General features: G+C 37.4%; 9 protein-coding genes across 12 annotated transcripts in view; 3 read left to right on the top strand and 6 right to left on the bottom strand.

Moving 5' to 3' along the window:
• LOC122148769 (syntaxin-1B) overlaps nt 1-27,589 on the bottom strand; it is a 46,467-nt gene extending 18,878 nt beyond the window's left edge. Inside the window, exons 1-3 of the mRNA XM_042776237.1 lie at nt 27,277-27,589; nt 1,877-1,951; nt 742-841 (exon numbers count right to left, since the gene is read on the bottom strand). Of these exons, the coding sequence (XP_042632171.1) occupies nt 742-841; nt 1,877-1,951; nt 27,277-27,306 (205 nt within the window). The 5' untranslated portion in view covers nt 27,307-27,589. The remainder of the gene's footprint in view (nt 1-741; nt 842-1,876; nt 1,952-27,276) is intronic.
• A 2,047-nt stretch (nt 27,590-29,636) lies between these two features.
• Nucleotides 29,637-35,413, bottom strand: LOC109111977 (perforin-1-like). Its single transcript, XM_042776234.1, has 4 exons — nt 35,277-35,413; nt 33,633-34,148; nt 30,287-31,156; nt 29,637-30,189 (listed from the first exon to the last, which is right to left on the bottom strand). Exons 2-4 carry the CDS (start codon nt 34,133-34,135, stop codon nt 29,886-29,888), a joined length of 1,677 nt encoding a protein of 558 aa, XP_042632168.1. The 5' UTR covers nt 34,136-34,148; nt 35,277-35,413; the 3' UTR covers nt 29,637-29,885.
• A 10,572-nt stretch (nt 35,414-45,985) lies between these two features.
• Nucleotides 45,986-57,686, top strand: LOC109111985 (zinc finger protein 24-like). Of its 2 annotated transcripts, XM_042776236.1 has the most exons (5): nt 45,987-46,333; nt 46,481-46,768; nt 50,484-50,795; nt 52,655-52,960; nt 53,649-57,686. In XM_042776236.1, the coding sequence occupies exons 2-5, from the start codon at nt 46,564-46,566 to the stop codon at nt 54,077-54,079; spliced, it is 1,254 nt and encodes a 417-aa protein (XP_042632170.1). In that variant the 5' UTR covers nt 45,987-46,333; nt 46,481-46,563; the 3' UTR covers nt 54,080-57,686. The 2 variants fall into 2 exon arrangements, with proteins under 2 accessions (XP_042632169.1, XP_042632170.1); XM_042776235.1 differs by having other exon boundaries at nt 45,986-46,768.
• A 1,861-nt stretch (nt 57,687-59,547) lies between these two features.
• Nucleotides 59,548-64,381, top strand: LOC109111979 (zinc finger protein 583-like). The gene is made up of 2 exons (XM_019124996.2): nt 59,548-60,219; nt 62,332-64,381. Exon 2 carries the CDS (start codon nt 62,490-62,492, stop codon nt 63,984-63,986), a length of 1,497 nt encoding a protein of 498 aa, XP_018980541.1. The 5' UTR covers nt 59,548-60,219; nt 62,332-62,489; the 3' UTR covers nt 63,987-64,381.
• A 4,133-nt stretch (nt 64,382-68,514) lies between these two features.
• Nucleotides 68,515-73,053, bottom strand: LOC109112081 (keratin, type I cytoskeletal 13-like). Its single transcript, XM_042776230.1, has 8 exons — nt 72,595-73,053; nt 72,426-72,508; nt 71,533-71,689; nt 70,446-70,607; nt 70,202-70,327; nt 70,038-70,112; nt 68,851-68,993; nt 68,515-68,711 (listed from the first exon to the last, which is right to left on the bottom strand). Exons 1-8 carry the CDS (start codon nt 72,991-72,993, stop codon nt 68,588-68,590), a joined length of 1,269 nt encoding a protein of 422 aa, XP_042632164.1. The 5' UTR covers nt 72,994-73,053; the 3' UTR covers nt 68,515-68,587.
• A 3,425-nt stretch (nt 73,054-76,478) lies between these two features.
• LOC109112080 (keratin, type I cytoskeletal 13-like) lies at nt 76,479-80,146 on the bottom strand. The gene is made up of 8 exons (XM_042776229.1): nt 79,576-80,146; nt 79,368-79,450; nt 78,659-78,815; nt 78,257-78,418; nt 77,823-77,948; nt 77,452-77,526; nt 77,185-77,333; nt 76,479-76,714 (listed from the first exon to the last, which is right to left on the bottom strand). The coding sequence occupies exons 1-8, from the start codon at nt 80,077-80,079 to the stop codon at nt 76,591-76,593; spliced, it is 1,380 nt and encodes a 459-aa protein (XP_042632163.1). The 5' UTR covers nt 80,080-80,146; the 3' UTR covers nt 76,479-76,590.
• A 6,442-nt stretch (nt 80,147-86,588) lies between these two features.
• Nucleotides 86,589-88,831, bottom strand: LOC109111339 (keratin, type I cytoskeletal 13-like). Its single transcript, XM_042776227.1, has 7 exons — nt 88,344-88,831; nt 87,949-88,031; nt 87,711-87,867; nt 87,463-87,624; nt 87,244-87,369; nt 86,938-87,158; nt 86,589-86,789 (listed from the first exon to the last, which is right to left on the bottom strand). Exons 1-7 carry the CDS (start codon nt 88,758-88,760, stop codon nt 86,654-86,656), a joined length of 1,302 nt encoding a protein of 433 aa, XP_042632161.1. The 5' UTR covers nt 88,761-88,831; the 3' UTR covers nt 86,589-86,653.
• A 3,056-nt stretch (nt 88,832-91,887) lies between these two features.
• Nucleotides 91,888-110,123, bottom strand: LOC109112079 (keratin, type I cytoskeletal 50 kDa-like). Of its 3 annotated transcripts, XM_042776224.1 has the most exons (8): nt 109,560-110,123; nt 109,357-109,439; nt 109,109-109,265; nt 108,858-109,019; nt 108,641-108,766; nt 108,345-108,557; nt 92,174-92,181; nt 91,888-92,062 (listed from the first exon to the last, which is right to left on the bottom strand). In XM_042776224.1, exons 1-8 carry the CDS (start codon nt 110,061-110,063, stop codon nt 91,942-91,944), a joined length of 1,374 nt encoding a protein of 457 aa, XP_042632158.1. In that variant the 5' UTR covers nt 110,064-110,123; the 3' UTR covers nt 91,888-91,941. The 3 variants fall into 3 exon arrangements, with proteins under 3 accessions (XP_042632158.1, XP_042632160.1, XP_042632159.1); XM_042776226.1 differs by lacking the exons at nt 108,345-108,557; nt 108,641-108,766; nt 108,858-109,019; ... (1 more) ...; nt 109,357-109,439; nt 109,560-110,123 and adding exons at nt 92,480-92,605; nt 92,699-92,860; nt 92,947-93,103; nt 93,185-93,267; nt 93,457-93,933 and having other exon boundaries at nt 92,174-92,394; XM_042776225.1 differs by lacking the exons at nt 91,888-92,062; nt 92,174-92,181 and adding an exon at nt 108,038-108,243 and having other exon boundaries at nt 108,337-108,557; nt 109,560-110,122.
• Nucleotides 110,124-129,808: 19,685 nt separating this feature from the next.
• LOC109111344 (eukaryotic translation initiation factor 1b-like) lies at nt 129,809-132,029 on the top strand. Its single transcript, XM_042776223.1, has 4 exons — nt 129,809-130,004; nt 130,887-131,050; nt 131,136-131,237; nt 131,328-132,029. The coding sequence occupies exons 1-4, from the start codon at nt 129,974-129,976 to the stop codon at nt 131,370-131,372; spliced, it is 342 nt and encodes a 113-aa protein (XP_042632157.1). The 5' UTR covers nt 129,809-129,973; the 3' UTR covers nt 131,373-132,029.
• The last annotated feature ends 12,150 nt before the right edge of the window (nt 132,030-144,179 follow it).

Here is a 144,179-nt window from a genome sequence, read left to right as displayed (position 1 = left end):
TGACGGCACCCATTCACTGCAGAGGATCCATTGGTGAGAAAGTGAAGTAATGCTAAGTTTCTCCACATCTGTTTTAATGAAGAAACAAACTCATCTACATCTTAGATGGCCTAAGGGTGAGTTCATCTTAAGCAAATGTAAATTTTTGGGTCAACTATTCTTTTAAAATCATAATTCACTAAAAAATGAAAATTCTGTCATCATTTACTCACATTCTGCACATAAAATAGTCTATGTGACTTTGAATTTATCCATAACTTAGGTTTTCATCGGTTTCTCATGCAAAGATTTTAAATATAGCACACAAGTCATTTTTATGTTACTTTTATGTAAAGAAGGTGAGTAAATTATTCATCTTTGAGTGAACTATTCCTTTAAGGGCGAGCAGTATAGTAGACATGGAAAATATATCCAATGCATTACTGTTAATGTTGAAGACGTGGGTGGAGGTGATTGCTAATGTAAAAATTTGTCATCTTGCCCTGAGATATAGATATGCATTCACAAACGTGTGTCCATGTGGTGTATTTGTGTGCCCAAATGGATGGATATGGGGGAGGTAAAACGTCAAATTTGCTTATTTTTTTTATTCCATGACTGACCGTCTCACTTATGAAGAGTCACATACAGTACTTTAGTGTCCTTAAAAGGAACTACCTTCTAGGCAGAATGTTCATTTTCAAACCACACTAAATGCTTTTTCATAGATGCAGTGTATACGCTGTGATGGGTGGAACTCACTTTCATCAGGGTTGGGTGCTGCTAGGATGGCACTGTGCTGCTTCTTGACCTGTTCTACATCTTCTGACAGCTTTTCAATACAGCCACGGATCTCCTCCACCTGTCAGCAGAACATGCGTTAAATTCTGCGTCAATACATTGACATTTGCAAATGATACAAAATAGGACCAACTCTAAATGAATATCTACTTGCACATTGTCATGCTCTGTGATAAGAAAATAATTGACTAATCAGCTTAAATAATGTGGATCAATTTAACAATTGAATTTTTTATTTTATTTTATAATCATATTTTTTTAAATCAACTATAAAACATTTTGACATTTTAATAATAGTTCTATATCCTATATTACAGATAACATTAAATCTTGTCACATGAAATGTTAGCTGAAGAAACCTATTTGAAATAAATGTTAATTTTAGTAAGTAAACATGCAGAAACTAAACTGCATTACAGTATGAACTGCATAAAAATGAATAAATATCATGCTGGTATGGAAACCATACCTTCATCATTTTTAACAAGAGCTTTCTTTTGTTTTATTTCTTAGCTTTAAATATTTTGAATCTACTTGGATTTACTTCAACTGTTTGCATTACAAAGTTTGCGTATGTAAAGGCTGAAATTTTTGCCATAATTTGCAGTATAGACGAGCCAACGCTGCTTTCAGAGTTGACTTATTTCATAGAATATCGTACACAGTGTTTGATGGGCGCAGACTTTGATTTTTAGTTTCAGACTATGAGTCCATCCAGTCAGAAAATATCAAACATTTAATATTTTGAACACATTTTTTCAAAGCTTATGTTTCTGCGTGATTTTGTTGTGTTCGGAACATCTTGAAAGTCTAATAGTGTTGATCCTCAGTCGTTTAGTGTACAATGCCCAGTTTTGACAAGTGCATGATGGCTAGTGTTTTAAAATCTGTTCAAAATTCAAAAGTCACTTAGTGTGTTCCATTTTTAAGTTGAATTGGAAAAGTTATAATATTTTATTAATTGGTTTGTCTCTCCCTTGCTTTAATGACAGCAGCACTCAAGTTGACATGAAGAAATTGTTGAACAAATCAAATAATCTACATCGGCATAAATATTAACTGGATATGATGATATTTGCCTTGAGATGAAGTTTACCTGTTCAAAAAATTCATCCATAAAGTGGTCTCGGTCGACATGAACGACTTCCTCATCATCGTCACTGTCCTTAGCCTGTGAGAAAAACAAATACACCACTTAAATGTCTTGATAATCTCAATGCAAGAAAATAAATTCCTTCAAGTAGATGGAAAATGTGTTTTTAGAATGTTGGGTGAGTGCAGAGAGAACTGATAAAATCACAAATGTTGCACAACATACCTATACAGTAAATGGTATGTAAATAGGAAAACATTATGCATATGAATATATTATCATTAAATAATTTACATTTACATGGATTCGTTTAGCTGATGCTTTTTCCCAGAGCAACTTACAAATGAGAAATACAACAACATAAGGGATTCATCTTAAAGAGACATTAATTTGCAACAGACAAAACTGCTCAAAAAAGAGCAAACATCATTAATAAGTTTTTCTTAAACGTTGCCGAATTATTGTCATTCTTTCCTGCTGTTTTTGGTGGCGTCACTCAATATCTCACCCAAGAACACTGTGATAATGGCCCAAAAACACTTGATATCAATACGACATCATGCTGTTCCTCAGCAATTGGGTTTTAAAAGAGCAACTGTATTCAACACATCCAGACTGCTTCTCCCTTACTCATATAGGATAAAGTAGGGCAGCCTAATAAACTAATGCAAATCACATGTTTTCAGATGAGCACACGGTGTCACATTTAAAAGATGGTTTGATTGTGTTCACATATTGGTATGAGAATTGGGGATAGCTGGAGGGACATCTCAGATTAGCTGTACGGCCAATCCACGCTGAGCAGAATAGGACGAGCTCCTGTGTGTTTAGTCATAAAGACCTTCCCGCCTCCCAACCTCTGCACCCTTTCTGGGAACTAATAGCTCTTCATTTCAAGCAAACTGCTTCCCATCCAATGAAAAGGCTATTTCCAGAAAGAAAACATAAATTATAGTGACAGTTAGGAGACTGAGCTGGAATCTTGTTTACTGGAACACACTGATTAATATTCAGCAGTAATGTTGTAGTACTCAAGGCTGGACTTGAGATCATTTTTTGAAGGTCTTGTCTCGGTCTCCACTGCATTTATACTCGGTCTTGTCTCTAAGGACTCAGGATTTTATTGATCAAAACCACAACTGCAAGTCCTAAATTGGCGGTGCACTGTCTGATTTATTTGTTCATTTTTCAATTTGAATGAATGTAAAACGTCCTGCTTCAAATGCAATCAATAATTTATTTCTTATTTGATTTCTTTTGATTTTGTTGTGCAGGGTTAGAAATTAATGGGGAATTGTCAAAAATGTAAAAATGTATAAGATATCACAAGAGCAAGAGAGCTGTTTGCATGATTTGCACAATTGCAAATGTGATGTTTATTTTACTAACGTTCAACAAACAAGAAGTAAATATTAAGGAAAGTACGTTTTAGACACTAAATTACACATTGCTGGGTGTTAGATTTTTTAGAGTCACTTATTTGCTTTAAAAAGTCTTTTAAAATGTCAATGACGTCATACGTTATACGTTCATTAGCAGAATGCTAGCGTGTTATGGGCAACAACAACTCAACCTGTAAGAAATCGAAAGGACATAAGTACTCGTTCATTCAACTTTCGACCTATAACCCATGTTGAACTTGCAAAACCTACAATCAGATCTGAGATTTCTCAACGGCAATCGGGTGAAAGGGACAAATTTAGCCGTCTAGCCCCATAGACTCCCATTCATTTTGCACTCATGGCGATCGCCCCCAGTGGAACTCTGGTGGAACTGCAACCAAAATTCGGTACAATAGGACTTAATAGGGAGTGGGAAGGCTCTCCGTAGACGGGCTCTGGCTCAACCGTCATAGAATGGAATGCACAGGATTGTGGGATATCAAAGGCAGCAAAGGATACATCTATGCTGCCTTCAAAATTCGATCAGAAGAAGGTACCTCCAGAGACAGGAAGTAAACACCTTTGAGTTTCTATTGGTCCATGGCGGTTACGCAATCGGTGGGTGTGTTCTGAAACTCCATCTTCTTTGACGTGCGATTTTTTTTTTTTTCCCAGGTCGTTTCTCATTCAATAGAGGTCAGACAAGAGAGAACAATATCTCCGGCCTAGTCTCTAGCAACATGAATACACTGGAGTGTCGAATAGCTGAGCTAGCACAAATATATCTGCACCTGTACGATCACTCATCTAGAGACTTTAAAGATTTAGAGAAAGCATTAATTCCTAGAAAGAAATTGCAGCGAAGCTTGGTGTCGACGACCCGGAGTTATGCAAAAAGCGACACAGAGAAACATCCGAGACAAGTTTTCCAAAGCCATGAAAAGAATGAAAGGAAAGAGTAAAGATATAAGGTAGCAAGTACCAAATACATGTTTCAAATAAATGTTACACCATACTGCTGTTGCTGCTGTTCTTTCAGTAAGCGAATTTAAAGGCTATACAATAAATGAAATAACAAACGAACATGCAATAATCCTTTGTTTTTATCAAAAGTAAATCATGGCACCACATAAAATATAAAAAGGTGTAACAATTTATCCAGTTTAATATAATAAATGAACACTAATAAAATAAAGTAACAAACTGACTCCAATATTTTTTTCACATCATGCTAAAGTTTTACAGACTATGAGACATTCACACTTCCCATAAAGGACCGATTATGGCTCTTTTGTATTGTAAACATGATACTTGACTCTGAACTGCTGCTAATCATTATTCTTTTGTCTATAATATTCTGACCATTGGTGCCCATCTCACACCTAGATTGCCTACACTTTATCATTTCATCGTTGTTGTGTTTAGGGGATACGTGTGAGCGTCGCGACGCAACACATGTTTACATTAATCAACGCCCCGCCTCCAGCAGCGCGGGGGTGTCGGAATGTTCGAAAACAGTATACTGTCATTCAGCCTTTTCGAACTTCTTTTTGCCCCCAAACGAAGAACGAAAACGAACTTCGATTGAAGTATACGGGGGCCTTTAAAGGTGGCTTAAATTTAGTTGGCTTTAAATATGTAGTGTGGTTCAAATGCCTAGCTCTTCAGGGTTACTTTATTTTTACTAATATTTTTTATTAACTCTAGGGCAGGGTTATTATCATTAACTAAAACTAAAACCAAAACAAAATTTCATTGTTTGAAATAAACATTAAGTGAAATATAATATTAAAAAATAACCTTTTTTTGATAAGGTAACATTTTTCATTTTCATTTAGTTTAAGTTGAAGTACTAAAAATAGCAAACTAAATAAACAAAAACTAAAACCTAAAATAATAATAATATTAAAAACTCTAAAGATATTTTAAAAAAATATTAAAAATGACAAAAACACAACCAAGTGACTTAAAATATAACTACAATTTTAAACATAAACATTATTATATAAAATTATATAAAAATAAAAAGTATTAAAATATTAAATATTAATATAAAAATTCTTAATATAAACAAAAGTCTAATAATAGCCTATATCAGTAATACTAAAATATTACTGATATAGGACCAACATAAAAAAACAAAAAACTATAATATATTTAAATATTTTATTTTACATGTAAAATGGGGTGGGTGGGCAAAATGATTTATTTCATACTCTGCTGTTGATTTGGTTGACAAAAATTCACAAGAATATATGTACGTGATTGATTACTGGTTATTTCTTGAGCTGAATGTTTTTAATCTTAAATATTTCTACAGCAGTGCTATGCTAGACATAAGTGTCTGCCAGTCGAGTGATGGATGCTTCAGCCTGCCTATCTGCAACTAACGTCATTTAATTCATGCAGAGGCTATTTTCACTCTCCCTTCATCAGATAATGGCAATAAAGTCCCTTCCCCCCACAAGGGAAGATGAAATGTCCGATGCTTTTAGCTTACTGACAATTGCTTATTGATTCAACGTTTTAGCTACCCGTTTCTGTTTTAGACCCCTGATTCTATGCCTTATTCATGATTCTAGTTCCCCATGACAAGAGGATTGCATGTCATAGCACAATGAAATAGTAGCAGAAAGTGGCCGCTGTGTTGTCTCATCAGCCGTGCTAATGTTTACTCTTCTTCTTCTCTCCTTATCTGGCCGCTCCCTTCCTGAGCCCTGCCCTCCCTGCCCCCTCAGCATCTGGTTTCACGGGGAGTGGCTTTGCTGCTGGTCCCCTGCACTCTATATATATGGTACCGCAGTATTAGTCACTAATGACCTTCGCAAAAAAATTAAAAATTCTATAGCAACAGATTTCAGGAAGGAGCAGAGGCCTGGTGGATTTCTGATTTTGAGTGCTGAATTGTAGCACTGAAGCCTCCTACCAGTGTGGTTAGTGTGTGGGTGATGATGGAGGATTCTGCAAATGTTGGTGCATTTTTTTTGGAAGACACATTCTGTGTCTACAAAGCTGGAGAGCACAGATAAGGTCTGGGGGAAGAGTTTGGAGACAATAAATCTCCTACGATGTTAGACAAGGGTCACAGTGGGACAGCAATAAACAATTCATATCTGCTTTCATCTCTTTTGCTGTTGAGTGACAAGAAGGGATCCTCTGCTCGAACAAGGGGAGACATTTTAGAGCAGGGGTGTCAAACTCAGGCCCCGTCCACACGGAGACGGAGTTTACCCCAATCCGATCTTTTTTTTCCTCGTCTCAAGAAATATCCACGTCCACACGAAACCGCTAAATGATGTAGTATACATGCCAGACCAGTATGTGGCGCTGTAATTCTGTCACAGAGATACACTAAAAACGGAGAAGAAGACTTTTGTACTATGCTCATAAACCTTGCGCGTGGTACACAAACGAACATGGAACAATATATTTATTAATCTGTGTTAATGTTAGTTAATAAAAAGACAATCGTTCAGTGTTTGTTCATGTTTTTGTTGCTGTTTGTACGTGATGTAGAGGTGTCTGACTGGGGGGAGACGTGGGCTGATGACGCCATCGTTTCAGAAAATATACGGATTAGCCGTCCAGACGAAAACGCAAAGGCGGCGTTTTCAGATTTATCCACTTTGGGACCCGGTTTCAAAAAATAGCGGTTTCACCTTACGAAAACGCCGGATCCGTGTGGACGAAACGCCTATCCGATAAAAAATTTGTGTGTATTCACAGAAACGCGTCTCCGTGTGGACGGGGCCTCAGTTCCTGGAGGGCCCCAGCGCTACTCCAACACACATTCCATGTAGTTTTCAAATAAGCTGAATCAGGTGCATTTATTGAGTGAGTGAGTGAGTGAGTGACGTGTGGCCAAGTATGGTGTCCCATACTCTCTACATTTAGTCCATCCAAGTGCACACACACAGTGAACAAACACACACACTGTGAACTCACACCCAGAGCAGTGGGCAGCCGTTTTTGCTGCAGTGCCCGGGAAGCTGTTGGGTGTTCGGATCCTTGCTCAAGGGTCTCACCTCAGTTGTGGTATTGAGGGTGGAAGAGAGCGCTGTACATTCACTCCCCCCACCGACAATCCCTGCCTGTGAACCCGTGACCTTTGTTACAAGTCTGACTCTCTGACCATTAGGCCACAATTCAGTAAGGCTTAAATCTAAACTCTGCAGGGCTCTGGCCCTCCGGGAACTGAGTTTGACACACCTGTTTTAGAGAATTGTTTTAGAGATATATTTGGTGATACCTTAAAATATATTAGCCTGGAAATGGCATAATGGAGATTTTAACTGCCTTTTAATTACGTAGCTTAGGATTCATTCGCTATGAAGATTATGGATTCCATTATTGGTCATCAAACAACTGACTAAAGTTTTTTTTTTTGAGGTTTATCCAGATTTTATATATAACAATGTCATGGCTCCTGGGTTATTGATCGCTTTGGTCGATCTGGGTTCCTCTCTCTGTGGAGCTCCATTGAGCAGTAACCTCAGGTTGTTAGACCTCTCTGTGCTTCTCCGTTAGGTTGCTCTCCTTGTTGGTTGGGCTTAGCAGTGCTCCCCTCACCTTACAGGGTTACCTATGAGCACGCTTCTCCCTTCGGGGCATCTGAGTTTCCTCTCTGAAAAACTTAAATTCGAGTCCTCCGCCCCAGAGCTCTGTGAGTACGCAACACCAGTTTATTGGGTCTTTCTGCCTCCCTGATATGTTGCTCTTGTGTTTGAGCTTGTAGTGCTCCCCTCTCTCTAGAGGGTTATCTATCAGCACACTGTGACTGCTAGAGGACGGAGTTCGATGTTCTCTCAAAAGGGAACATCTTAGGTTACGTATGTAACCATGGTTCCCTGAGAAGGGAACGAGACACTGCATCTTTTAGATGTCTTGCCATGCTTCAGACTCAAGCTTCAGACGAAGAAGCGAATGACGTGTTTTCCCGGCGCCCTTTTATACTGTGGTCTCACCGGTAATGACGTCATAGGCGGTCGCTGGCCAATGTTATTGTAGTGTTTAGATGTATGCTTCAGACACCGGTCACACTGAAGGTCACACTAGAGGACACAATGTCTCATTCCTTTCTCAGGGAACCATGGTTACATACGTAACCCGAGACGTTATATCTACATTTCTCCATTTTATCCATGGCAACTTGCAATGCATTCAAAGTATTCACTTTATCAGTTCTTGCATTCTTGCTCTGCATGAATGCTAGATGGTAACCGTGAGAATAAAGGGCAGATCAAGCCAATACATGCAGGGAGACACTTTCCTCAATTTTCACAAAACAAATGTCGATTATGGTTCAAGTCAAGATAGGTGTAGGACGTATTTCCTTCTCTGCATTTCAAATATATAATATTATATACAGATATATAAAGAACCTCGATAGTGTTCTTTTTCACATTACATTGGCTTCTTGTCTTTTTAAAAAAGAGCACCACTGTATGCTTGGGGATATGTCACATCTACTCACTGCCAACCTTATGACAGATTCTCTGCAAAACTACAGCATAAGCAACCCAAGGTCATTATAGTCTATTTGGGTGCACGGCAAACTCCTGAGATTGGATTTAAGCAAGGAATATTATACAGTCAGAGGGCCATTATCACAAAACAAACCCCGGGTGATCAGGATCTGGTCTTGTAACACCCTGAGATGGTTTGTTTTGCGATAATGACTGTCTGAATTTACATTACCCTGCTTGTTACACGGCTACTTAACAAATAAATAAATACATGGACATGAAATGTTTTTTTGAGGTTAAATTATTTTAATTACTCTTATACTTGTGCAGGCCACAGAGAGAGAGGGAAAACACAAGCACAGCTGTGAAGGAAACTACACACTTGCAAAACTACATGACAGTTTTATTTGGATTATGTTGGTATTTCAAAGAAAGACTGTAACAAACAATGAATCAGGACTGTGAGTGACTTGAAACTCGGTTCATTATTAATAGATTCTAATACTATTAGTATGTAGATTACCATGAACTCAGTAGGCTCAATAGTATGCTAAATTATTAAGACTGAATAAGAAAAGTTTCAAGTCTGTAAATCCATAAACTACAGCAAAGCATATTAAATGTATTTTGGATCATGTTTTATTTGATTTTTGAGGATGAAGCCATGTCACACAACCTGTCCAAGTTGGTAACTGTCTACATTGACTATAGCTTCTACCAAATAAAAGAGGAATTTGTGCTCTAAATCCCATAGTTTTTGCTTTTTTCCATAGCATTTAACATCAACAAGAAACGATACTGGAAGCATCTCTTTTTAAAGTTGATAAGCCTATTTTTATCTTAAAAGGTTAGTTCACCCAAATATGAAAATGCTGTCATTAATTACTCACCCTCGTGTCATTACGAGAATACTTTTTGAGGAAAAAAAATAATGACTTTATTCAACAATCTGTCTCCTCCGCATCACCCTGGTGGCATTTTGGAGAATATCTCAGCTGCGTCACGCAGATACGCTGTTTCAGTTCAAATCAAATCTCAACAACGTAGGAAACAGTTCTGACGTGAAGCAGCTGAGATATTCTCCAAAATGGCCCCAGGGTGATGCGGAGGAGACAAATTGTTGAATTAAGTCATTATTTTTTTTTCTTTTTCACACAAAAAGTATTCTCATAGCTTCGTATAATTGTGGATGAACCACTGATGTCACATAGATTAATTCACAGATGTCCTTGCTACGTTTTTTGGACTTGGGAACATTTCAGTTGTGTTGCTGTCAATGCCGTGTCAGACAGTTCCAGATTCCATCTAAAATAATCTTAATTTGTGTTCCGAAGATGAACGAAGGTCTTACGGGAACGAAGGTTCGAAACGACACAAGGGTGAGTAATTAATGACAGAATTTTCATATTTTGGTGAACTAACCCTTTAACTATGCATAATTATATAGTTTAACATGTTTTTGTCCTTCGGTGTCGTCAAACCAGTCAGAAAGGATCTGCGGCCTGCCGGTTAAGAACCTTTTCAATGCGGTATACAAGGGCAAAAGATACACCTCAACCATCAGCATACACTTTAATATTCATATGTCGAAGACAGGAACCTGCTGTGGTTTGGGAAGAATAAAAGCTAAGAAGGAACGCATTGTATGATGTTCAGCATGTACACTGGCCAACATATAAAAACGTAATCCAATATCATCTATCATTGTAGAGAAGTGGCTGATAACATGCAGATGTTCAGCACATGGAGACAAAGTATGGAGACCATGAGTCATTTTGAATAATATAGGCATTTTTAAAGACATTTGTTGAGTCAGAGATAAGCCCAAATTGCTAACCAGTTTTCCATTTGCCAAGGCTAGATATGAACCCATTGGGCTAATGTTTGAACCACGTTCTCGACCCAGGCTTTAACATTTACATTTATGCATTTGCAGATGCTTTTATCTAAAGCAATTCACACTACAGTCAAGGTGCTTTTTCATCATTTTATCACTTCATGTATTCATTCGTAATTGAATCCTTGACCTCAGGCCTGCTAGTCCCATGAGCTACTGTTTGAGCTACAGGATACAAGAACTTGTTAAATGCATAGATCTCCTAAAAGCAAAGTTTGAACTACACCTTAAAGCTAATAGACATTGAACTAAAGGGATAGATAGCCAAAAATAAAATTTCTGTCATCAGTTACTCACCCTCATGTTGTTCCAAACTGGTATGAATTTCTTTCTTCTACTGAACATAAAAGACGATATTTTGAAGAATACTGGTAACCAAACAGTTTGTGGTAACCACTGACTTCCATAGCACAGAAAGTAAAAGTCAATGACTACCAGCAACTGTTGGTTACCAACATTATTCAAATTATCTTTTTTTTATCTTCAACAGAAGAAAGAAATTCATACAGGTACGGAACAACTTGAGGGTGAGTAAATGATGACAAAATTGTAATTTTTGGCTGACCTATCTATCCCTTTAGTTTAATGTCTATTAGCTTTAAGGTATAGTTCAAACTTTTGCATTTTTGGGTGAACTATCCTTTTAAAGCAGCTTGCATTTTGATTTCATGGGGCCTTTTAGGTGGAAAAGTGTGCAAATGTACATGGAGCAACATGGAAGTTGATTATGAATGAACACAAACTGATAGGTTCTGCTTCCGGCTTCGCTACTGTTCGGACACTCTTGCTTACTGCTCCGCACTTCAATCCCTGATTATGTATGTTTCACTGATTTTTCTAAGATTTTAATTTCAGCAGATCAGCACAGTGCTCAAACAACACATTTTTGGTGCAAACACTAAAATAATAACTTTTTGGGACTGGAATAATACTACAAAAAAGAAGACTCTTTGCATCCCACTTCCAGCAGCTTACATTTTGGACACAGGAAAACACAGATGCCAACATTCAAACAGACAAGAAAGAAAATGCCTCTTGTGGAATCTACTTGCTGCCTGAACTGCCACAGACTTCTACAAAGGATTGTGGTTCTTGAAACAAAGTTACATGCTGGACTTCCAAACCAGGGGTAACACACAGCAGATCATCATCACGGACCTCCTCAGCATACAGCCAGTGATTCCTGTGAATCTAGTAAATCTCAACAGTTAATACCAAGTGTAGAGGAACAAGCCAAAACTGATCAACACACTAATCTATGGCACAAACAGGGAGCGAGACCCAAAGGCACTCGAGACATCAAATTGTCACGAGTATCTCGTATTGCTGCAGTAGCATCCTCTACCCCAGATATGGCTATGACAAGGCTTGCAAACACTGGTACTTTACCACCACCTGTACACCTTGAGAACAGATTTGAAGCATTAAAGAATGTGGTTGAGGAATCCCCAAATGTGATTGAACATGGATTGTATCAGCCAGCAGCTAACATTGCTAATAACAGGCGCTCAAGGTCGAGCAGAAAGCGGCATTCAGCTCAAACCGCAGCCGAGCCCAGGACTCTGATAGTAGGTGACTCTATTATCAGAAACATCAATAGCAGGACTACAACTACATGCTGCTTTCCTCAAGCAACCATCTCTGATATGAAAAAGGAACTTCGGAACATTCTAATGAAGCACAAGACTGCAAATTGGATCATCATCCATGTTGGGAAGAATGATATTCCGAAAGAGCAGTCTGAACTCCTTAAGAAGGATTTCAGTGAACTCTTTGAAACATTTCGAAGACTTGAAGTTCAGTCGTTCAACAGTGGACCACTCCCAGCAAGGGGAACTAACATGTTTTCACGGTTGCTTGGGCTGAATACATGGCTACAAAGAACCTGCAGTATAAAAGGAATCAACTTCATCAACAACTTCTTGGAGCCATAGACAACTATTTAAACTGGATGTCCTCCACCCAAACAAACTTGGTGCAAGAGTGCTAAAGGACAATATCTATCCCCCTCCATCATCCTTCAGTAGTGTTTGCCAATCCACTCAACCTGAATGGCACACACACCTGGACAAAGTATGAGTGACGACAGGACTTCATAACAGCTTTTGAGTCATCATGTGGTTGACACATCCCACAAGGACACTGATAACACCACGCAGCCACAACAAGCACTGCTCATGGACAACATCCCGGCTGAGCCCTCCCCACAGAGCTCATCACAGACAAACTGTGACGTATCAGAACAGCTCCAAGACTCAGCTCCTAAGGATGACTTTCTGGAAAACAGCCAGGGAAGCCAGGACAACATATCGCAGCCACTGGAAACACCAGAGCCAGTGCCCATCTCACCAGACACATTATTCCTCTCTCCAGCATCTGCACTTTTAAGCTTCTCACAGAAATTGAGGAACTGGTGTATGCTGGGACCAAACTCTCCCACTCTTTCGCTGTAAGCCCACAGATATTATCTAAAAAATGGCGGGCCCCCCAACCACCTAAGCCTGTGGGCCCAGCTTGTCCCCCTCTTCCTGTTAGAGCTCTCCAGCCGCTGCCACAACGGCAGGGCCCAAACCCTCCTCCATCTGCTCTAGGTGAACCAAAAACAACTGATAACACCTCGCAGTGATATGTGTCGGGTCCCCGCTATGATAGCAGCAACATTAACTAATGTTTACAGAACAAGCAGGACCCAGTGTGCCTGTAGCTTTCTCTATTTCTGTTTTATCACGTGATAGAAAATCTAAGACCTTCTCAAGCCGTACAGCTGACCCAACTAATCTGCGGCCTATTATGCATCAAACTAAGATTACTGTAAAGACACAAAGTAGTGCCATCAAGTTAGCATTTTTAAACATTCGCTCACTAAAAAATAAGTAATTTCTGATTAATGACTTAACCAGAAACAACCTGGATTTTATGTTTATGATTAAATGAAACATGGCTAGAAGACCGATGCAGTGCAACAGTCCTCAATGAAACAGCCCCTCCTAACTTTACTTTTATAAGTGTCTGCAGAGCCGTAAGGAGAGGTGGAGGTATAGCTGCTCTATTTAAAGATGTCTATCAATGCAAGCAAGTGTCATTTGGTCAGTACTTGTCTTTTGAATGTCTAGGGATTGTGCTGAAAGGTGCTCGACGCATTCTGTTTATCATTATTTACAAAATACTCCAAAATACTCTCCAGCCTTTGTTGAAGAGTTTAGAGAAGTGTTATCTATTATTTCCTCAGAGTTTGACTGTTTTGCTATTGCAGGGGATTTTTTATAATATTTACATAGATAATGCAGAAATCAAAACTACAAAAGAAATTATAACTGTTTTAAACACTCTTGACCTGGTCAGCACGTGCATGGACCCGCACACAATCATGGACACACTATAGATTTACTCATCAGTAGAGGTCTAAACATTTCATCCATTGTTATTAAGCATGTAGCACTATCTGATCACTTCTGTATTTTCTTTGATATATTGATCTCTGCTACCACTGAATCTAGATCTGTATCTGTCAGAAAGAGATGCAGTAACAAAAACACTAGTGTGCTGTTTATGGAGGCTGTATCTTTAACACCAAGCATTTCTGCAGACTCTGTTGATCTCCTTGATTCCTTTAACTCAAAAGTTAAGAATGTTATTGATGATATTGCTCCTGTGAAAGTCAGCAAGAAGATGGGCATACAAAAATCACCTTGGAGAAAATCAACAGCAGTTCAGAGTAAGAAAAGACAATGCAGAAAAGCTGAGAGGATGTGGTGGAAGACGAAACTTGAAATTCACTATAGCATCTATAAAGACAGCCTTCATGCTTTCAATGTAGAACTAGGCACAGCTATAGAGACCTTCTTCTCAAACCTTATAAACAGTAACTTAAACAACACTTGCCCTCTTTTTGCTACTGTTGAGAGACTGACAACCCCACCCCAAGTCAGATTCCCATTGAAATGCTCTCTGACAGCAAATGCAATGAGTTTGCTTCCTTCTTTTCTGAGAAGATCAATAATATCAGAAAATATCCTCAAGTTATGCAGAGGTCAGAGAGATTCGACCGCAATTTAAAAAAGAAGATACTTTGTCTGGTTTTGAAGCAAATGACAGCAAAATTTTGGAACAAATAGTACAGCACCTTAAATTATCAACCTGCCATCTTGACACACTTCCCACATCTTTTTTCAAAAGTGTGCTTAACTGTTAAGAAGTAGATCTCTTAGAAGTGGTGAATGCCTCACTTCTTTCTGGGACCTTTCCAAAAATCTCTGAAAACTGCAATTGTTAAGCCCCTTCTGAAAATGAGAAATCTTGATAACCCCATAATGAGCAACTATAGACCAATACCAAGTCTTCCTTTTATAGGCAAGATTATTGAAAGGTAGTTTTTAACCAGCTGACCAACTACTTAAACTCAAATGGATACCTGGACAATTTTCAAACTGGTTTCCGACTGCATCACAGCACAGAGACAGCGATCATTAAGATAACAAATGATATCTGCTTTAATTCTGATTCTGGCAAAATATCAGTGCTGGTACTACTAGATCTTAGTGCTGCGTTTGACACTGTCGATCATAACATACTTCTAGAGAGACTGGAAAACTAGGTCGGGCTTTCTGGGATGATACTCAAACGGTTCAGGTCATACTTAGAAGAGAGAGGTTATTATGTGAGTATAGGAGAGCATAAGTCTAAGTGGACGTCCATGATATGCGGAGTCCCACAAGGCTCAATTCTTGCACCACTCTTCCTTAGCCTGTATATACTCCAACTAAGTCAAATAATGAGAAAGAACCAAATTGCCTATCACAGCTATGCTGATGATACTCAGATTTACCTAGCCTTATCGCCAAATGACTACAGCCCCATTGACTCCCTCTGCCAATGCATTGATGAAATTAACAGTTGGATGTGCCAAAACTTTCTTCAGTTAAACAAGGAGAAAGCTGAAGTCGTTGCATTTGGAAACAAAGATGAAGTTCTCAAGGTGAATGCATACCTTGACTCTAGGGGTCAAACAACTAAAAATCAAGTCAATAATCTTGGTGTGATTCTGGAGACAGACCTTAGTTTCAGCAGTCATGTCAAAGCAGTAACTAAATCAGCATACTGTCATCTCAAAAACATTGCAAGAATTAGATGTTTCCAATCAAGACTTGGAGAAACTTGTTCATGCCTTTATCACCAGCAGGGTGGACTACTATAATGGTCTCCTCACTGGCCTTCCCTAGAAGACCATTAGACAGCTGCAGCTCATCCAGAACGCTGCTGCCAGGATTCTGACTAGAACCAGAAAATCTGAGCATATCACACCAGTCCTTAAGTCCTTACACTGGCTTCCAGTTATATTTAGGATTAAAGTAAAGTACTTTTACTTGTTTATAAATCACTCAATGGCCTAGGACCTAAATACATTGCAGATATGCTCACTGAATATAAACCTAACAGGCCACTCAGATCATTAGGCTCGAGTCAGCGCATTTATTGAATGAGCACTGTGCTACATCTGAACTGATTGCACTGTATTTTACATATAATCATTTCCAATTTTTAACTGGTTTAAATTCATTTTAAATCAAATTTTAAATAATTTTAAGTTTTTAAATTCCTCGTTTTATTTTTATGATTATTTTACTTCCTTTTATGTAAAGCACTTTGAATTACCATTATGTATGAAATGTGCTATATAAATAAACTTGCCTTGCCTAAATGTAGAAAGTGTCATGAAGTTTGGAGCTGGTCTAACTGGTTAACCAGCATAGCTGTGTCTTTTTTTTTTTTTTTAATATTACATAAAAAATTATCATTTGATTTTAATTATACTAGTCTTCCCACCAAACATCTTAACTATTACCATCAAGAGTCCCATTGTCAACCAGTTACAAACAATACAAGCGTGGAATGGGAAAAACGAGTAAACGAGCATCCAAAATGCAACATATGCCGGTGACTAGCAAGGCTGTGGAAATCTGTTTTCACTAACTGTGTCTGTGTATTTTGTAGGACTTTTAGTACTATGATTTCTGAATGGGTTTGTGAGAAATCCCAGTGGCACCGTTGCCCTATTTCACCAGAAACCTCAGGAGGTAGTTAGATCAGGTAATTGACTCACCTACAGAGAAAGTCTGAGATGAACAACTTACATTTCTGCTTTTGGCAGATGCCTTTATTCAAAGTGACTTACATTACATTCAGGGTTCATTCCTTCCTCGGGAAACAAAGCCATGATCTTGACTGTTTGAGCTACAGTAGCATAGAGTATATGAATCCAGATCCTACCCTGATATTTACCTTTAAATTATTCAGGGCCCCCCTTTTATCCTGTCAAGATAAAATGAAATTTGTTGACTTTGTTGTCACTTCTGGTTACCACTTCTGCAAGTGTATTACGTGAGATTTAGCGACCCTGAATTTATATCCCACCTGCAGTAGAATTACCAAAAAATGAAATACATATAGTAAAATATTCTTGTTTTCTGACTTGCTGGTGTTAACGGTATATGTTGCAAACCAGCGGTACCATAACACGTACCGTAGTCAGGAAGCCATTTTGATTTAGCCATTTTATTGGCGGTGTTAAGGACTGGTGGGTGGTGTGTAGCAGAGAGGACATGACATTGTCCCTACAATAAAACTGTCCTCACAATACACTGCAGGCATAGTCGTACCCATGCAGTGGTTGGAATACAAACACACATACAAACACGATTTTGGCATTTATGCATTTAGCTGTACATGCATGCATTGCTTTAATATGTCAAGTGCTTAATCTTACTCTAATGCTGATACTGCTGCCTAATAAATCATATAAAAGCTTCAGCAATGATATAAAAGTTTCACAATCCTACAGAATGCTGTGAGGTTCTTCTTAAATGTGTTGTATCAAATACTGCTATAGGTAATTGAATATATGTATGTAAAAAAAAAATATAAAAAAAAAAAAAATATATATATATATATATATATATATATATATATATATCTATATATATATATATATATATATATATATATATATATATATATTAACTTGTTAAATATGCATTTAATATGCCTCGTGATTTTTTTTATTTTATTTTTTATTTCATTTTACAAATTCTGACAGATATATTTCCCCATATTCATAGGTTTCAAGAACACACTGAATTGCTCAAGTTGACAGATATTATAAAGAGATGTCAAGATTTAATTAGCATGATTGTTGCTGTTGAATCATGTGCCATACCACCAATACTATTCCTTTCAAAGTGATAGTTCTTACAAAACATGGTTTGCTTTTTTGTTTTATTAAATTCTATCTTAAATATGGCTAAAAAATAATCACTGGATTAAATTTTGCATCATGTTCTTTAATATGTGGTATCAAGAAAAAAAACTTTTTTAAAATGTGCATGATAGATGCCTCTTGTGATTTTTTTTATTTTATTTAATTTCAAAAAATCCTGACAGATAAATTGCCCACATTCATAAGTTTCAAGAACGCACCGAATTGCTCAAGTGGTGCTTTCCACGGAATGAATGTGTGTCAGTTTCAGTTTTTTCATACTTTGATTTATTTACCCACACTGCGACTGGAAAAAAGCCCTTGGCAGGGATGGAGCAATAGTGAGTATGCTTAGGATGCAAAAGCGAGTGTGTACAAGTGTGCGGCAGGGAGAATCAAGAGGAAGAAGTGTGCAGCTGTAGGGGGAGGGTCAGGAAAGTGCAATCAGAGGGGGATGGGGAGAGAGACAGACCTCCACAGGGAAAGAGGGAGCGCTGGGGGAGGGGAAGCGGGAATGATTTGGAAGAAGTTGTCACCGGAAAAGGACGTTTAAAAAAAGTATCCCGATCCAAGCAGGTGACGAGAATCTTTGCCAGTGTATATGGCAGGCTCTGGGAAACGTACACCCAAATCTGTGCTGGGTTTTCTCCGGATAATGCGGTGTAAAATCAGGTGCGGGGGTAATGCAGAAATGTTATAATCTTGCCTCCCTGCCGTTGGCCCATCTGCGCAGAGGATGGCCATTGGCCACAGGCATCAGAAGTCCTTACAGCATTAGACAGTAACCTCCTTTTAGCCTCATAATACTGCATTAGTTTCTGTTGACAAACATGAGGAGAAGTGGTGAAGAATGTGATTATGTTTCCAAAGTGGAAGTAAATTGCATTCCTCCTTTAACCCTTGGATTCTTTCAGTATATAAAGGTGCATTCTGGGATAGAAAACATCTGAGGGACTGCATTAAATTTTGCATCATGTCTAGCAACACAAAATGATGTGCAATCTATCATGAAACTGAGAGAGAACTGTAGAAAATCCAAAAAAAGGAAAGATATTATAAAGAGATAAGTTTAAGATTTTTGTTCTTCTACATTAAATTAATTAATTCTACTTAATTCTACCTTAATTATGGCTAAAAATAAGCACTGCATTAAACTTTGCATTTCCTCAAAGGCCATTTAAGGAAAAAATTGAGGCTGGAAAAAATAATAAATAAATAAAATTGGCAATAACGGTGTATAAATGTGAGGAAGATGCAGTATAGTGTGTGTTTTGTGTTGTCTCTTAGTGGTGCATGACGTTTTCTCCTTTCCACCCAAGGGACGGGTTATCCCCATTTCAATTGTGCTATAAACCGATGCTAATAACAAGAAACTAAATAGACAGATGATGAGTCCTTTGTCAAAGAACTGAAAGCATATATATGTTCATTCAAAGATCTGTATGACCTTAGAAATCAACTGAGGCAGAAGCCTAGATAAAAGGCTATAAATCACTATCTAAAAATTGATCAAGGACTATTTAACCAGGATCACACACATCTTCATTCAAAAAAGATATAAAAAAAAAAAAAAGCAAAAATATTTCAACAGTTTTAAATTACACTTTACCCAAGCAGAATGCAATTTTAACAATTTTAATGCAAAAATGATGTATGATGTTAGAATTAGGGCCAATCAGAAGAAATTTGAATCAAAAGATATTTGATGTTAGTCGTTGTGTTTTAAACAATACAGCTTCTAAAAATTGCTCTAAAATCTTCAGGAAAGCAAAATCATCTGGAGCAAAATCTTGACACTAAGATAGAACCATAGAAAATACAATATATATATATATATATTATTAAGCATGCATGCATTGCAAAAGCTGTGTCTAATGGCAAGAAAGTCTTTCAAACGTCAACTCAGGTAAATTATTAGGTTATTAATAACGTTCTTACAAATTTAGTGTTTTAATAAGTAAACATTTCATGAAAAAAATGCTGATATTGACATTGATGTCAATAAACTCAGTAATGTTAATAGGGTCATGAATTATGCCAGCAGCTCCAAAGAAAGTAGCTCAAGGCACTTCTTAGAAACCTACAAAAACACGTCATGCTTGCGGGGCGACTGGGACTGACCCTTCGACCCCTTACTAGTACTGATAAAACCACTTTCTGTATCCCATTGGAATAGCTGCTGTCTTTTCACATTAGTCAATAATGACTCAGGTATGAAAAAAAAAACTATGTGGTTCAAATGACAGCAAGCCACTGGAGAATGAACAACAAACTTGCTGACTCATTCACAGCCCGCAGTCAATTTAAAGCATAAATCCAACCTGTAACTTTTAAATCATGGCAAATCTTGCCGATCTATTGAAATTACCCACCAGGGCGGTATTTTGTGGGCATGACTAAAAGGTATTAAATCAACGCTGGTCAGAAAGGGAAAAGTGTGATTCAGTCTTAATGAAATCTAAAGCCCATGTTTTTTAAAACCTGACCTCAGTCTAACTTGCTTGATGTTGATGCATGCCAAAGATTATCCTCTTATATTATGAAATTTCCATTATGTAGTGTGAAAAATGTACCACAGATGGTACATACATTATCATGTATGATGCTTAGCAGATGTTCACGCACATGTACCATGGGGCAGTCGGTACTTTAACAATGACTAAGCAAAAAGTGAATTCAAATATAGTTCAGTAGAAGGTCATATGAACACTGTAGTGAATTTCTAGTGAAGGTCTTTGTGTATGCTAATGATGTTGGAGTAAACTGCCTTACATTTGTGTGTAATTCTTTAAAGCCAAAAAATGAAGGGAAATGGATAAATAAAAGAATGGATCAATAGTAATGATGTTATTGACAGGACCTCCCCCGTCAAATTCTTCAGTAATTACCAAGACTGTTAATGATGGAGCAACCATGCGCAACGACAACTACAACAACAAAAATCCAATTAGTCCAGTGGTCGCCCACCCATATGTTAAGACTGATTAAAGGAACAGTCCATCCAGAAATTAAACTTCCAAATCATTTACTCACCCTTATTTTATTTCAAACCTTTATGACTTTCTTTCTTCCACAGAACACAAAATAAAGTTTGAGTAATGACTTTTATTTTACATTTATGATGCTTTTACATCATTTTTAAATTTGAAAGCATTAGTCATACTGTTTGAAATGATTAAGGGTAATTTGTCACTTTTGGATTAATTATTTCTAGGATGCAAGGATGCATCCAACACTTATTTTGAGAAACTAACTCCTATACATATCAAATTTAAATACTGAAGTACACTGACTGTGTTTGCTGCACTGCATGACAAAAAGTATTGTTTTAGCTGTATTGTACTTTTCCTGTCTGAATTTAATGTGATAAGAGAAAGAAAGAAATATACAACCAGCTTTCTATTGCGTTGTCCTCACTAACATGGTACAGTGCAGTGTTGCATTATTTGCAAACAATAACCTAATTGGCAGAACTAGTTGTAGTTAAAAATACACAACTGTAAATGATTAAATGTAAAAAACTGTAAATGATTAAATGTAAAAATATCAGTAGTCCATGACAAATATAAATCTGCTAAAATTTAAATGTTACAATTGTGACATACCCATCCTTATCTACATTATTATCTAGGTATTTTCTGTATGGGTCAAAATTATTGATTTTTTTTATGCCACAAATCATTAGGATATTAAGTAAAGATCATTTTCCATGAAGATATTTTGTAAATTTCCTACTGTAAATATATCAAAACTTAATTTTTGATTAGTAATATGCATTGCAAAGAATTCATTTGAACAACTTCAAAGGTGATTTTCTCAGTATTTTGATTTTTTTGCACCTTCAGATTCCAGATTTTCTAATAGTTGTGTCTCAACCAAATATTGTCCGATCCTAATAAACCACAAATCAATGGAAAGCTTATTTATTCAGCTTTCAGATGATGTATAAATCTCAATTTAGAAAAATTGACACTTAAGACTAGTTTTGTGTTCCAGGGTCACATATATATATATATATATATATATATATATATATATATATATATATATATATATATATAAACCACATATTTTTATTTAAATACAATTTTACAGTTACTGTGATGTATCAGATTAGCCAGACGCAGCTTATACAGTAGTACCACAAGCAAACATTCTGGCTGATATCTTCATATCTTGTAGAAGACTGACTTGTTCAAGAACTTTCAGGAATAAAGTGTGACTTAAAAACTGAAGAAACTGCTGCTTTATACATGTACGCTAAAAGAAGTATTAACAGCAGATTAGAAACTCAGATTCACTTCTTTATGAAAAGCTCAACCTTCCAGTCCTGAACTACAGTTAGCACATACAGTCCGCACCCCTGCCCACATTTCTGCTAAATCTGGATTATTTTGTGAAGAATCCTCTGACACAAGTCCTTGAACTAAACCTTTTAACCATTAAAACTGTCATCAGTCACTACTTGCCAGGATCATTTAGCCTCAGTTTACACACGGTTACAAATAACTAACAAATTCGTAAAATCTGTGCATCATAAGTAGAAACATTTTGCCTTCAGTTTAACCTCTGAAAAACCTTACTACACTACCTACTGTCGAGCTTTGTAAATGCAAAAAGAGCCAAGCTAATCAGTTTAGGCTCCTGGCCCAAGTGTGAGTGCTCAAAATTCATTTTATACAATTGTGGAAATGTTTTACCCAGTTCCTGTGCATACGCAAATCTACCCAGCATTCTTTTAGTGCAATAACCCCACAACTGAATCATTAAATCTTCATTTATCTCCTAACAAAATGTCTTTATGATGCATCTCATTTATCCTCCATCTGCAACAGTATGTGTGGCCACTACTGCTTTATGTATTTTCTTCACTTCCAATCCCCCCCATCAGAGATTTGGGAAAATTCCACTTCCCTCTCTAATCCTACTGTGGTTTCATTGGCCATCACTGTCCCTGCAGCGCTTCATTCTTGCAGTTTGGACAAAGCCACCGCATCCCTTCCATCCGTGACCTATCGTGACCTATCTGTTGCATCTGTTGTTGGGCAACGGCCAACTTCACATATGTAGCCGTATATTCCCCTCTCGCTCTCTCTGCCAATTATTATCTACCTGTTCCGGCCCCGTCGGCTGACAAGACACCTACTGATTCACTTTCCCCATGAGCTCAGCTCTTGCTGCAGTCAGCTGTAGCGTTGCTCGCTGCTTATCATTCTGATACTTTCTCTGTGTGTCGCGTCGGCTGCCGGGGTTCCCTGCTTCTATCCCATCTGTCCAGAGAATTAATCCCCCACACGCTCAAAAAAAAAAAACAATTTTTGAGTATCTAACAGGTTTGCAACCGATAACATCATATTAGGCTGAAGTGATCTAGAACTTTTGTTTTTTGTCATTTCTGAAAAGGAACGAATTATTGGCAATCAAATCTGTTTCTTGCAGTCTATTACAGTGCTCACTCTCTGTCTCCGTTTAGCAAGTGAACTCACTCAAAAAAAAACAGGGGTTTTCATGGTTGGAGCTAAACTCTGCAGGACAGCGGCACTCCAGGACCGAAGTTGCCTATCCCTGCTCTAGTCTGTGGCAAACCCTGGTTCTTCTAATATGCATTAGCAATTTTTGCTTGGTCATATAAACAAATGCTAACATCAAAAGCAAGTGATATTTGTCTAGTTATCCGAGTGTGTATTCTTTTTTGGAGCAACTAAATCAGATCTTCACTAAGAACTGTGAATAAAGTTACAGATCAAAATGCACCATTGAGTTTAAAGTTCACAAACTGTCTATGGTCATACTTACAGCTGTGGGTTCTGTTAGCATAAAGCACTCGTTTACGATCAATTAGCACAGTGTGTCTGGCCTCCCCTTTTCTGGAGAGATATAGATGTGATTAGGTTGCCAGCTTTCCACTCAGACCACACCTGTGGATTATCACTATTACAAATTATTATCTGGATATCATGCTAGATGCGAAACATATTAAAATAAAGAAATTCCTTCTTTAAGCCATCTTCTCTAGAAATACTATGAAATTCAACAGTCAGTGGATCCAATCCATATTAACTTGGGTCTTAATTTATTGGTACTTACTTGCATACATTTTTCATGTTGTTTAGCGTGCTTGTTTATTTATTTTGATGCACTCAACATCAAACAAACGTGTGCTATTTTTTCTTCACATTTCGCTGTTTATTCTCACTCATTCATTAGCCAGCTAACTGAAATATACATATCATGTGGAAAACCATACATTCAACTGGTTCGAGAAAAGTTCACCAGTGCAGTCATATTAAGTATAAATGTTAATATTTAATATTCCCAAACATTGCAATACTTTAACTAACAAGCTGCAACATCAAGGCGTATCTTGTAACTCTGGTGAAAAGGTCTACATGACATGTCTATCTGACTTATTCTTAAAGGGATAGTTCACTCAAAAATGAAAATTCTGTCAACATTTACTCATGAAAGAAAGTCATTTAGATTTGGAATGAGTTGGTTTACATTTTTGGTTGAACTATCCCTACATATACCTTATTCTGAAGGCACAACACAACTTGTTTCACACTCAATAACTGGCATTTAATTCACTGCCTATATAATTTACATTAGGAGTCTTAAATATGACTTTACCGCTGAAGCCTGTTAGCTGAGATGCAGAGAAAAAGAGAGAGAGAGGCAGAGAGACACAGACATACAACCTCGCCTCTCTCAAGGACATCACAGGACACAGTGAAGCACAGCAATACATTGTGCATGTTTAGTATCAGGATTTAGAATAATATTGTTCAAGCGATACACTATAATAATATATACTGTCTGCATTGTTACTCTGTCACAATGTGATGTCAAAAGACAGTCATCACATCAATCATAAAAAGACTTCTTGTTGTAGGCCGTATAGAAAGCTTAGGATATAGATTTAGTCACACATATTATTACGACGTTTCAAACATATATTAGGTGAGACCGAGGCTAGTTGTCACATGTATTTTTTTTTTTTTTTCAGGTGAATATTAAGGTAGATTTATTTTCTCAAGTCAGTTTATTAAAAGGCAAGTCTTGGCTCCGAAAAAAAGCTATCGAACATTTCCTCTGCCAAGAAAAAGGTTCAATGAAGCCACATTGACCACACTGACCTTTTGCGATAGAGCAGGCATGTTGTCGCACTATATGGGGTAAGTTGTCACAATAGAACCTGCCATTAAACAGGCTTTCATAGGGTTTTTTGGGGCGATATTTTAAAGAGTATTAGAATTACGAAATGCAAAACAATGAATGAAGCATGAAAAAAGTAAAAGGTATGAAATATCAAACCATTATTTTGACCAGCAAATAACCTATTGTGAAAAAAAACCTAATTCTATATATTATATATATGTGTGTTTGAAACCAGTGAACACATTTTTTTAACTGAACATTGGATTTAAAACCTTATAGCTACTTAGATGAAGCTCTTCTCCTGTGTGACAACTAGCCCCGGTCTCCACAGGCCTACTGTCTGAATCAAATTATCTGTCATTGATTTTCTGGTCAATTTTGTGTAGGTTGCTTCAGACCTTTGTCAGTGCAGCCATGAGACATTAAGCATGTTAATTATCAGAACCTGGGTGCCATGTTGACTTCTTTAATGGAGTCATAAATCTACAATCTTTATGATATGAAATATTGGAAATGTTGCCACTGGAACATAATGCATCCCCACCCGGCTTTCATGAGCAATAGCCTACTTCAGGCTGCAATTATCCCATTCAATCACACTCATTCATTCAATGTCAGATCTCTCCCCTATACAAATGAAACCTAATACTGAAAGGGGCAAGGTCAATGAATTCCGTCTGATTTATCCTTGCTCGTCTCTGCTATGTACACGCTCGCCCTGCGCACGCCCACAGTCCAAGTAACCCGTACACTTCCCTCACCGCGCGACCAATACGTCACAGTGATGTTGAAGATTACATAAAATGTGATTATTGCCCAATCATGTCGCATCGGATTCGCGTTGAGCCATTAACACCTTTAGAAGCAAGACTAATGATGTCCATGTTTAAAAGCTCTGTGGCAGTGTACAGCGAGTGCGCGCGGCTTTGGGGAGTCTGCACGCGCATCACGTATAATTGCGAATTCTGTAAAATCCAATTATCTGTAGATTACATTTCTACATTGCGTCTGATAAGCAAAAGCTGATATCAGATGCTCTGGGTCTCCAAGGGGAATAAGGGAAGTGTTGGACTGATTCCGGTCGGAATGAATTTTAGGATGAAGCAATAAAAAAAAACACACATATTCTATATATATAAAAAAATATATGATATATAGGCTATATATATATATATATATATATATATATATATATATATATATATATATATATATATATATATATATATATATATTTTTATAAACATGTTAATGTACATTTCTCTCTTACACCCCCCCCCCCCCCCCCCGCTAGCGCACCACTCGCGCATACACTGATGAGTGCAGTGCACTGGGTTCAGGCGTTCCCTTTACGATATTTCAGTGATCTCCGGAGACAGAAAATTCATGGAGGTTGGGCGACGCATTAAAGCCTCAAGGCCCACTTTCCATATTATTGAAAATTAAAAAATAAGCGACTAAGTCGCTATATAGAAATACTTTGGCGGCCATGTTATATTCGTTTAGCTCAATTGGGCGATACATGTAATAATATTACTACACCCTTTCATATTTAATATAGTGGCTAAGAACGGAACAAAGCGTGCTGCAATAATCGCACATCCCATCCAACGATCCAAATGCGTCCGATGAAGATGTGCATGTATCCAGAATGGAGCTTCAGTGGAGATGCTCAAAATTCACAGGTAGGCTACAGACTGCAACATCTAATAGAGTTAATAGGGTACGGAGCAAGGCGAAGTATGGGTGAATGTTGTTATTTATTTATTTTTTTAAATCGGTGTTAATAATTAATGATGCGGTGATCATAGAATTAGATACTGGGATGGTGCGTATCAGTTTAAGGATACTGGCTAACTCTCCGCAGCAGTCTGTACCCCTAGATCACACTCCCGGGCAACATGTATCTAAGGTAGTCTGTTTGCATGCACGCTAATGCAGGGGGGCTCATTTCGCCATAAAACCCGATTTGATCGATAAATCGATCCATCGCACATGGAACGGCGCTCGCGTGAGAGCCGCTATTCAAAACGTTATATATGCGTGATATGCTAGACGGTCACATTTGTAAGAGCGTAAAGAAAGAGGAGGAAAAAATATCGGATATTTTATGGAAAGCGTATTATGGCCATAAATGCTCAACCGTGAGCGAGCAGCAGGGAGATGTCAGCTGCTGACGCCCGGTTGCGGTGAGGAGACGGAGAATATGGGAGGAGATGAAGGATAAAGCATCAGAAATCCAGACTTACACTTCGTAGTTCCTGCGTGCGATCCTTCATTTTCCCCCGCCGTGCTGGCCAAAAATATCGCTTGAGGTGTCCGCTGCGTTCGTGGATTTATTATTAGCGAACGTCTGGCTCCTGTTTAATTTCCCACAGATTTAGGTGGTTTCTGGGAAAAGGGCGACCTGTTCTTCCCCCTCTGCACTATTTCACGCCTTTTCCCTGTTCCTGCTTCTGTGATGGTGTGTCCTCCGTGGCGGTGCAGTGATGCCCCGCAGCGCGCTCTGACTCCAGCACACGAATGCGATTCCGAACGCGGTACTGATGCTGCAAAAAAAAAAAAAAAAAAAAAAAAAAAAAAAAAGTGAGGTGGGGGGAGGGGAGCGTTGCAGAGGGCTGGAGCGCTCCTGCGCATGCGCCACCATCTCACTTTACCTGCCACCCCTCCCCCATTCCGCTCGCTTGCTGTACTGCGCGTAACCGCCTCACGTTCCCCATGATAACTAGGGAACTGTAGTTTGTTTTAGGCGAAATAAAAGAGCAGGAGCCTCTTTTAGACCCGAAGAAAAAATATAATAGACGGAAATAATGGATAGGTCTCAAGACATATCAACCTTTTAATTTTTTTTTTTAATTTTTATTTATTTATTCATCATTAGATGTAGGCCTACCCGAATTTACCTCAAATCCCAAAGGTCACAGTTACGATGAGTACAAAGAGACATGTACACTAATAGCCTACACATACATCGATCAACACATTAATCTATACAGTATAAAGAATATAACATAAACTGAGTATTCAGATTTTACTGTGGTGATGTAGGCCTACTTCTAAATGAAACTTAATGTTCAATGACAAAAATGAAAATTGGGACTTAAATTTAGCTATTAGGGATGAGCAATACCATATAATTCTTTTTTGATCAAGTAGCCTACCAAGGCAAATAATACCAATGCATTTATTAAGTGATTTTTTTTTTTTTTTTTTTTTTTTTTGTGATTTCTGAAGTAAAAAACGGTTAATTATAGCCATTTAATATTATATTTGAACAACATTATCTTTAACATTTAATATGGCCTGAGCTGTAACAATTACATAGCCTAACATTATCAAAGTTTTATCAACTTTTATCTGGGACTTGTGCCTTTCATCATTTTTACACTTTAAACATTTACACTTCTATATTTATATTTTTTTAACTTGATTTCTTATGTGAATATTGGTTCGGTTTATGCAGCATCAGTATCAAAATAAATATTTATTAAAAAAATGTTTAATTTAAAAAAAAAAATGTTCAAGACAGATTTTCCAGTGGAAAAGGAAAATAGTTTTACAGGAAAAACAATGTATTACATTTTGATGAAAGATTATAAAGACCACAAGATCAGGACAAGGAACATGCATTATAAAAGTAAATAAACTTTAAAGGATGAAAATATATGTGTATAAATGTTCAAAGCTTACAGATACACTAGTTTAACTGTTGAGGGCCCGGTTGAGCAGGAATATAGCACTGGCAGTGCGCTTGTCTGTTGGTCTTGGTTTGAACTGCTTAAAACATGTACTAGAGGGAAGCTTCTGGAGCAAATAATCTGAGTGGGAGGGATCTTCAATGCATCTTTGTGCCCCAGTTCACTGTCCTGACCCCGCAGAGCTCAGAAATGTAAACAATGGGAACTAGTTTTTAAAAAAGATATAGTCAAGAACATAACACTTTTTTGCTAATCCCAGTTTCTAATGGCTCCAAATCAGACAAAGACATCCCAAACTAAAGGGCAGTGTTAAATTTTAAGGTTTTTTTTTTTTTTTTGTACATTTTCAAATGTTTCTGTAAAAAGAGATTCATGCAGTGTACACTAAATATTTGTTAAATGCCAGTGTACAGTGACTGTTTTAATGGGATTAAATATATTTAGCAGTTATCTGTGCTCATTCAGTTAGTGGTTCAACAATAGCATTAATGACCACAAAGCTTTTAAATTCCACTGAACACCAGTATGCATGTGCACTGTAGTTATCATTTTTATAAGATCTTTAGCGATAGTAATTCACAAACCAGCTTTTGGGAGGTTTGGGCCTAAATTATTGAACTGAACACAGCGGAAGGCCTTTAGTTATTGCTAGTTATATAGGCAGTTATTGCTTGTGTAAAGCATGTGCTTTTCTACAGGGGGCGCTGTTTGGCTCAGAAAAGCTAGAATCGCAGGATATTTTGGCTTGCCAAAAATGTTTGTTTATTTAATCTATACAAAATTTATATCAAAGTTATATCATGACAGCTAAATTTTTATTATTGCCCAAACATCTAATAATAATAATGAGTGAAATAAGCAGCCGCCAACCTAAAGTTTGACTGAAATGAGCATTCGAGACAAAATATGAATAATTTTTTTCAAGAAAGTTTTTATTGCATCTGAAAGCATTCATTTTTTTTTTAAATCTCAATATGGTGGTTATAGTATACATATGGAATTATGAAACAAATTAAGAATATTTTTTTTTTTAAATCAGAGGAAATTATTTAAAAAATGTTAAAAAAAAACAGATAAAGTTTTATGTGTCTATTGAAATAAGACTTGTAAATTTGTCAAGAAATAAGTCAATTATCTTCACATTCAGTGCAGTTGTTGTATTATTTCAGCAAAGACACATTTCTTCTAAAACCCTCAGATTTTTTAAACAAAATGGGCTGTTCTTCGCCATAGGGCTGGTAATAGTTTAGAGTACCGTCACCACCCGGCGTAGGAGCATATTTCTCACAGAAAGACCCGGTAAGACTTGGGCCACACTGTGCAGAGTAGGAAATCATAAAAGAGCCATGCTTTAACTTAAATGACCGCCTCTGATTGGTTCCTTTTTTTGGAACAAGAGATCCCTTTCCCAAGAGATCATCATCAAACCGGTTGTCACGGTCCCACACCTCAAATACCAACGTCCTGTAAAATGAGCATAGACAAGATATGAAGTACAACAGGTATCACCCAATGACCGAAACTGAAACTAAGATTAAGTCTTGTGAATGTAACCACTTACGTTTTTTTATACAGATCTACAGTTGCCAAATTTATGTTGTAGTTCCACTGAGGAAAATTGTTGTTCCAAATCACAGGGGTCTCATATGCACGGCTTCCGTAAAACACTTTAACATAACCATCCGTTTTAGAGAAATAGTCTCCCCATAATCCTGCACCTCTCAACACAGTCACGGTCAATGTGGCCACTCCTGGATTACTTGGGCAGCAGTTTCTATCAATACTTTTGTGACCGATGCATTTGCATGTGCAGCTATTGCTACGATGGCCCACTTTGCATTTGGAGGGGCAAGCAGTAGATATGGCGCTTTTTGTGATGTACTTGCTGATGGCCGCTTGTAGACTGGCTCGTCTAGCTGGGTCGTGATTTAACAGCATGTGCAATGAGCTCAAGGTGTAGGAAACCACTCCAGGGATTTTATTCAGTGACTTGAGCCACGTGTCATAACCACTAACGTTGTTTGGATTGAAGAGGATGTCTTGCTGCTGACCGTTGCCCCCTAGTATTTCAGTGACTCGGTCTGAGAAGGAGGCGCTGAAGCTGATGCCTTTCTCCAGTTTCTGTTGTTTGCCTTTGCAGAAGCCTGCTTGCCCACTCACCTTCACGCCCTTGATGACGGCGGACGCCTCCGCCGATAAGCAGTTGCTCACGTCATGTACTGACAGACCCTTCATGGAAACCTGGCAGGTCTTCACAGCAGTGGTTGAATGCACGCGGCCGCCCAGGTCAACTCTCCGCAAGAAGTGTGTCCCGTAGATTGAGATGAAATGATTGTACGCACCTTCTGACTTGCTGTCGTATTTAGCAGGAAGTGAACTGATGGACCCCAAAAATTCTTTGGTCAGTGGAGGGCGAGCATGAAGACGAAATCTGATGAAAGAAGAGAAGAAAGACTTTATAGGGTTTTCATGCTTCATTGTCAGTCCAAACCCCAGACTAATGTAATCCTGGGTGATCTTGTAACACATTTCACTTTGTTCAATATGGAAGCCTGATTCTGCCGTAGAGTAAAACAATAAAAAATAAAAACATAAAAAATTGGGTAATTGTGACTTTATAGACATTTATAGTCAGATTAGATGACATACTGTTTTTTTTGGCAAATTAAAACAAGGCTGTGAGGGATAGACTTATAGTATTTACAATTGGACGCACTGTATAAAGCTCTACACAAAGGTACAAAAGCTGTTACTGGGACGATAGCTTTTCAAAAGATTCATCTTTGTATCTAAATGGTCCATATAAGTACATATTAGCACCTAAAGGGCACAAAAGTGTACATTTTGAAAAGGTACCACACCAGTGTGCTTTTGTACCTTTTTTCTGAGTGTAGATCACATAATTTTTACAAGTCACAACTTTCAAAACTGTTTCATGGAGTTTTTGTCTATACTGAAAGACAACATTAAACAACAGTACAATCCATTATGCACACTGTTCCTCATATTACAGCCTCGTTTCCACTCCTGACAAAAATGGAATATGGTGCTACCCTGACTAAGGTCTAGGGGTCTCATTTATAAAACTCTCTGTAGATTTCATCCTAAAAGTGTACGTATGCACAAAAGCTAGATTTTGCGTACGCACAAAAGTTTTCAGATATATAAAACCATGTGTACGCCAGAACCTGCTCAAAAATCCCTTTATAAATCCCAGTCAGGGGAAGATTGGGCATACGTGCATCTCCACACCTACTCCTCCCCGAAATCACTATATATGGAGCTTACAACACCTAGTTTTACTATGCATAACCTCATCTGCATATTATTTCCATGCATATTCCCATGCACGTGACACCATGTTTAACACAGACAAAGGTACAAGACATTATAGGAAATATAAGATATGGACTATAAATGCCATTTGTGCCATACACAATTTTTATAGCTAAAAATCATCCAGTATCCTTGTTATGTTTTAGCATAAATATATAAAAATAAAAATCCATAAAAACAAAACTGTTTAAAATAGTTCTCAGATGATTATTTTAGAATAGAGTTGGTCTCATTCTTTTCCACTGGCCAAATAGTATTTCAGTTGTTTCAAACAATTAAAATCAAATTTAATTTATGCAGTTTTGCTGATAAGGTGAACATCTTTTAGCTATGTTTAGCCTATATTTATTGCAGTGTAAATAGAATTGTCTGACTCGGCACGTCACTGATAAAGTAGCCTATTTTAAAAAGAAAACATGCAAATTACCATTTTCTTCAAGTTTTATCCTTCAAATACAGTGGTATTTTTCATAATGTTGTGGAGATGCCTTCACATGGCATCAACACCTCCGTGCAGCTGTGGTTGTACAGTAAGATATTATCATTGGACCTATTCAAACAACAGACCGTTCGATCACTGAATCCAGCAGTGTGTGCAATAATATCGAAGTAAGTGCGCCTCATTGATCATTGTTCTCCTTAAAATATTTATGCATAGCATTAGATCTGCAGTTAAGTTTAAAGATTAATTAGTGTGCACCTATAGCACTCATCGCTGTCATTAAAACAGCATTCCATAAATATGTCTAAATACATATCATTTTTGTTTAAATTCTGCGTAATGACTTTGTTTTTTCAGTGCTTATCTCCATTAATGAGAGTGGAATATTTAATGTAAATGTGTATATAGAAAAGAAAACAGATTTTAAAATCATTGCTTACTTCATTACTTTTCTCGCCAGGAAGAAGAGTGTGTACGCATGGTCTAGAATGTCCGTAAGGTGCATACATATTTAAGCCAAGTTTATTTTTTATAAATCCTGATATGTGCGTGGAAAATTGCGTACGCAACTTCTATGACTGTACCGAGCTCATGAATATTTAATGAGCTGAGCGCTGTTTAGCATGCGATTCTAGAATTTTACTTTGTTTAGCAACAAATAACCAATGATAGAGTAGCCAGTTACATTTTTAAACCAATTACTATTTAACCTTTTTCCACTTCTCACACTTAAAAATAAAGGTTCTTTATTGGCATTGATGGGCCCATGAAGAATCTTTAACATCTATGCAACCTGTCCATTGCACAAAAGGTCCATTGCAGTGGATAAAGCTTCTTTAGAATATTGAAATGTTCTTCACATTAAGAAAAAACTCTCTTATAAGAACTATTAACTAAAAGGTCCTTTTGGGAACCCAAAATGGTTCTATGGAATTGAAAAACCCTTTTGGATGCTTTATTTTTAAGAGTGTAAAGAACCTTTTTTTGGAATGAAAAGCTTCTATTGATGTTAAAGGTTCTTCATGGAACCATAAATAACCTTTATATTTAAGAATGTAGTTACAAATAAACAATAGCAAGTGGAAAAAAAAAAAAAATCACACATACACACATATATACCAGAACTTACGAGTAGTAGCGACAGGAGAAGGTGTGGCTTGTGAAGGAGAACTTGTCTTGAGCTGCGTGGCTTTTGGCAAACCTGGCTGAACGTGAATGAGTGCCACCAACAGCCACACCTCCCACCATCGGCACACTCAGTCCGATCTTCCAGCTGGCACTGGCTGAATTGGTGGTGTCCTTAAGAACCGAGCTGGCCGATTCATAAATCTTGGCGCCAACACTGCGGCGACACTGCACCTTGACCCGCCAGTCCACCACAGAAGCTGGCAACTTCTGCTTCTCGTTGAGCAGTTTGTTCTCACATTGAGTGCAGTTACCATGCTCTCCTCCGGTCATGTAGGTCCGCACATCCACAACAAAAGCTCCGGTGGTCTTCATTTGCACAATGTCAAAGCCTTCTCCCACCAAATTATGTCCGGGTACGAAGGGAAGCTTTTCGCACTCTGTGCTGGGGGCCATTTCACAACAGAAGGCAATGGGAAGATAGAGGAACAACAGCAGGGGAGCCATTTGCAAATGCAAGCTGAAAGAGAGAGAAAAAGGAATTTTAATTATAAAGCTGAATTAATAAACAATCTTAGATTTGGACAAAACGACAGCCCCAAGAACTATATAGACACTTTGCATGTAAAAAGTCTGAATATCTTCGCATTATATAACAAAATCTCCAAATTTCCAAATGTAGAAAAAAAAAGAAAAAAAGCTGAGAACATCTTCTATTTCTCTCTAAAATGACTTAATCAGAAATTCAACCCTCCTTTATGAATGCTGATATATCAAATAGATCAAATGAAGTTATTTGAATTTTCTATATAATTTTAGCTGACTTAAGTGTTTTACAGTATCTACACATACATTTGAGTATGAAGCATACTAATATTTTGCCAGTTGATGGATAACTGTGACTTTTTCAGCTAAAAAATGATGCCGCATTAAAGCCACTAGATATTTTGAGTGCAACACACATTACTTCTACATTATTGCAGTTTCCATCACTGTCCTATACACCGAAAAACAGTCAGCTCTTCACGGGCTTCACAGATAATTAAACAATAAATATGTCAAATACCAACTCTGGTGCTCTGCTTGCATAGACAGTTATTAAATGTAAAATTTTCTCTGTTTTTACATGCCATCCAAAAGAATATAATCATGAAATCAACTTCAGAAGGATGCAGGTTGCAAATATTATCTTTATATTTAGCAGTTTACAAGATGAATTTCAAACATATAAGTGGGAGGCTGTGGATTAAAAGGTTTAAAAAAATTAAGAGAAACATATATTCAGTTAAAGTGTGTCCAAACCATGATGCAAAATACCTGCTAAATAAATAGACATCCACTCCCAAAAAACACATTCACATGTTTTCAATTCAATTAAATTACTTTCAATTTAAGATTAAAATCTAAGTTAAAATTAAAGTGCTCAACGTTAAGTCAAATAACACAGAGTAGTGACACTGTCACATCGAATACATGAATAAGGTGCAGCTACTCAAAGCATCATAAAATCTGCCAACTAAAACATAGTTTTTAAAAAGATGAGGATCAATATTCATGCATTCTATTTACAGTCAGTTAATCGTGAACCGTTCACAAAATGACTACTGAATAATGAACCAAATAATAAACCATGCATGCTGATATTTACCTAGTTGAGACGTTTCTTAACAGCCTTGACGGGGAAGGACGGATGACTCAGTTAAATAACACCAATGTTAAAAAAAAGAAAAGAAAAGGGAACAGAAAGAGCAGATTCAGAAACACCAGTTATGTTACATTCACACTCTCCTCACACACATCCTTGAATTTTTTTTTATCGTTTTTTATCGTTTTTTTTTTTTACTTTATTAGTATCAATAAACATTTTACTTTCTTATAACTGATAATAACTGATTCTGAACTCATTCTTTTAGGCAGCCAGCATGACCTGTGGGGAATAGACTTCTTTATACTCTTCAGTAAATAAAATCAATACTTTTGTAGTTTCACTTCACTAATGGATGTTAAAAAGGTGCTGCAACATTGAGATAACAGAAACTGTTTCAGTATGAGATGCAATAAAAAAAACATTCTAGTTGCATTCTAGTTGTAACGGTAAGCAGCAGAACACTTTTTCGTATCATATCGTATCGTTTGTATCGTAGCTTGTATTTCTCAATAGCAATGAGGTGCACTTACTGCAAATGAATCATGACATACAGTCTTCCACTAGTGAAGCTCACACTGCAGGGTCATACTTATCAAGATTTGATATCAGTCTTGATTCAGTCTTCTGTCTGCTGTGTTTAATGCATTAAATTGCAGATGTTGACCTCCGCACTGTCATTTTTGGCATCTCTGGATCTGTGCTCGATTGGTTCTTATCTTACTTGGATGAAAATTCCAACAGAGTCAATTGGACAGGGTCAGTCTCTGTACTCTGTGCTCTCAGGGATTTTAGAGGAATGAACCGACTGCTTATACTACATTTCTGTACCTCATAATAAGTGTGGAAATTTACTAGTATACATATCAAATCTTTGTGAATGGGATCAATAAGATTCTTTTTGTGGACCCTTGGGCTTTGTTCTGCAATTGTCTCATATTTAAAGAAACAGTTCACTCAAAAAAGAAAATTTGCTGAAAATGTACTCACCCTCAGTCCATTTAAGGTGTAGATGAGTTTTTCATCATCAGAACGGATTTGGAGAAATTTAGCATTACATCATTTGTTCATCAATGGATCCTCTGCAGTGAATGGGTGCCGTCAGAATAAGAGTCCAAACAGGTGATAAAAACATCACAATAATCCATACGTAATCCACACCAATCCAATCCATCAACTGATGTCATGTGAAGTGAAAAGCTGGATATTTGTAAGAATTTGTCCATCATTAAGGCATTTTACGTGTATATAATCCATAATAATGCTTCCTCCAGTGAAAAAAAGTCCATCCTCTGTTGTACTCTCACATCAAAATCCACAAACAAATTTGTTTAGAACTGTTTTGGACTGTTTTCACTTGTAAACGGTGCTGTGTATATTTATCTCCTGATTCAGATGAGATGACTTTTTCACTGGAGAAAAAACATTATTATAGATAGAGGACTAATGTTATAGCCAGAAGTAACAGTTTAAAGTTAAAACATGCAGATTTCACTTTACAAGATGTTAATTGATAGACTGGAGTCATGTGGATTACTTGATGATTATTGTGATGTTTTTATCAGCTGTTGGGACTCTCATTCTGACGGCACCCATTCGCTGCAGAGGATCCATTGGTGAGCAAATGAAGTAATACAAAATTTCTCCAAATCTGTTCTGATGAAGAAACAAACTCAGTCTCATCTTGGATGGCATTAAGGGTGAATAAATGATCCTTTTTGGGTGAACTATTCATTAAAGAACTTTTATAATACCATTTTCTTTGTGTATTCTTTACCAACTTCATTTGGTGAAAGTATTTGACATATCAGCATTCATAAAGAAGGATAACTGACTAAACAATTCTAGAGTGAAACAGAAGTTCTTCACACCTCTCGTCTGCAGTGTCTGCAGAAATGGTGTGTAAACCGCTGGTTCGCTAATGATAACATCAATGCATTCAAGAACCATTAGGCTTTGACTCCTCAGTTTCAACCGTTTCACATTCACATTTATTCGATTACAGTGTTCATGTATCTTATTTTGTACCAGTAATTATAGCACAAGATCTACAGCTCAAAATTATTTGAAAAGGTGCACTCAAAACTTGGTCCAATAATTTTTAAGCTAAGACACAAGAAGTCACACAATAGCTTTTGAGTTAGAGTTTTTCTAACTCTAATGAAATTGAGGATTAAATAAGATTAAGATTGCAAAAAATTTATGCAAATTAATTTGCATTTAATAGTAAGAAACAAAGCACTGACAAACCTTCAACAAAATTGTGTTTCAGACAGGCATTTTGTTCATCGTATCCTCAAAAATGATGAGGTTTGGCTACTGGTTTCATACAGCCATTCATTCAAGCAACTATCAAAAAGCCACAGTACCCCTGGCACACCAGAAATCCACTTTAAATTAAGTACTCAGTCGTATTTGAACAATTTATAATAAACTTTCTTAAAGACACGAATGGCAAATTGCTTTTGTAATATATATGACTTCAGCATCAGATCTTGGTTTAGTGACGATTGTGATCTAGGCCACGAACACTTGCTGTGGAATGTGGGTTAACCCATTTACACCAACAGCATAGCTCAGTCCGTCCCAGATGTTACATCAGTAAAGACCTTCAGGCTGACAGGCCTGTAGTCTGAAAGCAAACTTTACTATGAGCAATGCAAGATTTGGGAACAGTTCACACAAAAATGTGTGTTCACACAAAAAACTTTAAATTACATTTTACATTTTATAAGTTCAAACCTGTATCATCTGCTCGTCACACAGAGAAAATGAATAAGAAAATGAAAGGAAATGAAAATGAAAAACTCATATGGACTACTTTATGATACTTTTATGCTGCGTCTTTGTCAAGTCAGTATGTTGGTTTGTGTTCCACATAAAGGAATAAAATCATATGGGATGACATGAGGGGGAGCAAATGATGACAGATGTTTTATTTTTGGCTGAACTATTTCTTTAACACGCCACTGAATTGATTGCTAGGCTGTGTTGAGTGCACTGCTGCAGGAGGGCTTGTTGTTTTGCATTCTATGCTGCAATTTATGACCCCCGTACAGGTCACTGAGTGCAGCGGCAGCGAAGGGAGAAACTTGCAGTCTGCCAAGCTGCATCTCAATGCGACACAGGACCCCAGGGCTATACAAGTGAAATGCACACACGAGATTGTGTTTTTCTCCTATTAAAAATGCTATAAATGCATATGTGTATTGGTTTTACATTATTTGATTTAATATGTTTTCATTTCAAATAAATGAATAACTCACCCAAAATCAGAATTGTCATCATTTACATCATTTTCACATATCACACCTAACTCACGATTTACATTCTTCTGTGGAACAGGAAAATAATGATTTCGATGAATTACTGTATACTCATCACACTTAATTCTGAAGGGGAAAAAAAGAATTCTGACTCTTTTCTTGCAATTCTGAGTTTATATCTCACTATTTTCACAAGTCTTTTCCTTAGAATTGTGAGTTTAAATATTATAATTCTGACATTTCCCTCTTAATTCTGAGGTTACATCTCACATTTTTTTAACCACCATGGAATAAAAATAATAATAATTGCAACTTTTTATCTCACACTTTTTTTCTTGAAATTGTAAGTTTATATCTCACAATTCTGACAGTTCTTTTTAGAATTCCAATTTTATATCTTGCAATTTTGAGTTTATATCTCACACTTCGGACTTTTACCTCAGAATTCTTAGTTTATATCTTGCAATTTTCTGTATTTTTATCATGCAATTCTAAATTTAAATCATGCATTCTGAATTTTTTCTTAGACTTGCAAGTTATTATTTCACAATTCTGAGTTTATATCTCGCGATTCTGACTTTTTCCACAGAACTGCAAGAAACAAAGTCCAAATTGTGAAATGTATGCTCAGAATTGCGATATAAAAAGACACAATTACCTTTTTTATTTTTATTTTTTTAATTCTGTGGCAAAAACTGGCTTCCATAACTGCCTACTGACAATAGTGTAGCTATGAATAGAGCACAGCTCACACACAAGTCACTTTCAATTTTGTGTTTTATGATTATTATTATTATTATCTTAGAAATTAAAATACATAGAACAATGAAAACGGGCTTATAATATTAATCCCTACCATATGGCATAAACTTTATGATGTTAATGGTAGCAACAAATCACAATCCAGGATTGTAAATGCATTTAACACAACACACAGTTATTTGCATGGTGCATATTACAGCATATGAGTTAGGCTGGTCAGTATATCACGATAATATGATGTGACATGGTCCCTCAGCCTCACGTAGTGGAATACCACTGGTGTCCTGAGGCTCATGAATATTAAAAACGTGATGAGACGTTCGAACAGTAGCACTAAACTATTGGCTGAGAAGGCGCTATACTGCTGGTGGTGAATTTATGAATTTAGCATTCTACTACAGGAAAGGATCGGGCTTGTTTTTTTAAATAGGTGGCGTGAATACCTGCGTAATTTTATGTAGCAACATGGCCGTATTAATATTCATGTGCTGCGTTTTCGTCATAGTACGTCTGTTAATATTGCGCGCGGATGAAAGGCAGGTGTTTTTTTTTTCGTCTCGTCACCTGTCATCACTGGGACCCCCAAGCGCATGAACGAGGAGCGCTCGACGTCTTGTCCCCTTTCAGACGACAGCCACTCAAAAGCCTATGCTATTATTAATTATTGTGAGATATTCTGAGGAGTCTAGCTGTCTTGTTTGTAATTATGGCAGCCACAAATATATGTGTACATGTTTAGATGGTTTCATTTTAAGGAACTGGCTGAAAATTTTAAACTTGAAAAGCAAGGCATCAGCAATTCTGAAAAAGTTTGTGACATAATCAGCATGTTTTTAATTCATGATGAGTGGTCTGAATTTGTTTTTCTGGGATGTTCTGGTCTTTTTAGTGTGTGGCTGTAAAAGCTGAATAATACTGTCCTGTTTGGAGCATCAAGATATAATAGATACATCAACTTGATTTATCTTCAAACTGGTCTCTGCTGGTGTTAGATTAACAGGCCAAGCCAACCAACTGGCTTAAAAACTGCACTGCATTGCAATGAAATAATGAAAAGAGTGATGATTCAGAGATCCAGACTGAACTTGCGATTTTTACCTTGGGCTTCCTCATTGGAGATCTTGACCTAAAACCCTATAACAGATGTTTTTGCACATTTTATTTAGGTTAATCTAAATATAATTGTTCTAATCTATTGTTCTCTGCTAAAAAGCTGAATGCAATAAGTTTAGCCATCATGCCAGAAGAGATGGCAATAATAAACACATTATGTTTTATTTGATATAGTAATCATACTGCACCCCCTGGTGTTTGAAAACTGCATTTTAATTAGTTGAATACTTTACAAAAAGCATAAAGGCATAATTTGAAACAGAATGAGCTGTTTAAATAGACTCTATATATATCATGGTGAAATGAAGTAACCCGATAAAGTGCTGATTAAACATGCTGTGCTTACATGTCTGCTTATCTCTCTGCTTAATTTGTCAATTTTAAATGATTTCTTAAAAATATTCTCTTGAATATTCTGATTTAATAATTTAATTTAATTGAAATCCTTAAATATATTAATAAATAAATATTTAAAATAGCAATATGTTTGGTTGGCATAAAGTTGTTAACTGCTGCAACTGTTAGGCATTGCAGAAGCTTTAATAGAAAATGACAAAACCAAACTATTGTTTAAAATGTATTTTCAAACATAGTCTTGATATTCAAATGCCATTTTTTCAAATTTAATACCACTGGCAATTCCTATTCAAATTTGAATATGTTCATATATCTATAGATAACTGTACTGATATTGATTTGTGCTGTCATTTGCACTACTGAACACTCACTTCTCAAGAACACAAGTTGCAATGAACTTTAATCCTTGAATAAAGAGGACATTAATAGTTGAATATAGACTGAATGGGACATACCAACAAAGGCAAGTGAAAAGTGAACTCCTCCAACAGTAGAAGGCAAGCTGCAACACAATAAAGAAACAATTCAGAGGATTAGATTAGAAAACTGTGTCCTTGATGAAGGAGCAGTTTTCTCAGAAGCTCACTATAGATAAAATAATCTGTTCAAATTGAATGGATAATTGAATAATGAATAAGTAATAATGATCTTAAACCTTCTAACAATCAACTATGGTCTTGTGTAAAAGGGGGTGCCCTTTTTATCTACAGAAAGTACCTAAAATGACGTGTGTGTCTCTCTTTGCCCCAATACACTACCAGTTTAATGACACTGTGTTGTTGTGAGTCCCACATTCTTCTTCCTCTGCTGCTCAGAACAGGAACCGGGGCTGTGGTATATTTGTGGCCACAGATCGCACGCACGATGGAGGAGTTCTTTTCCTGCTGTTTTACAACTTCAAAAACCCAATAGATGTAATTTTTTTAAAAAGTTTTGCACATAACAAAATAGTAGCTAATAAGTTTGTGTTTTGTTTTATTTTGTTTTGTTTAAAGGAAAAATTCAACCAAAAATGAAAATTCTGTCATCATCATTGTTCCAATCCATCTGTTGTTTCTTTTTTTTCCCCTGTTGAACACTAGAGAAGATATTTCAAAGAATGTTGGCAACCAAACAGCTGGCGGTAGCCACTGACTTTTTTTTCATACTATGGAAGTCAATGGCTACCGTCAACTGTTTGGTTACCAACATTTTTCAAAATATGTTCTTTTGTGTTCAACAGAAGAAAGAAGCTCATATAGGTTTGAAACAACTTGGGAGTTAATTAAAGTAAATGACAGAATTTTCATCAGAAAAAAAAGTTGATGCAATATTTATGGACACACATTTTTCTACTTCCTGGAACGGAGGAGGACAGAATGCCTGAATTACTATGGGCCCTGGTGAAGAAGTGGGCACCTTAGGGACATACCTGACCATAGAGTAAAGGAATACCCTAACCATGCCTGGAGCAAATTCCAGGCACAAAATAGAAAGTGCCTCGAGATCCCCGATCCTTTTAAGTGAGGAAATAGCGAGGAGAAAAACAGTCTTGAGCGTGAGAAACTTGACTGGAACTTCTTCTATGGGTTCAAAGGAGGCAATGCACAAGCCCTCCAGGACCACTGCCAGGTCCCATGAGGGCACCTTAGTGATTAGATGGAGCTCTGGATTGGAGAATGGTCTCGACAACCTCAGTTGAAAGACCAGATGCCAAGAGCTGTGCCCCCTCAGGGACCATGCTCACAGCTTCCACAACTCCGGGCGGAGGTAAAGAATGGGGCCCCCCGCCTGAGTGAGGAGGTCCCCCCTGATCGGAATCTCTAGCGGAGAGCCGTCGAGGAAGGACACCAGGTCCGAGAACCATACTCGGGCCGGTCAGAACGGGGCTACTAGCAGCAGACGGACCCCGTCCCGGCGTACTCTCTACAGAACTCCTGGGAGCAGAACGATCTGGGGAAAAGCATACAGATGAAGCCTCGGCCACGTCTGCACCTTGGCATCCAGCCCAAATGGAACTGGATGCGTGAGGGAGAACCAGAGCGGACAGTGTGTCTTTTCCTGCAATGCAAATAGATCCACTTCCGCCTGGCCAAACTCCTTCCAAAGGAGCTCCACCACCTTTGGGTGGAGTCTCCATCCCCCGGCCCTCAGTCCCTGCCTCGACAGGATGTCTGATCCCTGATTGAGATACCCAGGAATATACACTGCTCTTAGTGAGAGGAGCTTCCCCTGAGCCCACAGAAGGATCTGGCGTGCCAGCTTGTACAAGGGGCATGAACGCAGACCACCTTGCCGATTGATGTAGGACACCACCGTTGTGTTGTCTGTGCGGACAAGCACATGATGTCCCCTTAGGTCTGGAAGGAAGTGTGTCAGAGCTTGAAACACGGCCAGCATCTCCAGGCAGTTTATGTGCCACGTGAGATGATGGCCTTCCCACAGACCCTGGGCAGAGCGGCCACTCATGACCGGCCCCCAACCCGTGAGAGAGGCATCTGTCGTTAGAGTTACATGACAACAAGGAGCCCCTAACATTGGGCCTTGAGCTAGGAACCAACATTTCTTCCACATGTCCAAGGCACGTAAGCATTGCCACATGACCTTGATCATGCAAAGCGGATTCCCCCTCAGGGGAAAATCCCTTGGTTCTGAACCACCACTGCAAAGGTCTCATGTACAGCAGGCCAAAAGGTATCACGTTGGATGCCACTGCCATCAGACCCATCAGCCTTTGAAATTGTTTGACAGTGAATATCTGGCCTTCTCTTACTCTCTTGACTGTCATGAGGATTGACTCGATACGAGCAGGAGACAAACGTGCCTGCATCGTGGTTGAATCCCACACCACGCCTAAATAAGTGGTTCTCTGTAGTAGAGAAAGCACACTTTTCTTGATGTTTAGTCTTAACCCCAGCTCTCTCATATGGGCGAGGACGACATCTCGATACTGAGCTGCCATCTGCCCTGATTGAGCTAGTATTAACCAATCGTCGATGTAGTTGAGTATGCGGATGCCCTGGAGTCGCAGAGGAGCCAGAGCAGCATCCACACACTGGAGTGAGAGTTATAGGCCAAAGGGAAGAACTCGATATTGGTATGCTTCGCCCCCCAAAAGTAAACCTCAGGAACTTCCAGTGTTGAGGAAGGATGGAAACATGGAAATAAGAGTCTTTGAGAGCTATCATACCAAACCAGTCCTCGGACTGGATTTGAGATACTATCTGCTTGATAGTGAGCATCTTGAACCAAAGCCGTTTGATAGCGCGTTTAAGAAGACGGAGATCTAAGATCAGACGCAACCCTCCATCCTTCTTCGGAACGATGAAGTAACGGCTGTAAAACCCGGACGCTCTCTCAAGAGGCGGAACACGTTCTATGGCCCCCTTCCTCAAGAGAGTATCTACTTCTTGTTCCATTACCAGAGCCTGTTGACTGCATCGCCGAAAAGGCCAGAGGGCAAGAGCAGGCCATCTAGGAGGAAGAATCTGTCCTTATCTGGCATATCGGACAGATTCAACCACAGATGCCACTCCGTGGCCACCATTGCTGCTACTGAACAGCCGATGGCTCTGGCCGTTTCTTTGGTGATCCGGAGGGACAAATCTGTGGCCCGATGCAGTTCGGCTACCACGACGGATTCCTTGTCCTCTCTGTCATCCAGGTCCTTGATCAGGTCAGCCTGATATGCTTGTAACACCGCCATGGTGTGCAAACATGCGCCAGCCTGACCTGCAGCCATATAAGCTTTCCCAACCAGACTCAATGTCAGTCTAACGGGCCTGGTGGGAAGCTTCGGGGCCTTCAGGGACGATGCTGAGGATGGGGAGAGATAGCTCGCAAGCGTCTGCTCCACCACTGGCATCGCCCCATATGCCTTATCATTCAGCACCACGATGTTGGAATAATTTGAGACTGTGGGGCTGTAAATACAGGATGAGTACGGTTTTTCCCACAATCTTGACACCTCAGCATGGAGATCGGGGAAAAATGGAAGGCCCCGTCGTGAAGGCTGTGGTCAGGATCTCAAACACTCATCTAATTTACTTTAAGGACGAGCGTCCTGTTTCTCGGCTGGCCAACTGATATTTAATTTGCCTACAGCACGAGTCACAACCTCCACAAGGTCCTCATACGCGAGAGACTGTGGTGGCGAGTCCACAGACTCCCCTGTCTCAACACTCATAATATCCACCTCCTCGGAGGCGGATAAACGAAGTGCTTGGCTCTCTCTCAGGGGGGAAGAAACCGCAGCGCGGGCTTCCGATCCCTGAGAGGGAGCCGTGGATCTAGTGGGTGAGGACCTAGAAAAGGACGAGCCCATCTCGGATCTCTCCGTTAAATCCACCTGTGATCCCCACGACAACAGTCTACGCTGTGCCTCAGCAACAGCGGGACCCCTGCCAGCGGTATCGTGAACCTGGCCGTCCTCATCAAACACGGCCAGGCAAGAGCGGAGCACATGCAGCGAAAGCAGCTTGCAGTCATTACAATCAGCCCCCACTCTGATGCATGCACCACTCCCAAACAACACAGAGATCGTGTGTATCCCCAGCTGCCAGATTTTGTGGGCAGGGATGAACACAACTTTTGTAATGTCGTTCGCTCGCCAATGATTTACACTTTGCTTTAGACATATTGATAAATGCTTGAGACTGACAGACAACAGTAAATAGGACTGACACATACACAGAGCCCTACTGAAGAGCAGAAACTAACTTGTGCTTCTGCCGAATGTGCTTTTATACTTCCTGGTTGCTCACTTCACCCCGCTCCTGACGTCTTGCTGCTCCATTGGGCTGTTTTACACCTATTTCAGAACGCGGTCACGCAGGGGCACTCCCAAAGCGTTTCTCGACGCAGCTCGAGTTCCTGAAGGGGAATCATGATTTTCAGCTATATCAGACACTTTTTTACAGAAATGATTATATTGCTATGGCCGGTAACATCTTAAGTGAGTAACAAATTATTAAAATGATTAAAAATATAACCAGTTGAAAAAAGCAGAAAAAATGGCTTTGGACACCAAATGCACCTGCAATTACAGAATCTCATCTTTACATCTGTAATCTATGAATCTCGCCCCGCCTTCCTCTTAGATAATGCAGCGGCCGCTTTACCGTAACTCTAATAGAGGAGCGCATGATAAACGTTTTGTTTTAAGTGGGAGTTAATGTGCAATAAAATCTAAATAATACGCTCGACAAAAGTAGTGCGTAACTGGATATAACAGGCAATAACTGAGTGGCTATAATCTGCTAAATACTTTCAATGAATCGGGTCATTTATGCGCGCAACTTGCCTACAAAACGTCGGATAACAAAAACCGCAAACGGATCGGTTAAATTACTTATACTGAACGTTAAAGCGGCGTTTTAATCAGAATTGTTTCCTACTGCTTGTTTCTGGGTTATGTGCGCAAGACGTTTTCATAATTGGGGCAAAATGGCGTAGTGGTCGTTTGGGGAAGATACTTCAATGTGCTTGGGGGCTACTTGGACTCCTAATGCGCCTTCACGAAGTGGAGTACGGTACAGCATACCGAGGGGTGTAAACATCCACGACGTGTTTCGCGAGAAAGGGGTAACTGTTCATTTCGAGGCAGTTGTTCTGGAGGACTAATGTATATTTAACACTATTTTGGGAGGTGGGAAGAGGAAGAATGAAAGAGGTCTTCCAACAGAGCGGTCGCAAATATGAACGGTGCCCTGTACATTTCGTTTTTCCAAGGTCAGCTGGAGTCCGCGCTGGAGCAGGTAGTGCAGCTCGCCGTTCAGGAAATCACCAAGACTGTTGGGACGACTTTGAATTCAATGCTATTGGAAACGGCCACCAAAGAGCAGGAAAATCAGCGTTTGAGGGCTACCCTCCAGTCTCGGGGAGGGAACGGGAAAAGCATTGCGTCTAAAGGAAAAACAGACACGAACGATGAAACAAAGCAGCACACCCCCGGTCAGAGCCCTGGATGTGGCGTTCAGTGCGAGACGCTCAGGCGTGAACAGAAAGCGCGAGCAGTTGGTAAGGCTATTTGTGTGCAAACGGTGTTTTTATTGAATGGAAATGAACAAAACGTGTTGGGGATCATGTTCAGTGATCTGTATTATTAAAACGCTCGTGTTTACACTGCAAATCTGACTCGATGGCTTGGTGCGCAGTGGCGAGGTTTATAAAAACAAGGGTAAACCAATTTGAACGGAAGGAAGTCATAATAAACGTAGACTGCTTTTGCACCCACTTATTTCAATTCCCCAATTGTGGGTAAAAACGTTTGTATTTCAGAAACGTGGCATGAGTGACCCTATAGTTAAACCCAAACCATGCCCTGATAGAAAATCCGGCTTTAGATTTAACTGTGTTTTGAAACATGCTATGTGGTTTCTATGTGGTCTAAGTTGACCATTAGCTGGTTGACTAGTTCCTAAAACCAGCTAGCACCAAGAAATGACCTTCTTAGACTAATTAGAGACCATCTGCCATGCAAAACACAACTACTAGAATATGCTGAATTTTAGTCTTGTTTGATTTCTAAGTCTGGCATATTTTCTTCAGTTCATGTAATAATTAAGATTAACTGGTCCACAGAACACTGTTTTTTTTATCCAATCATTTACTCTTGGAGGAAGTGTGCAAGTCTGCATAATTTGTCGTGGGAGACTGTAGAGAAACAACTCATTGTTTTAGACTGAGTGTTTTGTCTTTGTTGACTGGAACTGTATGATTGGAGGACGTTTTTGATGTCTGGTCTTTGAAATAAATCTTAGCAAGTCTTCAGGCCTGTGTGGGCATGTATTCATAGACCTTTTAATGTTTGGACTAGAGTTTGGCTGACTTGTTATGACTGCTGCCAATGGCTGGTTTGGGTGATGAGATGACGCTTCTGTCGTTGAGCTGCTCCTTAGCGCTGCTTTTCGTACTGCGGTGACGGTAGCCATGGGGAGGGTGCCTTAGCATTACATTTTGACCAATGGAGATGCTTAGAGGAAGCCACACCCACCAGACCCTGCAGAGGGTATCCATGGTTGGGGCTTGATGGGGGAGTATCATGAGAGTCTTCATCCTACATAAGCAGAAACTGCAGCCAAATCACAAAGGAGCCCAGTGATCTGCTTTAATGCCATAACTTGGCAGGTCAACATGCATACAGGTTTTTTTTTTTTTTATGCACCATTTAATTAGATATAGATGTGACAGTTGAATTAAATGAATCAAGATCAGATATTCCCATTCAACACATCCTCACAGTTACACATGCCTCAAAATTGCATTGAAATATTCTTATTCTTAAAGTCAGCATCAGGGCTCAACAGTAAAGATGACCAATTTGGGCCATTGGGAAAGAGTTTCAGCAGGCAATGCAGATTTTTGATAGTTTTACAAACCATAGATACAAGCTATCACTTTCCCTCAAAAAATAATTTATGGAGTTGGAGTTACATTATAGTTTTCAGTCTATTGCAAATTATTTTGTAAAGCAACAAAAATATATTTGTGGGTAAAAAATGTAAAGAAAGCTCACATTTAATCAAAATCTGGCAAATATGAAAATACATTGCAAAAAAAGAAAATTGATGGTTTTATTTTCAGAAATGTATTTTTATATTTCCTATAAATAGTTCTTGAGTTGAACGTGAATTTTAAATAACTTTTTGTTGTCATATTTTTATGGTTAGTGCAGTGAAAATGTTGGGCCACCATGAAAAAAAAAACTCCTCCTTGTTGAGCCCTGAGAATGATATCAAAATTGATTTTTTTAAATGCATTTTTAATGCTTGCAAAGGATTCATTAGTGCACATTATTCCAAAGAAATAAAAGCCTTTGAAATGACTTTCCTTTGTGATCAGTGTCACAGAGTCCTCTTGCTTTCCAGCCTCTCCCATCATTTAGAGACCACTTTACACGATCCATTATATTGTGAAAGGAGGATAAAGTCAAGTCATGTCCTATATTTCTTTTTCTTGACTATTCTGTTTCACTATGCAGTGTATCACATTACAGAAGTAAAATGGGTTGTGAATAGCATTTCATGTTGTTTAAAAAGTGTTGCACGTTTTCATCATGCATTTAATAGTTTAATGACCAAGGATCAATATGCTATATTGACTTCAACCTAATATGTTTGATGTGGCTGAATTTGTGAAATTCTTAACGTTATTTCTTAATGAGAATTTACAATATCCTTTTCCAGCATCATGTATGCATATTTGCTAGATATTTATAGTAATATAACTTTAGTAGGAAAACTTGACCACTTTGACTTCTGTTAGTATAACATCTTTTGAAATAAGATGTTAATAGTGTTTATATTTTAAGTATGCTGCTTAGACAGTAAGGCATTTAGGGACTTTTAGATGTGGTCTTTCAGTTGTCTGATCAAAATGGGCTCCTTACAGTCAGGGAGGAATGGAGAGGACTGCATGCTGTGCATTTTAAAGGCTGTATTTCTGCAGGGAAGTGCATTTCGTATGAGTTAAAAGCAAAGCGTTCAAATCAAAATTCAGACCTGCAGCACTTCCTTCTGATTTGAATACAAGCCACTGACACCCCGTCACTATGAGAAGTGCTGAGGTAATTACCAACCGTTCCTCTGCTTTCCTAAAATACAGATTTTTGGAGATGCCTAAACCTTTTAAAACCTCAAAATGAAAGGCTTAGAATCACTTTAAAAGTCATACTTTGACAGTTTTGTCACATCGGGTTTAAATTTCAACTCAATCCGAGCAGCTGAGTCCTTAGCCATATTTAAGAATCATCTTAAAACACATCTGTTCCATCTTTATTTGACCCTCTAACTTTAGCACTCACTATTCTAATTATATTCTAAAAAAAAAAAAAAAAATCTAACTACCTTTCTAATCTTTTTGTATTCTGTTTTCTTTTCATTTATCATACAATTAACAAAAGCAAAAAAAAAAGAGCCCTAACACTAACTTGCTCTATTCTTTTTCTATTCTATCTGTTTTCTTTTTATTTATTATATTATTTTAAAAGCCCTTGCTATGTGTACTGCTTTAAGCTAACTGAGACTTGTTATAGCACTTCTATATCATTGATCTTTTGTTGATTTTGATTGCTTCCATTGTCCTCATTTGTAAGTCGCTTTGGATAAAAGCGTCTGCTAAATGACTAAATGTAAATGTCAATTTAAATAATAATAATAAAAAAAGATAAATTTGTTCATTGGTATGTCTCAGTTTGTCAACATGGTGTAAAACTTTATTATATCTGTTCTTAAGATTTCATTCAGGATGTTAATTCATCATTTTCAATAAATGCATTGTATTTATTATTTTATTAGTTTTGCAGGATTTTTATAAAAAAAATGATTTAATTGTTTAAGCTTCATAATGTGACCATCATAAGTATGTAAATAAAATATGGTAGCATGCAAATGTTATTATAGGTCAGGCCTAAAATACACCACTCGATTTTATACAGTCCTTCAGTTCCATTTCTGCATCAACAGGAACGCGGTCATAGTGGCATTTTTCAAATCTTGATCTAGCGTGATTGAGGCTTTAAATCTGAACTTTTGCTTGCTGAAAGTAGGGAGCGAAGCAAATTGGTGTGATTCTCATAAATGTCAGCCAGCAGCCTTATTTTGTGCTGTTCTCTGCAGTGGATGGCGCAGAGAGCTATTAGACAACCTACAGGCAATAACTACCTGTTTGTGTCACAAGACCTTTACAGATGGATTTTTCTCTGAGTAAATATATTATTTGTCTTCATTTTCAGGTCAGTTAAAATCTGTTATGGAACACGTGCTAAAATTCGCCGTTTGTGAGCTGACTAAAATCGTGGAAGACAGCTTTGACGACCTGCTCTCGGAGTTCACCAAGAAGGAGCGGGAAAACCAGATATTGAAACGGCAGTTACTGGACAAGAACATAGGGGAGGACAGTGATGCGGTTGCTGTGGAAACGGAGGACCACAAAAATGACTCTCCCTCTCCGAGCAGTTCCAGAGTAGAAAAGCAAGAGCCGAAAGGCCTGCAGGACCAGTCACTCAAAAAAGAGCGCGAAAAGGAAAAAACTGAAACCACAAATGGTACAAACTGTTTTGTTGTCTGTTAGTTGATAATTAAAATGTATGTACATTACCGTTAAAACGTCTCCGGTCTGTAAGAAGCTTTTGCAGAATCCCTTATGTTCACAAAGGCTACATTTATTTGATCAAAAACCATAATATTGTGAAATATTATTAAAAGTAAATAATTAAAAAAATGTTTTTTTAAATATTTTAAAATGTAATTTATTCCTGTGATGCAAAGCTGATTTTCCAGCATCATCGCTCCAGTATTTAGTGTTTATTATTTATTTGATATCTAAATATTATTATCAATGCTGAAAACACTTGTACTGCTCAATTTTTTTTTTTTTTTTTGAAAACCTATCCACCTTGTTTTTCCAATGCGGAAGTAAGCTGTTTTCTTTGAATGTGTGAGACTTCCGGTTCATTAGCTGCTGTAGGGAAATAACAAGAAGAATAACAAAGTACAGGAAATGGTAAAACTGTTTGCACTACAAACCAGTGTGTTCTGAATTAAGATAAAACATTAAAATAATATTTGTAAAACACACCACTTTGTAATTTTGTTTTTACAGGTGAAAATAGCTGGAAGTAAATTAGACAGGAAACCAGACACATTAAATTTACAAATGTCCGCACCTGCTATCATGGGATGGATTTTTGTAACATGAAAAAAAATCTTTAGTGTCACCTTTAATCAAGTGAATGCATCTCTGCTGAATAAAAGCATTAATTTCCTAAATAAAAAAATAAAAAAGGTGAAACTTAAAGACGTCGGTACTGTAAAGTTGGAAAGAATCACTTCTTTTTGTTGAAAGAATTTACTCCAAATGAATTGTGCTGCTGATAGCATTGTTTATTTGCATGCACTGTCTGTGTTGTTTTAGCAATCATTTGACTAAAGTATTATGGAAACCAGGTAACTGTACAAATCTAATTTGTTTGGTGCAGTTTCCCAACTTTCAGGCTGGTTCTGAGTTCCCAGTTTCGGAGGATTCACCAGACTATTGTGATTTGGCTTATTTTACTGTAACTGTCCATCATCGCTCTACCTGGCACCTGAAACGTCTCTGAACGAAGTTTCCAATGCTCCTTTATTTTTTTTTATTGGGTGTCAGGCTGGATATGCAGCTGTTCTTGTGATTTGGCTCCTATGATCAATAGAAAAATGTAGACAGACATTTCTTTTAAATAAAATTCTGTTTAAAGCCCACTTCCCATGGGCAGAAATCAATTGCAGCAGGCTTTTGAGAAGACATTTTTAGAATTTTTTTTTATAGAAAGCATGTTTGTGCTTAAAAATATGGCTGGTGTGGCGCTAATGTTAAAAAGCTTATGTAAAATGTTGAGTGTTCAGTATAATATGCCCAATGTTCAAAGATAGTATTACACCAAAATTAAATTTCTCCTTTTATTAACACATCATGTTGGCGCGCCTCATTTTATTGTTCAACGGCGGACAGACCAGTACTTTGTTTTACATCTGTTCTTTGGGTTTCATTCAGAATCCTATTTTTAAGCTGTTATGTAAAAAAAAAAAAAACCCAGACCGTGCCAATGATTCGGCTCACAATAAACGTATTGTTTTCAGAGAGATATTACCTGCATTGCAGGTAATTATTGAACAAGACCCAGGTTCTTGTGCTGAAGTATGGTCTTGTTTTTCAGTTATTATAACAATTTAATTTAATTCTAACAAGTTATTGCTTTCAAAAGTGAATTCTACATTATTTACAAGTGAATTGCAATCAGCAAACAAAGGTCATTTGGGTTTCCAATTTAATTTAGTGTATAGCCCTATAAATGGAGTTAATTAAACCTGAAAAATAAGCCACTGTTTTTAATTTCCATCTCTACAATGTTTTTTTCCCCAACAGAACCAGACAAGCAGACTGTCATTGCAGTGGCTCAGGACTGGGTGCCCATCCTGGACAAAGTCTTCGGGCAGAAGTGGTGCAGTGACCTCTGGCAGATCAAAGAGGTCACCACCAGTAAAGAGGAGCGCACCGGGCTGGTGACCAACATGGACAGCTTAATTCGAGAGACGCTCATGCCGTCTTGCCTGGCTACTCAGAGGAGGCTGGAGCTTGAGGTGGGGCAGCCACCATGGTTGCCACTAGAGGATATGGAGGTTGTTTCTCTAACCTCGCAGACTGAAGGCGTTCCTGTCATTAGCTCCACAGGTGGGCTGAGCTGTGCCGATGATCTTGTGCAATCAGTGCTGGGTTGCACCTGATTATATGTAATCTAGTTTACGTAATCAAATTACAAAAATCAAGTATTTGTACTTAGAATATATTACATTTTAAAAATGTGAATAGTCAGAATACAGTTATCTTTTATTGATCACATGATAACATATTAACACAATGGCAGTAAATTATGCTCCCTAATTCTTCTTTTTTCTCTTTTAAGAAAACTCTACTGTGTCATATCATTTAGATTTGACTATATTCAGAAATGTCATGCAAATAAATTTGCAAACCATGTTTCTGAATAATTTAGCAACACATGATTTGCATGTTTACAGAGTTTTCTGATATCAGTTCTCAAGCCCGGTTTGGGAAACCCTGGTGTAATGTAATATTTAATGCATTTTATGTTGTTAATGTAAAAAAATCGAATATATTTGCCTTCTCTTAGCTTTTTTAATATCAATATGATATGTTTAATGGTAAGTTTAAACAAAAAGTAATCTAAAAAGTAGTCAGAATACATCACCCAAAATGAGTAACCTAGATTATTTTACTAACAACAGTTTTTATCATGCAGTCTGTTATTAGTAACATACTACAATTCGTAAGTAATCTAACCAGCACTGAGTACGGTCATAATTTGAAGCAATTCAAGTCACTGTCTTTGTGTATACAGGTAACGACTCTCAAATCAGATCCCCGTCAATGTTGCAAAGACTCCTGACGCTCCCTTCCCAGCTGCTCGAGGATGACGATGAGTCCATGGATGCCGTTCCCAGTCTGGAAGTGTCCAAAGACCCAGCTGATCCACAAGACGGTAAGGGCTCAAAGAGTGACCAGATAATTAAGAAAGAGGATGTAGACGAGGAAGACGAAGAAGATGATGATGAGATGACGGACTGGACTGAGTCCTTGAAACACAAAGGTAGGAGAAAATCCCATGCTTGCAAAGAGTGCGGCAGGAAGTTCAGCCGAGTGCATCTTCTCAGAGCCCACCGACAAACGCACGAGGAGACGCCCAGCCGATGCCCACAATGTGGAAAGAGTTTCTCCCAGTCTTCAAGGCTCCAGGCTCACTTACGGACGCACACGGACAAAACAATATAAGAGCGCGAAGATGGGGAAAAAATTCAGGAGAATAGGAGGGGAGGTTTTCCAGTGATTATTGCTTCCTGAAGTGAGTGAAACTTTTTCATTACAAGTTGTGAAGGAAATACAAGAAACGTGTCGCCTTTTTTGCTAGTTTGAAGGTACACTGAAGTAAACGGATTAGTTATCTGTCACAATTTAAGATGTTTTTACCTCCATTTAATTTCCCTAATTTTAAGGATTATTGGAAGAAACAAATACCAGTAACAACAAGCTGTGTACACAGTGTAAATATCAATGTAGGGCTGTATAGACCATCATAATAAGGATCAAATAATTTCCTTTTCCATTGGGTGTTCTTTCATAATACAGGTTTTAATAGATCCTAATACTCCGTAAATATTTTCAATATTGTGGAAAAGGAGGTCCCTTGCAGCATGCTGGTCTTGTTTCTTTTTGCAAACCTTTTGAATGTGATCAGACGAACCAGAGATAGTGTAAAGCATCTCCTGCGATCAAATCAACCAGTTTTTAATATGTCCTTACTCAACATTAAATACCTCTTATGTTCAGATGTCATACTGGGTTTTTATATAATTAAAGTCTGGACGTACATGTCAGATTTGAGATGTTTTCTTTAACGTTTCGCCATGGATGGAGGATGGCTTCCAGAACTTGCACAACTGTCATCAATTGCATGACGTGCACAACAAAGGAGATCTTCAAGAGGAATCTGAAGAGGAGAAGATGCCATGACAAGAAACTTGAAGCTCCCAACTCTTCATATTCTCGTTTCAGTGACTTGAAAAGAGGATCTGACTTCCTTAGTATGCTCAACTAGACTAGCGTCTTCCTCTACTGTTTGCGTGAAGTTTTTGCATATATCTTGAACTTGGAGATACGGTGGCATGAATTTGAATATGGATCGTTATCTACCATTTTCAGAGAGGCAGAACGATTCTGCGCTTACAATTTACTCCCTGTATCGAAAGGATATAGGTCCCACCTGTTCGCACATTCCCACTCTCGACCCTGAAGTTTTACAATATCTCTGTCAGTAATAAGCATTATGGGGGAAAAAAGTATAAGGTGTTACTGTTACTTATTGGATCAATACCTCATCAATGGGACCATATCTTTCGGGACTTCTGCAATATAAGGAGTTAAGGTCCTGCACAAAAAAAAAAAAAAAAAAAAAAAGTTTACAAATGGAACGAGACCGGCCAGTTGGCCTGCTTATTATTTGATTGTGCATTTAAAAATGTGGCTTATTTTGTTTTACGCTACCTAATATGTCCCTGTAGGGAGGTACCAAGAACTTGCGACACAAAGATTACAATGAAGGGAAATCTTTTTTATGACCGTACATTCTCTTATTGGATTGTATTGCTTTTTTTAAACAATATGGGCCATTACATTTTACATTATGAACCCTAAGCTTCTTTTCAGATGTATTGAGGATCTTAACTTCATTAGTAGACTATAATGAAGTACTTCATCTGTTTAGTGCTTAGATTTAACCGCTCAATATGCTGATTTTATAGGTGGCGGTGAGGATTGAGAGGTTAATTTGTTGTTTAGTGCCCTGCCTGTAAAAACTTGGCAGAACTCTTTCTTGTGCTTAGTGCGTTCACCAGAACATTCAACTCTAGATATTGTACTAGTTCTCTTTAATTATGTTAAGGCTGGTCAGATCTGACTTCTGTGTAATTACAAATGTTAAAATAACTCTGTATGTTTCATCGATTCAGACTGCTGGGAGGAATACAGGAAAAGGATAGTTCCCCCCAAAATGAAAAATCTCTCATCATTTGCTCACCCCCAAGTCGTTCCAAACCTGTTGAACTGAAAAGATATTTTGATCTGTAGGTTTCCAGACAGTTGCTCGTGTCACTTACCAGCGAATGTTTTGCTACCAACATTCTTCCAAATATCTAATTTTGTCTTCAACTGAAGAAAGAAATTTGTACAGGTTTGGATCAACAAGATGGTGAGTAAATGATGACACAGTTTTCATTTTTGGGTGAACGGTCTCTTCAAGCTAATTACAGCTCATAGATCCAAAAGTTTTTCCGTGGCTCAGTGGTAGAGCATTGTGTTAGCAGCACAAAAGGTCATGGGTTCAATTCCGACGGAACACACATACTGATAAAAAAATAATAATAATGTATAGCCTGGATGCACTGTAAGTCGTTCTGGATAAAAGGATCTGCTAAATGCGTACTCTCTGACAGACTGTATTGCTTACGAATCTCTGACAAAAGACTGAACAGGAACTGGTGATATTAGAAAGAGTGACAACATCATGGTATTTTTCCATTTGTTCTGGGTTACAGTAAGCATTTTGAATGAATATTGAAGGACTTGAATTTTGCATTTGACTAAATGCAATGAAACGGCCCCATGTACGCCCATCTATTTATGACTATGAATAAAAGAATCTTAGCATGTAAAATCGCTTTGGGCTGCAGATATTTATTCAGTTAGTACTGGCGAATGTGTGATGCAGTCTCTTGTAAAAACGACATTGCAACTTTGTGCGGTATGTTTGTTTGCGTGTGCGCGTCTGCAGTCACTGACTTTCCTTGAAGTGTGTCATAACAATAACTCAATTGGCCGACGTTAATACCCTGCACCTGTTATTTTATTGTTTTATTGTAACTTTATTTTTTATGAAGCAAAAAAGCAACTTTCTGCCAAACAGTCTTGACACATGAGCTTTGTGATGCAGTCCAACATTCGCCTGGGGAACTGCACTATTCTAATGAACTACTTGAGAATTTTGCCGTTTTGTTTTATGTTATGCATGATGACTCCTTTTAGCGGTTTTATTACTTTTTTAAGTATCTGCATTGTCATGTATTGAAAAGAACACTTGTTGTGACAGACCAATTGGATCAACTCTTTTCCATGGATTATGGTTAGTTTTCTGTTTTGTTATGGCATAGTTGCTCTGAATGGATTATAGACTTCAGAATTTGACCAATATATGCAAAGTATTACTTTTGTACCATTTTCCTTTACTTTTTAATTTTTTTACTCCAGTATATATTTTGCACTGTTTTCCTGCTACTCCACACATCCATACCTCAGTTTTTTTGGTATTCTGAAAGCATTGCTTAGTTCATTACCTCAGGACTCATTCGCATAGTTTTATCGTATTTATGGCGAAAGTAGACAAATACAAGAGCTCTGTTTAAATTTGGGTTTACATTCAGTAATATTTTTTGTTGAAATAATCATCTATAAATTGGGGGAAAAAGTGATGGGGGATTAATGAAAACTTTCTATTTAATTAATATTGTTAATTTACAGAAAATGCACATTGTGATCCCGGTAATTATGAACCACGTAGAAAATAAATTCTAAATCTTTATCTTTAAATGTTGCATAAAATTTGGTCAACTTTTGAAAGTTGTTGTTAAAGTGAAGTTGTGTAAGTTTTTTTTTTTTTTTTTCTTTTCTTCATCTTTTAGGAGTGCCTGTTGTTGTAACCAGCATTAATTTCTACTTCTTTTACAAAAATAATATTTAAACTATCACTGAAATGTCTTTTAATGTGACTGGAAGATGTTGTACATTTGAATTATAGCAATACATTAAAAAGGTGGAATATTGCATCGATTACATTGCTTGTAATTTTTGGTCTTAAATTGTATTATCCATAAAATCTGCTTCCTTCATTTCTACCAGTGCAACAGTAGAGTTAGGTGATTAACTCTCAGATGAGTTTCTGAACTCTGGGATCACTAGAAATTAATATTTTTCTTAAACCTGGATACACAGGTGTGCAAAAGGCAAACAATTAAATGGCCCTAAGGTTTTTTGGGCTTTCTAATAAATTGTACAGTAAAGTCCTCCAGCTAGATTCCTGTTTGATGCTATTGTTGATGTTCTAAGCAGTAACAGCTGTGTGACGCTTGCAGTTTGATTCGTATCAGTTGTGGAAATGTCTGCACACTGCAGTGTGTGAGGCGCACTTTCACAGCAAATGAAATAACATACAAGATGAATGTACAGCTGTATGTGCTCCTGTTTTGTTTTTAAATTAATTGTTTACTCAAAAATTAATATTTTCTCATCCTCCTGCCATCCAAGATGTAGACGAGTTTGTTTCTTCATGGTAACAGATGTGGAGAAATTTAGCGTTGCATCACTTGCTCACCAATGGATCTTCTGCAGTGAATGGGTGCCGTCAGAATGAGAGTCCAAACAGCTGATAGAAACATCACAATAATCCACAAGTAATCCACACCACTCCAGTACATCAGTTAACATCTTATGTAACAAAAAGCTCCTTTTCTGTAAGTAACAAATCCATCATTTAGTTGTTTTAACTTTAAACTGTTGCTTTTGGCCAGAATACAAGTCCATAATCCATAATAATGCTTTGTCCGGTAAGAATGTCCATCACCTGTTGTCCTCTCACATCAAAAGCCATTGAGAGAACTGTTTTGAATTGTTTTTGTTTGTAAATTGTGCTTGATCTGCATATTTCTCTCCTGATTCAGACGAGACTACTTTTATTCATTTATTTTTACTGGAGAAAGCAATATTATGGATAGAGGACTTGTATTTTAGTGGGAAGCAGCTGTTGGAAATTAAAAATGTCTCGATGGAACAGTTTCTTACGAACATGAAGCTTCTCTCTTCACAAGACACTGGAGTGGCGTGGATTATGATGTTTTTATCAGCTGTTTGGAGTCTCATTCTGACGGCACCCATTCACTGCAGAGGATCCATTGGTGAGCAAGTGATGTAATACATTTCTCCGAATCTGTTCTGAAGAAACAAACTCATCTACATCTTGGGTGACCTGAGATTGAGTACATTTTCAATTCTTTTTTTTTTTTTTTTTGATTAGTTATTCCTTTAATAATTTTAACAATTACATAAGAATATTTTCCTTTGTCAAAAGCCAATTTTAGTCCTCTGTGTTTCACACATGCCTCTTATGTGCTTACTTGATTCAGTTTAACCACTTGCTCTTAGTAATGGTAATATTTTGTACAGCAAATTCTTTTTCATTATTTATATTTTCTGCATATAAGTATTCATATTATAGGAATTTTATGCATAAAGAAATGTACATTTACGTTCACAGAATTAAATAATTTTCCATTTATTATTAACATTTATCATTATCTTTAAACTCCTTTCTAGAACTCCGCTTTTATAAACAATCACATCTGGTTCAATTAAGCTAAATAATATTAATAATAATATATATATATATATATATATATATATATATATATATATATATATATATAATATATATATATATATATATTATATATATACACATACACACACACACACACACAATAAAGTTCATTTAAATAATTAATAATAATAATTCAGTTTATTTTATTGTCATAACACTCGGTTCATCATAAAACACAATAGCCATCATTATGCATCTTATTTACATATGTCAATAGTACTTAAGCATTTTTATTTGATTCCGTTTCACATTTGTCTTTTATCAATGGTTATATTTCACACTTGTACTAATGCATAAAAAGAACTGACACCCATTTTATTTTTTACAACCCCTTTGTCCTGTGCAATGGAATGCAGGTCTCATAATTTACATAATCATCGATTAATGACATTCATGCACTGTCTAGCCAGTCCATAACAACCGTGCAGTGTCCAAGCATGTCTTCTCTAGTCCTGAGCTTCTGTTAGGAGTAACTGATGTTCGCTCCTTCAGATGATGCATTATGATAGCATAAAATTAGCCAAAGAAGCAAAGACACATCTGGTTGCACAAAACACATTTTCTTAGTCCGTGCAGATGTTTATTTAATTTCTCTCAGCCGCGCGTCCTCGAATAATACGCACGAAAACGCGCATTTGTAGGAAGTAAACAAAGTAATGTTAGCTGCTCAGTAAACGGTACCGCTGCGCGCGCATTTACACTTTTACGACGGAAGTGCAACGGCTGAAACCCGGAGGAAAGCGACAACGGGAGTGAAAACTAAGCGGAATTAGTCAATGAGAGGGAGGAGAGAGCGAGAGAGAAGGAGTGTGTGCGACAGGGAGGCTGATGGACGCTGAGGCCGAGGTGGACGTGGCGGGTCCGGCAGGGGTTTGATGTGGGTTCCGCTTACGGCGCGTTGACGGCCGAACAAAAAAAAAGCAATGAACAGGTAAAAAAAAAAAAAAAAAAAAATCGCCGAGGCATCCTCCCGAGCGGATTTATTCACGTTCTCATATTTTCATCTTTTTTTCCTCCTCCTGTCTCTCCTGAGAGCTGGTGATGAGAGCGTGCATGAACCGCGCAAGTCATGCAACTCATCACGTTACGCTTCTATCGCAGCGAGCGGTTTCCATTGTTATGCAAAGGTGAAGGGGTAGATGTTTGCTTTCAAAAGTTGCAGCTGGCTCAACTTTCCTTCAGCGGATCGTTCAGTTGGCTGATGCAGCGACGTTCAGCTACAAACAAGATGGCCACTGGCTCTCACACGCTGAAGCTGTGGCATTTTCACCCTCCTGCCTTTGTATGTTCTTCATCACCACCGCTGGAAACACCGAAACGCGCCCTGCATGCCGATATAGCCGCTATTCACAACCCGTTCCGTATCTGTATCGCACGTTCTCCGTTGCCGGGCGTCGTGGATTAAAAGGTTCTCTCATAAGAAAAAAAATGCAAAGGATTTATTGTGTGCAAAAACGCCGCCAGATTCAAGAAAGGCAGCAGAAAAGTGCATGATGCGTGGCGAACTAGCGAAGCTACACTGACTAGTTGCTTTAGTCATTTTCAGTAAAATCGACTAGCTTTTGTGCGTTTTTACACCGCACGTTTACGTCAAGTTTCTTTATCATTTTATTTTTGTTGACTTTCTGTTTTTCGCCGGCCTAAAATGTGCACTTTCAGGCAGTCGACACGCAATTACACAAATGCTACGACGTTGTAATTACGCACATATAAGCTTGAATCCCTCTCTTTTGTATAATTCCCTCTCAGATTTGCTTGGTAACGTAGTTTTATTTTGTTTGACTCTTTAATAATAAATTATGATGTGAACATCTGGTTGTAAAGCTGCTCCAGTGTGTCAGATTGACTTTGACATCTTGATGTGTAAGGTTAGATGCTCGTGTCAGGTTATTGTTCTCATTCACATGTATATATGCTGTAAGCATTTATTAGTGTTCTGCAGAGCAGAATTATACCAAGTGTTAGTGTAATTTCATTTTTTGCATGAACAGGATTGTCACATGCATTCAAGCAACAGCCATTTTGAAATGACTTTTGAAGTACATTCAGAAAAACAAGTAATTTTAATCTGTGTTTAATTGAGCATTACTTGATACGCTTGACTTTTTCCTGTAAAGTAGATTCAGGTTTGACGCTTTAGTCCTGCACAAGGTGCATTCAAGTCATATCGGAATAATTGCATTTGTGAGATCAGTGCACGTCCACCATAAAGTCATAATTTCCAATGGAAAACTCTGAAGATATTCAGTTACGATGTTGAATTTTGATGGTACAATATAGTTTGCATGCATTTGTTTATTGTTCATGAATAATAGCAATAAAGCTATCCACAAAAAAAAAAAAATATTTAGCTGGATTGTGATACAACAGACATGTGTGACCAAACAGTATTTCCCATCATATGATAGAATCAACAGATAAAATCATCAACTGCACACCTAGTGTTTATCCTTTGTCTTTCATTATGTTGCAATAGAGCTAAAAAAAGCATCATGTGTTTGTCTGGAAATGAAAAAGAGAGAGAAATATAAATGGTCTAATTCAACCCAATCTTTCTTTATAAAGCACTGCAACAACTACCAGACATACAAAGTGCTGTACAGAGCAAAAAACAAATAAATAAATAAAATATATAAACAAAACTTTACATAGAAAGACAACTCTGCTTTTAAAACATCAATAGAGTCTTCAGTAGTGAGCTTGGGCTCAGTAAATGTAAAAAAAAAAAAAAATTAAAAAGTACCTTAGGAATACTTATATGCACCTCATATAGGGGGAAAAAAACTTGACATACCCATTACAAATAATTGAAATGAAACCGCAACCATAACAGCCAAATAAACGATAACACAACAATTTTAGCACCAAAAAGTTGATGTTGACATCGGCTTAATTGCACTCCAGCAACAGGATATCAAACTATGGTTCCATTGCTCAAAATCTTTTGCAAAGTTTTTATGATTTTGTATGTAAAGGAACATTCATTTGGTGTTTAAATGCTGTGTACTGAATTGCTTTTGTTTTTTATGCCCCCCCCATCCAGGAGCCAGGGGAATCACCATTGTTCCTAACCCAAGCCAGAGGTTTTTCTCGGCAGCAGTGACAATCCCCTCTCAGGAACCCCGCTTTTATCTCTGTGAACATAAGATATATTACTCATAACAGACGTTTCGTTTAAGTGGTGGAGTCGTTTCCACCACGATGGCAGAGTTGGAGACAGAATGCATCACTTTAGGACTAAATAATTTGGTGTCGGAGTGTGGCACGCCACCACTTGACCCTCTACAAGCAGAGTGCACCACGCCAACCCTGACCATGCTGTCGTCAGAATGTAGCACGCCAACGCTCAGCTCGCTGGCCTCCGAGATCGTGGAGCCCATGGCTATGCTGCCGTGCATCAAAAGCGAGCCTGACCTCGACCCCATCTGCACGGTGGACCTGTCCGTGATCCAGCCCCTGAGCACGGCCGAGCTGGCCTCCGAACAGATCAAGATGGAAATCAGCGGCCTCGACTACATCAAATCAGAGCACCACAGCGACCTCCATTCCTTCCACAGCACGGAGCTGGACTCCTACAAGTCACACTACGAACCCAGTCTGGTGTTCGACTACATCACTCACGTCTCAGACAGCTTAGAGTACATCAAGTCGGAGCAACATTCGGACCTCCACAGCTACTACGCCAGCGAGCTCGGCGCCATCAAGACCGAGTACGAACCCATCCTCATGTCCAGCCACATCAAGACCGAGATGAACGGCTTGGAGTCCATTCACATGGCGGAGCTGCGCAGCGAACTCAACAAGCTCCGGCCCGAAACCGTAATCGACAGTATGGGGAAAATGGACTCGGATTTCCAATCTGGAAACCTTTACGAACTGACGTCTGTCCAGGCGAACAAAGCGACTGCCGCACACAACCAAACCAGCACAAAAGGCCACGGACTGACTCAACGCAAACCGCGCAACCTCACAGGTGAGAAGCCGTTCTCTTGCACCCAGTGCGGGAAGAACTTCAGCACCCTGGGTAACCTGAAGACTCACCAACGCATCCATACCGGCGAGAGGCCTTACACCTGCTCCCAGTGCGGGAAGAGCTTCGGGCAGGCTGGGAACTTGAAAAGGCACCAGCTTATCCACACGGGGCAAAAACCTTACACTTGTGCGCACTGCCCGAAGGGTTTCACCAAAGCGGACGATCTCCGCTCGCACCAGCGGCTGCACACGGGCGAGAAACCATTCAGTTGCGCCGAGTGCGGTAAGAGCTTCGGTCAAACGAAGGAACTGAAAGCCCACCAGTTGAGCCACACGGGAGAGCGGCCCTTCTGCTGTTCGCTGTGCGGCAAGAGCTTCACTAAAGAGACGAGTTACCGCAATCACCAGCAAATCCACACAGGCGAGAAGCCCTACAGCTGCTCCCAGTGTGGCAAAACTTTCAGCAATTCAGGGGTCCTCAGAACACACGAGAAGATTCACTCCGGGGAAAAACCGTTCGGCTGCACCCAGTGCGGCAAAAGTTTCGGTCGCTTGGGACATCTTAAAGCACACCAGCAAACTCACACGGGCGAACGGCCGTACACTTGCCAGCAGTGCGGGAAGAATTTCAGCCAATCAGGTCATCTCAAAGCACACGAGCAGATTCATAAAAGAGAACAGCCCGATCTTAGCAGTGGCAGCAGTGGCAGTAACGATAGTAGCTAAAAGAAACCTCATGTCTCAAAAGTATTACTCCTTTTTTGTTCGTTCTTTTTTTTTTCTTTTTGTTTTTTATCTAAAAGCTACAAAATATATATATATATATATATTATTAAATATATATGTTTCATTATGTTTTCATACTTTACGTCTCCTCTTCTTTTCTTAATATCTTCTTTTGGGTACAGTTGTGACTGATTTTCTCTCATGAAAGTGTCTACGTTTGGGATCAGTGAGCTTACAGAGAGTCTTTGTATCTTGTCTGGTCTGTGTCGTAGTGAGTGCCATTCTAGTTTCTTTCCTCCAGTAAAGTACTCGTGTACACGTTTATTGATAATATGTAATTCTTTAACCATGTACTGGAATGAATTATTAAAGAAAATAATGTAAAAAAACAAAAACAACAACAACAAAATATCTGCTGTTATTTTTATTTATTTATTTTGCTCTAATTCTAAATACCAACATGCATTTGCTTCATTTGGGAACCATTTGTAATTGAACTCCTGTATTCCTATTGTGCATTTGAAGAAGTTTCTCACCCATCCCTTTATTTACAGCAGTGTCTGATAAATGCAAAATGGTTGGTAGCCTTTGGATTTAACGTGTATCTATTAACAAAATATAAGGAATACTTATAAAGTTAAAGGGATAGTACACCCAAAAATGAAAATACTTTTTATCATTTACTCACCTTCAAGTTCCAAACTTGTATTTTTGTTCTGTTGAGCACAAAATAAGATATTTTGAAAAATGTTGGTAACCAAATAGTTGACTGTAGCCATCGACTTCCATAGTATTTTTTCCCCATCCAATGGAAGTAAATAGGTACCATCAACAGTATGGTTACCAGTATTCTTCAAAATATCATTTGTGTTCAACAGCTGAAAGAAACTAATACAGAACAAGTTGAGGGTGGAGTAAATGACAGAATTTTTATCCTTAAAGGGATAGTTCACCCAAAAATGAAAATTACCCCATAATTTACTCACCCTCAAGCCTTCCTAGGTGTATATGACCTTCTTTTAAACAAATACAATCAGAGTTATATTAAAAAAATGTCCTGGCTCTTCCAAGCTTTATAATGGCAGTGAATGGTGGTCCAGATTTTGAAGTAAAATAAGGTGCGTCCATCCATCATAAAAAGTACTCCACATGGCTCTGAGGGGGTTATAAAGGGCTCCTTAAGCCAAGCGATGTGTTTGTGTAAGAAAAATATTTATATTTACAACTTTATAAACTGTAATCTCTCTCTTTCTCTCTCTCTCTCTCTCTCTCTCTCTCTCTCTCTCTCTCTCTCTATATATATATATATGTGTGTATATATATTGTATGCGTCTGAAAGAAGAAAATCATATGTACCTAGAATGGCTTGAGGGTGAGTAAATTTCATTTTTGGGTGAACTATCCCTTTAAGGCTAGTGAAGCTGCCTCCTTAGTTATATGTATAACATTGATTTTTTGAGTGTGGCTATTTTGGGATTTTTTGAGAATATCATCTCTGACTCTTGTAGCTAACTGCTCAAACTGCATCAATTAAACCACAAGTTCGACAACTTCTGCACCTGTAGGTTTTGGTCTACTTCCAGTCTTGTAAAAACTGGGATCTAATGCACAAGCACATTGATATAGATGAATGTAAGTGGTGGAAAAACATAGCTTCGTTTTAATGTCTTATTAGGTCTCAGTTGCTGTTGAAACGGTTTGTGATTTTTATATTTACATGCCATTCTTATGAGTCATAAAATGTTTAGAACAATTTGTTGACTGTAGCTCAATCATCTCTGTGGAATTTCTCAAACAGAGGTGTTTGTTACAGAGAAACAGGGAATGCACATATGTTTTCAATCAAATTGGGTTTTAAAAGTAGTAAATCAGTGATACAAAGTAAAGTTTAATAGCTGCAAAAAATAATAATAATAAAGTTCTCAGCTGTGGAGTTATTTGGAGTTAAGAAATTGGTGAATTGGATGTGTTAGTATATATAAAAGCAAACAATCTGCAAGTGCATTCATCCAAGAATGTAACTGTTAGAAATGCAATCTCTCTACCTATTCATATTAATTCACTGTGTTGATGTGTGTTAATTTTAATTTAATTCTATGGGCCGGTCTGCACATGTTTCATCTCTGGCACTGATGATTTTTGCAGATCCTGTGAGAATAACTGAACTTGTTTTGTTTGACTCTAAATAGTTATTATGGATGTTTATCACCTAATTGGTGTCCCACTAGTCTCCTCTTTCACAAGGGAGCCAGTCTAAAGTAGGCTAAACTAAACTTTGCATAAACTGAAAAGATCTAGAGACCCCAGATGTGAGTGGATTTAAATGACAGACTGCGGCAACAAGGATGTTGACATCTTTAAGATTCTTTTAAAGTTTTTATTTTAACATACAGGTAGTTTTTATTTGTCCATGCATGGCTTATATAACTACTTGAGCTGCATTAAGTAATGCTAAATTATTTAAATGTGTAAGGAACAGTGAGATGAGTAGCTTTATGTTAAAGGATGTGGATTGATAAATCAAAAGCACAAGGCTTAATTCCCACTGGACTCCCAGCTGTTCCAGGGTAATTATCCATGTAGTTAGTGAACTAAATGCATCTTTGAGGAGTTGTTGCATACAAACCAGAATTACTTCAAGCTGTGTTTTACAAAGCATGGTTTTCTGAGTCAGATCTGTATTCACTGCTGCCTGATATTTATGATATTTTGCAACACAATGAATGCCCCGTGGATATATATAGCGTACGGAACTTAACTATATGGTGTTTTTAATATAAAAGCTGCCATTCCAATGTTTAATTCTCACCTAAAAGTGATGTTTGATTTTCAAAAGAGTTGAAAACTGTTCATGTCCATGATATCATTTTCATATCCAGGATTTTTAGGTCAGCCACCAGAGGTCGCTGTCATCCCATCGCTGTCAGCAACACTTCAATAGTTGAAGATATCACAGCAACTCCAAGTACGGTTTTACCTTGAAATGTAAGTTTTAAAATCATCTACATGGAACACTGATTTATAATAAGGCGAGGTTGGCATGTGTTTTCTTCCCAAACGTCAGCTCTGGTAGTAATGGTGAGCGGATTTACATCAGCAAAAAAATGCACGTGTAGAAATGTCTTTAAGTTGCTCATGAAGCACTATTAAAGTCTCGTAGATAGGTTTGCTGATGAACATCGAGGATAAAACAAGAAAAAGAGAGCCAAACCTTATTTGACATTCTAGCGCCACCTGCTGTTTTTGCTCTATAGGTCTTTTTTATTTCATGAAAAATATTGAAAATGAGCCTTATGGAGGATCAAAGTACTCTAAATGAAATAACTAAATAAATAATGAATTCAATAAAACAACAGTTAAATGTACCAGTTTATTCTGAAATAATGATATCAATATTAAATAAATTAAATCATTAAATAAATTCATAAATCAATAATTAAATGTAGGCTATCCATTTATTTTGTAAAATTCCATGGCAATGCAACCTTTATTGTTTAAAATATTTCACAATATCTTCTTTCACACACTACTGCTGTTTAAATATCTCCTTTTTTTCATAATATGCTTTTTCAAAAAGCTGTTTTTCTTAATAATATGCTGAATTTATGAATGACAGTCACGCGCTGTACAAAAACATGATTCATCAAATAGATGTCAGTCATAAATTCAGCATATTGTTATGAAAAACGGCTTTTTGAAAAAAAAAAAATTTATTGTGAAAAAAGGAGATGTTCACACAACTACAACAGTAGTGTGTGAAAGAGCATATTGTGAAATATTTTAAACAATAAATGTTGTGTTTTCATGGAATTTTACTAAATAAATGGATACATTCAATTATTTATTTCTTAATTTAATTTAATTCTTTAAATTAATCATTTAAAAATATACAGTTATTTCAGAATAAACAGGTACATTTAATTGTTATTTTATAAAATTAATTATTTAATTATCTCATTTAGAGTACTTTGGTCCTCCATAGAGCATAGTCTAGTGGATTGTTGGATGTAATGAAGACGTGACAAAAGTATAAAAAAATAAAAATAAAAAAGACCTGGTAAATGTAATTACCATTTCCCAATATATTGTGTACTAAAGTCATTTTAAATCAAAATAAGACATACTTCTTATTACTTATACAAAAGCTTCTTATTACTTATACAAAAGCTTCTTCGTAATTTGTCAGATTTTTTTTTTATCCAACATCTGTTATCATTAAAAAGTAAATGATAATAGATGAAGGGTTTTACAAATATGAAAGAAAAAATAGGATGTATTATTTCCTTTTAATATAACTAGAAATGCATCATTTCTGCAAAAAAGTTATTTTAATAATAAAAGGGTAATAAAAAGTAACAATTTTCAGCAGAATAAAATTGCATTATTTAATAAAACAGTTGTATTCAACTTATTAATATTTTAAAATAATTTATTATTAATTATTATTATTCAGAATGTAATCCCACTTTTAAGATGAAGTTCAACTGAATATGCACAATTATAAAATAAAATAAAAACTCCATCAGAATAGTGTTTAAATGCTGTTTTATTGCTTTATTTGGTTTCCAGTTGCTGCAAACACAAACAGGCATTACAGCCAATCAAACTGTGCGCTTGGCAGACATGGTTGAGGACGTGGAGGTGGAGACCACTTTTCCATCTACAACCTCTTCCACGACTGTGATGACTTTAGTCCTCGAGGTGGAGGTGGAGGCTGTTTTGACACTGTAGAAGATCAATAACAGTTATGGGGCTTTCATTTTAAACTCTCAATATAATAACAATAATAATAGTGTTTTTCTGGGATGTTTTAACTGCTTTTTGAATGAACTGAACTTGAATGACAGAGAACAAATAAACTCACGTGGCTTCTCCGTCCAGCAGTCTCCTGTACTCGGCGATCTCCAGCTCCAGTCTGGTCTTGATGTCCAGGAGTATCTGGTACTCCTGACGCTGGCGCTCCAGATCGCTACGGAGGTGGACTATCTGCTCTTCCAGGATGGTGACCTGGGAGTACCAAAAAAATAATAATTTTTTGTTGCTTTAAAGGTGCCACAGAATGCAAAAATGACTTTTATAAAGGTGTTTGAACACAGTTGTGTGGCTGCAGTGTGTGAAAACAACCAGCCTATAATGGTAAAAATCCACCTGCTCATTGTTTTATAATCCCAATAAATCATAAACAGTCACTCCACACGAGCTCCAGATTTCTCACTACTATTACGTCATACTTCATTTGTTACGCTCTCTGTCCTATTAGCCTATACACAGCACTGAGTGAGAAGCAGTGGTCCGCCATTACTGTTTTCTTGCTGTAGCTTCTGGAGATACAATATCAGTGCCAAAGAGCCATTAAAAGTGTCATGTGTTGGGATGCACCAATGAACATAGGCAAACGTCCAGACTCCAGACAAAGTAAACATCACGCCTCATATTTTATTCTCCAAAAGAGCTTCTTGCCTCTCTGTAAGGCTAATGTTGCTAAAGCTACCATTGTCTCTGCCTGTTTTCACTAATGCTGCCTTCACATGCTACCAGAATGATCGTGAATAGGAATGTGGTAGTTAAAAAATTGCATTTGGAAGCAATTAGAGGTCAGTAACACGGTCAGCACCAGTTAAACCGTAACACCAGTGGTATGCCTGCAAGTATGAGCTCTTGAAGCTTTGCACTTGTCTGAAAAGGGAGACGGGAGCACCAGCTCATTTTTATTTAAAGGGGACAAACACAAAAATATGCGTTTTGGCTCATACCCAAAAAGTGGCAATTTCAACAAGCTATAAAAATTATCTGTGAGGTATTTTGAGATAAAACTTCACATACACACTCTGGGGACATCAGAGAACCATTTAAAATATTGTATCAGTGCATTCTATGACACCTTTAAAACTATTGTTCCCTGTATCTTACATTCTTCAGATGTACTGAATAACATCATCTTGTGTTCAACAGAGAAAAGAAAGTCATACAGGTTTGGAATGGCATGAGAGTGAGTAAGTGACGACAAAATGTTAATTTTATGTTAGTTTTGGTAATTACAAATCTACTCACCTGATGTTGGTAGGCAGACATCTTTACGGAATAACGATTCTTTGTCTCAGTCAGTGTGGCCTCCATAGATGCTGTCTACAGTTACAAGAACATGCAAATTCAGAATAAAGTCATGCTAAAATATGAGTCAGTGCCACAAAAACTGACAATTATGAATCACTGACCATGGATAAGAGGGACTGGAGTTCGATTTCCAAAGCCTGTAGTTTGGATTTGACTGTATTGACTTCAGTGCGAGATGTTTTCAGTTCTGTAGTGCTGGTGACAACACATTGATTCAGAGTTTCTGTCTGAAATAAAAAGTAGAGAGAAGATTATTTAAAACAAGCGGATTATTTAAAACATTATTTAATTATTATTTGGTCAAGAAAAAAGGCTTCTGTCCTTGTATGTTTTGATAAATCTCACCTTTGTCTTGAACCAGTGCTCCAGATCTCTTTGGTTCTTCGCTGTAACTGCTTCATAGTGCTCACGCATTTCTGCCAGGATCTTGATGAGATCTTCCTGTGGAGCTGCATCGACCTCGACGTGAACCTGTCCACTCATTTGTGCACGTGCAGCCAACAGATCCTAAGGGTACGTGTCAATACATAGTCATGTCAAGTCTCGGTTAACCTCACTAGTAAACATTGTCACATTTAACAGCACTTTAGAATACTTAAATTATAACAAATCATGCAAAATGATTTGAGTCACGTTTTTTTTCCAGTAAAATGTATAGAAATATCTGTCTCAATACATATCTCAAATTTCACTTGAGCAGCAGAGCTGTATACAATATTAAGATGTGTTTTCAGGAAAAAAAAAAGTGCTGGGTTGTTTCCACCCAACTTTGGGTCAAATATTGACTAACCCAGCTGTTGGGTAAAATTTTTACATTTTTAGCCAAAAAGTTGGCTTAGTCCATATTTGACCCAAAGTTGGGTTGAAACAACCCAGCATTTTTTTTTTTTTTTAGTGTATATGGAAATACATATTAATGATTTATTTGCAGTGTAAAAACATAGTATAAATTTAGATTTGAACTAATCGACAGATTATTTTACTCAAATAACTTATTCTACTACTATATGTGACCCTGGACCACAAAACCAATCATAAGGGTCAGTTTCTCAAAATGGTGATTCATATCTGAAATTGTTAGGATCGGACACTATTTGGCCGAGATACAACTATTTGAAAATCTAGAATCTGAGGGTGCAAAAAAATCTGAATACTGAGAAAATCACCTTTAAAGTTGTCCAAATAAAGTTCTTAGCAATACATATTACTAATCAAAAATTAGGTTTTGATATATTTATGGTAGGAAATTTAAAAATATCTTCATGGAACGTGATCTTTACTTAATATCCTAATGATTTTTGGCATAAAAGAAAAATCGATAATTTTGACCCATATAATATTTTTTTTGGCTATTGCTACAAATATACCCCAGGGACTGGTTTTGTGGTCCAGGGTCACATATTATAAATTTCCACACAGAATCATTATGCACCTCCTTATGATTCTTTTTCAGATAGACCAGCTCTTCCTTCAGCCCTTCGATCTGCATGGTGAGGTCTTTACTGGTGATGTCGAGGTCATCACGCACCCTCTTCAGGCCAGCGATGTCTGCTTCTGCTGACTGACGCATGGCCAGCTCGGTTTCATATCTGTCAGAAAAACACGTTCTTTAAAAACACTCACACTGATTGGACACAAGTCAGTTTACTGCAAGATGTCCACCTCCAAACTCAGGTGAAACTAATTCAATCCAACACTCATATTATTGAATACAAAGCTTGTTATCATTTTTATAAATGATTTATTTGGAAATCAATTAACAAGTCAAACAGTATTTTAATTGATATGGTCACAGATATAATGTTTCATTTATGGGGTTGAGACAACTGTTATTCAAGTATCATTAAAATACTATTATAGTTTTTATAATTTTATTTTTATATTTTAATATTAATATATTAATTTATATATGTTTTAGTAATTTTGTTTTGTTTTTGTCATTTTTATTAGTTTTTATTGTTGTTGTTTTTAATGACAATACTTTCCAGTAATTGTTAGTTTTACTTTTGGTTATTTTAGTACATTTTTACAAGTTAAACTAAATGAAAATGAGAAATGCTGAAACAAATTTTATTACTGATTTTTTACATTTCCATTTAATTTCATGTAACAGTCATTTTATTTTTCTTTAAATAGTTTTAGTTTAATAGTTTTATTTTTAGTTAACTATAATAACCACAAGTGAAAATGCTGCTGTTTTGCATTTTTTTCTATTAAAATATACTAATTATATAGTTTGGATCTTTAATCAATCAATCAATAAAAACAGCTTAGATTTCCATTGCAGTGGACTGAAAACATGCTAAATCTGCTGAAAAGACTCACTTCATTTTGAAATCATTAATGGCCAGGCTGGTGTTGTCAATGCTGAGATGCGTTCTACCCTTCAACTGAATGGATGCCATGATCTGGACATATAAATCAACATATATTTACTTTTTTGCTCCATATTTAGGATATTTTATAGCATGTTATCCTGAAAAACATAATATACCTTAGCCTGAAGATCCTGTATGGTGACAAAGTGGGTACTGTAGTCACGTGCAACAGGGGAGGCTTTGCCATCTAGGAACTGGCGGATCTTCAGCTCCAGATCAGCGTTGGCCTTCTCCAGTGAGCGCACTTTGACCAGGTAAGTAGCCAGACGGTCATTGAGGCTCTGCATGGTGAGTTTCTCATTGCCAATGATGCTGTTGTCTGCAGATCCTGACATGCTGAAACCTCCTACAGAGTGAGTGGCCTTGGAGATACGGACCCCTGAACCTCCTGCGCCTCCGTACACGCTGCCGGCCCTCACGGTGCTCACACGGCTGCTTCCCACGCTAGACATGGACATACGCATGGAGCCGCTGGAGGACATGCGGCTGCTGCGGGTGGAGTAGGAGGAAGACATGTCGACTGAGACTTTCTGTCTGCGTCTGCTCTGACAGGTCAGTAAATGAAGGAAGGAGAACGCCGGCTTCTTTTATAGAGAATCTGAATACAAGACACAATACCTGAAATTCCCTAAATGTCATCTCACTGCATTTGCTGGAACGATTCCAGCGACCTTAAAGGTCACACTTAAGGTGAAGTTAAGGATAACTTCACTGCTTTGCAAATCTTTCTGGCTGTTTTTTTAATTTTCTTGTTTTCTAGTAATACATATATATACATACATACATACATACAAATGCTTGAAAATTTGCAATGCAAAATAAATTTGAGGGGATATTAAGACTTGTTTATAGTTTACATTGATATATTGCTTAGATTAAAAAAAAATATATGTTTCTTCCTGTAAGCATATATCAACTCTAAATTTAGTTTTTAATGTTCAGCAAGGATGGGTTAAATTGTTTAAACGTGATATTAAACAATTCTATTTTGAAAATATTCTGTTGTTTTGAGCTTTCTATACATCGAAGAATTGTTGTGTGTCATGGTTTCTGCTAAAATATTATTCAGCACAACTGTTTTCAACAGTAATCACTGATATATAATAATATATACATTATAGCATATGATAAGAAGTTAATAAGCACAAATCGGCATATTAGAATGATTCCTGAAGGATCATGTGACACTGAAGACTGGAGTAATGATGCTGAAAATTCAGTTTTACATCACAGGAATAAATCACATTTAAAAATATAAAAATAGAAAGCTGTTATATTAAATAAATATTTAATTATATTTAATAATACAATACATCTTACCTACCCCAAAAAGTAAATGCATCTTGTTTTTAAGATGTTTACTGGAAAACTAGAAAATACAGATTTTATTATTTTTTCTGCATTGAGGGAATGAAGGTAAATTATGTCACAGAATGGTTTTGCAATCTACTTCTGCCTGCTTTTTTAAAACACTTTTTACATTGACAGTCTCTTCACTTATTTTTTTTATTAGTAATTATTAATAAATGATGCTGTTCTCTTTCCTTTTTCGTAGTTATTTTGCCTGTGTGGAGATTTACAATTTGTTAACACTTTTAGAAAAACAATTCCTTTGTAGGGAATCCAGCAGAAAATTAGTTTTCATGAAAAGATATACTTGAAACATGTGACATGTTAGTAGCAATCATTTTCAGCAAGACCTTTTCATTGCCTCCTCCACAGGCATGTTACCACAAAAATGATTTCTGCTTACTGACCAAACCACGTTTCTTTTATGGGCTGGGCTCGGCTGTTGATGTGTTGACATTTGCGGTTTCTTTATGTACAGCAGCATTATGATGGAAAGGTGAGGTTTATCAAAGCAGGTTCATCGGAACAAAAACCAGATTTGTTTGTTTGGTGCTTGTTATTTTAGTAGTAATTAAATATCTTCCATTCCAGTTTGACCTTTTAGGTGCTTTTGCAACACAGCAGAAGTGATTTAGTGAGTAATTGTGATGGGTGTGATTAATATTATTACTTCATAGAATCATTGTTAGCCTTGTGATTAGCACTAAATGTCAGAAAATGTCATGGTTTTGTCTTGGGTTTTTTTTTTTTTTTGTTAAAAACAAGATGTGTCATTGACTAGCAAAACTGTGTAAGATATTAAAACTTTTTTTCATAGATTGTATCTTACTGGATTTTGTTTTGTTTTGCTATGTTTGTAACTTGTTATACTTAAAAGTAAAAAAATCTAATTCACTTTAATTAAATACATTCTCTGAAAACAAGCGTTAGCATAAGATATTTTGCACTGTAAAATATTCTTAATACATTTAAGTTTGTTATAGGATTTTTTATATATTTTAACTGGAAAAAAAGTAATTTTTGTAAACACACACACACACACACATATATACATAGCTGCATATTTTAATGAAATGTTTTGCAAGCAAACTGGGAAAAGGAACAGGACTGAGAATGTTAATGGCTAGATTTCTCCAGGTTTTGTACAGGCCTTCTTGGGTCGACCGTCAAAACACATGGACGTGAGATTTGTCATTCCTGCTTGAAATGAATGTTTACTCTCACTACCATTAGATTTTGTTCTTTCACATTCATATTTATTCAGTTTTTTCAGATGCTGTCATCTGTGCAAGTCTGTTGCTAAACTGGTTTTGGATTTCTAGTCTTTATTTCTTGTGGATTTATCTTTAAAGGAATTTTGTGGAATATTCTCAGTCACCGTGCACTCTTTATAGCACCAGCATGTTATAAGGTGTAAACAAGTATGTTTCTTCTTTGGAACAGATTTGAAGAAATATAGCATTACATCACTTGCTCACCAATAAACGAGTTGCCTTTATCTATTATCTGCTACATCCTTATCAGTATTCGGGAAGCTTCTGAAAGCCCCTCATAGTTCTGGCAGCCTACAACAGGTAAACGTGTATGAGGTAAATGTGGTGTCTATGATGTTTGATTTGTTAATACATGTATCTTTTATTATCGTCTGTATACTGCTTTTGTACTGATACTGTGTAAAGCCATTTGGTCTACCCTCGATTGTTTTTAGTAGTGCTATATAAATAAACAAACCAAAAACAAATGTTTCCTCTGAATGGGTGCCGTCAGAATGAGAGTCCAAACAGCTGATAAAAACATCACAATAATCCACAAGTAATCCAGATGACTCCCGTCCTTTAAAATAGTCTTGTGATGTGAAAAGCTGGATGTTTGTAATAAATAAATCCATCAAGGCATTTTAACTTGAAACCATGGCTTCTGGCCAAAATACGAGTCCATAATCCATAAAAACTGCCTATCCTCTCACATCAAAATCCACCAACATATTTATTTAGAACTGTTTTTTTGTTTGTAAACATCTTGGTCTGTGCATATTTCTCTCTTGATTTAGACGAGACAGACAACTTTTTCACTTGGGGAAAACAATATTATGTATAGAGGGCTCATATTTTAGATGGAATCAACCTTTTAAAGTTAAAACGTATTAATGCTAGATTTGTTTCCAGTGGTGTGGATTATTGTGATGTTTTTATAAATTGTTTGGGCTCTCATTCTGACGGCACCCATTCAGAGGATTCACTGGTTTCTCCAAATCTGTTCTGATGATGAAACAAACTCATCTACATGTTGGATGGCATTAGAGGGAGTGCATTTTCAGTGCATTTTCATTTTAAGGTAAATGATTTGTTTAAAATGCGAATGCCCTCTATGGACTACTAGTTACTTTAACTTTAAGTGAAAAATCTCTAAATTGCATCCATATAGAACAGATTAGTGGTTCTTAACCACATTCCTGGAGGACCTCCATCACTGCACATTTTGCATGTTTCCTTAATCAAACACTCCTGATTCAGGTCACCTGCTCATTAGTAGAGATTCACAGACTTTAAATGGGTGTGTTAGACAAAGGAGATATGCAAAATGTGCAGTGTTGGGGGTCCTCTAGGAATGTGGTTAAGAACCATTGAAATAGATTATGTAACCACACACATTTTGTCTTTGACATTAGTTTTATTGTTGTAAATGCTCAAAGACTACAACTATATTCTGACAGCATAAGAGGAGCTACAGCTCTGTTCTCCAACCAACACGAGTGGTGCGCTTCACTTAACAAGGGATGTTGAAGAAACCACCGTCCCACCCTCAACCACCTCTTCCACAACAGTGATCACTGCTGTTTTGTTGGCAGTAATCGAGCTGGAGCCAGAGTTGCCTGAGATTGTGAGGCTGTTTGGAAACAAAAATACCCAACCGGTTAAACTTGCAAAGCTTAATTTGTACTACAAATGTTGTCTTTCAAGCTGTAAACCACAAACTTCCACAGAACCCCAAGCTAACTAGCTACTCCTACTACTATTAAAAATAAAGGTTCCCAAAGGCATTTTCACAGTAACTCCATGAAAGAACTGTTTTTGAACTACAGACTTCTGATATGCACTTTAGTGTGTTGTTTGTAATTATTAGAATAAGAATAATTATTTATAATAAGAAGAACAAGTTTATTACACACACACATATATATATATATATATATATATATATATATATATATATATTATTTTTTTTTTTAATATATAGCAGGAAAAGAATGTTACTCAGTCTGCATGTATTAAAGAATTTTCCAGTAACTATAGAGCAAAGCATGTAAATTGCTTGTTTTATTTTTATTATTGTTTTAGACATGCTCTGTGATTTACCTGCCGCTGGCTTCTGCATCCAGCAGTCTCCTGTACTCTGCAATCTCCAGTTCCAGTCTGGTCTTGATGTCCAGAAGCATCTGGTACTCTTGACTCTGACGCTGCAGATCGCTATGAAGCTGCACCAGTTGACCCTCCATTCCACTCACCTGCAAGCCCGAGGGGAGAAGACAGAACTTTTAACCCCAACACATGTCATATTAAAATGGCTACAGTAAGAGATTTGTCTGTAAGATTTATGAGATTCATACGCTGAGGAACTCTCACCTGTGCCTGGTAGCCGGACAGCTTCAGGGCGTAGCGATTCTGAGTCTCACTCAGGGTGCTTTCCATGGATGATTTCTGTGAGGTGGAGATATTGAGAGAAAAATATGTTAGCGATGACCAAAATGATACATTTTCTATACATTTTAACAACCAGAAAGTGTCCAGATACTTTTTCTTACTTTTAAATGGTTTTGAATGTAACAGATTTACTTTATGTGAAACAACTTGAAAATTGTGTATTAGATGCCAACTGGTTCGACTGGTCTTGTTTTCATAACACCCCATTAGATCATGAAACCAATCAAACCAATTGGCATGCATTTTGATGTGTCACTTATGTGTCCATGTTATATTCTTCTGCACATACGCACCATGGCAAGAAGAGACTGAAGCTCCACCTCCAGGGACTGTACTGTGCTCTTCACTGTGCTGACCTCGGTTTTCGAAATCTGCAAGGTCTCTGTGCTTGTTACCACCTCTTCTTTCAAGGTCTCGGACTGCAAAAGAAGTGTTTAAAAATGATTGTATAAAATGATTGCTTGATTTAATACATGTATAAACCCAACATAGGGTCAGCTGTGACAATGTTTTAGATTTATGAGAAATACATACTGCTCCTTTCCAAAACACGTCATCTTTGCAAGATCTGCTCAAATATTTTTGACATTTGTTTTAATTTCTGTATAGATGTTTTCCTTTTCTTTCTTGACTTATTAATCGGATCATGTTTATTATTTTATTTCCAACATTTTTGACTGCGTGTTGTGTTTGTCATAAACAGAGTGAAGTTCTGGACTGAACTAACCTTCTGCTGGAACCAGCCTTCAAGGTCTTTCTGGCTTTTGGCTACGACTGTCTCGTAGTGCTCACGCATCTCAGCTAGAATTTTGGTGAGGTCTTCCTGTGGTGCGGCATCAACCTCCACGTTGACCTGTCCACTCATCTGATCACGAGAGGTCAAGAGGTCCTAAAGATATAGCATATATGATTTTCAGATGTCCATCTTCTCATCACCACCTGTTCATTCTTGCCTTCAAATGCCATGGTATGGAAATATATCACAAAACAGTGACATCTAGAGCTTAAAGCTATAAAGCACCTTCCGTGATCTGACCTCCTGTCTAAAAAACTGGAACAGTTTGTAGCATACATCTTGTGTCTTAAACTTGCTTTACTCCATTCTAAAGGTTTTGCAGTGATTTACTACCTCCTCATGATTCTTCTTAATGTAGACCAGCTCCTCAGTGAGCCCTTCGATCTGCAGGTTGAGGTCTTTATGACTCATGTTGAGCTCGCTGAGAACATTTTTCAACCCTGCGATGTCGGCTTCCACAGACTGACGCATTGCCAGCTCATTCTCATATCTGTCCAATAGAAGGAAACATTATACAAAATAACTTTTTTCATCAACATGAAGATTTTTTGTTTCTGTGACTGGCTGTTTTTCCCCATTATACTATTTTTACTAGTTCATTCCTAGTTAAAGGTATTTTGAGGAATGTTGGTAACCAAACAGTTGATGGTAGCCATTGACCTCCATTGTATGGAAAAAATACTGTGGAAGTCAATGCTATCATCAACTGTTTAGTTACCAACATTTTTCAGTATATGATTTTCTGTGTTCAGCAGAATAAATAAACTCAAACAGTTTTGGAACAAGTGGAGGGTGAGTAAATGATGACAGAATTTTTATTTTGGGGTGAACTATCCCTTTAAAAGGTCATTTGGTGTGACTAATGGATTATTAGCATTACTTTAATCTTTAAAATAATTTAAAAATCACATTACATAAAAGTTGATTTGAAAATTAGTTGTGCAGTTATTTGTTGATATTTAAATTTATGTACTTTTCCACAGCATATACTCGATCCAAATTTAATGAAAATAAAATACATAAAAAATCTATTAAATATTACTTCATTCTGAAGTCATCTGCAGCCAAGCTGGTATTGTCAATGCTGAGGTGGACTGTGTTCTTTTCCTGCAAGGCACTCAAGATCTGCAAACAAAAATTGAACATTGTTTGATTTGATTTGATTTACTTATTTCATGGTAATGAAGATTATTAGGTTATGCGGTTTTCTTATAGCAGTAACCACAAAGTGTCTACGTAGTTAGACTTACTTTAGCCTGGACGTCACCGATAGTAGCTTCGAAGGCAGAGTAGTTATGAGTAGCACCAGTAGGAGAGATTCTGTTATCAAGGAATTGGCTTATCTTCAACTCAAAGTCAGCATTGGCTTTTTCAAGGGAGTGGACCTTCTCCAGGTAAGCAGCCAGACGGTCGTTGAGATTCTGCATGGCGAACTTTTCATTGCCAGTGATGCTGTCATCTGCTCCACCACTGATGCTGAATCCTCCTCCAGCTGCAGCACCACCGAATCCTGAACCTGCACCTCCTGCAGCACCAAATCCACCTCCAAAGCCAAAGCCACTTCCTGAACCTGCTGAGGCCATGGAGCGAGAGGCACTGGAGATACGGACCCCTGAACCTCCTGCGCCTCCGTACACGCTGCCAGCCCTCATGGTGCTGATGCGGCCAGCTACTCCACCTGCAGAGGAGAAGCGTGAGGAGCCCATTGAGGACCTGCTGGAAACGAAGCTGCCGGTGGAGAAGGTGGTAGCCATGTGGACGGTGGTTTGTGTTCGTACTCTGCTCTGGCTGGAGAGTGAGAAAAGTAGAGCAACTCAGGGTCCTTATATGTGCTGGTATTGAGTCTGACGCTTACAAAGGAGGACTTGTTGACCATATCTCATCAAAAACTTGCTGACACCGAGGAATTCTATCATCTTAAATTACCTGAAGTGAAAGGTGATGCTAAGAGTTAAGTTTGGTTGATTGATCGGCCCCTGAAGTAAGTAAGATAGAAGCTTGCATTCCTCCTCCAAACTCTTCTCAGATGAGATCAGCTCTGTACATGTTCACACATTTGTGGATGTTTCTTGTTTTTCTCTGCTGGTTTTACTGCACTCTAAAACTTAAATATTCTAATCTAGAACACCCTTATAGCCTGTTAACTGTTAACTCTAAGGGATAGTTCTGTCATTATTTACTAACCCTCAAGTTTCTTTCTTAAGCTGAACACAAAAGAAGATATTTTGAAGAATGTGGATAACCAAACAGTTTATAGTGGCCAATGACTTTCACGGTATAGAAAAATATGCAAGTCAATGGGGACCAGAAACTGTTTGGTTACTCACATTCTTCAAAATATCTCCTATTGTGCTCTGCAGACGAAAGAAACATACAGGTATGGAAAAAACTTGAGGTAGTAAATGATGACAGAATCCTTTATTCCTCTAATGATGTACTCATTTAAAACTGATTGTTACTCTAAAATCTGAGCCACAAAAAGCTCACTACAGAATTTGAACACCGGTTGCATCATGCAAGTGATGTAGCTGTGTTGAAAGAAGCATGTTTGAACTACAGAAAGTGCAAAAGGATAAAACTGGACAAGATATGAAACTACATGTGTGTGCTGATATCATTGTCAATTTAAAGATTTGCCTACAGCGACTTATTACGTAACAATTTTACTATAAAGGGGCAATAAGAGTGGATGCTTGTTTGAAACAACTCAAGTTTGTGCATGTACCTGTGTGCACTACACAGAGCAGCAGAATGTTTCCCACCAAGTCCGGCTTAACTTTAAATTCCTCCCTTAGGCCGTTGAGCTGAAGAAACAGATCTCTGTATTACCAAGATATTAATGTTACATTTTATTAGTTATTGTTTGCCTTTATTTCACCATAAAAGTGATCAATGGATGGGATATTTAGTATAATAAAAAAATTGAATGGACATTTGATTGATGAGACCGTGAATCCAGTTTTTAAAACACAAGATTATTCAGAAATAATTGTAATTAAGAAAATTTAATACAGCATTGTCAGTATTTATACTCAATTTCATGTTCATTAATAGCCATAGAATGTGTGTGCCCTAATTTAAAAAATATAGAGTTCACAGGACAGTACCTGCATATTTTGGAGAGACGACAATGGGTATGTATGCCATACAATATTGACTAAAGGCTGATTTGTACTTCTGCGTCGGACCTATGCCGTAGCCTTTAAGCTGTAGGCTATGCGTCAGTTTTCATTTATACTTCTGTGTCATTGTCCACGTCGACGTGCAGTACACATGCAGACCACTCTACAGTGTCCAAGAGCATGTTGCTTGTGTAACCCGCAGACTAGTCTCAGCCTCAGATGTCACGCCCATGGAACGTTGGCTAAACGTCTGATGCATATGGCACACAAAAGTGGAAATATTCAGGAGTTTCGAAGTCGTCATCGGATTGGCTGAATTATATAGAATTTCCGGGAGACGTGTGTGTCGCATTCTATAATGTCAAGAAAAAAGAAAGCCGTTGTGTTTACAACTGTGACGACAAGTGCTTATCAGGATCAACTAAATGCTGGATTCTCAAAAGTGTGTGAAATGTATAAAGTTTGCGGCACAGAATCTTTAAAATATGTCTGAGAGTTTAACACACTGGTCTGTTATTGTGGTGACATTTCTATGGCCCGAAAATTACGTTGAAACAAAACGAACTGTGATTGGTTGTCCTCTTGTGACGTGTCGTCTGTGTTAACCTTTCTGCAAGAGCTGCTGGATAAGGGGCGCATCCCTTCCAAGCTCAAAACATTGAACCCACCTCACCCTAACACTGTGCAACATGGGACTTATCCAAAGTCTTTAGGTCCCTACGAGAGCCTCCCTTTGAGCCGCTCTAGTCAGCCAACTTACGGCTCCTGTCACCCTACTTCTGGCATTAGCATCGGTCAAGCTTACAAGCACTGTCAGTCAGTACTTCATGCCTTGAGTTTGGGCCTAACAACTGTAGAGTCATCTTCAAACCAAGAAAGTGCTTAAGGTGCTCTCTACTCGGCCCGGTTCAGTATCTTAGAACCTGGACGTCCCAGCCCTTCAGGCACAGATTTTGTCCTCTTAGTTTACCTAATCCCCTCTGTGAGTGGAGAAGGTTTTGTTATATGGACCACAGTCTGGTGGCTTAGGTCTCATAATTAACTCATGCTTATACAGGAGCCCTCACTACGCCCGCTCCGGGGCTGGGCTTGCAGAGCGGCTTTGTTCTGCACTTGCTTTTTGCACGGCACTATTGGATGCATTCCCCAAAAGTATACAACGCAATAGGAGAGACTGTTCAAAAAGGGAACGCTCCATTTACTAGCGTAACATCGGTTCCCTGAGATAAGAAAAGGAGCGTTGTGTAAGCTGCTGTACTATAAGGCTGCACGCGAGTCAGTGACTGTTGCTCTCAGTCAAAAGATTCCGATGAAATGGAACTCAGAGCCGACTTTGGCCCTGTCCCTGTCCAATGACTGTGTATTTGCCCTTGATGTTTATGTACAGGTAGTATTGTGAATTAGCCTTTTTAGAACATCTTAACTATGTTAACTATGTTCTTGAGTTAACTGCTTATTTAACTTTATTTTCTTTTATATAAATGTTAACTTATGTAATGTTGTTTTAATATCAGTTACATTACTGCTTGCTTTTAATTCACCATAAAGTGTCTAAATGTCTTTTGAAAAAGACCACGACTAGGACTATAATCTAGCACTCATAAAATGAAATAATTAAGTAGGCCCTATGTCATTTTCCACTGTATGCACAAAATTGAAATGAAAAGTATGGTTATGCTAATTAAATTAACTAGATAGATTCATTTATTATCACAATTTATTTACTACTTATTTATGTCAATACTTATCAGTATTTATGTTATATTATAGTAAAGTTTTGAAAAATCTGCATTTTCAAAATTTCTTTTAGTCGGGGGGCGGAAGTCCTGCGGTTTGGCCATTCGTCCACACGCAAACGCAGCACCAGATCACTGAAACCAAACATTTTTGAAATGGGTGAAGATTTGTAAAAACTCTGTTGCAGTGTTATCGTGTAGACAGCGAAACCGGTGTTCTTGGCTTGTGACATCGGAGTATGCACTGTTATCTCTGCCTACTGGAAACTTTTTCAGGCTTCTGATTGGCCAACATGGCTTTACGGTTGAGATTATATCGCCACCTGTTGGTTTGGCATGCTCTTGACAGTGCTTCATAGCATGCGTTTGCGTTTTCATGTGGACGGAGATATTTTTTTAAAAAACAGAAGAAGGAAAAACTCCTCCTCCTAAACATTAATAAAAATACCTGTGTATGTGTGGACATGACCTTACATAGCAGTCGGTGCCATCCCTTTTGGCGGGTTGAGCGGCATTTGTTTGTGCAGCTACAGAAACGTCAACAAATTAGGCTTCATTAAAGATGATCAAGACTGTCTTGAGAAATAAAATGAGCGATGAAAGATTGAGAATTTTGGGCTGTTAGGTGTATCAAGAAGGGCAAGGGCCATAAATCTTGATGATTTCGTGGATGTGTTTACAAAAAGACTAGCAATAGGAGAATAAAGTTGTATCGATAAGACTGTGGCCTTATAAAACAGAAATTAAAATGAATATGGATTGGTTGTGAGTAGGCTCTGTTAAAATGTACATTGTATATTAATGAATTTCGTTCAGTTTTTATTTATTTATTTTAGACATGGCCTGTGCTGTATTTGTGTACAATAAAGGTATGTGGAAAATAATTGGCCTGTCAAGAGTTTTTAAGCTAAATACTGTCCTTTTATTTGGTTTGCACATAATTTGCTGATGTGTAATTAGCCTATTTTTAAAGAAAATACACTTTTTAAAGAGTCATTAATTGCTTATTAAAATTATGTTACATTAACCAGAAACAAAAGTAAATAAGTATAACACACATTACACGCAACATTATTTATTTATTTATTTATTTGTTTATTTATTTATTTATTTATTTATTTTTGGTGTGCCACCCCCAGATTTGCTGTGGCCTCCTCTGGCCACCCCTATTAAAATTTTCAGGGGGCACCACTGCACCTTGTGGGGGGAAAAGTTAATCCAACCTTGTATAAGTTTTACAAGATGCCCTTCTCTCAGTAGTACAAAAAAATGTAATACAAAAAAAATAAAAATAAAAAAAATAAAAAAATAAACGAAAAGTATGTTTGTTAACAGAGTTTTGCAAAAGAGTCCCCTAAACTCAAAATTCGCTTGTCTAAATCCCATAAGGTCAAATTATTGTAAAAATGCTGGTTCTTCTTGGTTAGCCAGCAGTTTGCATGCTCGACCACAAGAGCATGCGCGCATTTCTGAGAGCGATTCAATTTCAACGAGGTGAGGTGAGGAGTGATGGTCAAATGAAGGTGAAGGCACTAAGGTTTATCCCTGATAGTTCCGGCCAAGATTCACAGCGCCATCCGGTGGTTAGTAAAAAAAAGCAGCCAAAACACACACACACACACACGCACGCGCACACGCACACACACACACACACACACACACACACACACACACACACACACACACACACACACACACACACACACATATATGTGACCTTGGGCATATTACAGAAAGATTTTAACTTTAAAATCTTATCTGTTTGGTAACCATAGAAATTTCGGTTAGGACCACATTTAGGACAAAAGCTATTACAGAACAGCATTTCCTAAGTGTATTATCTTATCTTAAATACAGATAGTAGTTGTTTTATTTACCTCATCAGCAGCTAATGTGTTGGTTGCTTGGCAACGGACCTGAGAATGGATTTTCGAGCTTGATAATGCAGTTTCCTAATTAGAGATAAGACACAGTTTTGTGAGATAGGATAAGAATCCCAAATCAAGTTGAGATTTGCTTCTGTAATATGAATTTCTAAAAAATCCTAATTTAACCTATCACAGTTTAAGTTAAGATCTAAGAAATTTCTGTAAATAAGCCCCCTGCTGAACCAGTCATAAGTGTCAGTTTTTTGAAATTGAGATTTATACATCATCTGAAAGCTGAATAAATAAGATTTCCATTGCTGTATGGTTTGTTAGGATAGGACAATATTTGTCTGAGATACAACTATTTGAATATCTGTAATCTTAGGGTGCAAAAAAATCTAAATATTGAGAAAATCACCTTTAAAGTTGTCCAAATGAAGTTCATAGCAATGCATATTACTAATCAAAAACTGAGTTTTGATATTTATGGTAGGAAATTTACAAAATATCTTCATGGAACATGGATCTTTACTCAATCTCCTAATGATTTTTGGCATAAAAGAAAACTCAGTAATTTTGCCACATGCAAGGTTTTTTTTTTTTTTTTTTTTTTTTTTTTTTTTTTGTAGGCTATTGCTACAAATATACCCCAGCGACTTAAGACTGGTTTTGTGGTCCAGGGTCACAAACATTATAACATCTGGAATGTCTTATATTATTTAGTCCATTAACAAATTTATTTTTTTACAAATATCTGTAATTTGTCAGTGTGAATATCATTATGATGTAGGCTAACAGAAGAATAGTGTAGCCTACACAAATATGAATTGCATTTGGCAAATATTTTATTGTCCTGAAATAATTTGTATTCTTCATATTACTTCTATGAATGGTTAATTAAAAAAGTAACTGAATAAGTCTGAATGAAAATGTACTCTTAAAGTAGGTTCTAACTTTCTAAAGTTCTTTAGTTCTACTATAGAACTTGTTAGTCCAGTGGATTCATGTGATGTGCAACGGGCCTCAAATCCCAACATGTCACCTTCTTTCAGTTGATTTTGAAATCACCAGCTGTCAACTGGTGTGACCCCTTACCCTTTAAAGTCATCTCGAAAATAAATCTGCACATCTCAAAGAGACAAGGGTGCATCAATAAGGCAAGTCAAAAATGGAAGAAGCAGAGAATCAGTTGTCAGTGAATAAACCGCTTTAATCATTGTTTAGCTTATTTTTGTAATTGGATATAATCATTAAAAAGACATTTCCTTTGTAGAGAAATTAACTTTAGCCTGATTTAATGTCATTTAATATATCATCAACTGCTTCTAATTTCAAGTATTGATAAACAGAATTACAGAATTGTAATTTGGTCTTTATAGTTAACGTTCATTCATTTGTGTAACTCTAATATTGCCACAACTAGGCTATAAAACTAGCAGATCTGTAGTTTAATTTAAAATCTTTTTGCATGACTTTTCCCATTGTAACATAAAATATGACAACAAAACAGAGGAAAATAAGACAAACACTAGAAATGCAGAGTTAGTGCACCGTTAGTGCAGTTTATTGGGTTTTCATCACTCAAAGTTTGGTTGTTTTTGCTCAAGAGAGCTTCTGAGAGACAGTCTCGCTTTTAGACTGTGAGGATGAGCTGACCACTTTGCCATCCACAACCTCTTCCACAATGGTTACCACTTTGCGTGTAGTCGAGGATGTGCTTGTGCTTGAAGTAGAGAGGCTGCAGAGGTAGAAAACAAAGAAAATTACAGAAATGCCAGACAGAAATCACTTTAATTTTGTTAATTATGATAAACCATCACTGCTCACTAAAAACACACTATTTAAATGATTTTATTAAGAGACTGTGTGTTGTATTTGCTTCTTACCTAGTAGCCTCTCCATCCAGCAGTCTCCTGTACTCTGCAATCTCTATCTCCAGTCTGGTCTTGATGTCCAGAAGCATCTGATACTCTTGCTTTTGACGCTCCAGATCGGCACGAAGCTGCACCAGCTGCTTCTCCATGCTGGTCACCTGGAACTGGTAGCCAGACAACATGGCAGCGTAGCGGGCCTGTGTGTCTGCCAAAGTGCCTTCCAACGATGCTTTCTGTTGGGGAAATGTTAGTTACTCTGTGTTCTACAGTATGTAATGTGATGACCAACGTTTACAAGATTCATTTCTGCTTGCTTACCATACTGAGTTGTGATTGTAGCTCGATTTCAAGACTTTGGAGTGTGCGTTTAACCTCTGTGATTTCAGATCGGGATGTTTGAAGGGTTTCTGTGCTCACAACAACTTCCTTGTTGAGGGCTTCACTCTATGAGAGGAAATCCATAGCAAAGCAGTCAGATAAGTCGTCTGTTGTTTTACATTAAAATATTGCCCTTTCTTTAAAAACATCTGATTTTACCTTTTGCTGGAACCAAGCCTCAAGTTCTTTGCGGTTCTTGGCAGCAACTGCCTCATAATGCTCACGGATTTCAGCCATGATCTTTGTCAGGTCTTCCTGTGGTGCTGCATCTACCTCTACGTTGACTTGTCCGCTCATTTGTGTGCGTGCTGCCAAGAGTTCCTAAAGATGCAATAACAAACCACTGAGCATTTGCCTCACATGCATTTTAAGATGAGCTATCGAGTATGAACCAAGCCCCAACGGACCTCCTCGTGGTTCTTCTTGAGGAAGATCAGCTCTTCTCTTAGACCCTCAATCTGCATCTCCAGGTCAGATCTGGCCATTGTCAGCTCATCCAGCACCCTCCTCAGACCAGCAATGTCTGCCTCCACAGACTGCCTCATGCTCAGCTCATTCTCAAATCTGTGCAAAAAATGAAAGAAACTAATTTAAATGCTTTGGACCTTTTACAAATGGTTTTTGTTTAGGTTGCTAGTCACTTACTTGACCCTGAAGTCATCTGCAGCCAGTTTGGCATTGTCAATGCTCAGGTAGATGCCTCCATTAACACGTGTGGCATCCTGGATCCAGGGGAACAGAATGGGGAAAAAAAGGGTCAAATTGCATTCTTGAGAAATACAGTATTTTTCACATGCTTTGCAAATTAGAAACCATGAGATAATGATGGATGTTTGTAGAAAATTAATAAATGAAAATCTAGGTAATCAAATTTAGATCTTTCTTGCAGCTGCGTAATTGAGAAATTCAGTTTTCATCAAATGCTTTGAATATAAGCTTTGCAAATGAGGGACCATGGGATATTGAGAATTGGTTCATTTCTGTCTAAAGGTAGTTTAATGATTAACTTGACTATCATGTTTTATAAGTAAGTCACATACCTTAGCCTGGAGGTCACTGATCGTAACGTAATAGGCACTGTAGTCACGAGCAGAGGGGCTTGTCTTGCTCTCCATGAACTGCCGGATCTTCAGCTCAAGATCAGCATTAGCCTTCTCGAGAGAGCGCACCTTCTCCAGGTAGGAGGCCAGACGGTCGTTGAGGTTTTGCATGGTGGCTTTCTCATTTGCAGACACATCAATAGCATCAGCCAAGTTGAAACCACCTCCGAAACCAGCACCGCCACCAGCAGAGAAGGAACGAGAAGCAGAGGCACTAGAGATACGGACCCCAGATCCTCCTGCTCCTGCGTACACACTACCGGCACGCATGGCTGTGACACGACCAGCTCCACCACCAAAGTGAGAAGAACCTCCTGAAGACATGTAGGTGCGGCTGGAAGAAGAAGAAGTCATCATTTTGAAGGAGGCTTGCTGTCGTTCTCAACAGGAGAATGGCTGGAGAATGAGCGAGCGAATGAGTGAGGAGAAGACGACCCCTGTCTTTTTTATATGGACAAATGGGGGAGGGACCAGATGGAATGCCTAAGGGGGTGGACCAGGAAACTATTACCCCTTTCCCTAATGCAGCGGGTGTGGCTGAAGACAGGTCTAAATAGTATGTTAATATTTTAGAGTTCCACTTAAATTCTTCAGAAATTCATTAAAGATTGCCATCAGCATGATATCATGGATTGAATAATTTATTATTATTATTATTATTATATATTTTTTTTTTACCTAACGGGTTTGTTAAAATAACTCTTTTCTTTATACTTTAATGAAACTTTTACTGTTTGCTTTAGGAATGCACAGTATATTGGTTGTCATATATTGAAATATATTAAGTAAATTATAGCAAACAATCATTGGACTACCACTATATATCATTTTATTGTTAAACATGAATAAAAAGCTTAATCAATCAGTTTTCCATTACACATGGTGGTTGCATTCATTTAAAGCATGTACAAATGTGGACTTCCAAAGTGGTTCTTTTTTTTTTTTGTATATATTAATAATATAAACAATCAGTTCTAGGCATTGATTAAAAATCCATTACCTAGTTTGTGTGTGTTTTATATGATTTTTTTAAAAAAAAAATTATTTTTATTTTTTTTACAGATACTACATTTAAACAGTGCATTCGCTACCTAATGTCCTTACTGTTGCATCAAAATGAGCTATATTAAACATCAAGCGATTAAAAGCAGGTTTAGCTTGTCTGGAGTGGGTTTCGGATGACCTGCTAATGATAATCAGGCTTGTTGTGACAGGTTGGAATGTTTGTATTTTAAAAGGCAAACAGAAAGTTTTACATTTGAGTGCAACAATGTTGTGTTATGCAACTTTAAAATATTTTGAGTGTGGGGTTATATTATGTCAATTCCTAACATTTGTAGTTAGAACTAATTTTTATGTAATTTAGATTTTGCTCAGTTTATTCTGACTCATATTTTGTTCAAGGTTTGGAATTAACCTTACTTTACACCTTTTGACCAACAGGAGGCAGTGTCCAGAAACTTTGCGGGGTCCCTCCCGGCATGCAATGTGGTCATGCAACAAAATGGACTATATTGCACAACACTTGCTGCAGGGACAGTTACCTAGAGAAATGCTTCCCAACCCTGTTTCTGGAGGCTCATTGTTTAATCAAGTTTGTTAAATTGAGGAAAGGTTTGAAAATATTTATTGTTGGTGATAGCCTAGAGCTACCTGGGGTTATGTCCTTTGCTGAAGCCCACAGAGGTGATGACCCTTTAAGGTTTGACCCTGCAACCTTTACCAGCCTATGTCAAATCAGAGGTATATTGCTGACATACCTTCAGTGCTTTTATAGGCAAACAGTTTTAAATACACTTCATGCAAATGTTAATATTGATTCATTTCTTCCATCCTTGATCTGTTGATTACCTGATTTCATTTGATGAGGGTCAGAGAAACTTAGAACAGTGCTGGATAGTAACTGATTAAATGTTCTAGATTTTGTAATCAAACATTTTTTTTTTTAAATCTATAACTGGATTATATTATATTTTAAAATGCTTATAATCAGGTTACAGTTACTTTTATATGGATTACATATTCTAAAAATGGCAGTAAATTATTCATAATTTATTGATTCTCCTTAATCCTTCTTTTTTCTCTTTTAAAGCTTCCTTTCAAATACCTTACTGTGTGTTATACCATTTAGCTCTGACTATATATTCATAATATAGAGTGGAAATGTTAATGTAATGTAAATAATTTTGCGATCCATGTTTCTGAATTTGTGGGGTTAAAAAAATCCCTAAAGCAATTAGACCATGTAAAAAATATAATCTTCATCATATCCAGTGATCAACTAAGTTTTTATTTATTTATTTAGCCGTTTTTTTTTTTTTAAATTTTTTTATTTGTTTTATTAATTAAGAACAAAACAAACTATCACACTGGAGTGATACATACATTATTTATGGGACTGAGACATCAAACAGGAGTATTGATATTTGCAGGAGCGTAATACTATGTGTTAAGAGTAAGCTAGATTTAAGATAATAGAGAGATGACTTCTAATGAGGGTCACTTAACCAACTAATACTAGTACTTACCTTTTTCTTTTACTTGTCTATCATATTCAAAAAAAACAAAAAAAAACAAAAAAAAACCTGGCTACGTGTTCTGTACTAGACTAACTGAGACTTGTCATAGCACTTGTATACCGTTGTTGTTCTCTTGTTGATCTGATTGTTTCTACTGTTCTCATTTGTAAGTCGCTTTGGATAAAAGCGTCTGCTAAATGATTAAATGTAAATGTCATGTGCAACAAATGTATTCTATAAAATGCTGCGTTGCTTCCGATTCTGGTTAAATAGAGCTGTTTTACTGAAGATGTCTTCAAATGAGATACCAAAGATGATCTTACCCGATACCCATCACATATGCAGACAGATATCTAAAAGTTTATTTTTATTACTCTCTCTAACATTCTGATATTAAAATGGAATAAAATGGCAGCAATAAAAACAAGTAGCTACTGTATGTTTTTTGATTACCTTAAAAGTGCTTAGATATCACCATTAGTTCAAACTGCTGTTAATATTTTCTCCGATAAGCGTTTTTCGGTTTGGTCAGATGACGTTTGTCATTTGACATTTAACATAGAGAGAAAAACAGATATTTCCAATCAGATGTCAAACAGATGTTTAGAAGATGTCTTTAAGATGTTTATGATTTAGAATGTAAAACTGACATCTTAAAGATGTCTATCAGATGTTTGTCTACAGCAGATGCTTTCCAGATGAAGCGATCTTTATCAGACATCTTGCAGACATGTGTGTGCTATCTCTGGGAAGTATACATGTAAAGTAGAATCGCTCCCTCTGTCAAAACAGACAATTCTTACAGTATGCTTCATTTGGGTCTTTGAGTTTGAGTTTTGTCAACCTATTTATATGAGTTATTGATTTTTAAATTTGGTTTTCAAATGATTTTTCATATTTGTCAAAATATGAGAAGATATTATGTAGGGTGCAAATGACATCAAAACAAGACAAACACAAAAATGCACAGTTAGACCAGTTTATTGGCTTTTCATCACTCTTATGTAGATAGCTTTTCCTCAAGAGAGCTTCTGAATCTCGCTAGACTGTGAGGATGAGCTGACCACTTTGCCATCAACAACCTCTTCCACAATGGTTACCACTTTGCGTGTAGTCGAGGTTTTGCTTGTGCTTGTGACACTGCAGAGGTAGAAAACAAAAAATATTAAATAATGCTCACTTAAAAATTAGAAAGTTAATGTTTAATCTACATGCTATTTTAACAGATTTTGCATTGTAGTTGTGTCTTACCTAGTAGCCTCTCCATCCAGCAGTCTCCTGTACTCTGCAATCTCTATCTCCAGTCTGGTCTTGATGTCCAGAAGTATCTGATACTCTTGCTTTTGACGCTCCAGATCGGCATGAAGGTGCATCAGCTGCTTCTCCATGCTGGTCACCTGGAACTGGTAGCTGGACAACATGGCAGCGTAGCGGGCCTGTGTGTCTGTCAAAGTGCCTTCCAACGATGCTTTCTGTTGGGGAAATGTTAGTTACTCTGTGTTCTACAATATGTAATGTGATGACCAACGTTTACAAGATTCATCTCTGCTTGCTTACCATACTGAGTTGTGATTGTAGCTCGATTTCAAGACTTTGGAGTGTGCGTTTAACCTCTGTGATTTCAGATCGGGATGTTTGAAGGGATTCTGTTCTCACAACAACTTCCTTGTTGAGGGCTTCACTCTGTGAGAGGAAATCCATAGCAAAGCAGTCAGATAAGTCGTCTGTTGTTTTACATTAAAATATTGCCCTTTCTTTAAAAACATCTGATTTTACCTTTTCCTGGAACCAGGCCTCAAGTTCTTTGCGGTTCTTGGTAGCAACTGCCTCATAATGCTCACGGATTTCAGCCATGATCTTTGTCAGGTCTTCCTGTGGTGCTGCATCTACCTCTACGTTGACTTGTCCGCTCATTTGTGTGCGTGCTGCCAAGAGTTCCTAAAGACGCAATAACAAACCACTGAGCATTTGCCTCACATGCATTTTAAGATGAGCTATCGAGTATGAACCAAGCCCCAACGGACCTCCTCGTGGTTCTTCTTGAGGAAGATCAGCTCTTCTCTTAGACCCTCAATCTGCATCTCCAGGTCAGATCTGGCCATTGTCAGCTCATCCAGCACCCTCCTCAGACCAGCAATGTCTGCCTCTACAGACTGCCTCATGCTCAGCTCATTCTCAAATCTGTGCAAAAAAAGAAAGAAATTGATTTAAATGCTTTGGACCTTTTACAAATGGTTTTTGTTTAGGTTGCTAGTCACTTACTTGACCCTGAAGTCATCTGCAGCCAGTTTGGCATTGTCAATGCTCAGGTAGATGCCTCCATTAACACGTGTGGCATCCTGGATTTCAGGTGAACAGAATGAAGATGCAGTTTTAGAACACTCTTTCATGAGTACTTGAGAAATGTATTCTACACTATTTGAATACATGTATTGCATAGGAAGGATGATGGGATATTGGCAATTGGTTAACTTTTGTCTAAAGCTAGTTTAATGATTGACTAGACTAATATGTTCAATAATTAAGTCACATACCTTAGCCTGGAGGTCATTGATCGTAGCGTAATAGGCACTGTAGTCACGAGCAGCAGGAGAGGCCTTGCTTTCCATGAACTGCCGGATCTTCAGCTCAAGATCAGCATTAGCCTTCTCGAGGGAGCGCACCTTCTCCAGGTAGGAGGCCAGACGGTCGTTGAGGTTTTGCATGGTGGCTTTCTCATTTGCGGACACATCAATGGCATCAGACAGGTTGAAGCCAGCACCACCGTCAGCAGAGAAGGAACGAGAAGCAGATGCACTAGAGATACGGACCCCAGATCCTCCTGCTCCCGCGTACACACTACCGGCACGCATGGCTGTGACAGCTCTGCTACCAGAGACAGAGAAGCGAGAAGATGCTCCTGAGGACATGTAGCTGCGTGTAGAAAAAGAAGACATCGTTTTGAAGGAGGCTTGCTGTCGTTGTCTGCTCTGGCTGGAGAATCAGTGAGCGGATGAGTGAGGAGAAGATGACCCCTGTTCCTTTTATCTGGACAAATGGGGGAGGGACTGTAAAGATTGCCCTAGGTGATGGAGAGTGAAACTATTTCTCTGTTCCCCAAGGCAGCAGGCGTGGCTGAAGACAGATTTGCATGGTATGTTATCATTTAGAGTTTCACAAGAAAAAATAAATCAGGGGGTTATGTGAGTTTTTTATGTGAGATTTTCAAATTTAATTATGTTTGAGTGTACATCGTGAAGGTTTGACTCCAGAGCAGATCATTTATATGGGTAGTATCTGTAGAGAATGTGGTAGGATGACAGTACAACAAACACTTTACTTTTCATTAGATTCATTACAATGTGGGCCTCTGGATTTGATCTGTGTTCTTTCAGTTACATAATGCATTGATTAGAATAACTTAGATTTAATCTGTTTTTGTTCATTGAGAAGAGTGATGTATTAAACTGCTTACCCCTCAGCCTACAAAGCCACTGGGCAAATAACTCTGACCAACTTAATGACAGAAACAGACAAGGAAGTGTTAGAGTCAGTTTTCAGGTTGAAAGTGAACAGGCAGGTATAAAGTAACTCCCAAAGCATTTAAATTATGCAGACATTTCACCTGTGATTGTGCAAGAAACATCAAAGATAGTCAGTAAATCATAAATCACCATAAACCTAATTTAGATATGCAACCCATATATTGCATACTTAAACTGTTTTAGTTTAAACAAACAGTTGTTTTTCAATGTAGATCTGACTTAAATGTTTAGCCTAAGTCAGCTTTATCAGTGCCCTGAATCTTCTGTGTATGATTTTTAGCAGAGAATTACTAAAATTATGTGTTCTAAACTAGCCCGTTTTTAACACTTGGGATTTCCTTGGTCTGAAATGATGTTAAGATTAAATGCATGTTAAACTTTATTTATAATGCTATATAAAACTTATAAATATTTTTAAAGTTCTTTTGTAAAAACAATGGACAAAAGACCAATAAAATAAAATAAAATAATAATTCAACTGTGAGGAGAGATGTCAGTGTAGAATAGCAGAGAGCTTTTAAGAACAGTTGTCATTAACTAAAGGAAAAATGCTTGGGGCATCAGATTACAGCTGCCAAACTGGATGAACACCACACAGCTCCACAGATTCTCTAAAGCAGACCAGGAGTGATGTTCACAAATGAAATGAAAGACTATACAATTCACTACAATGTAACAAACACTCATGGGATCGTACCATAGACTGTATAAAAACATGGAGGTAGTGTCCGTGACGTCACCTGTAGACTCCTGAAGAGCGTTTTTGAAGCTCAAAGTGTGCAGAGCTGCCATCTTGGCAGCACGTCACCGCGCGACTCTCCCGGATAATGGAAAATGGGCAAAAAGGTGGGAGCTGGTTGCTAAAGCCACGCCCACCTAGCGCGACATCAGTGTCAGCAGCGGCAATCCACCTATCACTCAAGTGGCCACGCCCTTGATTATGCAGAACTTTAAGGCTTAATATAATTTAAACGGATGAATTATAAAAAAAATTCACCCCCCACAGCAAAATTAGCTATATATACCAAAATCATTTTTTGAACCAGGCTGTAAACATGTTTTTTTCTGCTGTGAAGGGCATTTTAACATGGGGAGTCTATGGGACTGACTTCCATTTGCAGCCAGCCTTAAGCGGCCAGTCGATGAATTGCAGTTTTAGTCACTTCCGTGTTGGCTTCACGAAAGAGAGCGGGAGGTTGCTGCTCGGATTGCACATGTGTTTACCACTGACCTGTTGTATCTCTGCCATGTTGTATTGTCTTACAGGCAGGACCAACAAGGTTGCTGGAGAAAACGACGTGCAGTCATTAATTATTAGGTATTCTCTTCAAATAACTATTTGCCGTTGTTTCTGCTGTGGTAAGTAAAGCAACTTTGCAATATCACTGCTCTGTCGCCAGGAGTCACCTATTACTGAACTTGTTAATGTAAATGAAACACATTTTCATGCCGTTATTTCCAGTGAGTGCTTAAATCATTAGCTTAAACAAAGGAAGTTGTTAACCCGCACCTGGACGCGGGTGCACTGAACTCTCTTTGTTTGCACGTGTCAATGTTTACGAATAGATTAAATGAAACAGGACAAAATTAATCTTGACAAACTATATATCATTATAAAGATCTAAGCCTCAAGCATCGACGACAGATCGCTGTTTTTCAATGGAAAGCTTATAAAGAATGTATTTGCTAAATTTAAGCAGTACACATCAAAACATGAAGAATCAAAACGCATTACATACCAGATTTGTAGTAATACCGAGTCATAAACACATCCACAGCTGTAAATCCTGGTTTAGTTAGAAAGGTAAGGGTCCACTGAATAACATCTCTTAGTGCACGTTTAGTCCAACTAAGCAATAACATTGTAATATGATGATAATTCCTTTGTTTACATTTCAGTTCTTCAGGGACAGAATTGTTTGTGTCCATTATGGAATAACTCACGCGCAGAAAACTGCGTCCTGGTGGTAAAAAACAGCATCGTTTTGTAGCGTACAGTGTCACAAACAGAATGAGATGATCCACTAAAAAAAAAGTCAAAGTTAGGCGGAATATTGTTTATTTGAATTCTGGTGCTCTCTCGAAATGGCTCGTGATGCGCGCTGTGACGCACCTGTCATCTGATGGAGGCGTAACTTAGCTATCGGGCTTTGGCACACATAAATAAATGTCCTTTTTTATTTTTCAACAGTTTTCTTATATGTGTGTGTGTGTGTTTTATGGTGAATGTGGATGTATCTGCATGATTACCTTCTGTTTGAGCGCAAATCAGCAGGCTATTACTGTGTAATCACAGCTATCAGTGTGAACGCCGTCTATATGAATAGAGTGTGATTATTGACTTTATGGCGCATCTGTATGATTACCATCTCTATAACTGGCCATCAGCATGTCAGCACGTGATAATTGACTATATGAGCAGAAATCATTGTAAATGCTGCATTTCTAGTAATCTCAGGATGCACTGTAATTGACATACATAGTTAAATCTTTTTTATTTTTATTATTATTCTTATTGTATTTTTCTAGTGCTCAAAAAATCACTTATATGATGTCTAAGTTTCTGTCTATTGTTTTATAATTGAAAAACTATGCAGTGGTGTTTAATGACTAAAATAGTATGTAGAACCCTTCAATGCAGTTGGTAAATATTTTTTATATGGGGGGGGGGGTCTCATTTTTCATGGTATCTTCAGATTTGAAATACAAACTCATGAGACATGTGACTTTCAACCCATTACTTTTCTAGATTGCTCCAGGACTGATTTCATGTATTTTTATATAATAAAATAAAAATAAAATTAATAAATAATAATTCAGTGTGGTACAATTTTTTTCAAGGCACTTCAGTGTCTTATAACTTTTAATATTTTTGAGCATTATCAACTCAGGTTGATAAAAAGTAAAGCCCAAAGGTTCTTCTTTCCAAAGACACCAAAATTATGTTTGTAACACACTGAAGTAAGGAACTGTTGCAATTTTAAGTTAGGTAGGGCACTTTAAGCTGTGAGTCCCATAATGGGTTGGGGAGGGGGGGGGGGGGGGGGGTCTGGTTAACAGGCTAAAATACTTGAATAAAGTTATCGGTTTAGCATCCCATTCACTGCAATGGCAGTGCATTCAGCCGTACACAACTTGAATGCTGCCATCATTTCATGGTCACTAATGGAGACATTTTTGGGTCATTTCATTTCATTTTTTCCCCCAATTTATATGTTGCTTAAAAAAAATACTTATTTCACCTAAATACAGTAAATGTCTTTCCATGGAGAAACATATTTTTTGCCTACATAGTGATATGTGGCAACAAGAAATGCAGGAGAAAATGAGGAACTAAGTGAACTGAAAAGGTTTTTTTTTTTATTAATTTATTATTATTATTATTATTATTATATAAGTGTGGCATGCCAAATCTAAAAAGTCCCTGGTATGGTCCTCCAGCGAACGGTCCTGTTGCTCCAGGCACAGGAGTTGAATGGCTGGGATTGTCAGTCCGGATGGAGGAGGAAAACAAAACAAAAAAGAAAGAAAAACGCTGCCAATCTTACTCACTTTGTAGGTCTGCTATTCTGTAACACAATCGCACAAACAAAAAATAAAGATCAAAAAGAACACTTCCAAAAAACCACTAAAAATAAACAAAAAAACAAAAACAAAACAAACAAAAAAAAAACAAAAGAATAGACATCAATAGCAGACAAAGGAACAATGGAGAACACAGGCTTTAAATACTGGGGACGTAATCAGGGAGAAACAGAAACAGGTGTGGGGCTAATCAATCAAAAACCATGGAAACAAACAAGGTAGGATAACGGAAACACAGAAAACTAAACCAAGACAGATCATAACATTTTAGAAGGTCATTATTTGTAACTTTTAATAATAAGTTACATAAGTGTTGTTTGACTGCCTGAGCCTGGATGAAGGGTAAGTTTTGTATTTCTGTTCTAAATAAACTATATCTTATTAAGATAAGTCAACAGTTGAACCGCTTTAAAGTTTTTTTTCAATTTTTTTATGTATCATTAGGATCATAGATGAGTTCGATCGGTTTCCGGGTCATGGGCTGGAAGATGTAGGAGCGAGGAAACGAGGAAGTAGGGACAGAGATTTTCTTACTATTGGTAGATGAGAGGGTCTGTATTACCATTGGAGAAAGCATAATGTCAGCTTGGATCACATGTGCCTTCATAAACAAAAATACAATTTTAATGAATAAAAATAAAATAAAAATTTTCTTCTTCCTTTTTTTCTTATTTAAATTTTTTGTTTCTTTTATTATTTTATATTTAAATTATACTTAATATACTTAATTTTTTTTTACTGTATATTCTCATTTTCTACATATTGTAGTCTATATTCAATATTGTTCTATATTATATGTTGGAAATGACTACCGTTGTGTTCATTGGCTGTAATATGACTGCATTTAAATAAATAAAAAAAGACACTCAATCGCCGTTTGCGGATACCATAGGAATGAACGAGAAATTCTGTAACTGAGTACCACCTGTCACAAATAGTCAGTGACTTCTCTTATAAAACGACATTTTTTCAATGTAAACTGTAAAAATAGTTCAATCCAAAAGTATTGTTTAGTGAAAAACATGCTGAAGATTAGCTGATAGGCTGTCAATTAATTAAAAGACTACAGAATACCCAAGACGTGTCACTCGTATAGTTTTGTATGGGGACAAAATGCTTAGTGAACAGTTTTGTAGAATTTGATGTTTCCCCATTCAAAGAGATAGGAGTTGCACTTGTATGCCCGAGAGGTGTTTCAAAGATGGCCGCCGGCCCGCCGAGTGTCATGACTTGTCTTAAAGGGACTTTGATTCATTAAATGATAAGCTGTTTCCTCTAAAAAGCAGTTTATTCAGCGTAGTGAAGCCTCTCCTCCATTGACATCCATAAAAAAAAAAAAAAATGCCTCTGGTCTCCTTTCCCACTTATTGGCGAACCAGAAGCGTTAGCATTAGCCATTAGACTTTTTGGGCTAAAGGTTGCAGGCTTGCAATCTAGTAGTGTCAGCCTCAGACATCACTCCCACGGACCATTGGCTAAACGTCTGATGCATATGGCACACAAAAGTGGAAACACTTCAGAAGTTTCGAAGTCATCATGGGATTGGTTGAATTATACAGGATTTCCAGGAAACGTGTGTGTCGTGTTCTTTAACGTTCCGCCTGGAAACAAAGATACCGTGGCACCAAACCCCCTCAGGAAAGAAGAAAGCCATCGTGTTGACAACTGTGACAACGAGCGCTTATCAGGATCAACTAAATGCTGGATTCTCAAAAGTATGTAAAATATTTAAAGTTTGCATCATAGAATCTTTAAAATACTTCAGAGAATTTTACACACCAGTCTGTTATTGTGGAGACATATCCACGCCCTGAAACGTGACGCTCAAACTAAATGAACTATGATTGGCTGTTTGACATGTTGGTCAAGCGGCCTCATCACCGGGCCTTGGCTAATTTAAGATGCCATGGATTCTAGACCTTCAGCCGTCAGTCTGAATTTCTGGCTACGCGAGGCTAGCCATCTAGTGACTTTGGTAGGACTGGGCGGTATGACAGTATATATTGTTACCGCGGTATGAAATGCTAACCGTAACAGATTTTTTTTTTAATTCCAGTGTTAATGAACAACCTGCTTGTTAAAGCAAATTTACATAATTCTGTATCTGAGGCAAAATTACTTATAATAATTATAAGAATACATATAATATTTATCTAATTCCAGATTATTGGACACTGATCGGAACCAGTTGATAATAACCTCCTGTGTCTCTCAGCTTGATGCTCAACTTAACCAATCACATTTTAATGATGCAGAAGATGTGCATGCACACCCTCAATTCACGAGTAAACTAAGTAAAGGTTATGCGTATTTGGTGTGCTGTCCGGGGAGAGGGCTCAGTAATTACTCTCGAGCCCGGGGTACTCCCTCTGTCCGGGGAGAGGGGTCCGAGCTCGGCTTTTAGCCTGGACCCAGAGCGCTCCCCCCATGCTGGGGTAGGAATGGGCTAAGGGTAAGGAGTCGGGGTGGTGGAGGCATGCTGAAAGACTAGAGATAATGAAGGTAAGACTGCTTTGATTATTTATAGGGGTTCTCTCTTGCACTGGTTGGATAGGTTGAATTGTTAATAAAACATCAAATATTAGAAAATATGGGATTAGTTTTCATTGTTATACTGATGATACTCAACTATATATTTCAACAAGGTGTTACGTACGCCGCGCTTCGTAATTTGTGTTTGTGCGTATGTTGTTGCATATGCTTGGCGTGTATGTTTGTGTACTTTATTTGTTTCAGGTGTGAAGCTCGATTGGAGCGTCCGCCTGTCAATCAGCTGAAGTAGGATGCTGACGTCTGGGATCGCGCCACCAATCGCCTGTCGCCGGGTAGTTTATGAATGGCTCTAACTTCAATGGCGGGGGGATGAAGACAGACTCTGGGTTGGGAAAAGAGTTTGCACACGCTGTGAAGACGGTTCTCTTGTTCGAGAGACCAGTCTGAGCGACTGATTATTGTTCGGGGCTCGCTGCTTTTGTGATCTTGCAGTTAGATCAGTTCTCTTTGTTTGCGCTTGAAGGCGTATTGTCTTGCCATTGGTAGCTTACGTGTTTGCAGTGCCTGTTAAATGTTTGTTGCTGTCATGAAATCTTCATCTCAGTTCATCGTTTAACATTGTGTAGACTGACGGGAGAGGTTGTGAGCCAGGTAAGCAGGTCGCGACTTACATTTGCACACGTAGTTACGGAGATGTATTAGATGCACTAGTGTTAGGAGTGGTGCTAATTATGTATGTTTTTGTTTTAGTTAGTATAGTTTAGTTATAGCGTCTTGTACGCTGAAGATGTTTCTTTCTACCTTTTTTGTTGATTAGTTAGTTTAGTTCTTTAACTTTAGTTAAAGGGGCTTTTTGTTATATTCAGTTTTTTGATTTAAGCACCACTCTTTGCTCCTTCCTCTTCCCCAGATTGTCTGTTGCTCTGGTTACTCTTGTTACGTTTGTACTAATTGTAAATATTCATTACTTTATTATTCTTCATTATTATTTTTCCCTTTGTTACTACTTCACTTTATTGTAGTTGAAGAATTAAAATCTTTCAACTCAGTTATGGATGGTTGTCTGTTCCTTTCAATAACAGATTCTCGTCACTATATTGACACACATGCAAAACTTTTGTTACGTCTAATAATATTCCTAGACAAATAACATCTAAATAACGAGGGACGTAACAAAGGCCAGAAGAAAATTCTAAATTATTTAAGCTGACAGAGTGTGTTAAAGATGTAAAAGACTGGACGACCAATACTTTTCTCCTATTAAATTCGGATAAGACATTACTTACTGGATCAAAAAACAGTACACAAAATCTCTTAGATTACAATTTGCATCTAGATGGATGTAGCCTACTGTTACTTCCATTACAGTCAAAAACTTGGGTGTCACACCCATGGACTGCCCCTGTTTTCCTGTCTTGTGTTTTGCTCCCCATGTGCTCCCCATGACCCAGTTTCTCCTCGTGTTGATTGTGTTCATTTGATTCAGCTGTGTCTCTGTGATTTCCTTGTTTAGTTCCAGTTACTTAAGCCCAGTGTTTTCCTGTGTCTAGCGTCCAGTGTTAAACGTCAATTCCCCATGCTATGTGTTTATATCCTTCCTGTGAGTCTATGTGAATTAATAAAGACTGTTCTTTGTGAAACTCCGTCGTCTCCTCATTCCTCGCTCCAACACAGCAGGCACATGTGACACTTGGGTGTTATATTAGACAGCGACTTGTTTTTGAAAATCATATTTCACACGTTACAAAAACAACATTCTTCCATCTTAGAAACATCACCAAGCTACGGAACATGTTACCTGTTTCTGATGCAGAAAAGCTAGTTCATGCATTCATGACCTCTAGCCTGGACTATTGTAATGCACTGCTAGGTGGTTGTTCTGCATCTTCAATAAACAAGCTACAGGTAGTCCAAAATGTAGCTGTATAAAATGTATTAAAAATGTTTTCTTACAAAATGTTTCATAAAAATAAAGTTAAAAAAGAAGTTATAAAAAGAAAAAAGGGGAATCCAAGGCACATTTTCTGGCAAAAAGTTAAAAAGCTTTCATTCACATAATGGCCATCTCAATATAGACATTAAAAGTACTTAAACTATAAACCTAGAAAGTACCTAGAGGTGACCTGACACACTTTGAGGAAGGCCAAAGGCCGAAATGCATCAGTGTGCAGAGTGTAGGTTCTTTTAATGCCTATATTTAGATGGCCCAATCTGCTGGATCTATCTGCTGCTTTTGACACTCTCAATCATCAGATCATCCTGTCTACCCTCTCATCACTGGGCATCACAGGAATTCCACTTCACTGGTTTGAATCCTACCTCACTGGTAGATCTTTCAAGGTGTTCTCGGGAGGGGAGGTATCCAAATCACATCAACTGGTCACTGGGGTTCCTCAGGGATCAGTTCTTGGACCCCTCCTCTTCTCCATATACACTATATCACTGGGTCCCATCATAAAGCACGTGGCATCTCCTACCGTTGCTATGCTGATGACACACAGCTCTATCTCTCATTTCAACCAGATGATCAAACGGTATCTGCACGGATCTCAGGCTGCCTGGCAGACATCTCGCCATGGATGAAAGAACATCACCTACAGCTCAACCTGGCAAGGACTAAGCTTCTTGTCTTCCCTGCCACATCAACACTACAGCATGATTTCACCATCCAGCAAGGTTCTTCTACAATTACCCCATCAACTTCACTTAGAAATCTTGGTGTAATCTTTGATGACCAGCTGACCTTTAAAAACCATATTGCAAACACTGCTCGATCTTGCTGGTTTGCATTGCACAACATCAAAAAGATCAGGCCCTTTCTAACGGAGCATGCTGCTCAACTTCTTGTCCAGGCCCTTGTCATTTCTAGGCTGTACTACTGCAATGCTCTTCTGGCTTGACTTCCATCAAGCACAGTCAAACATCTACAAATGATTCAGAATGCGGCAGCATGACTGGTCTTCAGCGAGCCCAAAAGAGCCCATGTTACACCTCTCTTTATCTCCTTGCACTGACTGCCGGTTGCGGCTTGCATAAAGTTCAAGACATTGATGCTTGCATATAGAAAAGCCACAGGCTCAGCACCCCCCTACTTCCACTCACTACTACGAATCTATATCCCATCCAGAAGTCTGAGATCCGCCAGTGAGTTTCTCTTTCTCTTTATTTATTCCTTCCCTTTCTAACTTGTACTTATTTGAACAGTGCCTAAAGGCCCAGGTATACTTCACTTTCCACGTACTGTTCCGTCTTGTGCACAGCCATGTCCGCACAGCTTTCAAAGTATACTCAACTGTGAATGAGTGTGGACGGATGAGCTCAACACATGCGCAGTACCACCTACTTGACTTGCGCTCTGTCTCAACATTCACCACACTGTTGTACGCACACCGTCCGTGCAGTCTCAAAAAATTGCCTGCTTGCGGACGGGGTGCAAAGCTGTCGGCGAGCGCTCCTGATGACGAAAATGACGTAATGAGGACATTTTGGCCTTAAAACTTACAAGCCCTTCCTGTGTCTGTTTGCCTCTTTAAGACAAATTGCTTTATGTATTTCCCAGTTGTAAGTCGCTTTGGATAAAAGCATCTGTAAAATGACTAAATGTAAATGTTAACTTGCACCTGCAAGTTGCATTTTATATTAGTCAGTTAGTGGCAGTTAATCTAAAAGTTGAGTGTGTTTTTTCTAAATAATTTACCAAATAAAAGAAAAATCAAGTGAAATATTTTCATTTCTACAGTATTTGAGTTTATTTATTTTATAATACAATATGCTATTGTGCTTGTAAAGCGAGGTCACAGCATACAGCTTCAGCAGCCCCTGCTGTTTTAAATGTATCGTGATTTGTTTAATGTCTCAATCAACTTGAATCATCACATATTTGCATTGATTTTCAACCAACTCCAAGTGCATGATTACATCCCTTTTACTCACAAAATAAGCATAGGAAAATTAGCATAGGTGTCCAAATTCTTGTCCAAAGTCCTGGGGGGCCACTGTCCCACAGAGTTTAGCTTTAAAGCTCCTCAACTCATCTGCCTGGAAGTTGCTGGTATGCCTAGTAAGCTGTGATTAAGATGTGTTTAATTAAGGATGGAGCTAAACTCTGCTGGACAATGGCCCTCCAGAAGCAGGTTTGGACATCCCTACTGGACACCCCTTATTCAAAATATCAATATTGTTATTTTTTACTCTGTTATTTTTTTATTTTAAAGGCTCATGACTAATGGATGTTTTTTTTTCTCTCTCTCTCTACCTTGTCTCAGTGGTTGTTTTCCATGAGGCAAGAGTATATTTTCAGCTTTGTATGACAGTTTCTTGGCAGTTTTTTGCTACTTTTGCGCCCTTATTGTATGCATTCACACATTAGCATGCACAGGCAGGTTGTGTACTGTTTTTAAAATTAATAACCTGTTTGTAAGCAATGCAATAAAATAAACAAATGTTACTTTAAACAAATGTTGTATATTTTTATCTGTATCTCTAAAATAAAATTTATATTATCATAACTAGAAAGTTAATGTCAAAAATTATTTGAACTTAATTTAAGTTGAAACTGCAAATATTGTAAAGTGATCTTAATTTAAAGAGAGCAATTCAGCACTAGCCAAGATTTAGAATAGTGAGTTGAAATGACTTGAAGTTGATTTAACATAAAATTTTAAGGCAGCAACTTCATTTACCTCTGTAAACGAATACAATTTACATTCACGTTTCTCACACTTTAATGCCCTTTGAATGGAACATATTCACGCCATTTGAACTGGAATCATGGTGGAATATCCTGTGAAGTCCACTTTGCTGGGCACTTATTAAGTGATAAGAGAAACATACAAAATGTGCAGAGCGGTGCGTCACGAGGACTGGAACTGAGAGCCCCTGATCTACAAACAACTACAAAGTGAGCTTTGGTAAGCAAATGTTACTGTAATAGCAATTTCTCGCTACAAATAACATTAAAAGTGGAAAAAGGTTTATCAGAAGCATTTGCACAAACTGACCACCAACAACTTTCAGATGCCATCTTTATTTTTTAGCTCATCTATCATGGAATGGCACACACAGGGTTGTGGGATATCAAAGGCAGCAAAGGATAACATCTATGCTGCCTTCAAAAATTGATCAGATGAAGGCATCTCAGGAGACCGGAAGTAAAGCTATCTTTGGATTTGGACATGTCTTGATGCCTTGCTACTTTGGAATGCATCCTCTGAAGGCAGCATTTTTTCACCTTTGGGACACAGCCATACACAAGGGATAACAAGCTTAACAAGACACACCTGAGTCTAATCAAGGGCGAAAACTACAAACTGACTACAGACATGGCATGGGAAACACTTCAACATAAAAGTCAGAAAGGTGTAGAATAAACAAAACTGGAGGAAATTGAGTCCAGACTACACTGGCAAAGTAGGAAACCCATTATGGATTATATCCAGGGTGCTGGACCATGGTCCCACACAGGGGTCAGTATCTACTGTAAAATATACATATATATATATATATATATATATATATATATATATATATATATATATATATATATATATATATATATATATATTAAATAAAAATAATAATAATTACATTTATATAGCGCTTTTCTGGGCACTCAAAGCACTTTACATATAAAAGGGGAATCTCTTCAACCACCACCAGTGTGCAGCATCCACCTGGATGATGCGACAGCAGCCATATTGTGCCAGAACACCCACCACACACCAGCTCATTTGTGGAGAGGAGACAGACTGATGAAGCCAGTCAGCAGATATGGGGATGGTTAGGAGGCCATGATGGTCAGAGGTCAATGGACAAATTTGACCAGGATGCTGGGGTTACATCCCTACTCTTTTTCAAAGAACATCCTGGGATTTTTAATGACCACAGAGAGTCAGGACCTTGGTTTACCATCTCATCAGAAAAACTATGCTTTTTGTCAGTACAGTGTCCCCGTCACTACAAAGGGGCGTAAGGACCCACACAGACCACAGGGTAAGGCCCCCCATACTGGCCTGACTAACACATCTTCCGGCAGCAACCTAATTTTCCCAGGAGGTCTCCCATCCAGGTACTGACCAGGCTCAACCCTGCATTAGCTTCAGTGGGCGACCACTCTTGGGCTGGAGGGTGATATGGCTGCATGGCTAATGTCTCTAATATTTTGATAGTTGACGAATATGATGAGCACACATTGTGAATTCTGAGGGAGTTGAAGAGGTAAATGCACAGCTGCAATCTTCTCGCAAACTGAACACTGCATCAAACTCTACAAAAGCATACTCAAACTTAAAGAACCAGGCGGCTCCCCCAAGAAGACGCTGAATAAATCAGCAGAGCTACAACAAAGGTAAACCTCTTCTCTGTAATGCCAAAGGTTGCCTTTATCCTGACCCAGTGGTCTGACTGAGGGCAAGCTATCTAGCATGCAAATATACAGATAAGATCAGATAGACAGATAGATAGATAGATATCTACAGATAAGATAGATTTGTAGGTCAGTTTCTCATTGGATTGAAATGAAAATGTCTGCGTTAAGATTGTTTAAACCCAAGGTAACTTTACACAAAAGACCTACCTGCACTGCATATATGTGCAGAAGTTTTATTTCTATTTTTGTACCTTAACTACCCCTAAAAGGTGCATATTTCTTACTGTATACACACCTTTTTTAGGGGTAGATAAGGTACAAAGGCATGTAAGTGTACTGTCCAGAGTATCCAAAAAGCTATAGTTTATGGGAAAACATTGAGTGCATTGATAATAAGAGAGGACTTTCTGCTAACACATTTCACACTGTTTTTATATAAATATAAATTATTGACGTTAATGTATGTAATAAATGCAATAATGTAATAATTAATGAATTATTTTCATTAATTATTTAATGAAAAAAAGAGTAAAACTGTCATTTGTATTGAAATGGGTGACTGGATCTGCACACTTTCGCACACATTTTTTGTTGGTTTGTTTTTTAATGTAACTAATAAGCACACTGCTGTTCAAAAGTTTGGGATCTGTAAGTTTTTATTTTGGTTTAAAGTTTTTGAAAGAATACTTTTATGCTCTCCAAGGCTACATTTATTTGATCAAATATTATTACAATTTACAATAACTGATTTCCATTTCAGACCTTAGTCATTACTCCAGTCTTCAGTGTCACATAATCCCCCAGAAATCATTCTGATATGCTGATTTGATGCTCAAGAAATATTTCTTATTATCATTGTTGAAAACATTGCTTAATATTTTTGTGGAAACTGTGATCTTGTTTTTTTTTTTTCAGTATTCTTTGATGAATAGAAAGTAGTATTTATGTGTATTATGTATTTAATTAGCTTAATTAAGCTTCATTTTATTATTTCATTTTATATCATTTTTTTTTTTTTTACTTAATGTAAACAAAAAGCAAGGCAAACATTCCTGGCGAAAGCTCATTTTTGGAATGGGGCAAATAACGTTTCTGATAACTTCAAATAATTTGCTCTGAGAGCAAAATAAGACTCAAACACAAAAGTACATTTAAACCAGTTTATTCATTTTTCATCACTCTGAGTTGGGTTGCTTCATCTCAAGAGTTGTTGTGCTGGTTGTTCTTGTCTGAAATCTCACTTGGTCACAGCCTGGGTGGAGGAGATCACTTTGCCGTCCTTCACCTCCTCTACATAGGTGATCACTTTGCGTGTAGATGAGGATGAGGATGAGGATTGTGTGGTTTGAACACTTTTGAGGATGGGGGAAAACATACATTTATTAACTACTCAGAATCTTAATCTCACAAATCAGGACGTAAATGTCTGGATATTAATGTCTCACCCAGAGGCCTCTCCATCCAGCAGTCTTCTGTACTCTGCAATCTCCATCTCCAGTCTGGTCTTGATGTCCAGGAGCATCTGATACTCTTGCCGTTGACGCTCCAGATCACCACGAAGCTGCACCAGCTGCTGCTCCATGCTGGTCACTTGATTTTGGTAACCGTTTAAGATGGAGGCGTAGCGGGCCTGTGTGTCTGCCAAAGTGCCTTCCAGTGACGCTTTCTGTTGAGGGGGAAGTCATTATTTTAAAGGCTGTGTGATGTATCAAAATATCAAAAACAAGATTGACCTGGTGACCTACTTACCATGCTGAGTTGTGATTGAAGTTCGATTTCAAGACCCTGGAGTGTGCGTTTCAGCTCTGTGATTTCTGTTTTGGTTGACTGAAGGACTTCTGTGCTTACAGTGACTTCTTTGGTGAGGTTTTCGGTCTGTGAGAGACAGTCCACAGGAAAGCAGTCAGATAAGTTATTTAGTTTTGATTTGGTTTTGGTTTCTTAAGACAAATGAATATTATTTTACCTTAGTCTGGAACCAGGCCTCAAGTTCTTTGCGGTTCTTGGCAGCAACAGCCTCGTATTGATCACGGATTTCTGCCATGATCTTTGACAGGTCTTGCTGTGGTGCTGCATCAACCTCTACGTTGACTTGTCCACTCATCTGTGCTCGCGCTGCCAAGAGTTCCTAAAGACGCAATAACAAACCACTGAGCATTTCTCTCATCAGGAAGAATAACGGGTTTATTGAAGACTGTCAATCAAGCACCAACTTACCTCCTCGTGGTTCTTCTTGAGGAAGATCAGCTCTTCTTTTAGACCCTCAATCTGCATCTCCAGGTCAGATCTGGCCATTGTCAGCTCATCCAGCACCCTCCTCAGGCCAGCAATGTCTGCCTCTACAGACTGCCTCATGCTCAGCTCATTCTCATATCTGCACAGAAATCAAACCCTTAAGTAAACACTTAGGCCCATTTAAGATGTTTATAGTCAGCTTTTCTCTTAGTTACTGTATGTGGACTTACTTGACCCTGAAGTCATCTGCGGCCAGCTTGGCGTTGTCAATGCTGAGATAGATGCCTCCATTAACACGAGTGGCATCCTGGATCTTCAGGAAACAGTAATATTATTATTATTTTTTTTTTAGCACATTATTCATATGAAGATAAGCTAACAAAAAGATACTACAAATACTGGTTAAATTTTTCTTTCTGACAATACCACATACTTTGTTCTGGAGGTCACTGATTGTAGCATAATAGGCACTGTAGTCACGAGCAGAGGGGCTCGTCTTGCTCTCCAGGAACTGCCGGATCTTCAGTTCAAGATCAGCATTGGCCTTCTCGAGAGAGCGCACCTTCTCCAGGTAGGAGGCCAGACGGTCATTGAGGTTTTGCATGGTGGCTTTCTCATTTGCGGACACATCAAATGCATCAGACTGGTTGAAGCCAGCACCACCACCGAAACCACCACCAAAACCACCTCCAAAACCAGCACCGCCACCAAAACCAGCACCACCTCCGAATCCACCACCACCTCCAGAAGAGTAGGAACGAGAAGCAGAGGAGCTTGAGATACGTGTCCCATATCCTCCAGCTCCCCCATGCATGCTGCCTGCATACTGGCTAGACATACGACTGCCGCCACCACCACCAACAGCGGACATGGACAAGCGGGATCCTCCCTTGGATCCTCCAGAGGACATTTGACTACGAGCGTATGAAACAGACATGGCTGTAGAGGAGGCTTGTTGTTCTGTTCTTTGACTCGAGAGAGTGAGAAGTGAGGAACAGATGACCCGTGATCCTTTTATTTGGATAAACGAGGGAGGGAACGTTGGTTATCCAAGGAGGTGGAGTGAGAAACCACTGCCTCACTCTCCAAACACAAGGTAAACAAACACGGGCACACACACTCACACAGCATTCAGCCAACTGCATGGTTTGAATATGACTCACTACCAAAACAGCATGCATAAGTTTATGATTTGCACAGCACTGTTCTTGGTCTAATAGCTTATTTGAGAGACCCTATATGCACTCAAATTCCACCTTTTTTGGTGTGTAGTGGTTTTAAAAGGATGAGTTATAAGATAACTGTATTGAAAATATAGAATATACAAGAACTAGAAAGTAGGAGTGTCTGCCCTCAGGGTGCCAATTCTGAGACAAACCCAAAAAAACAAGCTGCAGCAAAGCCAAGGTTACAGTGTCAGTTTTATACAAACAAGAATACAGAATAGAACATTTCATAACTTTTTTATTAGAAAATATGCTTTATCATATGTACGTACGAGAAATTGTAAACAGAAATTGGATGAAATCATTCTTTGTAAAGACCAGCCTGAATGTTGTTGCCATGGCGACAAGAACAAAGTACAATAACAAATACTAGCAACCAGAACAAAAGGGAATCACTTTTAGCGAAGGCGTTAAGACAGGACATTTTGATCGCCTGATATGAGAACAAAACAGCCCTTTAATAATTACGCTTCGGCTGATAGCAGGGAGTGTTTTATAGTTAAGAAATAAAAGTTGGATATGAAACGCCTTGTACCATAAAAACTGAGCAGCAGTGAACAGATTCAGAAGCAATTTTAACTCTTTATTATTTGTTATGTTGCTTGATGCATGAATATTAATGTTATTTATTCCTAAATAAAAAGCTGAATTGCTTCATTTAAAACTCAAGCAACTGGATCTTGTCTTATTCAGTTTTTTTTTACAAATAGGTTTTGAAATGAGGGTGAGAGGTCTTGAAGTGCATTGCCTAAGTAGGTCTGCATGGCTTTCTGCTCCCAAACGTCTGCTCCACCCATTCTGGCTTACATTATTTCAGTTTATATGCCAGAAACCACAGTTTCATGCTTCGCTGCAGGACTATTTATATTTTACAAAGACTCACTTACTGTAAACAAGCAAAGTGTTTATGACCGTGGTTGTGTCCCTATGGAGCGGTAACATCACTTAGATAGTAAAAATTCATATGTATGGCTATAACCAAGTAAGAAATGTGTATGAGGAGACTCGCCTGATAAATATGAAATTATATTGAACTTTATAGTAAGGTGACTAAGTTTTAAGTAGTCAAAAGGGTGGTCCTCTTTCTCAAGATTTAGGTGCTTAGAGTAAATAAAGTACAGGGAAGTGTCAGAGAAAAAGACAAACATTGGATGTTATATTGTTTTATGGTAGCCTAGCACATTTCACATTTCTAGCATGACAAATAGAGGAGTGTGACATAAAGTCTAACGCCTGAACTAAGACAAATAAACTGAAGTCTAATGTCTGCTCCCTATTAAATGCAACATAGTAATTATTGTTTATAATAACACCAGTAATTTGTCATTCCTCTCTGAATTGTTCAAAGGTGGTTGTGTGCAGCTGGTAAATAGGACTTATCCCTTTGTAGGTGTTCTGTGCAATTAAATATTTATGTAAACATAAGTTAGTTATAATAGTCATAATGCACAGGAGAAACACCTGTGATATTGTATTCAGTGTTGTGTTTGCAAAATGTTGCGATGGTTGTAATATATTGCACTTTGTGAGTCATATATTTGGATTGTTAATGCAATAAAAATATTAAGAATCTTCTTGTATTGCATGAATTAAATAATCCAAACATGACTCACATAGTCAAACAACAAATAAATAAGTTTATAGTTTTGTATCTCTCTGTGCAGAATTTGTTTTTCGTTGTTTCCTCTGAACAAAAGCTTGCATTTTGAATGTGTTTCAATCAATGTATCTTTCTTTGCCTTCTGTTTAGATTTTCATTGCAGTGCTATTGTGCTGGGCTTTACAGGGAATGTGACACTTTGTGAGCCTGCACCAGGTAAGCATGTGAGGACAAAGGGTGTGTTAAATCAATACAAGGTGCAGGCTAGGTAATATCTAGAGACTAACAAGGGGACAGATTTCTTCATTTTTCTCTCTCAGAGTTTGACAAGTATACACAAGTATGAGGAAACTGTGCTAGCAGTGCCCTCCGCCCTCCTATCAATCACTTCTGGTTCTTTTCAAAAATTCATAAGTGATCTTGAGCAATTCTTTTGTGCTTTTTGTGAGTGAAATTACATGATCATTTCGGTATTGTTCTGAAAGAACACGTGTTCAAACTATTTGGTCGAAAAGTGCTGATCTTTGTTTCAAGTAGAATACATTATATTTTTGCTGTCAGTTTTATCAGTTTCTATAACATCAAGTTGTTGTTTTTTAACGTTTAAGATATATATTTTACTATATTAGTATACATACATAGGTGTGGGCACAGAGATCTTCAAAATAACCAGTGGTTTATTTGACATGCTTGTAATCAACTTTTCCAAAATTATTGTACATGCAGATTTAATGACCTCACATAAATCACATAAATATAGACTGTAAAAAAATATTTTTCAAAGTTGTAAATAAAACCAGGATTACTGGAGTAAGTCTTACAAGGAAATACCATTTCAGTCTTTCTACTTCAAAAGCCATGTCTTTGTTTGCTAAATTTACTAGCAATTTCTAAGTGGTTTGTTTCTGCACCATTTTTTTTTAGTGTATTTAGGAATATCAAAGACCAAAATGTGATTTAAAATGGTTAAAAAACTGTGTGGAATTTGCGATAAGCCACATTAACTAAATTATACATTTTCCTTACACATTATAGCTTAAAATCCTTGTTGAGACGTTTGTTTCAGTGTAATTTGTTTAGTATGGCAGAATGTCTTGACTATGAGGCACTGAAGGCAAATTTCAGGAATGTGCAAACAAAGGCTTGTACAGGCCCATCACGTAGTCGTCTACTCACCCTCAACCAATGAGGAGCTTCCCTTTTCACCTGATCCTTCTGACTGCGCTGGGAGTTTCAAAGAGTTTTTGTTTATGTGGTTTTCAGATATTTATGACATTGCTGAATGGGAAAATGTATGCTTGTCAAGAGGTTCATTAACACTCGTGCTTGCAAGAAACCACCGTATCATTAACCAAAGAGGAGATTTGGGTGTGTTGCACTGACAAAAGGAGTATTGCCTTCCAATAACAGTAATCTTAAAAAAGTCTTGGTCACATAAAGTTAGCAGGAATGTTTCAACAAGTACTTTTTGTTGACAACAAGTTTTCTGTCTTTCCCCATGACGTCTGAGTTTAGGGAAAAAAAACACTGAATTGCCTGATTTTTATTCTTAAGTTTAAAGAGCTTTTCATCTGTAACCTATTACGTAAGTCTTAAAGCATTGAGAGTACGGGACGTTTTGAACAGAGGTTTCAGTTTGCTTTAGTTTTATTGGACCACCCAAGCCCCACCCCACTCCACCCACTGAAGCTCACATTACTGAGGCGTACAGGCACAAATCTGGAGTTTAACCCTTGCTGCATGTTTCCTCCTCAAGAGTATTGATATTTTACATAGACTTGTTTACTATAAACAAGCAAATTGCTAATAACCAAGGCTGTAACCCTGTTTTTGTAAACAGGCTTAAATTCACCATTCAGAACCAAATTACCATGCTATTAAACAGGATATTATAAGATTAGTTTACCAAGCAGTGTTACTTTTGACAGCAAATTCTGATTTAGTTTTAGTCTTAGTCTTTTGACTAAAATGCCATTTAGTTTTAGTGATATTTTAGTCACTTGCTGAATTGTTTTAGTGTAGTTTAAGTTGACTAAATATCATAAGATTGTAGTTAACTAAAATCTTATAGGTTTAGTTACAGTGTAATGCATTTATTAAGCATATCTCTAAAATATATTCCTGGAGAAAATATCTATTAACCTGGTAATATGAATGATATTGAAGTTTGAACATGCAATATAGACACAGCTTTAACTGCCGTGACACACAACATGCCTTTATATTGAATTAAAACCACTTATTAACAGAGAGTGATTTTTTTTTCTTTTTTTTGTTGCTTGATTAACATTAATGACACAGACAACAGCAACTGAATTAGGCCGCTGTCCCTTTAAAAACGAATGCACGGATGCAATATACAGATAAACATCCGGATTTCTCCCAGCTCTTTACGTTCACTTAAGAAGAGTGTGTTTACGTGAATACTCATCAAAAAGGACAATTTGACATCATTTTGCATGCATTCCTCCGTTCATGTGCAATAAGATGCGAAAGAGAACTGAAGTCAGTAGTCCTGCGCTGTCGTCTATAGACAAATTTTTAACATGTTTTACACTAAATTATAGTTTTGGATTGAACTATTTTTTTAGAGTTTACACCAAAAAAATGTTGTTTTATAAGGGAAGTCACATAATTTTTGCGACAGGTGGGTATCCATAAATGGCGACTGAGTGTAAACTCTGACTTAAATTAAATTACATCAAGGCTATAATGTTATTGGTTATCGAGGCACACATGATCCCCGCGCTTTCTCCAATAGTAAGTAATACAGACCCTCTCATCTACTATTAGTAAGACTTTTGCTGTGTCCAAAATTGCATTCTTCCCTACAATATAGTATGCGAAAACAGTATGTGAGTCAGGTAGTATGTCTGAAATCATATTAAAATCGTTATCGTCTTGTTTTCGTCAGTGAAAAAATGTCAGACCAAAATTTTGACGAAAATTATTTGTCTACGAAATTAACACTGTTGCAAAGACCAAGTCTGGGTTTGTTTTAGAGGAGACCAATATAAATGTAACTAAAAATACAAAATTGGTATCTCAGATATTCATTTATTGTAATTGTAACAACATAACTGTAGTGCTATTAACGATATGACACCTACACAATATTCAAAGACTACAGTTGCGGTGAATACAATTCAGAATGAATCAGAGTTACTTCTAACTGGAAAGAAGATTTAAAAAAAATCTAAAAAGACACCTGTGAGAACCTTTATTCATAAAGTGACTCTTTTATTGTGCAGAATGTTGTGAGTCATAACTGAGTCAGTTGTTTACTACAATGGGATTATGTCGAAACAAAGTGTGTGTTTGTACAAACCATAAACTTTGTGAATCTCTGCACATCCCAACTTTTTGTCAAACCATGCAGTAGACAGAATTCAAATAGCTGCCAAATATCGTATTTTATGTTTTTAATTTGTGGAATGCTCGTATTGTCCCTCTGTTCCTTGCTGTGAATGTGTCCAGTGAGCATTTGAGAACAGAGGGTGTGTCGGAATGATTCGAAGCGCAGGTTAACATCCAGACTCTAGGGGACAGATTGTTTCATTCCTTCTCCCTCAGGGTTTGGCAAGTAAACACAGGCATGACAGCAGAAAAACTGCTATCATTGACCTACGCCCTCCCATCAATCACTCGCCCACTTTATTCACACACTCTGCTGTCAGATATTCTTGTGAAATGTTCTTCTATGACATAACTACAAAAAGCTCCTTTTGGAACCTTTATTTTTAAGTGCACATAAATGTGCGCACTTGAAATCTAAAATATGTGCATTGTTTTGTCAGTGTTTTCCTATGCTGGCATCTTCATGTTTCAATGCAAGACTAAAATCATTCCAAAACTGGTGCACGTTTATGACTTGCTCCTCAGATTAATCTGATATCCTAAAATATACTGAAGTAATATTCTTAGAGCTTGTCTCGGCTTAAGTCTGCAGGAGTTAGTTGCCCTTTTAAGGTCCGTTGATGGAACCGTTCTGCAAATGCAGTCCAGCAGAAGAACGTAAGCCAATATCTCACACATGTCCAATATTTTAACCATCCGGCGGCATACTGCTGTTGGGCAGTGAACTGTGGAATATAAGACATGACTTTTCCACTGCTGTTGCCAGGGATGGAAAGGAACTGTTGCTTTTACTTTCCGAGCATTAACTCATTTTATTGTGTACCTGTGAATTTTGTGAATAATGTGTGAGCTTGCAGACAAGCACTGCATTTGTCTGTTGGCAATAAATTAGGAAAAGACTACTACATGTACAATGGTCCCAGCAAGTATTTGAGCAGTTGAAAATATGAGTGGCGTTGCATTACACAGCAAAATATCGATATGCACTACCATTCAAAAGGTTTGGTTCAGTAAGATTTTGTAATGTTTTAGAAAGGAGTCTCTTATGCTCACCATGACTGTATTGATTTAATCAGAAATTCAGTAAAAGCAATAATACTCTATAATATTATTGCTATTTAAAATGGCTCTTTTCTATTTTAATTTATTTTAAAATGAATTTTCTTTCTGTGATGCAAAGCTGAATTTTCAGCACCATTACTCCAGTCTTCAGTGTCACATGATCCTTCAGAAATCATTCTAATATGCTGTTTTGCTGCTCAAGAAACATTTCTTATTATTATCAATGTCAAAAACAGTTGTACTGCTTCATATTTTTGTAGAAACCATGATATCAAAGCATTCTGGGAATAGTATGAATTGAAGCATTGAAACAGTGTCTTTACTGTCTCCTTTGATCAATTGCATGCATCATTGCTGAATAAAAGTATGAATTTCTTTTAGAAAAGTTTTACTGAAAGAGTACATGCAAATACATGTTGTGTCCCCTGTAACATTTGTGGTTTTGACTCCCATCAGTGGTTTAAGGGAAATCTCAGGACTACTGCCCTATAAGGTGCTGTAGTTATCTCAGAGTTGCTGGAACCTGCCCTGGTCACAGTACACTTGATGTGAAGTGCCAAAGGCAGAAAACACTGTGAACCGAATGTTCAAACAAAAGCTTAGTAAAATAGAAATAAAACAAAAGATGACTGTTAAATCCTCTATTGCATGCATATTCTTTTAAAATAAATTGAAATAATGGGTTTAATTCAGTGTTCAATATGTGCAATTTGAAAAAAAAAGAAGGAAAAATGTATGATTGTCTGTAATGACAAAATCTAAGAGCATTGGCTTCTAGGTTTCTATTTACATTTTTCTAAATGTAAATAGAAAGTTGCATAAATACTCAAAAGGTACTGTACCCTGAGTTTGTTACCCTGAAGCAACCTCACCAATAGAGGGTTATGTGTGTGAGTAAATGTTGCATGATCTTTGGTGCATATCTTGAAATAATTCCCTCATTACTGACTTGAAATATGTTGCTGATGCTTTATTTCAAAATTTTGCAAATGAAATCTGTGCTCCAGCTGGCTTGCATTTGAGATACACCCAGAGTGTGCTTTCTTATAGAAGATTATGTGATGTGTTCCTGCTGAATCATACTTGAATGGATATAAAACCATTTCTACAAGAACAAGCGTAAATAACTGTCACGCACACTAAAAAAGACCATACAATTAATGTCAATTAAAAATGGTATTTCTTATCAATGCTTTGAGCTTTTTACAGTTTCGATTTTATTTTCTTCATCAGTGCACTCTTAAAATTCTGTATTGGCATTGATGCTTCCATGAAGAACTTTTAACATCTATGGAACCTTTCCATACAAGATCCAAGATTCTTTATAATGGAAAAAGGTTCTTTAGATTATTAAAATTCATATAAAGAAAAAAGGTTATTTTGGGAACCAGTAGTATTGCTGTGGAAAACCCTCTTTTGGAGCCTTTATTTTTAAGGGTCTAATTTAATTCAAGATGAATGTGCCCCTGCAGGAAGCAAATTTAGCATCACTTTGATTTTACAGTAATTAAGATTTAAATTTTAATGGCTTGATTTCACATACAAATTCAATGTGTCCCTACAGAATGTGAGCACATTCATTTTCAATCAATTATCTTCGAGTAGTCCCAGCTCTATTCCAGTTCAGTTGGCTGACTGTGACAGTATTAACAAATCAATGCAGTTTCTTTAACAGCAAACAATGTGCTGCTTCTCTCAGATAATCCTACAAAAAACAAGCATCTCATTTGTAAAACAAATACTGGTACAACTGGGTGTGTCGCCACCCACCCAGAAACATGTGCAACAGCATTCCTAGCAACACCAAACATGAAAATTTCATTCTGTGACCTGAGAGATAATCTTCTTTATTAAAAGTGTACCACCTATCTGTTTTTGTCTGAATGTTAAATGTGCTCTTGAATTTCAGATTTGATTTGATTTGTCTCTCGAGGAATAGATCACCCAAAAATGAAAATCTGCTGAAAATGTACCCATCCTCAGGCAATCCAAGATTTAGATGAGTTTGTTTCTTCATCAGAACAGATTTGGATAAATGTAGCATTACATCACTTGCCCACCACTGGATCCTCAGCAGTGAATGGGTGCCATCAGAATGAGAGTCCAAACAGCTGATAAAAACATCACAATAATCCACGAGCAATCCACACAATTCCAGTCCATAAGTTAACGTCTTGTGAAGTAAAAAAGGCTTGTAAGAAATAAATCTATCAGTAAGGCATTTTAAGTTGAAACCATTGCTTCTGGCCTTCAGTAAAAATGTTACATCATAAGCCACCGACATGTTATTGTTTAGAATGGTTTTGGACTGGTTTTGCTTGTAAGCAGTGTTTGATCTGTGCATATTTCTCTTTTCACTGGAGAAAGCAATGGATAGAGGACTCGTATTTTAGCCGGAAGTATAGCTTGAAGTTAAAAACGTCTTTTTAAAAACATGCAGCTTTTCAATTCACAAGATGTTAATTTATGGACTGGAGCCATGTGGATTACTTGTAGATTATTGTGATGTTTTTATCAGCTATTGGAACTCTCATTCTGACGGCACCCATTCACTGCAGAGGATCCATTGGTGAGCAAGTGAGCAATTTCTTTCGATGAAGAAACAAACTTATTTACATCATGGATGGCCTGAGTGTGAGTCTACAGAGTTTTTTCAGTGACCTATTCTTTTAAGTTGAATCCCTCTGATTCAAGAACAGAAGTCTTCAGTGTTTCTGAAATAATCAGTAGGCTATCATGCTTTGCCTGATGAGTGAACTGTAGATAACTAAGTGATCCTGTGATCCTTCTTATCTTTGTTAAACAATTGCTATTGATTTTTTAATGAGGCAGAAACTCCTGTTGTGACCTTTACATGCCAAACACATAACACTGGCCATTTTCTTTCTGCATGGTTAAAACAACTAAGCCCCATTTTTATAGATGTTATCCCAATTATCTAAGTCTTTATCCTTTTGAAGAGTGGATCTCAAAAGATAATCAGCACACTTTAGGCGATGACAGTTAGGTGCCTTAGACTCATGCCAAATTCCAATTTATAGACACAATTAATCAGTCAACATCCACCTGGAATAAATGGCAACACCAGGGTGTATGTGAAAGAAAGTGGCAGTTTGAGTAGATCTTAACACATATTCGTGCAGAGATCTCCACAATAGCAGGCTGCCAACATTCAGATGTTGTCTTGCTGTGTAAATAACCTCACTCTCATTGAAACTCACGAGCAAACACGCTTAAATCTGCTCCGACCAGTTCTTCCTGTTACATGTGCTGTCCATTCATTTGCAGCCCACCGTGACACTGTGTGGTTTGTTTTCATAAGGTCACATTTCCTCATTGCAGTGCTTTGACAAAACACTGTATGTTTTTAAAGGGATTTCAAAGCTGAAAATTACATCACACTCATGTTGCTTTTGCAGAGCTCAAAAGAAGATCATTCATATAAGAAGATCAGTTCATATAAGTATTTCATCTGTCTTCGTCTGGACTATGAAAGTCAGTGGGGTCCAAAATAACATTGATTTTCACTGTATGTACAAAAAGAAACACTCTTTAAAAATATCCTCAAAATAACCATCCCTTTAGCTACTCACACAAAGAAAGTGCTTATACAAATGAGAAAAGTCCTGTTGGAAAGTTGCTTGCTCGTGTGAGTTACATTATGTGCATTACTTGTAAAGCTCTTGTAAAAAACTGTGACAAGGCAGTTTTCAAAGCTGTTGTGCTGGATGTATAAAGCAGTGTTGTAGTAACATTACAGAACTGCAAGATGACAACATCATAGAGAGCACAGCATGCTTTTACAATATGCATTTAATGTCATCTCATCTAATGCATATGGCAGTTTAAGATCAAGCCCTGTTGATGAATTAATAAGTCAAGTCAGGTCATTTTATTTGTGTAGTGCTTTTCACAATCCATGTTGTTTCAAAGCAGCTTTAAGCCTTCATGTCTTTAAAACCTCAGTATCAAGCCAAAAGTTACTGTGGCAGGAAAATCACTCCTGGCAAAAACTAAAAATGAAATATTTTTATTAATTTGCAAATGCCACTTTCATATTTGTCTGCTAAGAACAAAACTGTAACTGTTTATACTAAATAGAGAGTGTATCTTGGATCAGGACTTTGACATGGCCAATTTTAGGACAATAACCTTTTGATCTGGAGCCATTCCAATACAAATCTGGCCTTGTTTTCCTAATGAGTGTGTTTTTTTAGCAGTCAAAAACTTGAGCAACATTTTCCAGCATCCGCTCTTGTATTTTAACAAGATTTCCTGTCCCTACTGGTGAAAACAGCCCAGTAGCATAAAGACTTTTGCCTCAAAATCTTTTAATTGTCTTACTGAATTGAATGCTATAAAAGATTTTGTGAAAATCCAGACATAGGCTACTTTAAAGTATTCCTTTTTTATGTGTGTGTGTGTAACTGAACTATATTCACGCTTTCACCCCTGCAAACATTTGTCCTCTTTCACAAGTACCATTGTTCACAAAGAGAGACATTTCAAGGGAGTGTCTGATTCGATACAGCTTCCCTTTGCTGATTATTGTCCCAGTGGGTGCTGTTGCTTGATCCACACCAGGATTTCTCAATCCTGCTTCTTTTTGTCTCTCTTATCTAAGTCATGATTCACCTCAATAGATCATTAGTAATATGCTGCTCCGACCTGAACTGGGTGTGTCAGATTATAGAGACACCTCAAACCAACAGCAGAATTGAGAAACACTGATCAAATGATTACAAGAGTGTTACATTCTCTTAACTAATTTATGAATGAATACCTTTATTGTCATTATACACATGTACAATGAAATTAGGATAGCTTCCCCCAACATAATTTACATATATCACGTAGTGCACATTTAACAAACACATGACTCACAACTTAACAATGTTACGTGCTTGCACAATAAAGAGTTTGAGTTATCAAGATTAAATTTCAACAAACAAGTTGAGAATTATATTGCACACAAGTGTAAAGGGGGAAGGGGGAAGAGAGAGAAAAAAAAACTGCATTACAGTAAGACTAGCATTCAAGTGAAGACCTGACTGGCCTAGATGAGCAAGAGAAACAGCTCTGTAGGCCTGTTTAATGTTGGTATACAAGTGTATTTTCACCCCTAGTTGGGCACTTAACATTTTGTTTGGTTTGCTTTGTTGAAATCCCAGCTGTAATGTGAACACCATCAGGGTGCATACTCTGTTGTTTGTCTATGGCATTTAACAGGAGAGCAAGAGCATTGTTTGTATTGGCATAGGGTATGGTATATAAACAGCCGTTATCACTACAGTAAGCTCTCTTGTTAGAAAAAAAAAAAACAGTCGACAAGTCAGGAGAGCAATGAATATCTGTGATTACACGGTTATTTGTCCATTCATTATGAATATATAAACAGAGTCTGCCACCCTTGATCTTACCTGAACCCTTGTTTCTGTCCCAGCGATGCATTGTTCGGCCTGCTAACTGTATGGCAGAGTCCGGTATCAATGAGTGCAGTAGAGCCCTGCATTTCAAAAAATTGTCCCGCTGGTGGAAACAACACGAGACCGTGCAATGTGTTTATTGTACCGGCAGCAGCAGCATGTACAGGTGCATCACAAAAAATAAGAATATTGTAACTTATTTCAAAAAAGTGAAAATGTAATATATTCTAGATTCATTAAATGTAAAATAATTTAAATGTTTTTTTTTTTTTGTTTTAATTTTGATGATTAGAGCTTACAGCTCATGAAAGTCAAAAATCCAGTATCTCAAAATATTAGAATATTTATATTTGAGTTCCATTAAATGACCATCCCTACAGTATAAATTCCATGTATCTCTTGTTCTTTGAAACCACAATAATGGGGAAGACTGCTGACTTGGCAATGGTCCAGAAGACAATCATTGCCACCCTCCACAGAGAGGGTAAGTCACAAAAGGTCATTACTGAAAGTGGTGGCTGCTCACATAGTGCTGTATCAAAGCATATTAAATGCAAAGTTGACTGGAAGGAAGAAAATGGGTAGGAAAAGGTGCACAAGCAACAGGGATAACTGCAAGCTTGAGAATACTGTCAAACAAAGCCGCTGGGAGAACTTCACAAGGAGTGGACTGAAGCTGGAGTCACAGCATCAAGAGTCACCACACTCAGACGTCTTCAGGAAAAGGGCTACCAAGCCACTTTTGAAACAGAAACAATGTCAGAAGCATTTTACCTGGGGTAAGGAGAAAAAGAACTGGACTGTTGCTCAGTGGTCCAAAGTCCTTTTTTCAGATAAAAGTAATTTTTGCATTTCATTTGGAAATCAAGGTCTGGAGTCTGGAGGAAGACTGGAGAGGCACAGAAACCAAGCTGCTTAAAGTCCAGTGTGAAGTTTCTGAAGTCAGTGACGATTTGGGGTGCCATGACGTCTGCTGGTGTTGGTACTTTTGTTTTATCAAGTCCAAAGTCAATGCAGCCATCCACCAGGAGATTTTTGAGCACTTTATACTTCCATCTGCTGACAAGCTTTATGGAGATGCTGATTTCCTTTTCCAGCAGGACTTTATCACCTGCCCACAGTGTCAAAACCACTTCCAAGTGGTTTGCTGACCATGATATTATATATGCTTGATTGGCCAGCCAAACATGCCTGACATGAACCCCATATGGAATCTATAGGATATTTTTCTAGAGAAAAATGAGAAAGTTGATCCAGATGATCTGAAGGCCGCTATTAAAGAAACCTGTGCTTCAGTAGTGGCTCAGCAGTGTCACAGGCAGGGGCGGACTTACCCATTAGGCAAAGGTAGGCGACTGCCTTGGGCCCCCAAAAGCCAAGGGCCCCCTAATGCTTTTCATATAGGAGATGCGCATTAAGCGCGGACACGCGAACGGTTGCTGTTTACGGTGTTTATGCAAGACATTCGTCTGCGCGTCCGAGTTGAACGTGCTTCTTGTGTATCCAGCTTGTAGCAAAATAAAATTTTATGCATCTAAAGCTGACTGCCGCACGAGCGCGAGGTCCCTCTTTCCCAGCGCGCGCACACTTCTCTCTCTGCGTTCAGCGCGCGCTTTCAGTTAAAACACTGATATGTTGCTTCTCTAATTTTACATATAAGTATAGCTGAAATCACAGCACAGCTATTGTCTTCAAGCTATTCTGTAGCCTATTTGATTTTTATCAGACGACGGCACGATTATATATTTTTGTGCAGATTAACTTCTCGGAAGGGAGAGCTGGTTAGTCTTAATGGGTCGCGTTTCAGTCACTATTTCATATTCATCCCGTTGTCTGACAACAAACAGTCAAATGTATCAATGAAAAAAGTTTTGAGAATTTAGCTGCATCAAAATACAGTATGTGGCACAGAGAGGCAAACAAATGTAATAATAAATAATAAATGTACATTTTGCATGTTCAGAAGTGAGCTGCCCTGTCATGCGAAAATGCAAACAGGTTTGTGTAAAGTGCTCAGTGCAAAGAAAGAGAAGTAATAGGAAGCTAGTATTTCTTTTTTTTCTCATGTGTCTAATAGACATGAACAAGTTCTTTGAAAAACATCTATGACCTATGAAAAATGTCTACTCTTCATGCTCTGTTAACTGGTTTCACTAATAATAAACATTTATTGCATAAATTAATTTTTGCATTACAAAAATGCCTTAAAAGAAAGTGTTACAGGTGTGCATATTGACACAGAACAATGAGTTTTAAGATATGTCAGAGCAAGATATTTTCAGTTGAGACAGCTCAAACATGCATTTTAGTCTGGGACTAGCTTAAGCCTTGTCTGTGAAACCATGGGGAAAATATTCATTTAAGGTACATTTAGAACAGATAAAAATGTGCAATTAAGTTGCGATTATTCACAAGTTAACTCATGACAATCATGCCATTAATTGTGATTATATATTTTAATTGATTTAATTGATACCAGCTTACGCTGGTAACTCACATTTTCATTTTACCTGATAAAGTACCATTTATGAGCTGAGCTGTTTTGTTTAGAGCTGTTACCGGGGAAAACCACTATATTTCTGACTCCAAAAGCACCTCCTACTGGCAGAGAATGAATGTGCATTTTCAATAATCCAGTCTGCAGTTTTTGTTCAGACCAATGCGAATATTCAATCACATAAATCTGTTTTAAATAATATAATAATTTATACTTCTGACTCATCCCAGAAATATAAAGTTTCAGTTGTGAGGTTTATCATTTTATAATTTATTTTGTTTTTATGTTAAAACTAAAAAAAACGGTAAATCAATTGCTATTTCGTGGTCTACAACATGAAATAATAAAAGTATCTGCTAAATGAATAAATGTAAATTAAAGAATCCCATTAGAACATGTACATAAAAAATGTAGAAACATTGGACACAACAATGTGGCACCATTGTGCAGCAGCAAGCATCACAACAAAAAAGGACCTCGAGGGTTGATCTAGGTAAATGTGTGCAAATGTATAGGGCCCCATTCCTTTATTTGCCTGGGGCCCCCAATTCACTAAATCCGCCCCTGGTCACAGGCTGATCGCTTCCATGCCACACCTCACTGATGCAGTAATTTGTGCTTAAGGAGCCCCGATCAAGTATTGAGTGCATAAATTAACATAGTTTAAAGAACTTGAGCTATTCTGTTTTGCAAATCCTTTGTTTTTGAGTGATCTTAGGAAATATTCTAATATTTTGAGATACTGGATTTTTGACTTTCATGAACTGAAAGTTCTAATCATCAAAATTAAAACAAAAAAAACTTTTGAAATGTTTGACTTTATACACATGACGCGCATCATTCACTTATTTTCTTTATTTTATAAAAGCACAACGTTTTGTTGATATTGTGAGCGCACACAAATAAAAGTAGACCCTCCACATCCACCAAAGAACACACTAACCTAAATTAACAAAAACTACATGTCCTCCAAAGAAAAAAAAATGCAAGTCCTGCAAAGTGAGCTTTAGCTTCCACTCTCGCGCAAACTATTAGATAGAGCACATGTTTATCTAGGTTTAATGTTTTAACATTGTTATATGCTTAAACTGTTTTATATCTATAGATTTTATTTTAGGTTGTGATGATTTGAGAAGGCTAAACTGATCACACAAAGGCTCACTGTCTACCGCTGGCCGATTGGTCGTTACTTTAAAAAACAAAAACTTTAAATTTAATGGACAAAAAAATGCTCCAACGTTTTTCTAGATTACCTAGATTACCATTTACCTATACATTTCTATTAAAGTATTTTTGTTTGCACTTAAAAAAAAGAAACATACTGTTACTTTTCTGTCAGGACATTGTGTGTTGAGTTTAAAGACATTTGCTTTAACCCTAAAACACAACTAAATGCAATGCATAATTCAGAATCCAGGTAGCTAAAACACCTGTGGAAAATGGAACATTTACTATTTTCCTGACATTTTTTGTGCTTCATAGGAGAATAAGTTTCAGTGATCCACTGGCAAATGAAAGATCACAAAACTTCCATAGTTAAATAGGTCTGCTGATGGAAATGCTGTACAAGCAATAAAAATTATATCACTCTGAAGCATAAACTGATTCAGTCTTTTAACAGTTGAATACCTAAAAGGAAAATCACAAAAATATCTAAAGAAAATCTTCTTTAACTTGTATTGTGTGTCCCATGAGTAAAGTACTCCACCTAGTGGCTAAAGCAAAAAATAAAATAAAAATAAAATAAAATTATATATATAAAAGCCATTTACCCCAGGGCATCTAAATGCCATTTTTCTTTTGACTGTATGTCCATGTTAAGTGGAAGTCCAGGAATTACTAATTAAATTAAACTATTTGTTTTCAAATTTAGTTTGGCATATTTTATAGGTTATTAAAAGAGATTTTGAATGCCTACTTATCACTGTAAACCGAATTATTTCACGTAGTTTGACAAGACGAGATTGAAGTAGGCTACAAGATTCATTTACCCCATATGAATAAAATTTGTGATGTGTTCTTACTTTCAACTTTTCAAAAAACATTCTCGGATAACTTTGTGTTGTCCCTCGCCACCTTACTACCGAGAGATCCGGACAATTATTAGCCCACAGGCTGCCATCTACCGTCTGAAAGTGCTGAATAACGTTTTGAAACAAACAGTGCATTTGCTCCCCTGCTGCTTTCATACACAACATCATTTATAGGTCTATGTTATTTATAACGAATCGAACGCCATTATAATAGGTATTATTTTATAATTATATATAATTATGAACTATAATCTTATTTCGCAATATTAGATAGAAAGAGCAGAAAAAGTCCACATACTGGCCCATAGACCCTCCCCTCAAAAGAAATCAGGACAGAAGTGGTTAAAAGTGAATAGAAGAGATGGATAAACACTAAGTATGAACACCACTGAGCTCGTATAAACATGAAATGGACCAGCTTTCTTGTTTTATATATATATATATATATATATATATATATATATATATATATATATATATATATATAAAACGTGTTGTTGAAATAAGATGGGGGCTCATTTATAATAAAATGTACTACTGTAGCATATTTGAAAGTCAAAGGTATTTTTTTTTTCTGAACGGGAAAGGAACAGTAGCCTACACTATTGAACGTACTGTACTTCTATTGCTTACACTCTTGTTTTTACTCCGCCATCATTGAATTCGTCTTTTGCACTTCAGTAACTGTCTGGTTCAGCTCAGCTTCTAAATCTGACCTCAGAAGAGTACAGAGGGTAGTCCGGACTGCTGAGAGAATCATCGGTACAACCCTCCCTTCTATTCAAGAACTGTACTCATACAGAGTGAGCAAAAGGGCTGGCAAAATCACTCTGGACCCCTCACATCCAGCACACTTCCTCTTTGAACTGTTGCCGTCTGATCGACGCTACAGAGCCCTGAGCACCAGAACGACCAGACACAGGAACAGTTTCTTCCCTCAGGCAATCCATCTCATGAACACTTGATAATAACTGTGGAACACACAACACTATTTATATTTACATACACATACACTTATTTATCTAACACACATACTTATGTACACTTAAATTTTTGCACATAATATACCTGTACATACATAACTGTCTATTGTAATATACCTGCACATACAATTGTCAATTTGTATATTGTCATTCCTTACCTACTTTTTTGTATTTTTTATTCTTTTATTATGTGTTTTTTGTTCTGTTGCCGTCATTCTGTTGCACTGCAGAGCTTCTGTCACGAAAACAAATCCCTTGTATGTGTAAACATACCTGGTAATAAAGCTCATTCTGATTCTGATTCTGATTATTGTTTCTCAGCAGCAGAAGTCATCATAGTTGGGTAAACTTCTATTGCAGTGAATGGGAGACTACCACTAATATATTTTTTTCACATCCCCATTTAATCAAATAGCAAAAGACAAATTCCATGATAGTGTTTTCATGACTTTCAAAAAAAAACAAAAAAAAAAACATAAGATAAGATGAAGAAGAAGAAAAAGAAAAAGAAAAAGAGAGAGACTGAAAAGTTCAAGTTCAGTTTATTTATAAAGCACAAATAAAAACAGCCACAGGCTGACCAAAGTGCTGTACAAGTTAGAAAAAATAAAAGATTAAGTACTCTAAAGTCAGCAAAAGTTTAAAACAAAACACTTATAAAGTACACAAATAGTAGCAAAACAATTTATTGTAGAACACTCTTATAAGCTAAAAGCAACAGAGAATAGATAAGTTTTGAGACATGATTTGAACTCAGACAAAGTGGAGGCAGATCTAATATGGAGTGGTAGCTTGTTCCACAGTGTTGGGCCGGCCACTTCAAAGGCTCGGTTACCCCTCGATTTTAGCCGGGTTGTGTGAATCTGAAGGAGGAGCTTATCTTTGGATCTAAGGCCTCTAGTGGGAAGGTAGGGATAAAGTAGATCAGACAAATAAGAAGGTGCTAAATCATTTAATGATTTAAAAACCAGTAATAAAATTTTAAAATCAATTCTAAAATTAATCGGAAGCCAGAGAAGGGATTTTAGGAGGGGGGTAGCATGATCAAATTTCCTCTTTCCCTTCAGGAATCTTGCCGCTGCATTTTGAACGATCTGTAGGCGTGCCATTTGGAACTTAGATATACCAAAGTATAGGGAATTGCAATAGTCCAGGCGAGAGGTAATAAGAGCATGGAAAGCAGTCTCCATGGAGCGCTTAGGGAGAAAAGATTTGATTTTTGTTAAAGAGCGAAGAGAGAAGAAGCTGGACCCAATGACTGCACTTATCTGCTTGTCAGATTTGAGGCACCTAGATTCCGTACTTGGGGAGAGATTAACTGATTTAAAGATTCAAGGTCAAGGTGATTACTTGGCCTGGATTCTGAGGAGTTAAAAACAATGACTTCTGTTTTGTCTGAGTTCAGAAAAAGAAAATTATTGGCAAGCCAAGCTTTCACATCCTCAAGACATGCTGTTAAGTTGCCTAGAGAACTGTTATTTTTCCTAGACACAGGCATATAGATTTGCATATCATCAGCATAGCAGTGAAATGAAACATTTTGTTTCCTAAAAATGGAACCCAAAGGGAGAAGATAAAGAGAAAAAGGACAGGAGCTAAAACAGAGCCTTGTGGCACACCACAGGAAAGATTGCTAGGAGAAGAAGAGAAATTTCCTATTTTTACTGAAAAAAAAATCTATTGGTAAGAAAAGATTTAAACCAGCTTAAAACAGCCCCCCCTAACCCAACGCAGTGTTCCAGCCGAGAGATAAGGGTTGAGTGATCGACGGTATCAAAAGCAGAAGACAGGTCTAACATTACTAAAATGACAGAGTCCCCCGAATCTGTTGCCATATAAATATAATTGAAAACAGCGGTCAGAGAACGATGTCAAATTTACTGTCACTCCCACCTCGCATCAGCGTTAACTAGATTTTTTTTTAATTTGATGCAAAAGGAAATATAATACAAAGTATAGTGTTATAAATGTACATACATAAAAAAAAATACAAACAACTTTGATGGATGCTGATGACGAAGCGTGTCATCACAGTCATGTGAAAAGGGTCCATTATACTGATCTATCTATCTATCTATCTATCTATCTATCTATCTATCTATCTATCTATCTATCTATCTATATCTATATCTATATATATCTATATCTATATATCTATATCTATATCTATATCTATATATATCTATATATATATATATATATATATATATATATATATATAAATGTATACACATCTATGTTTAGGAAACAGTTAGTTTAAATGGTTAATCTAAGGTATATGTAAAGGTTTAGGCAGAGATGTAGAGAGAGTACAAAACTACTTTCTATGGCTCTGGGTTTAGGTATATGTAAGGTGGGAGGAGTTGAATCTGGACCCAACCACGCCCCCTGGATCTCGTGTTCTGCAGTGAGGGACTACTTGAATATTTCCCGTTAGCAAGAGAAGTCTTGCGTGTGGGTGACGTCATGCCCTCAGTTGGAGGCGGGGCTAAACAGAGCTGATCTCAAGCGCACCGAACCCAGCGTCGCCATTTTGTAAGCTCGGCAACCGCCACAGAAGCACCGAGTGAGAAGAAATCCCCTCAATAATCAGGCCAGATTCCAGAGAAATCAAAGCCGCGAGACCACCCGTTGTCGTCCGAAAGGAAAGGGAATCTTATCGTATGTCCGCTATCCAGAACCTCCAAACTTTTGGTAAGACTCGAGATCTCCGAAAACGTATCATTTTATTGTGTGAGGGGGGGGAAGGGCGACGGACTGAAAAAAAAGACACTGTTGCGTCGATGCTTACCGATTAAATATTACTATAGGGTTTTAAAAATACAATTTATTTAACACAAAACCGTTTTGCGATTGATTTAAACTAGTGTCGTATTTGAATAAACGTTTTTTTCTGTCGTCGAAAATCGCAGTCAGAAACAACAACTTAGGCCTCGTTTTTTATTCTTGTTTGGTTCGCTCCTAATGTCGGTTATTCGCCTTATTAAAACATCATATTCGTTTTTAAGCACTTTATCAGTTGGTTAGCGTCGAGTTTATCTCGAATTAAATCGAGGTTACGCTCGACCTCAACGACCAAACATAACCATTTTGATCGCCAGCTTGTTTTTCTGGAAGAGAAACAAAATGGAAGGCGCCACTCGATGACGGTTTATATTTAAATGTATCGCGAAACATCTAATTCGTTCTGAGTTCGATTGACGTCAGTATCGAAGACAATTATCACGTAGAATCGAAATCGTTATTTTTCCATGGAACTAGATCAAGCCTTGTGATGTATTGAGCTCACGAGCGGTTAATGAACAGCCAGCTCAGACCTGAACTCTGTCCTGTTGTTAAAGGAGATGGTGCGCTTTGTTCCAACATGTTCTTGTGAGGAGCATACAGAAGCAGATTTTAAATATTTGAGGTGATAAAATTAGATTTGTTGTCCTTAATTTATAAAGTACTTTAGGTGACCTAGTTGAAAGATTAACTTTGACCTGTTTCGAGCAAATCACACGTGACCTATAACCAGCGAAGTGGAAAATCTGGTGCCACAGACACTGCTAATGTTGTTTGTTTATCTTTCCGAAGACCCCTTTGCTGATGCAACTAAGGGTGATGATCGGCTCCCAGCTGGGACTGAGGACTACATCCACATAAGAATTCAACAGCGGAACGGGCGGAAGACTCTGACCACGGTTCAGGGCATAGCCGACGACTATGATAAAAAGAAGCTAGTCAAGGCCTTCAAGAAGGTTGTCATTTAATTCGCCCAAAGATTATTTGTTTTATGGTTACATGAGTGGGGCTTTTTTAACGTTCCAATATTTGCGTCTTCAGAAATTTGCCTGCAATGGGACTGTGATCGAGCACCCTGAGTATGGTGAAGTAATTCAGCTGCAAGGTGATCAGCGCAAGAACATTTGCCAGTTTCTCACTGATGTAAGTCTGAACTCGATTGCTTTTGGCATATAATGTGTTGGCCTTTTCATGGTAGTTGATTTAATCAACCCATTTCCTTCTTTTTCGCAGATTGAACTGGCCAAAGAGGAGCAACTCAAAGTCCACGGGTTCTAGAAGCTGATGTGAACTGACCCCTCCCCGACTCTTAACCCAACCTACCCTGTTGTTGTGCTGCTGTTTCCCCCAGCAGCCCCTCCCCTCCCCTCACCCACCCTCCTCAAGGGAAAAAAGCTGAAAATGATTACCTCTGATTTGAGACTTTTTAGTATGGCACCCTTATCAAAACGACCTGTCCTGTTCAAGCATGGACACACGACAGGGCACATAATGTGGGATAAATGATTCTTGTTTTTTTGTCCCCTCCTTTAGTCATTTTTTAGTTCATCTTGTGCTGCTCTGAAGCACAAATTCCATGTAACATTTTCTCTTTGTTTTGTACAAGGTGTTTCAATAAACCTTCAGATGCCACGTTTTGCACAATCCCTAAGTTGACGGGCGGGATCTGGGTGGGGCAGTTTATGTATTGATTTCTTGGTTCATATTTACATAAAACCATAAAGAATCTGCATTTTTAGTTCTGATGTGGGCCAGCCTGCTTCAGGGTTACATTGGTGTGCCGCTTGTGCACAAAGCACGGCAACCCCATCATGTCACATTATGCATCTCTTAACTGCCTTTTTTACCCTTGTTTTTCACAATATGCATAATTTCAATTTTCTAAACTTGTAATACCATATTTTGTTTTTGGTCTGGAATAAACAATATCCCATATTTTTTTGGATGTTCTAATTTCTTAAATGGAAAATATCTTGAATGCAGTGATTGCTTTGGTTGTAATGGCAGTCGATCACAGGAAACAGTCATGTATTTCATTTAATGTGGTTGAACTTAGGAAAATATTCTTCTTTTTTTGCTTGTGGATAGCTGGTTTGGCCAAGTCATTTTATCTATGCTTTTTGCTGACTTGAACCAATTGTTTAATTTCAGTTTTTTAATGATGGTTATAAAACTTGTTGGCAAGCTGTGTATGTTTTTTGTATATAGAGCGAGCTCAGAAGTGCGTAAGCCAGAGGACAAGTCAACGTGAGACAACATGACTCAAGCTGAGGGTAAGCTTGCTGAAAGATTAATTTTAGGGGAGATATGTGAATGAATCACATTTATAAGAGATTTGTTATGCTACCAATTTTAAGAATCAAAATGTTCTAATGTATTTTATAGGGACATAAGAAATGATAATCACTATTTCCAGGTCAAACTTCAAGTCTGAAGTAGCTTTTATACTTTGACTTCGAGGAAAATTTTGGTTTTATATGAATAGTGAATTCTCTTGCAGTGCACCTCTTTTCTTTCTCCTCTCATTTCAGTTTAGTTCAACGAGACCAATGTCAAAGCCTTATCTTAATGGATAATCATCTTATCCACTCCATCTACTGACAAATCTTATGTGAGTGCAATAACCACCATTTGTAAGCAGTTTCAAACAGTGGCTGTTTTCTCTTTTGCACAGCAGAGGGCACAACAGGAGTAAATATTACTCTTTGATGGCATGCAATTTTTTTGAATTGTGCATCTTAAATTGCATAACAGGGTGATACATTCCCAATATATAAAGGCTGATATATTTATATAAATATTTGCAGCCCAGCAATGTTTTAAAAGTTTTTTTTTTTGTTTGTTTTTAAAGTAGGCTAAATGCTCCAACCATGTTTTTGTGGCTGGTTGTGTGTTCATCTAAGACAAGTGAGAAAAGAAAAAAAAAGTCTTGCAAGTCTAAAAAGGAGTGAAACTTTAATATATAAATGACTACAAATCCAGTCCTAAGGGAATCTCAGTCATGCTTAGATCTCCCATCCATGCTGTACTGACGGTGGTATTTAAAGGGATACTTCACTGTTGCTGGTCCTCAATTGATTTGCATAGTGTTTTCTTTTTCCCATACTATGGAAGTCAATGGGGACCAGCTACTAAAGATGAACTTTCCCTTTAAACACCACATGTCTTTCTTGGCAGATTCAACTGGATCACTCAGACTAATGACTAAGAGTTTACTGCATGTTACAACTCAAACACCAAAGTTAATCACACTTAGACAGTACCCACAGATCAGTCCATCCATCCATTTTCCAAACTGCTTGTGCTGTGTAGGACTGTTGGGATGCTGAAGCCTATCCCAGTCTCTCAGGCTGAAAGCAGGGAAACACCCTGGAAGGATGGCCAGTCCATCACTGATACCCACAGATTCACGTGATAAATACAGGTTCTGAATGAAGAAGAACTGAGAGTTTGTTTTGATGTTGAGCTCCAATAAAAAGTGTAGTGCCAATGCAGTTGTTAGTTATGAATAGTCAAGGAATAAGGGGTTAGTAAGAGTTTATTTATTCGATGTACTGACAGGCATCGTAAATCCCAGGTACAGTAATGGCAGGCTATTACTGTATTTATAGGGTTTTCCAAAGTACTTAAAGAAATACAAAACTACTGATCTGTGCACTTTTTAACCTATGAACTAGACGCCCTTCTTCCAAGTCACAGGCCTAAGAAATACTGATAATAAAAATAACTGATTTCACTAGCAAAGTACGGTAATGTACTGTGCACTGAAAGGCTTAGTAATCAGGTTATTGATGGAAAATCAACTAGGATGTTGACCTGGCGGCTAAATGCAATTAGGTAGTCTAATCCAGCCAGTTGTGTTGGTTTAACCGGTACTGCTATATACACTCACTGTGATAGCCAATTGAAATCGTTTTAATCATTTTATTTAATGAAACTGCAAAATAATATAATAATTAATTCTGTGTGTCTGGGTGTAATCAAAAACATTTATGCATGCTTGCTTTGTATTAAAAAAATGTAGCCTACTAGCCTGAGGAGTTGGATTTTCTCAGAGGAGTCTTGGTTCCGAAGGTTTGTAATCAATGTAAACATCAGGGAGTTCTTCCTTGCCATTGTCGCCTTCGGCTTGATCAGTGGGAGTATAAGGGACTATTTGGTGTAAAGCTGTTTTGGGATAATATGCATTGCAGAGAGAATTAACTGGATTAGGCTACTTGTTATTCGCAATATATCCCAGATCAAGTGCAATGCAAAATTGATTTAAGTGGACAAGAATATTTTAAACTCATAAGAAAGGATTTCTACACAATTTGGCCCCCACTGATCCACTGTCAGGCATATCATGTGAATGTCCTTAAAGATCCTAGAACCTTTTACAATAGCACAGAATCTACAGGTCAGAAGAAAAAACACCATTCAAAGGTTAAGTCGTTATTTATTATTATTTATTATATCTTATGCTCACGAAGGCCACATTTATATGTTCAGAGATATAGCTAGTATAACTGAATAGTGAATATTGTAAAATATTATTACAATGTAAAATAACTGTTTCCTATTTTCATAAATGCTAAAATACAATTTATTCCAGTGATGGCAAAGCCGAATTTTCCGCATTGTTACTCCAGTTTTCATTGTGACATGATTCTTCGTAAATAATTTTTTATTTGCTTGTTTGGTGCTTAAGATTTTTACTTATTTATTATTATAAAACAGTTGTTGTTCTTAATATTTTGTGGAAATATTTTTCTACAGGATTTTTTTTTAATATGTTCAAAAACACAAATAAATAAAAAAAAATTTTTTCCATCAATTTAAAAGACGTAACTGTCACCTTTAATCAATTTAACGTGCCCTTGCTGAATAAAAGTATGAATTTATTTAATAAAAAAGTTAAAAAATATATACATAAAAAAGCTACTGACCTCAAACTTTTGAATGGTAGATTTGAGAAGTTTTACAAGCTTAATTCCAAAGAATGTAGAGGCTAAACTTCACAAATATGTGCATTTTTAACAGGAAAACAAAAATACTGTCTATTTTTTTATTTATTTATTTTTTTTGTGCTGTGAAGTGACAGTTCATTAATTCTGTACAGTGATGCTCTTTCACAAGAAATCTGCAGCATTACTGTACATGTTTGCAGAAAATTGTTTACTTCTCAGAGAATTGCCATAATCTGTAAATTGATAAATACTTTTTATAGAGAGCTGCCTCTTGCTAGTGTGTGAATTGCTATGCTGGTGTACTCTTTTCAGGGATCATGATTACAGTATAATGACTGCTATCAACACAGTGCAGTTAAACATTTTCAAATTCTTGGATCAAAGAGAGAAGCTTCTCTTGAAGTCGCTGTGATTCCTTTCAGTCAAATGTGAAGAGATGAGACGGGCCTTTCATGTTCACATTGCCTAGTCTCTCAAAATTATATGGATGTCAGTAAAACAAAATGGCTCGAGTATAGGAAACAGCTCGAGTTAAATGTTTTGTTGCTTTCAAGCAGTGCCATGTTTAGGGCAACATCCGAGAAGCTTCTGTATAATTTTGTTATTGTTCTGAAACTTGCTCGCAGTCGGATAGCTGGTGCTTGGCTCAGATGTCGAATCCATTTTGAATGTTAAAACCACCAGAGGAAAGCCTCTTCGTACCGTGCAGATGAAACGTTGTTGAGCTTGAGTAGGTTTTGAGGTGCAATGGGCTTTGTTAAAATGTAGAATATTTTCTTCTGCTGCATCATGTGGGCTTGTTAAGTAGTTTTTGAGTTCTCATGCCAAAAGTTTGCTCAAATATCAGTGTGACCTTTAGGAATAAATGTTGCTTGAAATTAAAAGGGGTTGTGAATTCAATATCCAGTTGCAAAAAGGTTTGCAGATGAATTTACTCATATTTAGATAGATATGCAGCTCAATAGTTTATTTTTGCATGTGGCTGTTGATTATGTGCACCGTGTAAGTGAAACACAGGATTGTATCCTTTCAGATGCCTCTGTAGAGCCATAACTTATTTGACATCTTTAGAAAGGATTGACTTATTCCAGCATATATATTCCAGTAGTTTTGGCTGGAGTTTCTTACTGTCTAATTTATTCCCTTGGGTAGTTATTAAAATATCTGTCTCCCATAACAACCTTGCAAACACAAACTTGCACAGAAAGAGAAAGAAAACCTTCATCCTTGACAGTTGGGACCTCCAAAAGACAGTTTGACAATTAAGTGCATCGTAGAATACTATTTTGATTCTAGCTATACGTTGCAGTCCTGAATATGAGAACATTTCATGTTAGAAGCAATAGATAACAACGGCTTTTGTAGCATGTCTTGTATTGAGACTGTTTTATGGACACAGTTAGCTGTCACTGCATCTTGCAGTAGGCAGAAGTAGTGAAAAAGTGCCTTTGAAAAGTTTTGACTGTCTATTCATGAAGGAGTTTTTATGTGGAAAGAGTGAATTTGAAACAGGTCTCATGTCATTTTACACGTGTGTGTGTGTGTGTATATATACATATACATTCATATATACACACACACATACACACACAGAGTGCTGGATATGTTACCTACAAATTGTTGTCTGTTGGTGATTACAAATTACATGTTGAAAATTGTAGTAAGTAATAAAATCAAGATTACTCATTTTATGTAATGTATTCTGACTACATTTGGATTACTTTCAGATTATGTTTGATATAACTTGTAGAAAAAAAATTGGATTATTGTTATATAAAAAAGAGAGAAATAAAATGCATGACCATTAACCAGAGAACATGCGCATGTGTTGTTAAATTAATTAGAGGGGGACTTCAATTAAAAAATTTAAGAGAGCGAGAGAGAGAGAGAACAATAATTAGGGAAGGTCAATAAATTATGAATAATTTACTGCCATAGTGTAAATATGTAATAATGTAATCCATAAAAAAGTAACTTGGTCTGATTTTGAGCATTTTAAAACTCAATATAATCTAATTACAAGCAAGCACTCATTTTGGGGGGGAATCTGATTATGTAATACTGGTTACTTGTAATTAGTTACTACCCAGTTGTATATATTACATTTTTGTTATATTATGAATTGATTTGTTGCATAATTTCCTGTATAAATTCTGTGGAAAAACCCATACCAGATTGTTTAATAGCAGGTCATTGTGACAACTTACCCCATACATACTGGGGCATGTTGTCACAAATGTTGTGTTAAATGAACTGTATATTTTTGCTGGCACAATTATGCAAATGTTTACTAGGTTTTTTTTTTTTGTTTAGTTTTTTTTTCACCAAGACAGAAACATTCTCTGGAGTAAAAAGTGTGGCAAATCTGCTATATCTCTGCTATATAGTGTGCATCATAAAGTACATCAATGAATACATTTATTGTAGTGAATGTTAAAAAAAAGTAGTTGATGCAGTGTATATATAGTTAGTGTGTGTGTGTGTGTGTGTGTGTATATATGTATATATATATATATATATATATATATATATATATATATATATATATATATATATATATATATATATACAGGTCCTTCTCAAAAAATTAGCATATTGTGAAAAAAGTTCATTATTTTCCATAATGTAATGATAAAAATTAAACTTTCATATATTTTAGATTCATTGCACACCAACTGAAATATATCAGGTCTTTTATTGTTTTAATACTGATGATTTTGGCATACAGCTCATCTCAAAAAATTAGCATATCATGAAAAGGTTCTCTAAACGAGCTATTAACCTAATCATCTGAATCAACTAATTAACTCTAAACACCTGCAAAAGATTCCTGAGGCTTTAAAAACTCCCAGCCTGGTTCATTACTCAAAACCGCAATCATGGGTAAGACTGCCCGTCCTGACTGCTGTCCAGAAGGCCATCATTGACACCCTCAAGCGAGAGGGTAAGACACAGAAAGAAATTTCTGAACGAATAGGCTGTTCCCAGAGTGCTGTATCAAGGCACCTCAGTGGGAAGTCTGTGGGAAGGAAAAAGTGTGTGGCAAAAAACGCTGCACAACGAGAAAAAAAGGTGACCGGACCCTGAGGAAGATTGTGGAGAAGGACCGATTCCAGACCTTGGGGGACCTGCGGAAGCAGTGGACTGAGTCTGGAGTAGAAAACATCCAGAGCCACCGTGCACAGGCGTGTGCTTTTGAACCAGAAACAGCGGCAGAAGCGCCTGACCTGGGCTACAGAGAAGCAGCACTGGACTGTTGCTCAGTGGTCCAAAGTACTTTTTTCGGATGAAAGCAAATTTTGCATGTCATTTGGAAATCAAGGTGCCAGAGTCTGGAGGAAGACTGGGGAGAAGGAAATGCCAAAATGCCTGAAGTCCAGTGTCAAGTACCCAAGTCAGTGATGGTCTGGGGTGCCATGTCAGCTGCTGGTGTTGGGCCACTGTGTTTTTATCAAGGGCAGGGTCAATGCAGCTAGCTGTCAGGAGATTTTGGAGCACTTTCATGCTTCCATCTGCTGAAAAGCTTTATGGAGATGAAGATTTCGTTTTTTCAGCATGACCTGGCACCTGCTCACAGTGCCAAAACCACTGGTAAATGGTTTACTGACCATGGTATTACTGTGCTCAATTTTCCCTGCCAACTCTCCTGACCTGAACCCCATAGAGAATCTGTGGGATATTGTGAAGAGAAAGTTGAGAGACGCAAGACCCAACACTCTGGATGAGCTTAAGGCCGCTATTGAAGCATCCTGGGCCTCCATAACACCTCAGCAGTGCCACAGGCTGATTGCCTCCATGCCACGCCACATTGAAGCAGTCATTTCTGCAAAAGGATTCCCGACCAAGTATTGAGTGCATAACTGAACATAATTATTTGAAGGTTGACTTTTTTTGTATTAAAAACACTTTTCTTTTATTGGTCGGATGAAATATGCTAATTTTTTGAGATAGGAATTTTGGGTTTTCATGAGCTGTATGCCAAAATCATCAGTATTAAAACAATAAAAGACCTGAAATATTTCAGTTGGTATGCAATGAATCTAAAATATATGAAAGTTTAATTTTTATCATTACATTATGGAAAATAATGAACTTTTTCACAATATGCTAATTTTTTGAGAAGGACCTGTATATATATATATTTATTTATTTATTATTATTATTATTTTTTTTTGCATGCTGTGTACGTTTGTGTTAGAAAGTGAAAATCCATATAAAATGACATTTTATTTTCACCCAAAGCACGGGAGCCAAAGTACTTGTTTTCTGACAGCATCATTTGTCATAAACCTTCCTGCGGGGTTAGAAGAAGATCTCAAACATTTTGTAAAATGGCCCTTCATGCGCACTCAGTGCAGTCATATGAAAACTTCTCCAGAACAGCACTTTAAATGTACAAACAACATTCACATGCCTTTATAATATTCACAACGCAGCATGACACACTGGGACTGCATTGTAACAGTAGGTGAAATCTCCTCAGCTTCAAAGCTTTTATAATTGCAGTGGCAGCCAATCACAAATAAGCACTGCTAACAGAGCCAATTATATGAACAGAGTTTGAGTGTTCATCTCAATTAACAGAGTGACACGGTGCTGTTAAGGGCAGAGACCTTTAGTACTTTGATCAGTGCCCTTTGATGTGTCCAGTCAGATAATTGCATGGTAGATATTAAAGCGGAAAAGGAACAGATTTTACGTAAATGGTTAGTCTGTAAAGTTCAGTTTTCTGTTGAAAAAAAAAAACTTGCAATCTGGTAGCGCTATTTATTTACAGTACATTTATAGGTGAAGTACATACCCTGTTATGCTTTGATGAATAGCTGTGAAGTAGCTTGGAACATGGTGACTGGTTTCTAGCTGGTCTTTAGTTGCTAGTCATTACATAGTACAAGTTGGTCATTAGTTGGTCAAAGCTGGTTATTAGCTGGTACAAGGTGGTCATTAACTGGTCAGAGCTGGTCATCATTAACTGACTGACCAGTCATCATGTTACAAAACCCAGTCTGAACAACTTAAGCTGGTATGACTAACTGGTAGCTGGTTTGTTGCTTCTCCAAAATGGTCTACTAGCTTCCTATAGTTGGTCATTGGACTGGAAACTTTCAGCTGATCTATAATGTGATGTACAAACTTCATTCGGCAAATGTTGAGGTGAAAGAGTTAAGTATATATACCGTTCTGTCAGCAGCTCTGTCTTCACCCAGAAAAGTGCCTGAGGCTCAGTGAGTGCAGCACTTCACCTGTCCTTATATCCATATCTGCACTGCACCATGGCAACTGAATAATTAAGGGTCTGGGGTGCTAATACTCAACCTGAAGGCTTGATCACATTTAGAGGTGGGCTGATGTCATCAAACTGTATGCTTTACCTTCCCATGCAGTTTCTGTAATATTGCTACATCACACTTTTACGGGAAGTCCTAAAAGGCCATGGATTATTATATGCATAACAATTTTCTTGTTATCGTGGCTTAATTTTCTTGCAATCTCAACATAACAAAAGCTGTTTTCTTGTGATCACGACTTAATTTTCTCATGATACTAAAACAGTAAGGTGATGTATACCCCATCAGTTATATTCAGTTCTATACTGCCACCTAGTGCTGCAGTTGTGTAACCTGAAGAACAACTTTTGTTATCTCAAGATCACGAGAAAATTAAGTCGTGAACTTTTGTTTGTCAAGATCGTGAGAAAAAAAAAATGTTGTGATAATTAGAAAACAACTGTTTTTATGTCGAAAAAAAAAAATTAAGTCCTGATAATGAGAAAACAACTTTTGTTATGTCGAAATCATGAGAAAATTAAGTCGTGATGACGAGAAAATAAGAAATATTTTTTTTGAATACATTACCTTTTTGGACTTCTGTGCACTTTTGACTAAAATGGACCTTTGTCTAAATACAGCATGTGTAATTTATGCATCAATTGATTATTTGATCGTCTTTCAATAAGTTTCAGACACTCCCCTCGTCTTCCACTGGATAACAAGTATGGGACATTTTTAATTAACATGGTTAAATGTAAGCCAGCGAGAGCTATTTCTCTCACACATTTCATATCATAATCTATTACCAAATCAACAATTGTAATATTTACAGTAGTGCTGCTTCATTTTTTTTTTTTTTTTTTTTTTTTTGTGGAAACTGATGCATTTTTCAAGTGGCCTTAAAAGGTCAAATTTATTTTGCAAACTACTGGTCACAAATACTAGGCTATCTGTTGTATACGATGATCCCAGAATCTAAACACAAAGGCTCACAAGGGGCTCTTTCTTTAGAGAAGTTTGTTGTGTTCTTTGCATTTAGAGTCGAAGATCTCTTTCTGTGGACTGAATTTTTCATCAAAACTGAAAAATAAATATGGTCTGCCAAGGTTACTGTCTTAAGCCACATTACAACTGTTCTGTATGATGTTTTTCTGTGGAGAAACAGCTTAATATAAGAGATGCAAACATTACAGGCTCCAAAGTCTGTTTGTAGACATCCATAGAGTACAAAGTGCAATGGTTAGCAGTGTCCTTATGAGAGACATTTGCTTTTGGTTACCATTTTTATGGGCTTCCATTAAGTGTTTCAAAATGTCCCAGAGATTCACTCAAACACACACCACTGTTTGAGCCAGTGCTGTTTTTCAACCCTGAAACAAACAGACAATTATGCACAGAATATACACAGGCTGTTTTGCAGTGTTAGTGAAGAGTTTAGCTTGTTGCGAAAAGACAAACCACGCAGGATGAAGCAGATTATCATTTCGCTTTGGTGATCACAAGTATTTGTTTCTAGGTAATTCAGCAATGCTTTGTCAGAGCAGAATTGGAGTTTATCTGTTGAGAATGTTATTCGGACCAGGAGATGGTTCTCATAAGTCTCTCCTATGGCCAGAACAGGATCATACAAGCAACATTTCCTTCACAGTTGGTTAATTACCTTCTTTAGAGATCAATATTTAATTAAGAAATGTTTTTGCCCATGGGGCAGTTTTAGACAGTCACCAGACTGAGAGGCCACTCTCTTCACATTTAATAGAATCTAAATTCATTCATAAGATGCGCTCTGCTCCTAATAAATTATGTTTTGATCGACAGAAAGGCCTTCCTTATCTTGTTAGTTAGGTTTTATGTCCTTTAGGCCAGAAATGATGTTTGTATATGCATATTTCATGCTGGCATTACTGTATCAGGTCGATATAAAGCTCTTGAGGGTTTGCTGAACAGTAATCATAATCATCTTCAGTGTGATGTTTCTTCAGGTGCACTCATCTTTTCTGGCTTTTGCAGCAGCCGTATTCCCTGTCCACATATTTTTGTGTGTCATATTTTATTTGCTGTAATGTTTGTGTTTGTCACATTACCCAAAACAATGGACACTTTTGGCCATGTGGACTTAGAAATGAAAGGCATGGTTCACCAAAAAATGAAATTTGTCACCCTTATATCATTCTGAAATCACATGACAACATTCCTTCTTCTGCGGAACACAAAAAACAGGTATTTTGACGAATCGCAAATGTTTGTGCATCAAATAAGTCATTGGGACCCAAAAAAGACATTGGACCCCACTGACTGAGAGATTTTTCAAAATATCTTTATTTCTGCTGAAGAAAGTTATACTGGTTGGTTTGAAATGGCATGAGGTTTGGCATAGTTTTTATTTTTGGGCGAACTGTACCTTTAAACCCTGTCAGTTTTTATGTTTAATTCATTTACCGATAAGACTTGAATGTAAATAAGTTTCACAAGAAGTAAAATATAATTTTTTGAAGTTGTAAACAAAACAAAGATTATTGGTGTATGCTTTAGAAGAAAATTAAACGTTTCAGTTTTTCCTATTGAAATAGCACATTTAATTGCCTTTTCTTTGTAAATGTTTGTGAAACTTACTAGCAATTTCTGAGTGAAAATAGTTTCAACAACAATTTATTTTTCAGTGCATGATAAATATTAAATTAGTTATCTATTTGGTTATACTGTTTGTCTCGCTCCTAGTTTATCAGAGATTTAAAATGCAATAATGAATATTTTCATGATGGATTTTCAAATTTTGCAAATGAATGCCTGGTGCTGAAATCTGTTAGTTTTTAATAAAATGAACCACCTCTGGGACACGAAAGCACCTGTAGCTGAAACACCCAATGACAGACTTGTCTAGTCGGTTTTTCCCTCTGAAATGTGACAGAACATGGCCATGCGTTTGAATCCTAGGGAAAGAGACATGATAAATGATACCCTGAATCAAACGCGAATCTCTTCAAAGCAAACCGAGAGCCCCAGACAAAAGTTGTGGTCATATAAACTGAAATGCTCCCATGAGCTCGCTGATACAGTGCTGTATTTTTGGCGTAGTGACAAATCATTTCTCCTGACATTCATTAAAGACTTCAAAGGAAGCTTGTCATACCCTAAATGCTTCACATGTTCCAACTGGGAGACAAGGCTTCAGCTAAATCTGTGAAATTGCAGCCGCTATCTCGGTTTATGACAGCATGCTAATGTTCAATAATAGATGCGTGAGAACAAGACCCAAACTACATTTGAATTAATTATTCAGCTGCCCTCATTCATCCCTCGTCTCCTGCTTTTCTCAGCGCCTCCTACCTTTTCCATTATGTCTCTTTTTTTTGTTTTTGTCAATTGCGTAATAGCGACGTAGGCACCGTTTTGCAGGAACCATCCAAATATAAGTTCTCTTATCCAGCTCCGCAGGGAGCTGTCATTAATTTTTCCTTGCCATCTCCCGTTTTCGCCTCCTGTACTTATCTACATCCCCACACACGTCTAGTTGAAGCCCCCGAAAGACTTCAGAAACTTCTCTTATTTCTGTTTTATGTTTCCTGTGTTTTTTCTCTCTCCCACTTTTCCTGTCCTTTGTGATTCTGTGTTTTTCATCTGTTCTCCTTCACTGACAGAACGTACACCCGGCGTTCACTCACCTACTCATGCGCTTCCTCATGTTTGTCCCCTATTTGACACGCCGCTTTTCTTTACAAGGCAAGACAACTATCGAGAAAAGAAGGCATATATAATGTATGAAGGTCAGTGGATTGTTTTCAGAAAGGTTATATAAAGTAGCAACTGTAGGGTAAAAACTTTTTAAAGGGATAGTTCACCCAAAAAAGAAAATTCTGTCATCATTT

This window comes from Cyprinus carpio, chromosome A19 (genome assembly GCF_018340385.1).
Source record: "Cyprinus carpio isolate SPL01 chromosome A19, ASM1834038v1, whole genome shotgun sequence".
Taxonomy (NCBI): domain Eukaryota; kingdom Metazoa; phylum Chordata; class Actinopteri; order Cypriniformes; family Cyprinidae; genus Cyprinus; species Cyprinus carpio.
The sequence above is the reverse complement of the archived record's forward strand: the minus strand, read 5'-3'. Positions and strand labels throughout refer to the sequence as shown.

Coding starts and splice junctions, on each gene's coding strand:
- LOC109111985 (XM_042776235.1), top strand. CDS start 46,447: ATGAACGGTGCCCTGTACATTTCGTTTTTCCAAGGTCAGCTGGAGTCC. Junction 46,769..50,483: donor ACAGAAAGCGCGAGCAGTTG/GTAAGGCTATTT, acceptor CTTCATTTTCAG/GTCAGTTAAAATCTGTTATG. Junction 52,961..53,648: donor TCCTGTCATTAGCTCCACAG/GTGGGCTGAGCT, acceptor TTGTGTATACAG/GTAACGACTCTCAAATCAGA.
- LOC109111339 (XM_042776227.1), bottom strand. CDS start 88,760: ATGATGACTTCTTCTTCTTCCAGCCGCACCTACATGTCTTCAGGAGGT. Junction 87,868..87,948: donor GCAGATGACTTCAGGGTCAA/GTAAGTGACTAG, acceptor TTTTTTGCACAG/ATTTGAGAATGAGCTGAGCA. Junction 87,625..87,710: donor TCAAGAAGAACCACGAGGAG/GTCCGTTGGGGC, acceptor TTGCATCTTTAG/GAACTCTTGGCAGCACGCAC.
- LOC109111979 (XM_019124996.2), top strand. CDS start 62,490: ATGGCAGAGTTGGAGACAGAATGCATCACTTTAGGACTAAATAATTTG.
- LOC109111344 (XM_042776223.1), top strand. CDS start 129,974: ATGTCCGCTATCCAGAACCTCCAAACTTTTG. Junction 130,005..130,886: donor CCAGAACCTCCAAACTTTTG/GTAAGACTCGAG, acceptor ATCTTTCCGAAG/ACCCCTTTGCTGATGCAACT. Junction 131,051..131,135: donor TAGTCAAGGCCTTCAAGAAG/GTTGTCATTTAA, acceptor TTGCGTCTTCAG/AAATTTGCCTGCAATGGGAC.
- LOC109112081 (XM_042776230.1), bottom strand. CDS start 72,993: ATGTCTTCCTCCTACTCCACCCGCAGCAGCCGCATGTCCTCCAGCGGC. Junction 70,113..70,201: donor TCCAGTCCCTCTTATCCATG/GTCAGTGATTCA, acceptor TTGTAACTGTAG/ACAGCATCTATGGAGGCCAC. Junction 68,994..70,037: donor TGTCTGCCTACCAACATCAG/GTGAGTAGATTT, acceptor TGGTACTCCCAG/GTCACCATCCTGGAAGAGCA.
- LOC109112079 (XM_042776224.1), bottom strand. CDS start 110,063: ATGTCTGTTTCATACGCTCGTAGTCAAATGTCCTCTGGAGGATCCAAG. Junction 109,440..109,559: donor TCAGTGACCTCCAGAACAAA/GTATGTGGTATT, acceptor TGTTTCCTGAAG/ATCCAGGATGCCACTCGTGT. Junction 108,558..108,640: donor TTCAATCACAACTCAGCATG/GTAAGTAGGTCA, acceptor CCCCCTCAACAG/AAAGCGTCACTGGAAGGCAC.
- LOC109111977 (XM_042776234.1), bottom strand. CDS start 34,135: ATGGCTCCCCTGCTGTTGTTCCTCTATCTTCCCATTGCCTTCTGTTGT. Junction 31,157..33,632: donor TTCTCCTGTCGCTACTACTC/GTAAGTTCTGGT, acceptor TTCTTTCATCAG/ATTTCGTCTTCATGCTCGCC. Junction 30,190..30,286: donor GTAGATCTGTATAAAAAAAC/GTAAGTGGTTAC, acceptor CTCATTTTACAG/GACGTTGGTATTTGAGGTGT.
- LOC109112080 (XM_042776229.1), bottom strand. CDS start 80,079: ATGGCTACCACCTTCTCCACCGGCAGCTTCGTTTCCAGCAGGTCCTCA. Junction 77,527..77,822: donor TTCAGTCTCTTCTTGCCATG/GTGCGTATGTGC, acceptor TCCACCTCACAG/AAATCATCCATGGAAAGCAC. Junction 76,715..77,184: donor GATGCAGAAGCCAGCGGCAG/GTAAATCACAGA, acceptor GTTTCCAAACAG/CCTCACAATCTCAGGCAACT.